The sequence below is a fragment of the Phocoena phocoena genome, chromosome 4 (assembly GCF_963924675.1).
Source record: "Phocoena phocoena chromosome 4, mPhoPho1.1, whole genome shotgun sequence".
Taxonomy (NCBI): Eukaryota; Metazoa; Chordata; class Mammalia; order Artiodactyla; family Phocoenidae; genus Phocoena; species Phocoena phocoena.
In genome coordinates, this window is record NC_089222.1 from 128,844,675 (window position 1) to 128,988,853 (window position 144,179).

The window sequence follows — 144,179 nt, forward strand, 5'->3', positions numbered from 1 at the left end:
ACAAGAAAGAAAATTAAAGGTAAGTTGTTCTTTATCTTTTATTAAATTGAATTCACAATTTAAACTTCCACTAAGAAAACTCAAAGTCCAAAGGACTTTGAATTCTTCCAAAATTTTAAGGAAGCAATATCATTATTATTACAAAAACCTTTGGAAATAGAAATAGAGGGAATATTTCCCAAAACTTTTTAATAGCAAACATAGTTTGATACCAAAACAAGGCATGGACATTTCAACTAAGGAAATTTGTAAGCAAATTTATTTAAAGAACATAGACACAAAAATCTGAAATGAAATATCAGCAAAATTAATGCAGTAATGCATAAAGTAGTGTTTGTTCTAGTAAGGTGAGTGGTGTAATGTCTGTAAATCAATCAATATAACGTACTGCATTAATAAGATAAAGGAGGAAAACATGGGGTCATCTGATTAGATGTAGAAAAATATTGATTAAATCATTGTCTACTTCTTTTTAAAAAATCTATTGGCAAACTGGGGAAATAATGGGAAATTTCATTAAACTGATAAGGGGAGTTGTATCAGTTGGTTATTGCAGACTAAAAATCATCTCAAAACTCCATGACAAAAATTCATATATATTTTTTGCTCTTGATTCTGTTGGTTGGCCAATTTAGGATGGGTTTGAAATTAACAAATAGAAAATGAAATACTCAAATAATATCTTTTAAAATAGCATCAAACATAGCAAATACATAGGAATAAATTATAAGAAAGGTGTGGAAAACCTCTACACTGAAATTACAAAGCGAACGTTGCTGAAATAAAGGAAAAAGAACAAGTAAAGGCAATAAGGTACTATGTTTATAGATTGGAAGACTCATTGTTTAAAGACATTGACTATCAACTATATGCCCCTCAAATGGTACATACAACATAATACCAATCAAAATCTCTGCAGGGGTGTGTGTGTGTGTTTATTAAAAATGAATGTAGAAATTCAAATAGTAAAGAGTAGCAAAGACAAGCCTGAAGAAGAACACGAGGACTTAAACTACCAGATATTATGCTTTATTACAAAACTACAGTAAAACTGTGTGGCATTGACACAATCAGATAAATAGTCCAGAGAGACCCCAAAAAGAATCCAGAATGATACATGCATGTAAAAAAAATCACACCATTTATAACAAAAGTGCCACTGAAATGCAATGAAGAAAGGTTCATATTTTCAGTATATGATACTGGATAAACTGGGTATCTCTATGGAAAAAAAAAAATGAACCTTCACATTTTCAGTAGGTGATGCTGGGTTAGATGAATATCCAAATAGAAGAAAAATTGAATTAAACTTTTTCTCACATCTCACACCATATATAAAAATTAATTCCAGATGGATTGAAGATTCCAGATGGATTGAAGATCTAAATGAGAAAGGTAAATTATTAAAACCTCCCTCCAAAATTGGAGAGTATTTTCATGGCTACAACATAGGTGAGTTGCTTTATAAATTTGATTGTGAGAAGGAAGCATGTATACCGGACTTTCTGATCCCATTTATATAGAGTTCCATAAAAATAAAATCAATCAATGATGCTGGAAGTCACAGTTGTGGTTACCTTGGTGGTTTAATTACTGCGAATTTGTACCAGGAGTCTTCTGGAGTGCTGGTTATGTTTATAATACCATTTACAATAGTATCAAAAAAAATCAGGTACCTATGAATAAATCAAAGATGTGAAAAACTTTGATACAGATACTTAAAATACAAAAAATTATTGAGAGAAATGAAAAAATGCATAACAAGACATTTTCATGAGCTGGAAGACCCATTGTAAATATGCCCACTATATTCTCAAAATAATAAAGGCAAAGCCATCACAATCAAGGGCTATTTTGTTACATTTCAATATCAAAGTATGTACGATATGTTTCAATAAAAAAATTAGCACAATAAAGGAAATAGGACATAAAATGAATTGTAATTACCTACAAGAAAGGAAAAAGAAGAAGGAAAAAGAAATATGTTGTAGCTGCCGTGTACTCTTGAGGATGTATGACTATCTAGATATGGTGTTAATACATTCCATTCTTCATGTCAAATTTCTCACCTTCTCAAATTGCATAAGTGTAGACATTTTGGACCTTTATACCTGTGATATTCTGGGAAATGGCCTTACTATTCCTCAGTAATATTTTACAAGTGAACTTGATGTGGAAAGGATCACTGTCCTGAAATACATTTGTTCCATAGTAGAACTTTTGGCAGTCTTCTCAGTGACTATGGAGCACAGTGAGATGCATGTGTATAAATATTCTGAGGCCCATTATAATGCACTTCACTATCACATGAGATGCAACATAAAGGAAAGTCAGACTGAAAGTGCTGTGTTATTCAACTGTTTCATTTACAATCAAAATCTGTGGCTCAGCATAGCCTACAGCAGGTCCATATGTAAAGAATTCATGAATGTGATATTACCTAAACAAAATAAAAGACAGCCTATTTATACAACAATTTAATAATTTTATTGTAATTCTGCACAATATTTTATGGAACTACTGAACAGAAGATTTGTGAATCTTTAGAAATAAATTAATTCACCTTCTATTGGACAAAATTGCCTATGGTTTTCTAAGTGTTCTTTTAACACCTCTAGAGATGTGAAGTTCGTTATCTTATGGGGCAGTTTATTAAATTTTTATAGACTTATATTAAGTTATTAGAAGACATACTAATCTGAAACCTGTTTTCCTGTAACTTGTATTTATCATTTTTAAATCTTCCTTGGGGTGCCACATAGAATACAAGTTTAATTTCATGCAAAGCCGCATATATTTTTAGATTGTTTACAATGTTTTTTTTCTTCTAGATAAATTCAGATTGCAAAACAATCGAGTATATTATGAACTAGGCAACATATTGTATTCAATGAACATTTCTGAAACATATATTTTGATTTTTCATAGATTACTAATTAATTTATACTTTAGATATTCTTTAAGCTTGTCTTCTCCATCTAAAAGTATGACATCATCATCAAGTCATTTACTAAAGTGAGAAATTCTTGAATCCTCTCTTCCTCTAACCCTGTACATCTAAGCCATCTGCAAATACTATAGGCTGTACTTAAATGGTCTGCCTGAGTCTACTTTTAATCCCTATAGTCCATTCTTCACACAGAACTAGAAATCTTTCTAAATTATAAAATCATGATATTTTGTAGTGGGCAGCCTTCTAAGATAGCCCACAATGATCTCTATCTCCTGATATTCATGCCATTGTACCATTCCTTCCCCTGAGGGTTGGTTGGACATATTGGCATCTAATGAATAGAATATGGCAAAAGTAATGGGATGTCACTTCTGAGCTTAGGTTACAGAAGACTGTGACTTCTATCTTGTTTGCTTTCTCTCTCTCTCTCTCTCTGGCTCTTCTCAGTTACACCTTCTAATGAAGCAATCTGCCCTGCTGTGAATTGCCTTATGGAGAGGCCCATGGGGAAGGGAAGCAAGGGTGGCCTCCAGCCAACAGCCAGTAAGGAACTGAAGCTCTCAGTTCAATAGTCTACATGAAACCGAATTCTGCCAACAATCACATAAGTGAACTTGGAAATTGATCTTTCCTGGTCTATCCTTGAGATGCCTGTATTCCCAGCCAACATTTTGATTGTAGCCTCATGAGAGACCTTGAGCCAGAGGTCTCAGGTAAACTGTGCCTGGACTCCTGAAACTATAGAAATTGTGAGATGATAAATGTTGTTTGAGCCTCTAAATGTTGGGCTATTTGTTAGACAGAAATAGATAACTAACACATACTCCTTTGTTAAAAACCTTCAATCATTTTCAATACAAAAATCCCTCTGGCTAACAATGCAATCAACAGCCTACTGCTTACTTCTTTACTCTCCCCTTGTGCTTCTCTGCTGTTGACAGAGCTCCAGCTTCTGGAGCAAGTGAAGCTCTTGTCGACTTGAAGCTTTTGTTCATGCTGATCTCTCTGCTGCCATGTTCTCATGTCCTCTATTCTCATGGCTGGCCTCTTGTCATCCTTTTGACTTTCTTGAACCTGTATCTAATAAAGCTCTTCCCTAACTCCTAATTAGATAACTTAACCCTAGATTATGTTCAGAGCACTTTTCTTTTCTTTTTTTTTTTCGGTATGTGGACCTCTCACTGTTGTGGCCTCTCCCATTGAGGAGTACAGGCTCCGAACGCGCAGGCTCGGTAGCCATGGCTCACGGGCCCAGCCACTCCGCAGCATGTGGGATCCTCCTGGGCCGGAGCACAAACCCATGTCCCCTGCATCGGCAGGCGGGCTGCCAACCACTGTGCCACCAAGGAAGTCCCAGAGCACTTTTCTTAACTCATATAATTTCAATTATTGAGCTGCTACTTAAAAAAATCTGCCTCTCTTACTGGTCTGATTATGCCAGGATTCCAACCTGGACTCCAGGGATTCCCCCTGTATCACACTGCCAACCACATTGAACTGTCCTGGTTTGTAACATTCTATAAGTTAATGCATTTGTTATCAAAATTTCTTTGTAGTTTTAGAGGATGCAATCTAAATTTTTAAAAAGTTCAAATAGTATTTATAAGAAAGAGTAATAAGGAATTACAAAAAAGAGCAAGACAAAATCGATGTCAGGAGCTAACCATTTAATTTTCATTATAGAACCTTAGTTCTGCTTATATTCTATTCTTAGTGTAGTTTTATTTTTATTCCTTCAATTTTACTCTGTGAAGAAACAATTTAGGATTTAATCTTTTTGTAACATGAAATGCGCATTACAATTAAAATTTAAATGTGCCTCAAAAGATTGAATTGGATTCTTGGCTGATAAAGGAACACAGCATATTTTTCTCTTTTCACCAGCCATTATGTCCAGCCTGAAGGACACTTGAAATTATTTCAAACATTGGTATGAATGGTTTTATTTCAAAATCTTCATAGTCATGTATTAAAAAGAGAGATGTCTGGGATGCATGACTATTGAGAAAAAAAGATCAGGCAGTAGTCATATTTCAGGATTATATTACTGCCTTTTCTTTAACAGTTGTGAAGACTCCACAGACTGAGTAAATGTCATCCCCAAAACAGTAAAAACTGAGAATCTGGAAGGCTTTAATATAGCATTCACAGAAATCCTTACAAGTAGAGCCACGCATTAGTCCTCATTTCAATGAAACTATTTCATAGCATTCAAGATGAGAGTCTATTACTTAGTTTTTACCATATTGGGTACCCAACAGCCCGGTATCACTCTCAGTGTGACTTATTAACATGGATCAGGCTAGAAAATGAATTCATTCTCAGTTGGTCAACTTTGTTTGCTCGATTTATTGAATGGTTCCCCAATCTACAAAGAAGAACAGTCAGCCCTTTCTTCCCTTTGAAAATATCCAGGCTTCCCTTTCTTTTCCTTCTCCTGCTTGCCTCAGGGACATTTCATGCTTAACAGCCTTGGATTGATTTCTGTGCCCATTGGTGCTTCCATTTGCCATCTGTTAGTTGAAGTATTTATATATTTAGAAACACAGGAAAGAGAGAACGTGAGAAACTGAAGACATTTGAATAGGTAGGACAGGGCAGCTATCAAACTCTTTGTATGAACCGTTACTGATCCATAATATGTGGATAGTTGGAATAAGATATGAGATTTCAAAAGTATTGAATTGCTAGATATTAAAGCACTGAAGCAAAGGAAGAAAATAGGGTGTTTTTTTTTTGTTTTTTTTTTTTGACATCTTTATTGGGGTATAATTGCTTTACAATGGTGTTGTTAGTTTCTGCTTTATAACAAAGTGAATCAGTTATACATATACATATGTTCCCATATCTCTTCCCTCTTGCATCTCCCTCCCTCCCACCCTCCCTATCCCACCCCTCCAGGCGGTCACAAAGCACGGAGCTGATATCCCTGTGCTATGCGGCTGCTTCCCACTAACTATCTACCTTACATTTGGTAGTGTATATATGTCCATGCCTCTCTCTCGCTTTCTCACAGCTCACCCTTCCCCCTCCCCATATCCTCAAGTCCATTCTCGAGTAGGTCTGTGTCTTTATTCCTGTCTTACCCCTAGGTTCTTCATGACATTTTTTTTCTTAAATTCCACATATATGTGTTAGCATACGATATTTGTCTTTCTCTTTCTGACTTATTTCACTCTGTATGACAGACTCTAGGTCTATCCACCTCATTACAAATAGCTCAATTTCGTTTCTTTTTATGGCTGAGTAATATTCCATTGTATATATGTGCCACATTTTCTTTATCCATTCATCCGATGATGGACACTTAGGTTGTTTCCATCTCCTGGCTATTGTAAATAGAGCTGCAATGAACATTTTGGTACATGACTCTTTTTGAATTATGTTTCTCAGGGTATCTCACACCAGTCAGAATGGCCATCATAAAAAAGTCTAGAAACAATAGATGCTGGAGAGGGTGTGGAGAAAAGGGAACACTCCTGCACTGCTGGTGGGAATGTGAATTGGTACAGCCACTATGGAGAACAGTATGGAGGTTCCTTAAAAAACTACAAACAGAACTACCATATGACACAGCAATCTCACTACTGGGCATATACCCTGAGAAAAATAGGGTTTTGATAGCATTGGTTATAAGAATGTGTAAAGAGTGTTAATATATACTGGTATTTTTAAAAGTAGAGAATTAGAAAAAACAACTTTACTCATAATCTTCAAAGACATTTTAACTTGTTATTATTGGAGGAGGGAAAATGTAGACATTAAACTTGAGTGAAAAAAATTGTAGCCCTTTTTAGCATCTTGATCAGTTTATTGCTGCCTTGAGATCAAAGGGAACTCTTTAATGGGGTACAAAAAGTCTCATATACTAAGGAAAGGCAATGAGGTTAACTTGGCAAAAGTGTTGTGATTTAATTGTGTAAATGTTTTTGTAATTTGTGTTAATTAACCCTTTTTAAAAGAGGATTGAAGAACAAGCATCTTAAAATAGTATGAAAATTCTTGTCTCAAAGAGAATAACTTATAGAATATTTTGTTCCATAAATTGCTCTCTGAGCTTTTAACACACACACACACACACATATACACACACGCACATTTGAACAACCAATGAAAAGCATTATTCATTTGTTTATGTGTCTGGACTTCTTGGCATTCTCTCTCCCTTTTCCTCCTCTCACTGCTTCATATGTTTTGCCTTATTTTCTTCACTTCCCCTTTGGTTCTCCTGTGACTCTGTGTACCGCCTTATGGTGGAGCCTGGCCAATGTCAACCATCGTTCCCATGATGTTTACTACCTCAATTAAATCAGGCTGCAAATGGAATGTGCTTCCAAGATTTCTCTTCCCACAGCAGTTTCTGCTCCCACAAAGGATACATTTGCCTAACATGTCAACATCTGGAAAATCTGTAGCAGTTGCAGCTTATGGTCCACAGTCAAAACCCTGACATCAGCAATGCATGAGGCAACAAAGAGGAAGGAACTCAGGACATCAGAAACAATACCCAACTCACCCCTGTGTCCTCTATAGGAATTTAGGAAAGATTTTCCTTTTCTTAATGATTGATCTTCATAAGAGAAGGATCATAACAGAATTATGGGAATTTAGAGCCATAGGGACCTTTGAGATCAAATGATTTGTGTGCCCAATACCTTACTTTAGAGATGAGAACCTAGATAACCAGGACAAAAAAGACCCCTAAACTTGATGACTTTTAATTACCTGGAATTTTTATATAGATACAGTTTGAAATTTGAATTAGAGTTTTTTTTAACTAAACCATTATACTTACAACCTGGGAATATTACCTGTGGGGTGTGTGTGTGTGTATGTGTGTGTGTGTGTACATTCATGAATATTTTTGATAATATCAATTTTAAAAACCCTTTTTTATCTACTATACAACAGGATCAGATTGCTCTATGATTTTTGTAGGCCTGACTCTATATAATAATAAACAGGTAATTCATTTAATAAAATTCACATATAACTATACAAAATTGTAAAAGCCATGCTGTAGCGGTTAGTTGACATAAATAAATGTTGTATAGTTATTTAATGGTATGTTTATGGATTTTGGTTTTGCACTTTTCTTAAATATTTTTAAGTCAATGAATATCTCCGACTCCAGTCTCAAACATTCTTACATGTCTTTGGAAAACTAGAGAGTCTCAGACAGTGTGACTATATTGCCTAGTAAATAAAATAGTCTTGAGTTGGTGTGTAGGTAAGAGATTTGGACCAAGAAAAAGAATTGTGTTCATGTTTTGCCACTGACTAGATATACAGCCTTTGGCAAGTCCCTTTTCCTATCTGGCATCATTTGAAAAATTATGTGATTAGCCCAGTTATGTTTACGTTAGTTCCAGCTCTAGGAACTATTATGAATTCAAAATTTAAATCAAGGAAAGGAGGTGAAACATCAGTCAAGCAATAAATGTTGTTGAGTTGGAGTGGAGTTAAAGTGGTCATCAAAATTTACAGGGAATATTCACTCCCTGAAATCAAAGTATTTCTTACTTCTCTCAAAAATAATCTCTATGGGGGTCAAATGTGGAAAGAAATATACTTTATTCGAGTCTCATTTTTTCATGAATATGCATATTTGGTCAATTTGCATGAGATAAAATATTGAATCTGAATAGAAATTAGGATCCTACAATTTCAACTCTCCATCTTTTTTTGGTTTGTGAGTTTTAAGGCCCTGATAAAAACCATAGAAACTCTCTAAAGAACAGATAGCTTTCATTTTTTTTATTTTTTGAGATTTTTCTAAGATGATTGATAAATATATTTACTGGTTAAAATAATTGAAAAGATATACCTTTTTTTGAGCACTTAGGTGGTCTTATCATTATTGGGAATAGAGGTTAAGGAGGAGTGAAGAGTGTGTATTGTATGAGTTTTAGGTTGATTTTAGGGGAGGGAGGCAAAAAGTGATGCTCAGGAGAAGGTTAAGGAATGCCTTTGTGACTGGAGTGGGGCAGTGGGAGCTGTGGGAACCAAGGATGCTGACATGGGCTGGAGAGAAAGTCATGCATCATATCAAAGGAGTTATGGGTTGTGAGACCCTGCTGAAGTAGGCACCTCTGCTTTTCTGAGATAGGCCTTTGAATGAACCATCTTCTGTTAGAAATGGGCAAAGGAAACTGGAATGAATACCATGTTTCCTCTTTTATTTTGTCTTAATGATCCATGGTTCTCTTCCAAATCCACTCCAGGCAAGGCAATAAACAGTGTAGAGAAAATGTCTTTTGATATATATTAATTTAATAACATGTGCTTCCTGATACAAAGGGAAATATCCTTTAGCATTTTTGTGGTTGCAATAAATACATGGGGAAAATATTGAGGAGGTTCTAAATTGCCCACATTTTTTCACTTTTGTTTTTGCTTCATAATTTAAACAGATGAAAACAATCAAGAGCTTACATAGTGGGATGTAAATATGAAGATTAGTCAATTTATTTGATGCAAAATATTTTCAGAGTTTTTCCAATAAGTAAATGGTAAAGAACTCTTTTGCATTTTAAACTAGAGAATCTTGCTATTGATATCATTGCTTTTTCTTGGGTAGGGGCAGGGGGGATAAGAGGGTCTTTTCTTCTCTTTTCTTTTTTTTTCCAAGAAGAAAGATTGAAATTAGTCCTAAAATCTGTAGTAAAACAGTTTACAAGTTTGCTTAGCTTTATAAAGTTTGCAAATACCTAGCCCTTGGAACCCAATGCCTTAAGCCATCTTGTTTTATTCTGAAAGGCACCTCCTCTGTTAGAAAGCTTGTCCTTTCAACAAAAAAAAAAATCACTGGCTGGTAATCTAATCTTTGAAAAAGAACTTGGATTTTCTGGCAACAAAAAAGAGAAAAGCAGTATTGGAAAATAAACTACACTGGAAACTAAAAGCTTGAGAGGAAGGGGAAAAGAACTCCTTAAAAATAGTTACTTCATAGGCTGTTTCATCTGTTAAAATCCTTGGTACTCGGTGAAAGAGCTTGGGCATTGTGGTGTCCTGTCACCGGCTCCAACTAGGGACCAGTCCAAAGTTCCCTAGTGGGAGGAGGCAACTCACAAAAGATAATTTTTTCTTTTAAGGATATTCTTGCTCTTTTACTGGCAAAAGAATGAGCTTCTTCCCCCTCTTCCCTCAGACTGCTATGCTTTTAGAAGAAATAATGACAGCACAACAACCACATTTTTGATTACTCTGGAATAAAGCACACTGCATTCTTCTGTTGAATGTAATCATGATGCTAAGATCTGATTAGACTGTTGTTTTTGCTATTGTCACTGAGTGTCATATTGGTAAACTCTAAAAGACAGATGTATCAGGAAGTGACACGGAAAGGACTGGTACTGCTGACCTTTTAGATATTTCCAAATTCTTTTCAGCATAAAGTTTAGATTTTTCAATCTAATATTTCTTAAATTATATTTTTTCTGTAGTTTCCTTTGAAGTATTGTATAAGTCTTCTTGGGCTGTTATAATAAAATTCCCACAGAGTAGGTGACAAACAATGGAAATTTATTTTCTCACAGTTCTAGAGGGTAGCAGTGAAAGATTAAGGTTCAGCTGATTCAGTTTCTGGTGAGAGCTCTCTTCCTGACTTGCAGATGGCTGTCATCTTGTTCTGTCCTCATGTAGCCTTTTCATTGTGAGTGAGTGTGAAGAAAGAGAGACAGAGAGAAATAGAGAGGGAGAGGCTGTTCCTCTTCTCATGAGGCCACCAGTCCTATTGAATTTTGTCCTTCCTACACATGTGACTTTATTTAACCTTAATTACTTCATAAAGACCCAATCTCCAAATACGATCACATTAGGGGTTCCCTCATATATATGGAATATATATATAACAAATTCTTGTCAGTGATGGAAACATGAAAGATGATCTCTTATTTTTAATATTTGATGAGTTTATTGCGTGTATAACAACAGTTTGCAAACTAGGAATTTTCAAATACAAAACTGATATGGAGCTCAGAGACGTGACCTTAAAAGTGAAAATAAGGAAATACCTTAACCTTTACAATGGTTGGTTGCTACAATCTGGGAGTTTCCAGATGGTAGGGGATTGGTTACAAATAATTATTTTATACCATTTTTAGGAAGATGATTTAAGTATCTATTATTATTATCAAAGACATTTATAAGAAATAACCTATTTTTCACTTATGTTCATGAAGTAAGCTAGATTTAGTTTTGCTTACATCACTCAGGGAATTGTCAAGTTTGATCTCCATTTTGTATCGTACTTTAACAGAACAAAAGGAGTAGTATGTTCTTTTAGAAGTATTTATCTTAAACTTAGTAAACAGATAAATTGTCCTTCTTGACTCAAAAAAATTTTTTTACTGAAATATTTAGGACCAGCCATCTTAAGTCAGTATATTCTTTCCTCTGAGAACTACTGACGAAACACTAGCAAATCATTTATGTCTAGATCTTTTCCTCACTATTTGTACAGATCAAAGTCTATCTTTACCAAATCTCATCCTTAGTATTAATTCATGTTACAATTAATTAAAAAAATACTCACCTTAATTATTTTCATTTTAGATCTAGATTGTGATTTCCCTAGGGAATTTGTAAACATTTTGATTTCTCAAAAACATTTACAGTTAAATTTGTTTAGAGGAAGATTGCTTTGGGGGAGTATTTCCACAAGTGGCTAATCCCAGACATTTTATATTGACTCTTTTAACTTTAGATTTCTAGATATAATTTTTCCTGCTTACTGTTGAATTTTATGGGTACATTTTTTGGGGTCTTTTGGCCTCCTGTAAACCATCTTTACCTACAATTATAGTGGGGTTTTTTGAATTTTATTTTATTTTATTTTATTTTTTATACTGCAGGTTCTTATTAGTTATCCATTTTATACATATTAGTGAATATATGTCAATCCCAATCTCCCAATTCATCAGATCTCTTTCTTGATAGCAATGTATTATTATAAAAATATGAAAGTAACTCAAAAGTGAACACTTGAACTTGCATTTTATAGCCATTGCTAAGTTTAAAATATGCAACAGCTTCCATTTGGGTTACACTTAATATTTTTTCAATAAATTCCAGGTCACATATTTTGTGTGATACTTACAATGCATTTTTGATAGAAAACCTGTCATTAAGCCTTGGCTGAGGAGACTGGGTCATAGCATAGTGGAAAGACCAGTAAACACACTGTGAAATTAGAAGATCAGGAGAGAAGTTCCAGTGCTTCTCCTGTGGGAGGCTGAATTAGTGGTTTAGGATAAGGGACTTTCTCTCTAAAATGAGAGCATTGTTTTGGATGAAACCTTAAAGTTCCTCCTGGCATTCAAGGTCTGTGTTTCTATGAAACACAAGGAAAATGAAGAGATTTGCTGTCAGCCACACAGAAAATTAATAAAAATTGTGGGTTTAAGACCCTGTTTTCCTGACTTGCATTTAATGGAAATTTCCAGAAATATTAAAAGTCTAGTGTCAAGTGCCTTACCCTAATTCTCTTGACAGCATTAGAGGCTTATGTTTTACTTACTTCAGTGGTTGAAAACATAGAAAGAACATCTCCCTTTCAGGTTTAATAGGAAAAAATACCTGCTTTATGTCCTATAGAGAGAGTTGCTTTTTTCCTTAGAAAACAGAGAAAAAAATGATGACTGCAGATGTTTAAGAGGATGGCTATAAATTCAGTGAGCTATAAACAAGAATTGTGATGGGAATAAAACCCAATGCCCTTATAGGGAAACCCAGACATGTAAAGATTTGTACATGCGCCTTGCATTAGGGTTTGGTTTTTTAAAGAAGCTTGTGGTGGTACTAAGGGTTTGCCTGTAAAATGAGACATGAATGATGGCTGGCAGATCTGAAGCACAAAGAAGGATCTGAGAGCTCTTGTGTTTACACTTGCACAATGAAGGTTGTAAGCAGATCTTTCTAAACAAGACAGGGCAATTTAGAAGGATTAAGAGATCTGACCTTATCAGAGTATGTACCACAATTTTCCTCCTTTCTAAAACTTCATGAAATTAAGTTCCTGGTGCTGATAAACCTAGAACAAAGGGATTTTGAAAGTTCCTTTTATGGAATTTGCTCTCTATGGCATCTCATTGCTTGTCATTTGAGTTTATAATGTGGCCTCTTTTGTTCCATGAGGCTAATCCGTTTTGGTTATTTTCTGTGTAGTAGCAAACCATTTCAATGAAGTAACTCCCTAAGGGTAGGTAAGAAGGCACACAGATTTTCAGTTTCATTCTGAAGAGAATTGTTTACATATATTCAGAATATAATGGAAAATGCTCTTCAGTTCTTAAGTCGTCCTTGTTTTGTCTCCATTCCAAGATAAATTTAGTTTGGGAGAAATTGCAATACAATGCCCAGTCACTTTTGATTTATGCTGGAATAAAAAAAAAAAACTCAAACACTGGAGTCTTTCTCTTCTGCTGTCCCAGGAGTTCATGTCTGAGGGCTGCATTTCAGGTGAAATCACATCATGATTAGTCCTTTGGCTACTGCATTAAATTAGCACTCTCAAATTCTCACATTCACCCCGTTTTGGGGAGAAATTTCAGCTGTATGGGAAGAGCATATATGTTTTGATACATTAAATTAGCAGTAACCCAGAGAATAGTCATAAGTTCATGAGTAACTTATATAACCAGATGGTTACATTACTGAGTACCTCACATTTATTAAGAATGCTGTTCAAAACATTACTCTGTACAAAGATGTAGGACTGATTAGCAGATTTTTGCTGATAGGAAATTTTACTGATAGGAATTTTGCTGATAGGAAATTATATACATAAATATGCGTTATATATTAACATCATTATATTTATAAAATATATCTGACATGTGGATATAATATTAATTCTATAAAATATTAACCATAAAATTATATTAAACATATGACTTTTATATGCATCTTATTCAATGAAGTGTTTTTTGAGCAATTTTATGGATTCAGTACTCTTGTTGGTACTGCTAAAGATACAAAAGAAGAATAAAATAGCTTCCTAAGTGTTCAGAGACCTTTCAGAAGGTTCTTTATTACTGTGCTTCCTAAAATGAATGCTCAGCTAGGGGATCCAGATAGTAAATTTACCTTCTTCTATCAAATCTTTCTGGACCAGATTTCCAGTCTTTTGTGGAAAACGAATTTTCCTTGTTTCAATGAAAACATCAGCCACATTCCCTGTGAATATAGAGACTGTTAGGAGATTTATGACTTGATTTGGTTTGAGGAGAAAGGAAAACCTAATCTTTTTTTTTTTTTTTTTTTGGTACGCGGGCCTCTCACTGTTGTGGCCTCTCCAGTTGCGGAGCACAGGCTCAGCGGCCACAGCTCACGGGCCCAGCCGCTCCGCGGCATGTGGGATCTTCCCAGACCGGGGCACGAACCCGCGTCCCCTGCATCGGCAGGCGGACTCTCAACCACTGCGCCACCAGGGAAGCCCGAAAACCTAATCTTAATAAAATAAATTTTATGGACTATGAAGTATCATCCGTGTATTGTATCAATTCTAAGGTAAAGAAAAAGCAATTTGAGATGATGCTCTGATGACTGATGGTCAGCCACGTCATTGACTCTACCTTTTTTGGGCTGTGAAACAACTGGAAGTTATTGCTGCCAGGCAGGCTCTACGAAGTGACCTGGTGGACTTCTCATCCCACTCCCTGCTGGGAAGGTAGTGACCCCACAAATACTATTCCCAATAGTTTGAGGTTGTTCACACACTCCAATTTTCTTCCATATTTAAGGTAAGACACATGATTTTGTCCAAGAAGTATATTCTTACTATGTGCCTCACAATCATCATTTCTATCTTCTTTCTCAAGAAAACAGTTCAATGAAAAAGTGTGTTGGGTGGAGTGTTGTTTAGAAAGAGCAGGAACAGAAACAATAGAATTTTTTCTATAAAGCACAGTTTGACACTTTTAAAAAAGAGATCTCCAGTTGGTATATCAGGATCGATCAGTAAATCTTGGAGCTGCATTTGTTAGTTCTTTAGGACAGATACTGCCCTGTTTTTCCACTTTGCCATGTTCCTCTTGCCAGTCCCAATTCCCCCACCTCCCTCAGGCCCATCATCCTGCAGTTTGTCAGGATTTCTAGAAAACGAGGAATGCAGAGTTGTGTCATTAGTGACTTTAGATCAGCACATTCCATACCACCATGTGTTCCCAATTATCTCCAGGATTTGATTAAATGATTCCAATAGACCATAGAGTCAATTTTAAGTTAAATCCTAAGATACGATATTATTAGAGTAATGTATTTAATGAACCTGTGGAATTCTCACCTATGAATGAATAATATTGTTTTACCAAGTCTACTATGAGATTGTTAGTTTTACTTAATATGTTTGAATTAATTTTTACATTAATGAAATAGCCATTATAACTCTCATTGGGTAAGTTGTACTATTTTTCTTTTTTTGACTTATAGTGGTTTAACTCTAAACTGATGAGATTTTGCTCATTTGTATAGATTACTTTATACATTCACAATCACATAGGAAAATAATTTCCCTTCATTCAGCAAGCATTTATATCTGTTTTCTAAAGGTTATGCTTTATCAAATTAATACATATGCATGTCAGTCAATAACATGGAGGAGTATGAATCAGAGCATCAGCCTCCTTTCTTTCTGCACCAATTAAAAATTTATTTTCCAATGTGATCTTGATCTCTATACATCTTTTGCTTGGTTTCTCCACTTTATCCAAACCAAATCTACCAGTGTCCCAGTATGAATGATGATACTCATCTTGCATCTCTTCCTCCAGATATTGATAGCTATATTATTATTTTATGTTTGCCAGATGGTTAGCTTTGTAACTACTATAAGCTTCCAGTTCTTTTTTCTGTTAGCTTTCTACATCTCATTTTAAGGTAAGAATATCATTTCCTCTATTCTTTCCTGCATACTGTCTCTCTTCTTCCTCATACCATTATTCTATTACTAAACCTTTATTTTCACATCCTCAAGATTTTTAACATTAATAAACTGTCTAGTAACCAAAATCAATGAATCCCCCCAAATTCTTGTGTGAAAAGATCAAGATTTTTTTACTTGAAGGATAGATTTTATAAGGAGAGTTTGTTGAAAAAGCTGTGGGAGAGCTGTGAGTCCCTCCTGATTCACAAAACTGAAAGTCTGAGCCTCTACTGCCTAAATGAAGTGTAGTGAGAAAGGTTAGAATAGTATTGCTCAGAGGTCCTGACGGGTATAAAGCTGGATGACATGGAGCATCTCAGTGCCTGGTGTTTTCCTGAGAAAGTCAAGGATACTGTAATAGACAGTGGGAAATTGCACTGTCTTCTGGGAGCAAGGCTAAGGGTAAGTGTGTGTTTTCCATTAATTAAATGTGGTCCAAGTGGGAGAACAAGCCAACCCAAAGCAGCTGTCTCTCCTTCTAAAGAGGATCTCCTCCAATAGAGAGTTCTGTGTAGAGTAGACTGCTGTAAAACTAGAGCTGAGGTGCAATCAGCACTGCTTATGCCAGAGAACTTATAACTGGATGGGCTCAGCAAAGGAGTTCCAAAGCAGTCTCAAAAGTGTCCATGAGATAAAGAGTAAGTTTTAAACTTCTGCCAAGCCTAGAGAGCATGAAGATAACTTCCAACCATACCAGCCAAACAAAGAATTTTCTGACTCCCCCTTTATCCTTGGACCTTCTGATGCTCCAGACCCAAGGATTTCAGGAACAAGACACAGGGAATGAGAAAGAGGTGGGTGAGAAAGAAGACTGAATCCTATCTGTCCACCTTCCTGGATGCAGGTTCACATCTAAAGGTAGCTCCAACTGCTAGGTGGCATTGTTGGGGAGTAAGTCTTATTCTGGAAAGAAAATTAACATGGTGATTATTGACACTATGAGCATTCTAATGTCTGGATTAAGATTATACATTGTGACTTAACAATTTAGAGGGAACTTCTGACTTTTATACCTTGGGAGTATCCAAAGAAGTAATGATATTGTTACTTACTTACCAATTACAAAAAAACATTTTCCCTCAATTTTTCAAAAGAACAGCAAAAGGAAAAAAAGTTAAATTGCATTTTGAATATATCCCTGAGTTCCCATTTTTAATGTACAAGTTGTAATAAATGCTGTTTAATTCTAGTCCAAATATTTTCTATAATTATGTATGGTTCTTTATGGGTATACTATCACAAATCCAGAGTCACTTAAAAAAAGAATTTTTTTCAGGTCCAAATCAAATGTCTTCTCTTTTCTTATAGTTAATTAATTGCTCTAAATGATTCAGTATTTTAAGTTGCTTCACTTTTGAGATTCTACATTTGTGTGCAAATTTTTAAACACATTTTTCAAGGAATTTCTGATTATTTTTCTTTTTATTATATTATTTGCTTACATCGTACTTTTCTCATACATTCTGTTACAAAGAATCCTGTTTCCCAGATAATGTCATCTTAGAATTTTCTTTGTTCTCCCTGCTCCAATCTGCACTGGTTGCTCTTTAGTACAGCTATGAGCTATTAGCTATCCTGCTAATGTTTTAGGATATCGTTTCATTGCTCTTCTGGTTCAGAGTCATTGGTTTTTCATTCCATGTCTTACTCTTTTTTGGTTTACTACCTTATTTGTTGGGATACATTTTCAAGTAACTTATTTGTTAGGAGTAAGATTTCTGATGATTTGCATGTCCAAAAACGTTTTATTCTACATCACTTTTCATCAGTAGTTTGGGAAGAACTTATCTACTTGATCAGCCATGATAAATTAGATTATGCTGCTTTAACAAATGGCCCACAAACCTCAGTGATTTAACATCACAAATATAGTTTTTGCTCAAGCTATGTGTCTAGTGCAGATCGAGGCTCCTTGTCAGAGTCTGATCCAGTGGAGGCTCCATCTCAACAAATGCTTCCGCAGTTATGAAGGCAGGGATAAGGGAATAGTGTGCATTGGCTCTGAAAAAGGCCATCTGGAAGAAACATGCTGACTTCCATTTGTATTTTACTGGCCCGCAAAGTCACATGACCATGCTTAAGGCAGGTAAAAGGGATCATGACACATCATGCACCTTCCATCTAGAAGTTATATAGTATATGACTTTCACTCATATTTAATTTGTCAAAGTAAATGCCAACAGCACATTGTTGTTAAAGAGGGAAGTGAAATCTGACAACATGTCTGGAAGGAGGGGAGAACTGGATTATTTGTGAATAGTCACAGTACTATACATTGCTGAACAATAAATTTCTCTTTGATTTTCAGGGCATTATTCCATGTCTTTTAGCATCCAGTGAACTTTTGACTGCCATTTCTTTGCATGTGACTTGTGTACCCTGACAGGGTAAGACATTAGAATTTTCTGTTTATCTCTGGTATTATAAAACTCTATGATGGTGAGATTCAGTGTGGATACCTAAAAATTTATTTTACTTGGCATTGAGTAGGACATTTTAAGACTGAAGGTTAGAATCCTTCAATTCTGAATGAATTCTCAGATTATTTCTTCAATAATTTTTTCCCTTCATTTCTTTATTCTCTCATTCTGGAATTTTTACTAATTTACAGAGAAATAGAGCTTTGAAAACCTTATATGAGGACCAGAAAAATGAAATATAGTAGAAATTCCTATGAGCTTAGGTGAACAGTGAGAAAGAAAACCTCATAGGTAAGAAAGTACCATAAAGAAGTAAATGAGTCAGTAAGCACTACCCCTCTTGCTTCTTCAGCAGGTTCTATGATCCCACTGGACATCACCCAAAATCTTTCTCACCAAAATATTTTAACTCTAATTTTTTTATAATCAGTATGAAGACTAAATTATTGAAAAACAATAAAAAGATACATTACTCACTATAGTGGAAATTATTGCTTAAGTATATCTATGCTATGAAATAAGAATAATCCATGTCAAATTTTAAACACAAAATATTTATAAGTGTAATATCCAAGAATTATGTTACATTTATTTATTACCTATACCCTGTGTCACTTAAGGATATTTTCAAATTCAAGTAAAGTAAAACCAAGTAAAAATAGCAACAGATGAAAGTAAAAGGATAATTATTATCTGCTTAATAAAAAGTGCAGCAGCAGAGGGTCTAGGATTGTTTTGAAAGTTCAGCCATATCATCTAGGGGCACAGCTCCTTATAGCCTTCCATTTCACCATTTTAGAAGGTTTATTTTTCCAGTGGATGTGGATCACTTATTATAATAGTATTACTTACATAGGTGGTAGCAATTAGGTAACTTAAGAAAAAACGGCTAATGCATTTTCCAGAAGTCAAAATTATAAACTTATGCTAAGGATTTTCATCTTAAACAGAAAAATGGGCTCATTTTCCTGGGCCATGTTTTGTTCAAGACCAACTGAATCTCAACTAAGTACAATGCTCTAAAAGTGTCAGGTCTGAGGTGTATGAGGGAAACAGCAATCTTCTTCCCCTCCACCCTCCTAGTCCGGTGACCGTTGTTAGGTCCTCTTTAGGAGTAGTATCATTTGTCCCCTTGGGACCCAGCATTTTGAATAAATGCTAACCCAAAGGTGTCAGATTCTATTCTCAATGTCAGATGACTTGAGAAAGGTTAGTTTCACTCTGTTCCAGGACTCAATGCCAGTAACAGGAGCCAAGTACAGTTGGATTGACATGAAGGAAATTATATTCTTGGGGCAACTTAGCAGAAACCAAGGTCCATGGAGCCTGGGATTGAATAAAATTCTAGAGATATGGTGGCAAAAGTTACAGAATGAACTTGCCAAGAAAAAAATAGACTGTTTCTTGTAAAGAATTATTTCCCCCCTTTTGCTTCTATTTATTTGAAAACCAAATGAACGCAATGGTTCTTTTGCCCTTAAATTTAGAACTAACAGGGATAGACAAAACCAGATCAATAAGGACCACAGCAAGAAGGGATTATTACCAGGTTGAACAAGTGTGTTCTTTACATTTAAGGTGCTGCTTTGTTCTGTTATTGCATTTATATCCACCCTATCCCAGAAGACATTGTATTTTCACCAGGTACATGCATGGACTTTTTGAGTGGTATTGCCAGAGATTCGTTTATAAATAAATGAGTTGCTGGAAGTGTTTTTGTTTTTGTTTTTTTTTTTACATACCTGAGAGCTACTTCGGGAAAAAGAGTAGCCAAAGGAGCACTAAGATTAAGAATACTGTGTCTTCTTCCTGCCTCTGTCATAAACCGACTATATAAATTTTGGCAAGAACACAAGCTCTCTAGACCTCAGTTGTAATGCGATGGCTTTGAACCAGACAACTCTAAAGTCTTTCCAGCTTCAATAGCCTGTGATGTCAAGACGATGGATGCTCTCAGACTTCCCTTTGGTACACATCCCATGAGGTAATACGGAAGTACAGGACACTGAACTCTCCTCCTCAGCCTGGCATAAAGCATAGCTTTGGGGGAAGAGAAGAGGTAGCTAGCTTTTACTCTGCCCTGCCCCTCTTACTTCACATGTTATCATTTCTAGGCTAATTTCATGCTTTAATAACTTCTGCATGAAAGTTCTTAGAATTCCCCACAGGCTTTTGGCTTGACTGTCAAGTGTGGGAATATAAAATCCAGCTTCCTTTGCTCCTTTCACTTTTCTTCTTCTTTCCCATAATGGTTTAGATTATCCTATGCTGTCATATTCTGTTTTCTAATTCCTCTTCAGTGTGACAATCCTACTGCATACATTAAACTGCACACAAGAGGTATGTAAATACAGATTCTTCAACTACAGACTTATTCCATCATGCCCCAAATGACCTTTTTCCTCAAAGCATGAACAAACAGGACTGTGCTTGGAAGAGCTCAACCAAACTGTTTTCCAACATCTCAGCTCAGAGGCTAAGAAATGAGAAGTCCCAACATCTAAGTTTATGCATTGAGATAAATCTCAGAAGACATATAATTAAAATTCTCCAGACCGGGGGCGACTCAGGTCACATGGAAACTCCTGTCATAACATCTTGATATCTGCAGCTCGGTATCACTTAATGGGCTCTTTTTCTTATTTCTCTCTCATTTTGTAGGCTGATCCTAAAGCTCCTGCTGACACACTGTGACAGTAGCTCAAGGTAATCAGTGATTTGTATTCTAAATACATTTATTTAGTTTTCAATTTGTAAATATTAATTAATTTATTTTTATTGGAGTACAGTTGATTTACAATGCTGTGTTAATTTCAGGAGAACAGCAAAGTGATTTGGTTTTATATATTTATATATGTGTATATATACACACACCTATGTATTTTTCTGTTTCAGATTCCTTTCCATTATAGCTTAGTACAAGATGTTGAATATAGCTCCCTGTGCTATACAGTAGGTCCTTGCTGTTTATTTTGTATATAGTAGTGTGTATCTGTTAATCCCAAACTTTTTTCTTGTGGTACGCAGGCCTCTCACCGCTGTGGCCTCTCCCATTGCAGAGCACAGGCTCCGGAAGCGCAGGCTCAGCGACCATGGCTCACGGGCCCAGCCGCTCCACGGCATGCGAGATCTTCCCGGACCGGGGCACGAACCTGTGTCCCCTGCATCGGCAGGCGGACTCTCAACCACTGCGCCACCAGGGAAGCCCCTTAATCCCAAACTTTTAATTTATCCCTCCCTCACCTTTTTCATTTGGTAACCATAAGTTTGTTTTCTATGTCTGTGAGTCCATTTGCTTTGCAAATAAGTTCATTTGTATCATTTTTTAGATTCCATATATTAGTGATATCATATGATATTTGTCTTTCTCTGTCTGACTTCACTTAGTATGATAATCTCTAGGTCCATCCATGTTGCTGCAAATGGCATTATTTCATTCTTTCTTTTATTGGAGTATAATTGCTTTACAATGTTGTGTTAGTTTCTGCTGTACAAGGAAGTGAATCAGCTATATGTATACATATATCTCCTCTCTCTTGGACCTCCCTCCCCACCCACGCATCCCAGCTATCTAGGTCACCACAGAACACTAAACTGAGCTCTTGGTGCTATACCACAGGTTCCCACTAGCTATCTATTTTACACATGGTAGTGTATTTATGTCAAACCTATGGTGGCTGAGTAATATTCCATTTTATATATATATATATATATATATATATATATATATATATATATATATACACCACATCTTCTTTATCCATTCATCTGTCAATGGACATTTACGTTGTTTCAATGTCTTAGCTATTGTAAATAATGCTGCTATGAACATTGGGGTACATGTACCTTTTCGAATTAGAATTTTCATCTTTTCTGGATATATGCCCAGGAGTGGGATTGCTGGATCATATGGTAACTCTAGTTTTAGTTTTTTAAGTAACCTTCATACTGTTCTCTGTAGTGGCTGCACCAAATTACATTTCCACCAACAATTCTACATACATTTATGTTTGACCTGTGAAGAACAAATAAAAGTGGAACTTACTCCAAGTTTTCTATGTATTTTGTTGGAATTTCTTATCACACAAGATAGAACAATTTCTTGGTAGGTCAGCATCAATAAATCACTTTTACTGATTGCCTATTTTGTGCAAGGCACCACAGGGAAAGCAGAGAGTAATAAGATGTGCTGGTGAAGAGCTCATGATCTAGTAGGGAAATAATCAGCTCATCATAAAAAAAATACAAGGTACTTGTGGTTGGCAGAATAATGCCTCCTCCTTCGGAAAGTCCATGTCAAAATCCCTAGAACCAGTGAGTATGTTGTATCACCTGCCAAGAAGAAATAATTGATGTTAATCAGGTGACCTTAAAATAAGGGGATTATCCTGGATTTTCCTGGCAGATCCAATACAATCATGAGTCCTTAAAAATGAAAGGAGGCAGAAGGGGAGTCAAACTGATGTACAGTGAGAGGGATTTGGCTTGCTATTACTGACTTTGAAGATGGAGGGAGAGGGCCATGAGCCAAGGAGTGTGGCTTACTTTAGATGCTAGATAAGATAAGGAAACATTCTCTACAAGGGCCTCCAGGATGAATGCAGTCCTGCCAATAACTTGATTTTAACCCAAGGAGATGTGTCAGATTTCTGACCTACAGAACTGGAAGATAATAAATGCGTGTTGTTTCAAGCCACTAAATTTGTGATCATTTGTTACAGCAGCAATGGCAAACTAATACAGCACCGTATTATTAATGCCCAATGAAAGGGTCAAACAATCAAAAGAGGGAGAGACAATATGCATGAAAGTATTTTTTTGAACTCAAAATCCTTATTTAAATGTGGTTTCCATTCTTAGCTATTGTAAAAAAATAAATTTTAGAGTATTTCAGTTCTCTTCAGTATATGGCTAGGAGTGTAAATCTTGACCTCTTTATGTGAGATAAAACTCTGGTTCAATCACTTTAGAGCTGTGGGATCTTATTAATTTTAAGCTCACAAATTCCCTAAACATCATTCTTTCTTCTCTTGAACATGAAACAAGTCTATAAGTCATATATATGCATGTATAGTGATATATAAATTCATATACATGCACAGTTGACCCTTGAACAACAAGGGTTTAAACTGGGCAGGTTTATTTACATGTAGATTTTTTTCAATAAGTGTATTTTAAAAAGTTTTGGAGGCTGGTGACAATTTGAAAACACTCACAGATGAACCATATAGCCTAGAGATATTGAAAAAAATAAGAAAAAGTTATGTCATAATTGAATGAAATATATGTAGATACTAGTCTATTTTAAGTTACTACAATAAAATATACATGAATCGATTATGCAAAGTTAAAATTTATCAAAACTTACACACATAAACTCTGACAGACCATACATGATGTCATCAATTACACTAGGCAAACATAAAGCAATTATATTGCTGCTTCTTCACTATCAGTGCATGAATCATTATACCTGTAAACAAATACGAATATCTTTTTCACATTATTTCTTCATTTTTGATGTCTAGTGTTAGTAATCTGCATAACATCTACAGCATTTTGTATCATATAAGACAATATTGATGTAGATACTGATAGATGATTCATCTTGTAAACAGACGATGTAAACTGATGGTATGCAGTTGACTGTTTATGTTATCGATAAGGCTTCTGGTCAACAGTAGGCTATTAGTAGTTAAGTTTTGGGAGAGTCAAAAGATATACAGGGATTTTTGACTGTGCAGGGGTTGGTGCCCCTAACCCTGGTGTTGTTTAAGAGTCAACTGTAAATACATATGTGTATATATGTATGTGTGTGTGTATACATATATACACATATATATATATATGTCTATAACACATATTTACATGTAATATATACTTGCATAATATTTATATGTATTGTATATATAGAAGTATATGTCAGTGTCCAGTTAGGAAAGCAGAAACATTCTATATAAATAATATAATACTGCCTTTACACTAGTACTAGAAGGGCTTAGAAGCCAAACAGGAGCTGGTGAGGTGCCCTGGAGATTAGCCACAGCAGGAAGCCACCAACTGCCCCAGGGATAGAATGGCAACAGGAGGAGGTGGCATTCCCAAACTCCAGATCCTGGGCCCATGGTGGGGCATTCTATGGAGGGTGCTGCTGGGTGGCACAAATGCGGTACCCAGCAAGAGCTGCAGTTTGAAAGGAGATTACTGCTGCCTGAGGCAAATGGAGGGAGAATTGCCTTGGTTTCACTTTCCTTCCACCCTCCAATCTCACACCAGTGCCTCCCACAGGCTGAACCCAGCCAGAAACCACCAAAAACGGTGCCTGGGAAATGCAGCCCTCCTGATCGGGCAGAGCAGGATGTAGGGGAGAGATGGATCTGTAAGCCAATGGCAATAGAGCTGCGCATGGACACAAAAATATTCTCTATGTTATTGGCTTGTTTGTGAGGATTAAACAATCTGAACTGTGTGAGGCATTTTATGGCATTACTTGGCTGGCACACGGTATGTGTTCAATTGATGTTTGTTATTGTTATTATTGCTTTAAGTTTGATTGCATAATTAAAGTAATGAAGGTGATGCTGAAGCGTCTCACGTAATCTAAGCTTGTAAACTATTCTAAACACTTTCAAATCTATTAATGTTTCCTCTGGGGGTAGATTATCAATATGCTGACTTTGTAAGCTGACAAAATGTTGTTGAAGTGTGCTCCAGAGAAAATTGGATTGGGGGGACTGTGATGAGAAATATATATCTGCTCTTCGTCTTTGATTCCTGACATGGAGCTTCTAAAACCCTTGAAATTTCCTGATTGATGGAGTGAGAAGAGTGTCTTTTGTTATTCATAATAAGCTCCTATCAAACATACCTGAATTTATACTATTGAGGCAACTCTTGGTAGACCCCAAAATAGCTTCTGGATGGGGGCTGGTTGCTAGAGGAACCAACCACGTAATTAAAGGCAGGAAGAGGAGTTGGATATTGCATTCAATCACCAATGACCAATGACTTAATCAGTTGTGCTCAGGAAATGAAACCCCCATAAAAACCCCTGAACGTTGGGGTTTGGGAAGTTTCTGAGCTGGTGAGCATATCGAGGTGCTTGGGAGGGTGGTGGGCCTGGAGAGGGCATGGAAGCACCAAGCCCCTTCCCCCATACCATACTCTATGCATATTTTCCATCTGGCTGCCCCTGTGTTGTATCCTTTATAATAAACCAGTAATAGTAAATAAAGTGCTTTCCTGTGTTCTGTGAGTTGTTCTAGCAAATTATCAAACATGAGGAGAGCATCATGGGAACTCCTGGTGTATGGGAGCCCTGGGCCTTGCAGTTGGCAGTTGAAGGTGGGAAGCCTTGTAGAACTGAACCCTTAAATCTGTGGAATCTGATGTTAACTATAGGTAGTTAGTGTCAGAGACTTGGAGAAGTGGTGTTGGAAAAGACATAATGTATTTGGTGTTTGAAGAAAAGAACCCTCTTATGGGGTGTTGAATTGTCAAGTGTAAAACAGCACAGAGGGACACAAAGCTAACATGAGGTGACTGGTGCAAACAAATCTTCCCCTTGCTCAGCTATACAATTTTTGCTTTGAACACATGTTGGTGAACTATAAAAATAGCTTTTAAATCATCTTTTGAAGAATATTTAATAATAGGACTATGTCTGTCTCTTTGGTTTATTTAACAAACTTATCTACTATATCGTTAACATGGAAAATTTAATGTCTTGCCAAGTAAAATATACATGCAAGTCATTGTGAAAGTGTTTCATTTCTATCTTTTTGCACATTGCATCTAGTGTTTGCATTAAAAAAAACTCTTAGTGTCCTTTAATTTCAATCCATTTTTCATCTTTTTGAAAACATTGCATTGTGTCTGAGATCCTAGTTTATTTTAGGCCACTGAAAATTCGTGTATGTGTATATTGGTTACTGACATGTCTATCTTTCTGTATTTCTGCTGAACTCCAGACCCACTTTTAGTTAGTTAATGGGCATTTCTACTGGGTTTTCCAACAGGAAATCATCCCCCAAAGGCAACACATCATTGGTAACCTCAAATCATTTTCTCTGCTCTTGCAATTCATATCTTGGTGTATAAAACCATCTTCCTCCCTCCCAAAGGCAGACATGAAGCAGCAAAATAATGTCTCTCATTCCCTCTTGCTTCCCTCCTCTGACTTATCCAAACAGTCACTAAATTATGAGTCGACCTTGTTCAAATGTCTCCAACCTGCTTCACCTTCCACTCTTGCAACCATCACCGTAATTCGGTCTCATGCCATCTCTTGCCTGCCTGCCTGACTGTTCAAGATTCTTATCTGATCTCCTTCCTTCCAATCTGTTCCTTTTCCCATCAGGCTTTTTATTGTACAATTTGAATATTTTCACAAACATTCATGTGATCATAACTTTTCCATGTTTAAAAGTATTTATTCCCTATGGTTTCAAGTTAAATTTCAAACTATTAAGCTAGACTGCAATGATGATGAAATCTGTCATTGATTAACTCTTCCACATTATGTCCTGCAGGTATCCTTTGCTAAAATTTAACAATATAAACTTACTTTTAGTACTCCAAGTAAGTATCCCTTCCTCAAGAATGCCTTTCCTGCAATTGCAATCTTATTTAGATGCTTTTCTTTTTTCTGGACAAATCCCTATCACTGCAATTATTATACAGTGCTCTCCTTTTTTTTTTTTTCTTGTGTATCTGACTTCTTTGACCATAAGCTATTTGGGACAGTATCGTGACTTATTAGATTGTGAATTACAAGTGTCTAGAACTATGCTGTCCAATATAATAGCCACTAGTCACGTGTTTATTGAGAACTGAAATGTAGCTGGTCCAAGTCGAAAGACACTGTTCATGTAAAATACACATTAGATTTTGAAGACTTAATCAAAAAAAAAAAGCAAAATATCTCATTAATCATTTTTATATTGATTACATGTTAAAATAAAATCTGGAATATATTGGATTAGGTTATTTTTATTGCTAAAATTAATTTCACATGTTCTTTTTATTTTCTTTAATGTGGCTTCTAAAAATTTTAAATTACATATGTGGCTCATGTTTGTGGCTCATGTTAAGTTTCTACTAGACAGCACTGGCATAGACGATAACAGGTACTCAAGGAACATTTTCAAGTGGAAACATGTCTCTGAAAGAACACTCTGAAAAAAGACTAGCTATATGAATGCGATCAGGGGTACAAAGTGAAGGAGAAGAGAGAAAGAAAAATGATCACACACTCAGCTATGTTCTGGGGATTGAGTAGCCCAAGAAGGAGGAACGGGAGCTCCCAATAAGTTGTTTTAACCTAATCATGCTGGGGGATGAATCTGAATTTGAATTCTGAACCATGAGAGTTGGAGAAGGATTTTTGAGACAAATGTATATGTTAGTTAAACATGAACTAACTAAATGAATGCATAAATAGAATGAATGAATAAATTGGCCTGGAGTACCCTACAAACCCTTAAAAAATGTCAATCAAATAATCTTTTGAAAAACAATGATCAGACAAAGACAAATAGAAAGGGGTATCAGGTAAGAGCAATGTGATTTTGGAAAAGGGAATGAAAGAGACGAGTAATTAATGAGCAATATAGTAGAAGAAAATCTCAGAAATATGATTAGCATTCCAAGAGAGGTCAAGAAATGTATACTATGAAGCATTTCAGAAAATATAAAGGAGCCCTTGGAAGTTAAAAATATGTTGGTAGCAATAAAAAACTCAGATGAGTCGGAAGATAATATTGAGGAAATCTAGAAATTAGAGCAAAAAGACAGATATAAAGTGGAATTAAAAAAGGTTAAGAAAATTATATGATCAGTTTAGGACTTCCAACATCCCAATAATAGAGGTTTCAGAATGAGAAAATGGAGAAAATTATCAAAGAAATATATTTTAAAAATAATTTCAGCACCAAAGAACAGAGGTTTCCTAATTACAAGGGCTCACCAAGTGTCCCACACCATGAAAAAAATAGACGCAGACCAAGAAAAAAAAACTGTGAAATTTAAGAGCAATTGAGGCAAAGAAAACCCTCTAGAAGCTTCCAGAAAGAATGTTTTATGCAACAGATAAAGTATTAGAAGGTCATCAAAGTTCTTAATAAAAGGTTGGAAATCAGAAGACATTGGAGAAATTCTTTCAAAACTCTTTGCAAAAATGATATACAAAAGAACGTTTATACCAGCTAAACCAAATATCCAGTGTGAGTTTAGGGATAAGATAATTTAAGATATGCAAGAACTCAAAAAAATTGTCTTCCATAACCATGAAACTTTTTCAAGACATTGTGTTCTGCTAAAGTCAGGGAGAAAACCTAGAAACAGGAAGCCACTGGGTCCAGCACAAGAGGGAGGCAGTGGGAATTCCCAGGAAGGTGGGAAAGAAGTCCCAAGACTACAGCTTTGCACAGTCCTACATCAACCACTTTCTATTTGCAGCACATCAGAATGAGCTGAGAAAGACGTTTTTAAGATTAAAGTTTTAGGATGCTTAATGTGTTTAACTGTACCATACTGAGAGTAGATTCATATGTTTTGGAGAGCATCTGAAAGTAAATCAAAGATAAGAAGGGAGTAAATGAAACAACAACAAATCAAGGCAAATATGAACTTCAGGGAAAGAAAAATGTTTTTCAGAAAGAAAAAATAATTACTGTTTACATTACTCAGCTTATGATAGATAATACAATATTGATCTAAACAAAATTACAATGCAATTCTCATGGATTGTTGGGGGCAGAGTGAAGTTTGTGTGTGTGGTGGGCTTATGGGGTGAATAAATATGAACAAAGTAAACCTTTATTTTTCACAGAAAGACAATTAGTTGAAAACATCTAAAGCTTAACATTTAAACATACTATTTAGAGACATAGATGCAATATTAGGTTTCCCTAGAGAAGCAGAACCATTAGAAATATATATATGTATATATTCATATATACATATATATATATATATATGATTTATTATAAGGAATTGGTTTACATAATTATGGAGGCTGAGAAGTCTCACGATCTGACATCCCCAAGTTTGAGACTAAAGAATGCTGGTGGTGTTCCAGTCCCAGTCTGTGGGCCTGAGAACGAGGAGTGCTGATGGTGTAGGTCCCAGTTTGAGGGCAGGAGAAGACAGCTCATCGTCAGGCAGAGAATGAATTCTCCCTTCCTCCATCTTTTTGTTCTATTCAGCCTACACCCACATTAGGAGGGAAAGCTACCCTACTTTACTCGGCCTTCCAATTTAAATGCTAATCTCATCCAGAAACAGCCTTACAGATGCACCCAGAAATAATGTTTAACCAAACATCTGAGCAACCCCATGACCTAGTCAAGCTGACACATAAAATTAATCATCACAGATGTAAATATAAAATCTATCCATTAAAGGATATTTTCCATATCCTCTGGAAAATATTAAGAGGATATGGAAAATATCCTCTTAATCCTCTTTCTCATAACTAGTCTTGTAGAACTGTTAGAGCTTTAAAAAATGACTTAAACAATGTGCATGAATAAATATAATTAATTAACAAAGTGTTTGAATTTGCATGCAGAGAACCACTGCACAGTTAGAGCATACAGACACAGTTAAATAGGGACAAAATCTATAGACAAAGCTCAGTTCATAGCCACTGCCAGTGCCTGCCAGAACAAGCAGTCCCAACCTGGCGATACAAAGCCCCAGCCTCAGATTTTAGGGAGAGCCATGGTTCAACTCTCAAACTTCCACTTATGGGGTCCAAGACATCTTGCTCAATTTTTAAAATACACTTTAATAACCGAATGTACCTATATGAGCTTTTACAGAGTTTCTAATTTGTACAAATTTGATACAGTGTTTATGTGAAGTATGACTATAAAGTAACAGGGTAGACCTGAGAGTAAGCCTGCTGCAAGGCACCTATTATCCAATAATAATAGGGAGCATTACTGAATATTTCGTAAGTGTGAGACACTGTCATAAACCGCTAATATATATTTCCTCACTCAGTACTCACTTGAGAAAAAAATGAGAGGTGTATGCAATTATTTCCACTTTATTGATGAAGAAATTAAGCCTCAAGATATAAAATAATTTGCCCAAAGTTCTACATGTGCTTTTAATCCTTGAACTATAGTAAGTGGTGATTTATTTCAGAGTACTAATTTTGAGAGGTGTTACATTTACTTCATTGATACTTCTGCCATTTGCTAAAAGAATTAAAAAGTATATGAATTCCCACTTCAGATTTGCCTTTTGTATCACTCTTGAATATTCTCAACGAGCAGATATTTTGTTCTTTAAGAATGGATTTGGGGCTTCCCTGGTGGCACAGTGGTTGAGAGTCCACCTGCTGATACAGGGAACATGGGTTTGTGCCCTGGTCTGGGAAGATTCCACATGCCGCGGAGCGGTTGGACCCCTGAACCATGGCCTCTGAGCCTGCAGTGCCCAGAGCCTGTGCTCTGCAATGGGAGAGGCCACAACAGTGAAAGGCCTGCATATCGCAAAAAAAAAAAAAAAAAAATGGATTTGATTTTCCTTTATATACAAAGTCAATTGGAGCCAGGCTTGATAAAGTAAATTGATAGTTCATTTGGATAATGCTATTTTTTTGGTCAAAAACTACATTTGTGAATAGAAAGCATGTTTTGTGACTAATAAATCTGCTTGCGAGGAAGTTCTCAAAGAAAAGTTCCAAATGTGTGGTGAGCAGACACTATCATAAAAATATATACAACCTCAAGTGAAAATGTTTTGAATGACAATATACATTTGAATGCATATCTATCTATCATCTATCTATCAGCTATCTATCTATCTATCTACCTATCTATCTATCTATCATCTATCTATCTGTCTATCCATCCATAGTTGTTCAAAACTCCTAAAGGGGAAACTATGGAGCAGGTACACTGTCACACTTTTCAAAGTCTTGACTTATAATCTGTTTCTGGAGGAGCCATCTTTTCTGCCCAGTTTCCTGGAGAGCAGGACATGGTCATGCTCACTTTGCCTTGCATTCCCTAGTACTTAGCTTTTATGTAGTACTAAGTGCTTGATCAATAAATACTTGCTATGACAGGCATAAAAAATATTCTATGCTTTTACACAAAAAATATTGTAAAACATTTGGAAATGCATTGCTGTTGCTCTTCAGTAGTTAACATGCCTAAAAAGGAGTGAAGTTATAGTCCAGAGGGAATTTCCCAGCATCTGGCCCTCTTTGCTTACAGTTTCTAAGTTCTCCTTAAAGAGAAATACTATGACTGCTGCATTGCCACATTCTAAAGTAGAATCTTATTTTTGAAATTTCTTAGTCATCTTGTTTTCAGAGTTTAGTCTACTGACCTGTAGAGTTCCTACAGATCATGTCTTTTGATTTGTGCTTGTCAATAAATATTAATGAACTTGTTTCCTGGGATGATTATTTTAAAGAGCAAAACTGAATGAACCCATTAAACCCTAAAATCATTATTCTCTGAACACAATAATTATTTCACATGGTTGATTGAATGAGATACAACTAAAACTTTAAGTACAACTATTGAGGGAAAAAGTGAGGTACCACCATGAAGTTAGACTTACTTCCTAGACGTTGTTTGCCTGCTGATTTTGCTGTTTCATCTGCAGTTTGGTGACAGGTTACTGGGTCTATTGCTTTACCACCATGACTGGAAGGTGGCACGTGCATTTTGTTCACTGTGATAGGCATCTTATACTGGTTAATGAAACAAATAACCTCACTGATGAAATGCTAACATTTAACTAATTATTTCAGTCCTGATACAGAACCTGTCTACTCATCTCTTGGTGGCCCATCCCATACTGGTTTTCTTTGTCAGATGTATTATTGGCTCTTTCAGTTTTCTGTAAATGAGAAAGAATCTTAGGTTAGTATCATTCCAGTTATCAACTCTCGGCACAAATTTCCAAATTATGGCTAAAAGTTGGTAAGGACGGCTAAGTGCTTGCTGTATGTTTTATTATTCTCTTCTAGACCTATATGCTTGTTTCATTTTGCTATCTCTAGTCTTAATCAGATACTGAGTGGCTGAGAAGCAACCCTAACTATAGAGCTCATTAATAGTAAGAAAGAAGGTCTTGCTAGAAAGACTAATTATTTAATAAAGGTAGTTGTCTCTGGTTCTTTATTAGCTTTAGTAGTCTGAATTTTTGTTTACACCTCATTGATTAAACCTCACACAATCCCTCCTCCAAATCAACAAAGATGTGAATGATGTTGGAGAGAACATCGAATGGCTAGTAAAATGAACCCTTGCACCCTCATATATCAGGGATAAGACAGTACAAAGAAAGAGACAAGAATGTCTTGGGTAGAGATGAATTATCTTATGTAAGAGAAGTCAAAACATTCTACTGCAACTCGCATTTCCAAATCATATAAAAGCCTGGGCAGAGACAGAAATATTTGACTTGGCTGAAAGACAGACTAACTTGGGGGATACGATTAAACTGTGCTTTGCACGATGTGGTTTAAAGCCATTATTAAAAGCTGGTACAAATAAATCTCATAATATGTAAGAGATTGGAAAATACAAGCAAGTCTAGCCTTGGGCAAAATGCTCAGGCAGAGACTTTTTTGATCCTGTAGTTCTCCTCTTCCACTGGTCTTGCCTGGTCCCTGCCACCTATCACCAAGGAATCATGATCTGTAATTGACACACTAAAATTTGGATGGCCCCAAAGACAATATAGTATTCCTCCTGGACAATTTCTGGAGATCAAGAATAGGGTTCTTCAACATCTTAAGCTAAAAGATGTCTCCGTGGATGTATCAACAAAAACAAGGAGATTCTTGGTCAGGATTCTATTTTATTTTTTTACGTATTGTAAGTCAAAACCACATAGACATTTATTACATGTCTTCTAATTGCCTTCAGAGAAAAAAATTCCCTCTGCTTCTCCTTGTTTTCTGAAGTTCCTTCCACAAAGGGGTTAACATGCTTGAAATAGCTTGCACTTTATTGTTACTTGTTTAGGAATAAAGAAAACACAAAAAAGAATAAAACTCATGGTCTCTTTACTTTTAGAAAGTTATTTGTGAAAGTTTATTTGCTTCTATTTTTCTCTTCAGGAGAGTTTATAGTCACTGGAGAGTTGCTGTCTGGTTTCATGGACAGTGACTTGGTTTAATAATCAGGGTGATGAGGGACTGAATTGCAGCTCAGTTGCTAACTGGCTTTGTGCTGGCTCTCAGCTTGAAAGTTCTCATCTGTGATGAGGGGGCCATAGAGCCCTCCTAACAGGGTCCTTCTGAGCATCTGCCAGTAGACAGCCTTCAGACTTGAACTGCAGCATGGGTTCTTCCCTGGGTCTCAAGCCTGCCAGCTTACTATGCAGATTTTGGACTTGCCAGCCTCTGTAACTGCATGAGCCAATTCCTTGAAACAAATCATCAAATCATTCTCTCTCTCTTCATGTATATATAAATACGTATGTTCATATATATATCTCTTCTTGGTTCTGTTTCTTTGGAGAATCTTGACTAATACAGATTTTGGAACTAAGAAGCCTGACATTTGGTGAGTCTTCTTTAAACCCTCATCCTGTCACCTTATTTCTATGTGAGAAAAGGATGATAGTTACCCTTTTTCCATTGCTCATTTTCATCTTCTTGGTTTAAGTCAGAGAGGCAGGAGAACTAGATAAACACTAAAATTTTAAATGTCTTAGCAGACAATAGCAAAGTATATGAAAGATTTATTGGGTACCAACCAAATGTTTGATTTCTGCTTGTTGACTCAAAATTTTGGTTGATTTGTTTATCAATTATCCCTCTCATATACTCAACAAACATATAATGAATCAGCATTACGTGCCAGACAGTGTGAAACTTGCAGAGAATATGCACATAATCCTCTAATGGAAAGATACATATGCAAACCTTTATGATATTCATAATAATTAATATTTAATGAGTGCTAATCCTTTTACATGAATTATGCCTCAGAATGACTTTATGAGGTAAGTGGTATTATTATATTAATTCTACAGATGAGGAATAAAATGCAGAGATTAACTAACTTGCTTAAGGTCAAATAGCTGTTAAGGTCAAACAGCCAAGATTCTGAAGGCTCTTAGCCACGTCAATCTCAGCTGGGGGATATGGGACATATGAGCAGTTCTAAGCCTATGAAGATGAATCAAGTGTCACAGATGAGATCATCTTTGAGCTGAGAGGCTTAGAGGAAATAAGGAAGGACATGTTAATAAAGCCCTGGCCAGAAATGGCTTTCTGTGCTGCTGTACCACCTTGTGAGATGAGAAGACATCTAAACCTTAAAAAAGGTTTTTAATGATAGAAATGAACTTATTTACAAAACAGAAATAGACTCACAGACTTAAAGAATGAATTTAGGGTTACCAGGGGGAAGGGTAGAGGGGAAAGGGGTAGATTGGGAGTCTGGGATTGACATGTACACACTGCTGTATTTAAAATAAAATGTCTTTCCAAGAAAAAAAAAAAAAGAATAAGTTTCAGAACTTTTACAGAAACTATTGGAGGGAAAAAAGCTCTTTTCTTCTGCCAGACTCCATGTTGAAGTGATGGGTGGAAACACTGGGACCCACCAAGCAGAAAAATTCCCAATGACATTATTGAACTTCTAGATCCAGCCTTGCCTGAAGTCCTTGAATTTTTCGTTTTATGAGCCAAGAAGTTTCCTTTTCTTTTTCCTTTATTTTTTTAAAGTCATTTTAAATTTGGGTTCTATTACTTGCAAATGCGAATCCTGACAATACTTCAACAGTATATATTGGTCTTGTTTATTTGCTTGTTTTTAACCTTGGTCTGTAATCTAGTTGTGCTTTAGGGAGTAAACATTTATATAGCAAAAAAATAAATAAAAAATAAAAAGATTTTAAATTAAATTCTCTGATCTGATTTGGGTTTTAGGAAAGTAACTCTGGCAGCAGTAGAGAAGGAGAATCAGACAGGATTTAGACCAGAGACAGGGAGACAGGTGAGGGAACTCCCAATTGTCTGTGTAAAGTTGATGAAAGGCTGAACTCAGGCTTCAGGACTGGGAGGAGGAATGAGATGTCAAAGGGGTGATGAGTGGCTGGGATAATTTACTGGTTTGGGGGCTTGCAGGTGAGAGAGGAATCCTGGATGACTGCTACTCCTCCAGACCATCTTTCTACTTGGGGTGACTAGAGGAATGATGATGCCTTTCTCTGTAATAGTGACTGGGGACAATGAGTAATCTTTTATTGGGCAGATGGTTAGGAGGATTTGATAAGGAACTCATGGACACCGAGGTGGAGATTCCATTGGTCTGTTGACTATGTAGATCCAGACCTCAGATGAAAAATTAGGGCAGGGATATTAATGTGAGAATCATCAGCATTTAGGAGGTTGAAGTATATGGAAATAAATGGGGCCAGGGAGAGTATGGACAGAGGGGAAAGAAAATACTCAAGGTCAGAGCCCTGGCAATCCTAATATTTTAAGCGTGAGCAGAAGGAGGAGGCAACAAAGGAGACAATGAAACGGAAAATAAAACAGGAAGGTCACTGTCCTAGAACTTGAGGAGCGAGGATGTTTCAATAGTAAAAATTATTAGTAATCTATTAATTACATTAATAATATTAATAAAACCATCAGTAATTATTGCAGTTTTGTGCCATGGACTGTGATGGTGGTTTTACTCACGCTGCCTCATTGAATCTTCATAACCATCCTAGTTACTTGTAATTATCACCTCTAAAGTGAGGCTCCAAGAAATTAAATCATTTGTCTAATATCACACAGAAAGCAAGTATCAGAGCCAGGATTTGAAATGTAGGGAACTACTGTTAAAACTTTTGCAATTGGCCACAGATCAGAAATTCTAATACAAAAAAGTTAAGAACTAAAAATAATTTGATACATAAGAAATGATGGAGACAAAAATCAGATTTCAATTGGTTAAGGAGAAAATGGGAATTTTAAACAAGTGATAATCCAAGTACTCTTTGTAGAAATTTGATTGTGAAAGTGTGAATGGAAGGGAAGAGAGTTTTTTTTTTATCTACTTTTCTAGAATAGTAGAGCTACTGAACTAAAATGCAGTTAATAAACTAAAGAAATGGGAAGTTGGTTCAGAGAGAGACATTAACAATTTCTGGAAAATGGAAGTTGATAAAATTCATAGAAATAGTGAATGGTATAAAACACCGACCATGAAAATAATATTGAATTTTTCCTTCTGTATGTAAACTCTATTTGAATATTTAAAAGGATAGTAAGTGGCTTTTGATCACTTTATGTTTTTGCTTTTTTTCTGTTTCATGATTCTTGATCCTGTGAATGGTGATATTTATGCATTTTCATTATTTATAAAAAGTTATCCAAAAACCTTCTTACAGTGCTTGATCAGCTGTCTCCCAAATTTCATTTCTGTATATACAACTTTGCAGTTTACCACAGTGGAGAGATTTATGAGTGGACATCTTTCCATCCAGTGCTTAGAGACGCTTCTCACATTTTACCAGTTTCAATTGACAAAAGAATTTCTTTTCCTCTTAGATTTTCCCTAACTGCTCAAGAATTTGGAATGGCTATATGGATGAAACAAATGACTCTTCTGACGTTGGATGTTGAATGGCTTTACTTTCTCACACATTCTTGGACCTTAGAGTGTTTTTCTCGTGCAGGGCCTGTGACCTACAGATGGCTGTGGTATATTCAATACACTGAAAAAAATACAAAGATGTTCATTATTATATTATTCTACATTTTTCCATCTTTTCTCGTGGGATTGTTTCACAATGGCTAAGTTTAATGGTCATCATTTACTGTAAAAAACTGGTGGCACAGGGACTCAGGGTCCAGAAATTTATCTCAGCAGAATGGACTTATAAAATGCCAATCCATATAAACAAGGGAATCATAAATTTTAGTAGAAAGTTGATACATATATATCTCAGAAGGAAAAATGTTTCATTAGACAGTGTAAAAAATTTTGAAGGAAAAGTTATTAAGAAATGTTCTAGATTTGAGAGTGAAAATACACAGTAAAATAATATTTTACATCAGATAAATAGGAAATTATATCAGAAATTGTGATTACTCTAGTAACAAAAAAATGAAATCAAATACATTTCACTTTTAAAATTATTTTTATATTTCTGGGTGAGCCGATTATGACATATACTTGGAAACCAAATATTAATGTTGATCAATCGTGGAATAGAAGTAAATAAAGTTTTGTGTTGAAGAATGCTGATATCTTCAAAAAAGCCAGTTTTGAGATTACTTAGTTTTCTATTTTGAGAAGTGATAAAATATTAGAGCATCAATATGAGACTTGCCTGATACAATATTTTCTTCCTGTTGAATAATCACTTACTAATACCAAGCCAAAATTTTTCTAATTTTGGTTTGGTTTTGAAACACATCTTCACAGCTAATGGGTGTTATAGAAGGACTCATAATAAAACATACTCCATAATCAGAAGAAAGGTTAAGGGGAGGTAAGATAGTGGTTAAGTTCAAGGGTTTGAAGTTACATAAACATGGCTTCAAATCCTAAGTTTTACTGTGTGACTTTAGGCAGACTTTAGTTTTTCTATTAAACTTTGCAAAGACTTGGCTTCTTCACCTGCAAAATGCTGATGTAATACTGCTTCAAGAACTGAAGTCTACCACCTTAGAAAGAACTCAGTAAGTGGTGCAGTTGCTTTTGGTCAAAACAAAATGGTCCAAGTTGCGGAATTGTGTTCATCAAGTTGATTGTGGTCAATTATTTTGGAGTCCTCGGGGCTAGGGCTGAGGTAAGGATGTAGGGAGGCACACAGCCTTTTGTGGGAGGTGGGTGGATACAGAGTGGGGATAAGAACCTTCCCAAGGAAGCCTGATGCTTTGGTATTTGGTGGAGACTTGGCAGTGGAGTGCTGGTTGAAGGAGAACTAGTCATTAAACTGAATGCTCTTGCCCTGTTCCAATGACCACATAAATGAAGAAATGGGAGGAAAAGTAAAGAGATTAGTACATGGGAAGATGGCAAACAGGATGGATATGGGCAAGGAGCTTAGAATTAAGGTGGTGGTGAAAGCAACTACCTAATACGTACATGGGGAAAGCATGTGGGGAGTCGACAAATGTGAACTAGGCCTCTATAAGTTATAAAGTTTACAAATGTGTGTTATTGGCATTATGATGTTGAGGAATGGGGTGGAATAATGTAGCATCAGAGCCAATTTTGTGAACTTATGACCTATGCAGGCACATAAGACCTTGTGCTTACAAAGAAAGACCCAATGCTTAGTTTAACGTTTTGCTGCAGCCATCTTAGAATTCTTAATATTTTTGAAAAAGGGGCCCACATGTTTATTTTACATTGGGCCCCAGAAATTATGCAGGCATTCCTGTGTAGCATGCCTATTTTAGATAAATGTTTTTTTTAAAGTTTCATTGTTTTTTTTTAATTGAAATATAGTTGATTTACAATACCGTGTGAGTTTCAGGTATACAGCACAGTGATCCAGTTTTATATATATATATATATATATATATATATATATATATATATGTAATGAATATATATATGTATTAGGTTATTACAAAATATTGAGTAGAGTTCCCTGTGCTATACAGTAGGACCTTGGTTATTTGTTTTATATACAGTAGTGTGTATATGTTAATCCCAACCTCATAATTAGAATAACAGTTTTTAACCAGAGTTATTTTCCCTCTCACCCTGCCCAGGGACACTTGGCAATATCTGGGGTCATTGTTGATCGTCATAACTGGGGGAACAAGACTGGCATCTATTGAATAGCACCCAGGGATGCTGCTAAATGTCTTTTAATGAGCAGTGGAGTACCTCACAATAAAGAATTATCTGGACTGTAAGTGTCAGTAGTGCTGAGGTCGAGTCACCCTCATTCAGTCTGATGGCAGTTTTATTAAGGGCAGATCTATCTATGGATCTCTGGACAATGTTATTGTTACCTAATTGGGAAGGTGCAAAGTTAACTGGTAAACTTCAGGTGAACTAAACTCCATACAGTACTGAGTTGCACCTTTGGTATAACATTCCTGCTAATGGAAGGATGTATTTTTATAACTGAGTCAAGACATCATAAAACTGAACTGACTTGATGCCAAAGAAGACTCATTTGACTTGGCACCTATAATTAGCCCACCAGCAGCACCTGTGTAACTCTTATGATCCTTATTTTTTAAACTGGCAAAGAAAAGATGGATTCTGGCTGACTGGTGAGAAAGTTTCTTTTCTAAGTGCCAAATCAAGATTCTTGCTATAGTTCACTTCTGGGTCAGTTTCCTCTTAGCTCAGAGAAAACATCTCACTCCCTTATGTTCATTGGTTAAAACAATACTCTGCAGAAAGTAGGATTTTCTTAAAGATTTTTGGAATAAATATTGCAGCATGTAAAGAGGGCTTTGTCAGCTACTTCTCTGATGTTTTTGTTCATTTGTTCTCGTGGATTACAGAGATTGAGCCAAATAGCCTTGCACATTTGCGATTATTTTACATGAACCATAACTGTGGGTTTCCTCCCTACGTAGGCAGGATTGCTTCAGCCACAGGGAAATTATTTTATGGTCACAGATCTGACACCTACATCTGAGGGTCAGGCCAGAAATGTGGATATGTATGGCCAGGGACATAAAATGGAAAGAGATGATGGGAAGTGGATTGATTTATTAACAAGACTGGAAAAGAAAAGTAAGATGCGTGCCGTGATTACTCTGAGGCAATCATGGTGGATTTATGTAAGAGAGTCAGCAAGGTTGATTTTAAATTTTAATTTTAGATCATGGAGTTTTTCTTAACATTTCTTTCTCAGATGTTTCTTCTCACTTGGCATGAGAGTTCTTTATCACTCTTCTGGAAAGACTTAAGGATTAATTGCAATTAAATTACATTATATCTGCAGGAAATTTAAATGTATTCATGGATTCTAAGTCTGATTTCTCTGCTTTCCAATCATTTACACATTGGTTGTATGGACTTTGTAATCCCATTTGAATTTAAAAAAGTGATTTTCATGTTATTATTATAATGACTGTATTTAATAGCTATCCTAGAACTCAAGACCACAGAGAAAGTTCACACAATCTGGAGTCTCTCAGGCCCTTCAATACCTGAAATGTTTAACATGAAGGGATATTTTATATGCTAGAAGTACTTATCATCCCTGATAAAGTCTTAAGATGTCTACTCTTTACAAATAGTACAAACTAAAAGGAATAAAACCAGTCCTCTTAAACTGAGTAATGTTAGTGTATTATTTATTGTCTTTTTCCTATGTGGACAAGTCAAACTTTGTTCTTTGACACGTTTACACTGTTTTAATAGTGTATTTTATCCCTAAAGGTATAGAGGAAATAACTTACATTATTGTTGATTATTATTTTCTAAGTTAATTATAGTTTAATTATTCTTATCTAGGGAGATTATTCCTCTCTAAGAAATTTTTTTCTCTCTGATTAAAAAAAATAACTTCAGAAGTGTATTAGTCAGAGCTCTCTGGAGAAACAGAACCAATAGGATTATAGAGAGATATATAAGAGAGGAGATTTATTGTAGGAATTGGCTCACACGATTATGGAAGCTGGTAAGTCCCATGATCTGCCATCTGCAAGCTGGAGAACCGGGAGACCCAGTGGTGTAATTCAGTCTGAGTCCTAAGGCCTGAGAACCAGGGTAGGGGGAGAAGGCGGTAATGGTATAAGTTGTAGGCCCAGTCAGATTCTGAAGGTCCAAGGACCTGGAGCATCGTATCTGAAGGACAGGAGAAGATGGATGTCTCAGCTCAAGCAGACAGACCTCTTTCAGAGATACCCTCATAGATACACACAGAAATTAAATTTTACCAGCTATCCGAGCATGCCTTAGCCCAGTCAAGTGAGCACATGAAATTAACCATCACAAGATGTTAAGCTTGGAGGGATAATTCTTATAAACCATTCCGTGTAGGAAAAGGAATAAGAAAAAAATAAAACGTATTTTCTAAGACATGTGGTCCCCCCAAATTATGTTGAATTCCTAACCCCCAGTACCTCAGAAAGTGACTGTATTTGGAGATAGGGTCTTTAAAAAGATAACTGAGTTAAAATGAGGTCTGAAGAGTGGACTTTAAGCCAATATGACTGATGTTCTTACAAGAAGAGATTAGGACATGTACACAGAGGGAAGACTATGTGAAGACACATGGAGAAGATGGACAGCTGCAAGCCAAAGAGAAAGGCCTGGAAAAGATCCTTCCTCCATGGACCTCAGAAGAAACTAACCCTATGGACATCTTGATCTTGAATGTCTAGCTTCCAGAAATATAAGAAAATAAATTTCTGTTGATTAAGCAACCCAGTCTGTGGCATTTTTATGGCAGCCCCAGAAAACTAACACAGCATATAACTAGTGTTCAGCATGAACCATGGATTTTGTTTTTATCTGGTATTTTTAACATCCATTGCAGTACTTTGCAAATAACAGAACTTCAGTAAGTGTTTTTGTTGTTGTATGACTCTTTGGGATGAGATAGGAAGAGGTATTTGTCACATAAATGACCAGATATTTATCAAAACTTCATGTCATCACCCACAGTTGCCTAATCAGGGTCTACATGCCTCAGTCCCCTTGCATCTAAGTGGGACATTTTATTATTTCTCCTTGTCAGAGTATGCTAGGGTGCATTTTCCTGATCAAAGAAGGGAAAAGCACATGTGCCTTCTCCATTGTTTTTTCCTTTCTGCCTTTTGGACGTCAAAGCCCAAGGCAACATCTTACTGAAGATTATGGATCTTTTATCCATCTGAATCCCTAAGTGAGTGAATGGAGCAGAAGCACTTTCCTCACTCAATTAGCCCTCATGATAAAGCATCTTCAGGGGACTGTTACTTAATTGAGAAATAGCCTCTCCTGTGTCAAACCACTGAGATTATGCAGTTCATTTGTAAAGCAGCTAGCATTACTCTTAAGCTGTATAAAAATTGTTGTATTCGGTGGGTGCTGCTGTAATAAAAACCTAAAATATATGGTACTGATTTAGCAAATCAGGCAGCAATCAAAGAGAAAACTTATGCTGCAGAAAGAACCATGTACTGTAATGGCAAAACATTAAAAATGTTGCGTAAAATTTTGCCTGTAATACATTGGAATGCCAACTAGTTGTTTACTAAGCTTGTAGGGGAAAAGGTTGGAAAGTCAGCTATTAATAGCTTATGTTGGTTGTCATTTGCTGAGTTTAGTAAATTTTCACAAAGAAAGAGATGAGTTCAAGCAACAATTGGTTTGATTGGGAGCATACTTAGAAGAGATTAAAATTGTGCAGGAATTTGGGGCCTCTCATACCGGAAAGGCCTCCATTGCCCAAATGGGAAGAGAGAGACCTAAAAACCTTTTAGTTTCAAGGACCCATTAAGACTCAGCACTACATCAAAGATCATATGAATTGTGGATCTTCCTTGCCATCCTATTTGTATAGTGGCAATGTAGCCCGCACGAACTTGAAAGGGAGAACTCTTAGGCCTAAGAAACCAATGCATGAATCAGGTTGAGGACAGTATCTAGAAAGAACTTTGGGTTTTATTATTGAAACATGAACACAAAGAATTCAGGGTAGGGTTGCCAGATTTAACAAATGAAAATTCAAAACACCTAGTTAAATTAAAATTTCAGATAAATAATAAATACTATTTTAGTATAAGTGTGTCCCAAATATCATATATTATATTTATTATAGAAACTATTACAGGGAGCATGCTTATATTAAAACATCATTTGTTGTTTATCTGAAACTCAAATTTCACTGGGCATCCTGTATTTTATCTGGCAACTTTAATTCAGAGGCCTTCAGTCTTTTGAAGGGAACTATATTATGAAGAAGCCATGAGCCCAAACAAAAGAAATCTTTGAGTACTGGAGCCTTTAAACCAAGACTTGGGCTCCAAAAATTGTATGAGCATGAAGGGAGCTGGGAAATCTGAGAAGCCCACTAGGAAGGAATTACTTCCTAATGCTTACTTTAGATGTGACCACAGAGAATAATGCTTAGGAAGAAATCTTCCAGAAGTCAGAGTCAAGGGCTGCAGGGAACAATGGACAAGGGCATTCCTTGGGGTCTACTGAATGAAATGCTTCCAGTGCTAAGGGATTAACACCTACAGGAGGTTTTCCATTATTTCTCTGTGTGTTGCTATTGAGTCTCCTATTTTCCCTTGTCATGGATGATAATGATCATGTGCTAACCTTGCTTCATCATTTTATTCTGATTGTGAAGAAATGAGTGGATGTGGGATGATAACTTGCACTTTATGATTTTCTAGAGCAGGAGGAGCCCTATCTGGACTGGAAAGTAGAAATCCTAGACCTTGAGCTGGATGCCATAACTGGGTAGCACTTAAGGTGGTTCCCCTAGAGAGAGTGTAAAGCTTCTCTGTGTGGGAAAGGTCTACACATAGGAATTTGGAGGCCAGAAGGGCTGAAAAACCTAAGTCAGGGATTATTTTTTCACATAGTGTATGCCAGACTCAGCAGATTTTTCTGTCCTGATCCAAATGGTAAATATTTGATACTTTACAGGTCTACAGGCAAAATAGAGGACATACTGTAGGTACTTATATAACAACCATTTAAAAGTATAAAACATATTGTTAGCTTGTGGGTCCCACAAAAATAGGCAGTAGGCTGGATTTGGCTTAAGATAATTTTCTGAACCTCTATATAGAGCTGATGTTAGAGAACAACTTCCTGCCCAAGGATTTTATTCCTTAGGTTCCCTTACCTTATGGTAGGGTCATGTGACTACTTATGACCAACAGAATGTGAGCAGAAATAAGTGTGGGTCATTTCTGGTGCAACAGTCCACAATTTTCTTTCTTACTCCATCACCTGATTGTCACACACAGGATAACCTGAGAAGTCAACAATTAAAAATGCAGAACAAAAATCAGCTGGCCACTAATAAAAAGACAGAGCAGCTGTCTACAACCCAGGAACAAATGCCTTGGTATATTATGTGGAAAAAGTAATACTTTTCTATTATTTAAGCCATTGAAATGATGTGTGTTTTATTTATTGCTGCATCTGGTGTTGTGCTACTTAAAAGACTGCTCATTTCATAGATATGTTCCAAGATTGAGTCTTTATTTAAATACTGTATCCCTCCAGAAGCCTAGAATTGCTATCCATTAAAAACAATTTTCTTCCCCATATTAATTTTGACAGATCCTAAATTGTGTTCACTTTTTTTCACTAGTACATTGGATCCATTCTTAGATTAGTTCATGTCACATTTTAACTGGCTTTTGACTTATTTAATTAGAGATTTTTTTTTCCAAATCAATACACAAATTATAAAGTTATATCTTAAAAAATATGTTTAAATGACATACTAATTAGCTGTTAAGAGAGGAGTTGATGAGCAGTGGAAACTTTGAAGCTGTATCTGGTATCTTGTTTTGTATATGCATCCCTTATCACTATATCGGTGAGAAATAGGTCATCGTATAATATCCCCCATGATCTTTATAGAAAATACAAACTGAAATGAACAGGAAGATAATTTTTCTGTACCTTTCTAATTTATACACTTGTATGCTCATTAACTCGAAAGAGGGGAAGAAGACCCTTAGTGAGGCATCTGCTCCTTCTAGCATCTCCACTGCTCTACCAACTCGACAAATATGAAGTAAAATTTGATGTCATTTGTATAAAACTGAAATGATCAAATATTCATTAAAAGGATCAGAAATCATTGAACCTTAGAAGGGGTGCAGACCCAATACAGAAGAAAGTAGAATGATGAAGTTAAGGAAACTGAGATGCTCCTAAAGTAACTAAACATATTTGTCGTATCACCAAACAAAACAGATCAGAGAATTAAGGATGTCTTAAGACTCATTCAATGCATATGGGAAAATAAGATCCACAGTTAAATAAAGGGCCTGTATTTTGAGCATCTAGCTCTAAGCAAGAAGTAGTTTCCTGGTACTCTTTTGCAGCTAAATATCACTTTCCCTTTGCAATATCAGACAATTTGATACACATGATATTTTATTTTATGTTTTTTTTATTGAAGTATAGTTAATTTACAATGTTATATTAAATTTGGGTGTACAACACAGTGATTCAATATTTTTGTAGATTATACTCCATTTAAAGTTATGACAAAATAATGGCTGTATTTCCCTCTGCTGTACAATATATCCTTATTGTGTACTTATTTTATACACAGTAGTTTGTACTTCTTAATCCTCTACCCCTGTCTTGCCCCTACCTCCTACCCTTTCCCCACTGGTAACCACTAGTTTGTTCCCTATATCTGTGGGTCTGTTTCTTTCTTTTTTATGGCTGAGAAATATTCTATTTCATACACACACACACACACACACACACACACACACACACACACCCCCCAACTTCTTTACCCATTCATCTGTTGATGGACACTAACTTAGGTTGCTTCTATGACCTGGTTATTGTAAATCCTGCTACAAGCATTGGGGTACATGTACCTTTTCCAATTACTGTTTTCTTTTTCTTCTGATATATACACAGGAGTGGAATTGCTGGATCACATGGTAGTCCTATTTTTAGTTTTCTGAGGAACCTTCACACTGTTTTCCACAGTAGCTGAACCAATTTACATTCCCACCAACAGTGTACTAGGATTCCCTTTTCTTCACCTCTTTGCTAATATTTGTTATTTGTATACTTTTTGATGATAGCCATTCTGACTGGTATGAAGTTATATCTTTCTGGATCTGTGTCCCATGGCAACAGAAACAAAAACAAAAATAAACAAATGGGACCTACTTAAACTTAAAAGCTTTTGCACAACAAAGGAAACCATCAGCAAAACCAAAAGACAACCTACTGAATGGGAGAAAATATTTGCAAATGATACGACCAATAAGGAGTTAATATCCAAAATATATTACAGACAACTCAATATCAAAAAAACAAACAACCAGATTAAAAATGGGCAGAAGACTTGAGGAGACATTTTTCCAAAGAACATATACAGATGGCCAACAGGCACATAAAAAATGCTCAACATCGCTAGTCATCAGAGAAATGCAAACCAAAGATACACAGGCTATTTTAAAATATAATTTAAAGTTATGTTTTTTTAAAATGTATAATATATTTGAATGATCACACTGTGTAGTCCCAGAGTTTCAAGGGGTGTTATTTTTCTGATGAAATATTTACTTCATCATCTGTAAAAGTTATAAAGGGATAGACCTAGAAATAATCATCAGAAATATGGGTAGATATGTCATGCATAATCATGTGAATATTTGTTGATGTAATTAGCGAAGCTCAGACCAATATAAATCATATATTTCAAAAAGAAATGATAAATACTATGTTCCTAAAATGGTAGGAAATTTCAGACAAAATTCCAGCTGGTAGCTACTCTCCTGAGCTTTCTCACCTGTCTGGTGCCTTCAGCTTCTGAGGCTTTCTGGAGCCGGGCCTCTTAAGGGATTTCACATCACCACCTTGGTGTCTACTTTCTGTGGCCTGCTAATTCAGTTACCATTTGTCCATGAGTTTTCCAACTTCTCGAATTTTATTGCTATTTTATCCTTCTCATTACTTTTATTTTTGTGGGTGCGTGACCTTTTTGGGAACCCCCCCCACAACTTTTGTTGACATATTTGTAAGGTCTCAGGAGAATGTGGAATCAAATATCTATCAAATCCACCATGCCCATTTATAACTTCAGAGTATTCTGTAATAGAGGATAAACACAGTTTGATGATGCTGGAAACTGAGTTTTGAATAGGCAGAGTAGTTTTTCCAGAGGGAAATGTCTACATTTTATCAAAATAACAACAATCCTCTTAGGAATGATCAGGATCTAACCACCAAGGATTTGTCCCTAAATTACTCATGTCATTAAAACAGAACAGAGCACGGTTAATAGAATCCATCCAGGCTTGTTATAAACAGCCAGGATCTTACATGGGGAATTTAGTCTCATTCTCCTGGAATCCAAATCTTGTACCAATTTACTCTAGGCTAGGAATGTCCTTTTGTTTTTCTCTGAAGAGGAAAAACTATGAAAATGTAATTAGACAGTTTGTTCTTGGATATTTTAGATTTGGTGGAGACAGCAAACTTTTTCTCTAGAGAGCCAGATAATAAATATATTTGACTTTGTAGGCCATAATGGTCTCTGTTTGTCATTCAAAAGCAGCCATAGTCAAGAGACAAAAAACTGGCACTTCTGGGGTGCATTGTTATAGGCTGATGGCTACACAAAACCATGGATACATTTTCAATGAAGCATTTCAGAAGCCACATAACAATGTAAGAAGACAAATTATTATCTTGATTATCACTGCCATCTAACAAACATTAGTTCCTGAAAAATAATTTTCAGCTAATTGGGAATTTCCTGTTACCCAAGAGATTCCCCCACAGCTGCTAAAACACAGGTACTTTTGTAAACCATCTGTCATAAGAGGGAGCTTAAAGGCATGTTTAGCTAAAGTTAAAAATAGTGCTTCCCTGGTGGCACAGTGATTGAGAATCCGCCTGCCGATGCAGGGAACACGGGTTCGTGCAGAGGTTCGGGAAGATCCCACGTGCCGCGGAGCGGCTTGGCCTGTGGGCCATGGGCCTGCGCGTCCGTAGCCTGTGCTCCGCAACGGGAGTAGGCCCCGTCAGTGAGAGGCCCACGTACCACAAAAAAAAAAAAAATAATAAATAAATAAAATAAAAATAATAGAAGATGCTTCATATTGGTATTTCCTTTGTTTTCATTATTTCATCTTTCTGAGTAGCTCTATGAGATAGCATAAGGTAGTGGTCATCAAATGTTAGCATGTATAAGAATCACAGGGAGGGTTTGTTAATACACAAATCGAATCACACAGGGAAATCCTCACTCAGCACCTACTCAAGTAAATACTCTAGGATTGGGATCTGGGCCTATGAATTCTTAAAATTTCACCTTATGAGATTTCAGTATTCAATTGGATGTGAAATGAGTGGCTAGAATATACAAATGTGTTTTTTCCTTGGTGCTTTTGTAGAATAATTCTATTTTTGAAATCTTGCTTGTATCTGGCTATCAGTAAATCTGGTTATTAATCATTAGAAATGGACCTCAGAAAGGAAACTATCTCCATCTGAGAAGGTCACAAACATGGGCAACTGCTTTTGATCTCAGAAGACTTTCAACCTCCACCATTCTTCTGTCTCTCATGGGTAAGGAAAGTTGATGAAGAAGTCAGTTTTCCAAGTTCCTTATTGAATGATGATGATAATAATAATGATGATAATTTAACAAACAAATAAATTGATGTAAAATAGTAATTTCTATTTACTAACACTCTCTCAGCCTGGATAACTAACTTTATCTACTGAAGCATTGAGTTCATTTTATAACATGTCCCATATTGGATTTAATACTGATGCTTTATATTAGATTTTTAGTTATGACATATTTTTTCTTCTGCTGCTAATGTAACTGGGAAGACCAACTGTGATTTCAAAACAGAGTCACATTAAAAAAACATGTGCCTTGTAATACCTGTGGATTTATGGGAAATGGTAAAACAAGATAAAAAATTGCCGAAGACTAGACTGTGCAATTGCATACTTTTCCTTAGCTAACAGCTGTAATTCTTATTTTTTGATTACAAATATCATGTGATTTTGGGGGGAGGAATTCAGAAGCTGTAAATTATTTTCAGTGTTACTTTATAAATTACATTTTTTAAAAATTTATTGTCTTTTATGAGCATATTCCCTTGTTCTCTTTTTTTCTTCTTAATCATTCTCTTGAATAAGTTAGGCTTTTAAATCTGTTTTCTTTGGAGTTCAGAGTTTATTCTTCAAATGTTTAAGGCTTTCCTCTTTATCTTGTTTTGTCTGCTTACCTCTACTAGGATTCAAAGTTGAGTGGAAAAATACTGGACTTCCTTTGTAGGAGGTTTCTGTTTACAGGGTCCATTGCCCCCTTATCTATTTGACTTTGCTCTGACATTCCATTTGGAAGCAGAGTTATAAAAAAAGCATGAGAACCTTCTGGAATTTCTTTCTAGAGGTTATGATGCTTTTTGATAATTCTGACTCATATTTTGACTGATAGTAGAAAAGGACCATAAGAAAATACTGCAAGCAAGTTACTTATTTATTATTTTCAATGATCACAATGATCTGGTATCCTTTAAACATCATCTGAGGGAAAACAGGGAGCCTGTTCTTGCCCAGTTTGCTACTTTTCTTACTGAAATCATGGAATCATGTAGGTAAAAGTTTGGGGAAGTCCTTCAGCATTGCAATAAGTTGAGCATTAGACACTGATTACTTTTGGATAAATATAATTTTCGAAAGCATATTTTTAATTTTAATTCTTTGTCCTGACCTCCCCCAAATCATTTGGTCTGCAGACAATAGAACTGTTAATAAACAAAAATATGAAAGCCATATAAAAGAAGGGAAAATATAATGCTTTTGCAGAAAATGCAAGGCAATTTAGTACTTTGTTATAGAAAAACAATTGATAATGAGTATGATACAGCATTATCGTTGTGTATTATACCACCAATTGTTATCCCAAGGGACAGAATCCAATTGGGAGAGAAAACCCAGCATGATTAACATCTTATGTCTCACTTTTTCTGTCTTGATCAAATGCCCCTTGTTTAATGACTGCTCAGTTGCTATGAGTTTTACTGACCTTTCCCATGTGCTTTGGAAACCCATACAAATTCCCTTTGTCACTTGCAGTTTCTTTACATAGCATTTATTTCACTCTACCCAAATATTTGCTATTTTCTTTTCCTGTTCTCACTTCTTTTTTTCACTGTCTTTTCATATAGATGAGATTACTTACTTCTTCACTACTCAGGCCATATATTTTCTACTCTGCTCCCATTTTTGGCTGGTGTGTGCTCCCAAAGATAGATCCTAGGTCACCAGGTTTACAAAAGGATTCCATTCTGGGTATCTGGTCCTTTTGATGACTGACTTCATAGATCTACTGACTAGTAGGGTTGAGAGTCCTTCATTGGACAGATGACAAACCTGGAAAAACTATTGTTTAAAGAGGAGAGAATTGGTCTCAGAACCAGATAATCTGGCAGAACCCCAACTGATCACTGAAAGGTTGTTTCACCAGTTCCTTTCCTTTAAATGATTATAAAATCTTGTATGTTTGTTGTGAGGACTAGATGAAATAATGCTTGTAAAGTGCTTAGCACAGGTTTTGAATCACTATAGGGGATAAATATCTATTGACTCTCAAAAGAGAGAAGATTGTACTTTACTAAAGGCCACAGGCTGAAGACAATCTAGGATCTAAGGAGATTTCATCTAAGGCCTGTTTACCCAAGAGGAATAGGTTTTTTTCAATCACTCCTTTATAGAATTGCATAGAACATAGGAGTTAAGGAAAATAAAGTGTAATAGAGAAAGCGAAATGATATAAGACTTCACTTTGGGTTTCCAGCCAACTAAAAGAAATGAATGATGGAACTTCCCTGGCAGTCTAGCTGTTAAGACTCTGCACTTCCAATGCAGCGGGTAAGGGTTCGATCCCTGGTTGGGGAACTAAGATCCCACATGCCATGGGCCATGGCCAAAAATAAATAAACAAACAAACAAATAAATAAATAAATGATGCCTTCCTGATACAGATAATAACCTGGTGCAGAAATGAATTAGAATTCTGAAAAAGGAGGCTCAACTAAGCTTATTTGCACAAAACCTTTTTCAACTAAATACAGAGGGATTGAAAACTTCTTGAGTTTTTCCAATCCTATTTGAGAGAAAACAGAAGAAAGAGTTAGAATGATTACATCAATTTATATGATTCTCATCAATAGGAAGTAACTGATTGGTTCCTGGTTAGAAAAGTATGATAGAAACTTAGGGAGACGAAGCCATGCCATTTCACTTTATTGTTTATAGTAGCAAAGGGCTGGAAGGAAGAGTCCAGTGTGAGCTGCCATCTTTAGGAAGACAGGCTTTAAAATGTTCAGAATAAAGAAATTCCTAGCTTGAAATTCTGAAAGATAGAATGTTTTGAGAGAAGAGATAAACTTAAAAATGCTATAATTTTAACTATAATCACAGATGTTTTCAATCCTAAAATAAAGGGAGATGAATATCTTAAAAATGGTGTCTCTATAATGAAGTTATAGAAATAAAACAACATAGAAGTTAGGAGTTTAGGTTTTGGAGCCAGATTGCCTAAGTTTAAATGTCAACTGTTGCATTCACACATGGAGTGATACTGTCAAGTTACTCAACCTCTCAGAGCCTCAGTTTCCCTGCTAAGAAGTAGAAGATATACTTTTACCTACATTTTAGGATTTTGTGAGAATAAAATGAGTAAAGAACTTACCAAACTTACCAGAGTTTCATGTGTAGAAAAAAAAAAATTATAGGTATCATTATTAGTTTTTTTTCCCTCAACTCCATGTCCCCCTATTCATAATACAGACTAGGCAAAGGACCTGGGCTGAGGTGTACATAGAATAGATTTATTCTGCCTCCTCATTCTGTACAGTTATTATAAGCAAACAGCCTGTGTAAGCACTAAGAAGCCTCAAGGTATTATTTAAAAGGAAAAGTTATAGAATACAGATAGCAAAGAATGTTATAAAATTACTGTGTACACACTAAGATAGTCAAAAGGGAGGCATAATCCAATTGAGCAGAGTCATACAAACAATATGCTTTTCCCATTACAGCAATATGATGAACGAGAAAAAGATAAACTTAACTATGTTCAGTAATGTAACACTGAGGGATAAAAAGAAAAGTAAATGGACTCTCATTTTTCTTGAGAATTATCTGATAAGAATAATCTGCAGAAGGAAAGGGATAGGAATGAACATAAATAGAACCAAAGATAAATGAACATTGGATGAGCAAACATCTAGGATGCTTTAAACAACTAAAAGTCTTGTCTTTAGAATAAATTGTATATGATTGGATAAAGATTTTTATTAAAATGTAGAGATTGAAAAGGTTCTGGAAAAGTGGAGAAAAACAAATGTCTTCCAGCATTCCAAAAGCGAAAAGAATGAATTCCACACTTAGCAGTATTATTAGTGGTAATAATAGTAATTGTGGTAGTAGTAGCAGCAACAGCAGCAGTAATAATAGTAGCTAATATTAATTGCATACTTACTATGGACTACCATAGTACATGAAATACTTAAATTGATTTTAACTTCAAAAAATTATATAAAATATGTATTATTATTCATATTCTACATATAAGAAAAATAAGGCTCAAAGAAGTTGAGTAACTTGACCAAAGTCATGAAAGTATGCAAATGTGGAGCAGAAATGGAACCCAAGCAGCTTGACTCAGGCGTCTTTGTTTTAACCCTGTTCAGTAATGAATATATTACATTTTTGAAGTGTATTTAACTTTAGTTTGCTGGGGCATTATGTTATAGATATCTAAAGTAAATAATATGTAGGCTTTATTTGAAAAACAATTTTGAGAGAAATAGAATGCATCATAACTTTTCAATCTGTCTGTTCTATTTCTTGCTAAGAAATAATAATAATATGACATTTGGTCAAGGTGACTTGACTTGCTGACCAAACATTTGCATGGTGTCTTTATTGAATTTTGTGTTGTTTTATTTTCCAGCTAGTTGCTTCATGACTCCTTGACATCTCTAACAAAAACTAATAGCATGAAAAACAGTGATAAATTGGGATTGTCCAGCACAGTACCAAAGTTGATGCTTCAGCATATTTGTTGATGGTGTAAAGACTACAGTTATAATAAAAGAGCTCCACCCATTTCTTATGTAAATTATTTGATGACACAAAGACTAGGGAGCTACTACTATATTGTTTGGAAGTTAGTGGCCTATTTTTTAAAACAATTTTTTCTCTGCTTTCCTTCTCTACTTACCTTGAAGTCAAAAGATCACTTCAAGGTGTTAGAAAGCCTGATTTCTATGAGTATGGAAGATTGGATATAGAATTCTAAATTGACAGTCTTTTACTTTCTGGATGTTAAAAATGCAGTTCATTAGTATCTGTTGAGAAGTATGCAATTATTTTCATGCTTATTCATTTGGAGGTAATGTGTCTTTTATCTCTGGATTCTTTAAAGATTTACTCTTTATAATAGTTTTTAGTAATTTGATAACAAGGCTCAATGGTTTTCCCTTCCTTTCTTCCTCTCTATCTCTTCCTTCCTTCTTTCTTTTTATTTATTTAATTTTTCACCTTATCTTTATTATTGACTAAGGTATAGGGTTGTAGTATGGAACATATTTTCAAACTCATTTCATATATACTTTCATATTTGTTCTATTAATAGAGCCAAATTTGTCAATTTCACATAGTAGGTCTCCAAGGGATTGAACTGAATCAGCCTGAGATATATTTTTCCCTACTCAGAGATACTCCTATGAAACAATTTAAAATTCCAAAGAAATATATAGGAGATTATACTATAAAAGCAAATAATAGAAGTTAAAAAGCATGTAATTACATATTTTACCTATGCCAATTTTCTGCTGGATTTTTGAGAAAATTCAGTACCTTATCTCTTGCAGAAACTCTGAATTTGACCTCTGCCATTCATTTGATTGTTCCTTCAGTAAGTTGCAAATGTCACTTTTTATCTTATGAAATTTGTACTAATGTACTAACACTTTCTTTTCCACATTTCTTTTGTTCAAAGTATAGCAATACTTTACATTAAAATCAATTTGATTAACAGAAAGAAAAAATTCTACTGAGATTTAGCCTGTATCGCTATCATTACCAGTAACATCACCAAAGGCTCACTGAACTAGAATATAATATTAAAGTGCAACTTAGCATTATATGGAAAAATAATTATTATACTCAAATAAGGAATGTTTTAGATAGAGAAAATAGCTTTATTCAATAAGGAAAATTCAGTGAAAAAAGTAGAATGTACTTTAGACTTTGAAGTAAGTCAATGAAGTAATTTCTTACATTATAATTCAACTCATAGACATAGGTAGATAATATCTCTTTCAGAAATTCAAAAATTTAGGAGTTTAATTAAAAACATTTTCATTTGGGGTCATGCAGAATCTGATTATTATTATTTTTATTCATCACATAAAGAAGGATCAAAATTTATTATCTTACTGAGTGAAAAATTATTTTGTAAAATAATTATAAATTATATCTTACTTTATAATTTGTACAATCTGCTCACACATTAAAAATATGACACTTATGAAACAATATTCTCAAGAGCAAAATGTGATATCTATTATAATTGAACTATTTTCTTGACTAAATAATTGATTTTGTGGTTTCTTTCTTTCTTTAGTCATTCTTTTTCTAAAAATGTGGTTCCAGCTACAAAATTTCATATGCCAAATTCTGGAAAGGTATCTAACACATAAGCTCATACACAGCCTTATTAAAACATCTGTTTCATACAATACGATCTGTGAAAGATATCACATTTAAAATTCTGCATTCCTGAAATCGATAAAGGAAAGGTTTGTAGAATAGAATTTCTAGCAAGAAATGATAGCATGGAAGGAGGCCCAAATTGGCTGAAATTGCTAATATAATCTAAAAATATGTACAGAGTAAGATGAACTAAAGCAAGATTAAAAGAGCAATGTTTTTATTCATTTTTTTTCTTCATACTTTTTAGAATTTTCTCATTTGTTTGAAGCAAAAGAAACTATTTGGACCATGTCCTTTAAGGCCTGTTTCTCTTGCTGGTTCCTTAGGCTATAAACGAAGGGATTCAATAAAAGGGTAACCAAGGTATCGAGCACAGCTACTCCTTTGCTTAAAGTCACTCTATCATTTGCTGATGGTTTTATGTACATGAAGATGCAGCTGCCATAAGAAATGGGAACTACAATCATGTGGGAAGAACATGTAGAAAAGTCTTCGGTCCTTAGCTGAGCAGGAGGGAATTTGAGAACTGTCTTGATGATATAACCATAGGAGAGAATCACTAACATCAGTGTGACCATCAGTGCCTTTCTTTTTTCTTTCTTCCTTCCTTCCTTCCCTCCTTCCTTCTTCCTTCCTTCCTTCCTTCCTTCCTCCCTCCCTCCCTCCCTCCCCCCTCTCTCTCTTTCTCTTTTCTTTCTTTCTCTTTCTTTCTTTCTTTCTTTCCTTTCTTTCTTTCTCTCTTTCTTTCTTTCTTTCTTTCTTTCTTTCTTTCTTTCTTTCTTTCTTTCTTTCTTTCTTTCTTTCTCTGTGCAAGATACGTATGTACATGCACACAGACAAAAAGTCTTCAGGCTTGCATAGCCATATCGTCTTTCTTTTTTCTCTGTGCATGTAGGTTTATCCTGCTTGGAGTTTGTTGAGATTCTTGGAAATGTAGGTTGATAGTTTTCATCAAATTTAGAACACAATTGGCCATTATTTCATTAAATATTTTTCTGGCTCCCTCTTCTTTCAGGCACTTCCATTACACAGATGTTAAACCACTTAATATTGTTCTAGAAGTCACTAAGTCATTTATTTTTATTAGACTTTTCTCTCTGTATTTCATTTTGGGTGGATTCTATTACTATTTCCACTTTTAAATCTCTGTTTTTCTCCTCTTCTCTCCCCTTTTCTTCTCATTATGCTTATGCTTTTCTTCAAATAATGGAGTACTTGAATATAATTATAAAGGCTGTTTTGACATGTTTGACTGCTAATTACATCATCTCTGACATTGTTTTAAAATGTAAGTTCTTTTATTATTCAGTTATGACAAGGCCAACGGATCAAGAGACAATTGCCATTGAAAAGATAACTTACTATATTCACAGTCTCAAGAGGATGAGGCATACCACTCCGTGAGGGGTCACACAGAGTCAGTCAGGAGGCAGTGAGAGTGAGGGGAAAACGTGGACACCTTTGTTGTGGTTTTTGTCGGAAATATAGGAGAGTTGGTATAAGAAGGTTTGGAGCTGGCTATTTTGAATAATTTGAGTAATGCATAAGGCTTGTCTCTAGTTGTCTGGTACCTGGCCCTGGGTTGATTAGGGCAGTGGAATAGTGGCCCTGAGTGAGAGAGCCTGAGAAAGAAGTTGGTTGGGGTGTGCACTCAGGATTTGTTAGTTTGCATGTGAAAGGTGTGTTTCCAGATAAGTCCTTTACTGTCTCTAGGAATTGTCTGACCCTGGAAGGGCCAGTCCCTCCAGGGTCAGCAAGGCCCCAAGACATCAAAGCATCAAATACAGAAACTAGAAAATGTTGTTGTTACAGATATCTCTGTATCCACATTTATACGGATTGATTTTTCTCCTAGTTATGGTAGTATCTCCCTGCTTCTTGGACTGTTTAGTACTTTTGATTAGATGTTGAATATTGTGAAATCAGACTCGGGTCTGGAAACTTTTGTGTTTCTTTAAGAGTGTGACTTTTGTTTTGGTAGGCAGTTAAATTACTTGCAGATTAGTTTTATCCCTTTGATTTGTGTTTTAAGTTTTACTAGAATGGGTCTAAATAGATGTCACTCCAATAAGGTGCTTTCAGCCCTAATACCAAGGCAGAAATTTACTTTTCTTTATGGGATCATTTTTTTCCTTATTAATGAAAATCATGAATGCTTACAATACACTAATAACTGTACTAGAACTGTGCAACAAAACATGGAAAAGGTGAGACACTATTTTCTCATAAAACTGTTAAGTAGAGTTAGGCATGTGAACTAAATATTTGACTGACAATGGCACATGAAAAGTGTGATACTGTACAGATATTTGGCCAATAATAAAGTACACAAATATGATAATACTTAAATTACAATGGATTCAGAGTAGTAAAGCCTGGAATAGTCTGGTAGGGCTTTACAAAAGGTACATGCTTTAGAATTTGAGTGTCTCTTATGTGTTGCTAGCCTAGTATTATTCTAGGTTGTAGAAATAGCATGACAGAATACATCCCTGGCTAGAAGGAGCCTATCATCTTTTGAGGGAGAAAAACAAGTAAATAGTACTACTAGAAGGATAATTTTTTGTGCTATGACAACAGTAGATATGTAAACTAGTTATTAGGCATCAGGGAAACCTTCCAAGAGAAAGTTGTATTAACTGAGACCAAATGATTACTAAAATTCAGTCAGATAAAGGAGCAAGAGAATAAGGAGAAGAGTTAGAAGTGATTCATAGCAGAGGAGATGGCATGAGTAAAAACTTAGTGGCACAAGAATAGTGAACATTTGTGGAATGAAAAGTGTAGTAGTTTGGTACTGCTGGAACATGGTAGTTAGAAAGAATGAAATGTGGTCTATAGCAAGACTAGATAGGTAGACAGAGGCCATATAATGGAGTGTTTGCAATATAATATGAAAGGGATTGTATCTTGACCTGAGAGCAATGGGATCACTCAAATGGTTTTCAGTAGTGAGTGTTATACATATGGAAAGATGCATAGTTAATAAATCTATAAACATGAAGCTTAGGAGAAAGAGCTGAGATAATATTCAATGCTGAACCTTGAAGGATAAAGAGAAGATGCATCATGTGTATTACGTTGCTAGAGCTGCCATAGCAAAGTACCACAAATTGGGTGGCTTAAACAATAAGAACAGTTATGAAGGCTAGTGGTTTGAGAACAAGGAATTGGTGGGGTTGGTTCCTTTTGAGGGCTCTGAAAAGAAATCTGTTCCATTCCTCTCTCCTTGGCTTGTAGATGACTCTCTTCTCTCTGTGTCTTTACATTGTCTTCTCTCTCTACATTTGTATGTCCAACTTTCCCCTTCTTATAAGCACATCAAACATATCGGATGAAGGCCCAACTTAATGAACTCATTTTATATTGATTACTTCTATAAAGACCTTATACCCAAATAAAGTCACATTCTGGGGTGAGAAAAGCTAGGGCTTCAACGTATGAATATTTAAAGGACACTATTCAACCCATAAGACCATGCATATAAGAGTTGGAAAGGGAGAATGACTAAGCTGTCCAAACACACATAATGGTTAGAGATAATTAACTCACATTCCTGTAGTTGCAACACCTATGAAGGAAAATAAAACAGATAAACATAGGAAGTAAATAATGCTGACAGTCATTATAACATAATAGATTAGCTCTGAGAAAGTTATGAAGTAGAAAAATTTTGCATTGAGACATCTTTCTCTGCTGTGTTGAGAAATGATGATTTTTAGAATTCCACTGCCCATTTTGGTTTATAAATTCTCCATTTAAAAATGAATTACAGTTTCATCCCTCTAGGGGTTGGTTACTAGGCTATAGGACCACTGATATTATTTTTGCCTTGTTACCAAATAAAGATAATGGTCATTTTTATCCACTTCTTTTAGCCTTTAAGTCAGGGTGTGATTAAATAAAATTCCATGAATAACTTGATCACTATGAAATGAAATCTGCCTCACTACGTTTGCATTCAGTTGGTTACATCAGCTGCTGTTTCAAAGTTCTTCTCTCAGCAACAATAAAATACTCAGCCTTGATATTCCCATAGAGAATAGAATGAATTCTTTTGACCTGGAGCTATAACTAATGGCAAAGTTGTAGAAAAGTCACACCCATGTTAAAATAGATGCATTGCTCTTACCTCTAAAAAGACAAGCATTATTAAAAATGAAGTCATGTTTTAATATTTTTTCAGCTCAAGAATTAAGTGCTAATTTATTTCTTCCCTGAATTTGTTGAAAACTATTTTATTGCTTGAGGCAGTACTCAGGAAATCAGGATTCTGGATTTTGACTTGAGTCCACCATTTTGTATTATGTTTTGCAGGTTTTGGCTTCATTGTGTTTTCCCACAGCTTCCTAGCTTTCTGCATAAAATAGGCCAGTTAACAGGAGCCTTAACTATCTAAACTTTAATTACATAAGGAGAGACAGACTCGATTTGCTACCGTTCCTAAAAATTCTAACTTAGGACTGATGCCCATTCCCCATCAATTAACTGTGTCCAGGTGTGGAATCTTGGAGAAAGATACTGCCCATCTTGGGTCAGATAATGATTGCTAGAGAAAGCTATCATGAACAAGAGCTATGGAACTAATTGCACATGTGAGCACTCGTAGGAAACATATGTATGGATTCAAAGAGAGGTGAAATATGAAGGAGCAAAGCAATTTTCAGAAAACTGAATGTGCTGAGTAGATATCTCCTTAAATAGGTATCCCACAATTTTGTTTCTTTAAACCTTGATTAAATTATATATTCATTCTTAATTCATTTTCAGTGAAACCTTTTTGAGTATCTCTGTGGCTGGCACTGCTCTAGGGTTTGATATAAAACAATAAATAAAACAAAATCCATGACATCATGTTGCTTACTTTCTGGTGTGGGGTTAGCAGATGGGCAGTAAACAAATAAAGACATGAATTAAATACCTGCCCAATGGTGTAAGAACCGTAGAGAAAAGTTTAAAAAGTAAATAGGGAGAGGAAAAACTAAATTGACAGTTCAGGTGCTGTGTTATATTTGTGATTAGCAAGATCTCTCTTTCTGATAAGATGATATTTAAATAAAGACCAGAAAGAAGTGAAAGAGTGACCCATGGGGCTCTCTGAAGAAGGAACATTCTTGTTTCAGGAAATGGCATATTAAAATCACCTAAAATGAACAAAATTTTATTTTGTTCTTCATTTTTACTCCCTTTCCCTGTTTTATTATTATTTTGATGTCTTATTTTATATCATTTTTACTTTGTGTACCCCTTAACTACTTGTTATAGTTATAGATGATTTTACTACTTTTGTCCTTCATAAGTGGTTTTCAAAGTGGTTATATCATTACCTCTACTATATGTTTGCCTTTAGCAGTGAGGTTTTTTCTTTTACATATTTTCTTATTTTTAGCTATTGCCTTTTTTTTTTTTTCAGCTTAAAGAAATCCTTTTAAAATTCATTGTAAGGCTGGTTGGGTGTTGATAAACTCCTTAAACTTTTGCTTTATGGGAAACTCTTTATCTCTCCTTCAATTCTGAATGATAATCTTGCCAAGCAGAGTATTCTTGATTGGAAGTTTTCTCCTTTCAACACTTTAAATATATCATGCCACTCTCTTCTGCAAAGTTGCAGCTGAAGAATCAGTTGCTGGTCTTATGGGGGTTCCTTTGTACACAACTAGTTTTTTTCTCTTGCTTTTTTTTAAGATTCTTATATTTAAAATTTGACATTTTAGTGACAATACGTTTTGATGTGGACCTCTTTGGGTTTATCTTGTTTGGGACATATTGTGCTTTCTGGACCTAGATGTATGTTTCCTTCCCCAGGTTAAAAGACTTCAGCCATTATTTCTTCAAACATGTCTTCTTCCCCTTTGTCTCTCTCTTCTCTTTCTGGAACCTGTAAAATGAGAATGTTAGTATGCTCGATGTTGTCCCACAGGTCTCTTAAATTTCCCTCATTTTTAAAAATTCTTTTTTCTATTAGCTATTCTATTTGGGTGATTTCCACTACCTCGTCTTCCAGGTCACTGATCCATTTTTCTGTATCATCTAGTCTGCTGTAGATTCCCTCTACAGTATCATTCAGTTCAGTTACTGTATTCTTTGGCTGTGTGAGTTCTGTTTGGAACTTGCCTATATTTTCTATGTCTCACTGTCTTCATCTTTTATTCTTCTGGGATCTGTGTGCATTTTTTCATTTATTTTTAAAATCTTTATTGGAGTATAATTGCTTTACAATAGTTTGTTAGTTTCTGCTTTAGAGCAAAGTGAATCAGCTATACATATACATATATCCCCATATCTCCTCCCTCTTGCATCTCCCTCCTACCCTTCCTATCTCAGTGCTCTAGGTGGCCACAAAGCACCGAGCTGATCTCCCTGTGCTATGTGGCTGCTTCCTACTAGCTATCTATATTATATTTGGTAGTGTATATATGTCCATGCCACTCTCTCACTTCATCCCAGCTTACCTTTCTCCCTCCCTGTGTTCTCAAGTCTATTCTCTACGTCTGCGTCTTTATTACTGTCCTGCCCCTAGGTTCTTCAGAACTATTATTTTTGGTCACATACAGTATTTGTTTTTCTCTTTTTAACTTACTTCACTCTGTATGACAGACTCTAGGTCCATCCACATCACTACAAATAAATCAATTTTGTTTCATTTTATGGCTGAGTAATACTCCATTGTATATATGAGCCAGATCTTCTTTATCCATTCATCTGTTGATGGACACTTAGGTTGCTTCCATGTCCTGGCTATTGTAAATAGAGCTGCAATGAACATTGTGGTACATGACTCTTTTTGAATTATGGCTTTCTCAGGGTATATGCCCAGTAGTGGAATTGCTGTGTCGTAAGGTAGTTCTATTTTTAGTTTTTTAAAGAACCTCCATACTGTTCTCCATAGTGGCTGTATTAATTTACAACCAACCAACAGTACAAGAGGGTTCCCTTTTCTCCACACCCTCTCCAGCATTTATTGTTTGTAGATTTTTTGACGATGGCAGTTCTGACTGGTGTGAGGTGATACCTCACTGTGGTTTTAATTTGCGTTTCTCTAATGATTAGTGATGTTGAGCATTCTTTCATGTGTTTGTTGGCAATCGGTATATCTTCTTTGGAGAAATGTCTATTTAGGTCTTCTGCCCATTTTTGGATTGGGTTGTTTGTTTTTTTGATATTGAGCTGCATGAGATTGTATATTTTGGAGATTAATCCTTTGTCATTTGCTCCATTTGAAAATATTTTCACCCATTATGAGGGTTCTCTTTTTGTCTTGTTTATGGTTTCCTTTTCTGTGCAAAAGCTTTGAAGTTTCATTAGGTCCCATTTATTTATTTTTGTTTTTATTTCCATTTCTTTAGGAGGTGGGTCAAAAAGGATCTTGCTGTGATATATGTCACAGAGTGTTTTTCCTATGTTTTCCTCTAAGAGTTTTATAGTGTCCAGTCTTACATTTAGGTCTTTAATCCATTTTGAGTTTATTTTTGTGTATGGTGTTAGGGAGTGTTCTAATTACATTCTTTTACATGTAGCTGTCCACTTTTCCCAGCACCACATATTGAAGAGTCTGTCTTTCTCCATTGTATAGTCTTGCCTCCTTTAACAAAAATAAGGAGACCATAAGTGAGTGGATTTATCTCTGGGCTTTCTATCCTGTTCCATTGATCTATATTTCTGTTTTTGTGCCAGTACCATACTGTCTTGATTACTTTAGCTTTGTAGTATAGTGTGAACTCAGGGAGCCTGATTCCTCTAGCTCCCTTTTTCTTTCTCAAGATTTATTTGGCTATTCAGAGTCTTTTGTGTTCCCTTACAAACTGTGCAATATTTTGTTCTAGTTCTGTGAAAAATGTCATTGGTAGTTTGATAGGGATTGCATTGAATCTATAGATTGCTTTCTGTAGTATAGTCATTTTCACAATGTTGATTCTTCCAATCCAAGAACATGGTATACCTCTCCACCTGTTTGTATCATCTTTAATTTCTTTCATCAGTGTGTTATAGATCTCTGCATACAGGTCTTTTTTCTCCTTAGGTAGGTTTATTCCTAGGTATTTTATTCTTTTTGTTGCAATGGTAAATCGGAGTGTTTCCTTAAATTCTCTTTCAGATTTCTCATCATTAGTTTATAGGAATGCAAGAGATGTCTGTGCATTAATATTGTATCCTGCTACTTTACCAAATTCATTGATTAGCTCTAGTAGTTTTCTGGTAGCATCTTTAGGATTCTCTACTTATAGTATCATGCCATCTGCAAGCAGTGACAGCTTTACTTCTTTTCTGATTTGGATTCCTTTTATCTTTCTCTTCTCTGATTGCTGTGGCTAAAACTTCCAAAACTATGTTGAATAATAGTGGTGAGTGTGAACAACCTTGTCTTGTTCCCGATTTAGAGGAAATGGTTTCGGGTTTTCTACCATTGAGAACAATGTTGGCTATGGGTTTGTCATATATGGCCTTTATTATGTTGAGGTAAGCTCCCTCTATGCCGACTTTCTCGAGGGTTTTTATCATAAATGGGTGTCAAATTTAGTTATAAGCTTTTTCTGCATCTATTGAGATGATTATATGGTTTTTCTCCTTCAATTTGTTAATATAGTTTATCACATTGATTGATTTGTGTATATTGAAGAATCCTTGCATTTCTGTGATAAACTCCACTTGATCATGGTGAATGACACTTTTAATGTGCTGTTGGGTTCTGTTTGCTAGTATTTTGTTGAGCATTTTTGCATCTAGGTTTATTAGTGATATTGGCCTGTAGCTTTCTTTCTTTGTGACATCTTTGTCTGGTTTTGGTATCAGGGTGACAATGACCTTGTAGAATGAGTTTGGGAGTGTTCCTCCCTCTGCTATATTTTGGAAGGGTTTGAGAAGGATAAGTGTTAGTGCTTCTCTAAATGTTTGATAGAATTTGCCTGTGAAGGCTTCTGGTCCTGGGCTTTTGTTTGTTGGAGAATTTTTAATCACAGTCTCAATTTCAGTGCTTGTGATTGATCTGTTTATATTTTCTATTCCTTCCTGGTTTAGCCTTGGAAGGTTGTGCTTTTCTAAGAATTTGTCCATTTCTTCCAGGTTGTTCAATTTATTGGCATATAGTTGGTTGTAGGAATCTCTCATGATCCTTTTTTTTTTCTTCAGTGTCAGTTTTTACTTCTCCTTTTTCATTTCTAATTCTATTGATTTGAGTCTTGTTATTTTCTTGATGAGTCTGATGGTTTATCAATTTTGTTTATCTTCTCAAAAAACCAGCTTTTGGTTTTATTGATATTAGCTATTGTTTCCTTCATTTATTTTTCACTTATTTCTGATCTGTTTTTTATGATTTCTTTCCTTCTGCTAACTTTGTTTTTTTTTCTTTTTTTTTTTTTTTTTGTTCTTCTCTTTCTATTTGCTTTAGGTGTAAGGTTAGGTTGTTTATTTGAGATGTTTCTTTTTTCTTGGGGTAGGATTGTATTGCTATAAACTTCCCTTAGAACTGCTTTTGCTAGGTTTCGGGTTGTTTTCATTGTGATTTTTTTCTAGGTATATTTTGATTTCCTCTTTGATTTCTTCAGTGATCTCTTTGTTATTTATTTGTGCATTGTTTAGCCTCCATGTGTTTGTATTTTTTACAAGTTTTTTCCTGTAATTGATATCTAGTCTCATAGTATTGTGGTTGGAAAAGATACTTGATACAATTTTAATTTTCTTAAATTTACCAAAGCTTGATTTGCATCCCACGAATGATCTATCCAGGAGAATGTTCCATGAGCATTTGAGAAGAAAGTGTATTTTATTGTTTTTGGGTGGAATGTTCTATATATATCAATTAAGTCCATCTTGTTTAATGTATCATTTAAAGCTTGTGTTTCCTTATTTATTTTTATGGTGGATGATTTGTCCATTGGTGAAAGTGGGGTGTTAATGTCCGCTACTATGATTGTGTTACTGTCAATTTCCCCTTTTACAGCTGTTAGCATTTGGCTTATATACTGAAGTGCATCTATGTTGGGTGCATAAATATTTACAATTGTTATATCTTCTTGGATTGATCCCTTGATCATTATGTAGTGTCCTTCTTTGTGTCTTGTAATTGTCTTTATTTTAAAGTCTATTTTTTCTGTTATGAGAATTACTACTCCAGCTTCCTTTGATTTCCATTTGTATGGAATATTTTTCCATCCCCTCATTTTCAGTCTGTCTGTGTCCCTAGGTCTGAAGTGGGTTTCTTGTAGGCAGCATATATACAGCTCTTGTTTTTGTGTCCATTCAGCCAGTCTATGTCATTTGGTTAGAGTATTTAGTCCATTTACATTTAATGTAGTTATTGATATGTATGTTCCTATTACCATTTTCTTAATTGTTTTGGGCTTGTTATTGTAGGTCTTCTCCTTCTCTTGTGTTTCCTGCATAGAGAAGTTCCTTTAACATTTGTTGTAAAGCTGGTTTGTTGGTGCTGAATTCTCTTAGCTTTTGCTTGTCTGTAAAGATTTTGATTTCTCCGTCAAATCTGAATGAGATCCTTGCTTGGTAGAGTAATCTTAGTTGTAGATTTTTTTTATTTCCCTTTCATCACTTTAAATATGTCGTGCCACTGCCTTCTGGCTGGAAGAGTTTCTGCTGAAAGTTCAGCTGTTAACCTTATGGGGATTCCCTTGTATGTTATTTGTTGTTTTTCCCTTGCTGCTTTTAATATGTTTTCTTTGTATTTAATTTTTGATAGTTTGATTAATATGTGTCTTGGCATGTTTCTCCTTGGATTTATCCTGTATGTGACTCTGCACTTCCTGGACTTGATTGACTATTTCCTTTCCCATATTAGGGAAGGTTTCAACTATAATCTCTTCAAATATTTTCTCAGTCCCTTTCTTTTTCTCTTCTTCTGGGACCCCCATAATTCAAATGTTGGTGAGTTTAATGTTGTCCCAGAGGTCTCTGAAAGTGTCCTCAGTTGTTTTCATTCTTTTTTCTTTATTCTGCTTTGTGGTAGTTATTTCCACTAGTTTATATTGCATGTCACTTATCTGTTCTTCTGCCTCAGTTATTCTGCTATTGATTCCTTCTAGAGAATTTTTAATTTCATTTATTGTGTTGTTCTTCATGTTTTGTTTGCTCTTTAGTTCTTCTAGGTCCTTGTTAAACATTTCTTTTATTTTCTCCTTTTTATTTCCAAGATTTTAGATCATGTTTACTCTCATTACTCTGAATTATTTTTCAGGTAGACTGCCTATTTCCTCTTCATGTGTTTGGTTTTGTTGGCTTTTATCTTGATCTTTCATCTGCTGTGTGTTTCTCTGTCTTCTCATTTTGCCTAATTAACTGTGTTTGGGGTCTGCTCTTTGCAGACTGCAGGCTCATAGTTCCCGTTTTTTTTTTTGGTGTCTGCCCACAGTGGCTAAGGTTGGTTCAGTGGGTTGTGTAGGCTTCCTGGTGGAGGGCACTGGTTCCTGTGTTCTCGTGGATGAGTCTGGACATTGTCTTTCTTTGGCTTCTGTGTTTTGGGGTGTCTGTGAACTTATTATGATTTTAGGCAGCCTCTCTGCTAATGAGTGGGGTTGTGTTCCTGTCTTGCTAGTTTTTTGGCATAGAGTTTCTAGCACTGTAGCTTGCTGGTCATTGAGTGGAGTTTGGTCTTAATGTTGAGTTGGAGATCTTTGGGAGAACCTTTGCCATTTGATATTATGTGGAGCCAGGAGGTCTCTGGTGGACCAATGTCTTGAACTCAGCTCTGCCACCTCAGAGGCACAGGCCTGACACCAGCCAGAGCACCAAGTCCCTGTCAGTCACATGAATCAGAAGAAAAGAGAGAAAAAATGAAAGAAAGAAAAAAAATAAAATAAAGTTACTAAAATAAAAATATTAATACAAATAAAATAGTTTAAAAGTAATTAGAAAGAGAAAGAAAGAAAGAAGAGATCAACCAATCCAAAAAACAAATGCACTAATGATAACAAGTGCTAAAACAATAGTTAAAAAAAAGAAAGACAGACAGAACCCTAAGACAAATGGTAAAAGCCAAGCTCTACAGACAAAGTCACACAAAGAAGCATACACATACACACTCACAAAAAGAAAAAGGAAAAAATTATATATATCTATATATTAAAAAAATGGAAGAGAGCAAACAACTCAATAAACAAATCTACCAATGATAATAAACTCTAAACACTAAACTAAGATAATCATAAAACCAGAAACACATTAGATGAAGAAAGCAAACCCCAAGTCTACAGTTGCTCCCAAAATACACCTCTTTAATTTTGGGATGACTCGTTGTTTATTCAGGTATTCCACAGATGTAAGGTACATCATGTTGATTGTGGAGATTTAATCTGCTGCTCCTAAGGCTGCTGGGAGAAATTTCCCTTTCCCTTCTTTGTTCACATAGCTTCTGGGGTTCAGCTTTGGATTTGGCCCTGCCTCTGTGTGTAGGTCACCTGAGGGTGTCTGTTCTTTGCTCAGACAGGACAGGGTTAAGTCGCAGCTGATTAGGAGGCTCTGGCTCACTCAGGTCATTGCAAGGGAGGGTACGGAATCCTGGGTGATCCTGCAGCGTCAGAGGCCAGCATGACGTTACAACAGTCTGCAGCGCACCATATGTTCTCCTGGGGAAGTTGTCCCTGGATCACAGGACCCTGGCAGTGGCGGCCTGCACAGGCTCTGGGGAGGGGAGGTGTGGATAGTGACCTGTGCTTGTACACAGGCTTCTTGGTGGCTGCAGCAGCAGTCTTAGCATTTCTTGCCCATCTCTGGTGCCCGTGCTGATAGTTGCAGCTCACGCCCATCTCTGGAGCTCGTTTAGGCAGTGCTCTGAATCCCCTCTCCTCATGTACCCCAAAACAATGGTCTCTTGTCTCTTAGCAAGTTCCAGACATTTTCCTGGACTCCCTCCCAGCTAGCTGTGGTGCACTAGCTCCCTTCAGCCTGTGTTTAGGCAGCCAACCCCAGTCCTCTCCCTGGGATCTGACCTCCGAAACCCAAGCCTCAGTTCCCAGACCCCACTCGCCCCAGCAGGTAAGCAGGGAGGCCTCTCAGGCTGGTGAGTTCTGGTTGGCACCTATCCTCTGTGTGGGAATCTGTCTGCTTTGCCCTCTGCACTCCTGTTGCTGAATTCTCCTCCGTGACTCTGAAGCTTACCCCCTGCCACACCCCTGTCTCCACCAGTGAAGGGTCTTAGTGTGTGGAAACTTTTCCTCCTTCACAGCTCCCTGCCAGAGGTGCAGGTCCCGTCCCTATTCTTTTGTCTCTGTTGTTTCTTTTTTCTTTTACCCTACCCAGGTTCGTGAGGAGTTTCTTGCCTTTTATGAAGTCTGAGGTCTTCTGCCAGCATTCAGTAGGTGTTCTGTAGGAGTTGTTCCACATGCAGATGTGTTTCTGATGTATTTGTGGTGAGGATGGTGATCTCCATGTCTTACTCCTCCACCATCTGCCATCTTGATGGTTTCTTCCCCGTGAGCATTGTTATGACCGTTATCTTGAATTCTTTATCAGGTAAATTACTTATCTCCATTTCATTAAGGGTTTTTTTTTTCCCCCCTGGGGTTTATCTTGTTTCTTCATTTGGAACAGTTTCTTCTGTTTCTCCATTTTGCTTGACTCTCTGTGTTTGTTTTTGTGCATTACAAAAAACAGCCATCTCTCCCTGTATTGGAATGGTAGCCCTGTGTAGGAGATGAACCTTATTGTTTAACATTGATGTAGTTTTTTGTTGTCTCTCAAATTATCTCTCTCCACTTATTTCAGCCTCATGGGGTACATAACTGTGCTCCGGCTAAGCCTGGTGATCAATGGGGTGTCCCCTGTTTGGGCTGTGTGTGCCTGTTGGCTCTGACAGGTTGTGTGCACAACATTGGTGGAGGCAAGGCTCCTTGCCCATTGGTTATGGTGGCGTCACACAAGTGGCATGATGGGGGTGGGCTGTTTGCCTTTTGCAGCCATCACAGTCAGGTGCAAGTGGTGCAGGTGGGGGGAAGGGGCTGCTCATCTATCACTTTTATCTGGTTAGAGTGAGATGGCAAAAATGTTGCCCACCAGCACCAATGCCAGCAACACTGAGGAAGCCCGTACTAATGGCAGCAGTCAGTTTTCTGTTCCTGGAGAGCGAACCAGGGGATTTCTGCCCCTCTGGCAGATGCTTTATTAGTAACTGAATCTCTCCTTCACATAAGGTCTAAGCTGTTTTCAAGTTGCTGCTTTTTGTGCTGGGTCCTGGGTCAAATGGGTCTCTGTGTGAACCCTTTAAAAGCAGAATATTTTTTCTCTATAATCTTATGTTTCTCCTGAACATAAGACACATTGTTTTTCAAAGCCAGACATTTTGGGGCTCATCTTTCAGGTACAGGGCCCAAGTATTCAGTTGACTGGTGTGGGGGAGAAGTTCCATTTTATATATGTGTGTATTTATTTATGTTTGACATCTCTCCAGATTGTGAGTTGCTACAGCTGGGTTGGGTTTTGATAAGTGTGTGTCTCTGCCTCTCCTACATATCTCCCTGTGGCCCTTTTATCCTTAGTTTTGGAGCAAGTGTTCACTTAGTTCTCAGGTTTTTTTCAGAGGGATTTGTTTCATACATAACTGTATATTTGTTGTGTCTGTGAGAGGAGGTGAATTCAGGATCTTCCTATACAGTCATCTTGAATTGCCTCATGATCTTCGTTTTGATGATTGGCAAATGAAAAAAAAATCACTTAGTGAAGAAATTGGAGACTGCAGGTATGGAGAGTTGTAGTCATTACTTGGGTATTGTGACTCTTGGCTGAATGGCTTACCAGGTAGCATAGAAATGACATTTGAATTTCCCTCAAGTTTCCCCCCAGACTACCATGAACACAGAGTCTCAGAGTCATGCTAAATAAATATGGTTTAAAAAAGACTGACAATACAAAGGACCAATAATTAAAGAGAGTGTGATTTAAATATCTTAGGAAATAAAAAATTTACCAGCCATTGGCAGTAATGCCTTTATTATTTATTACTATTTTCTCATCTCTTCTTAAGAATGAGATGTCAAGGTAAATACGTGACAGGCTCCTCTAGTAACTAACTGCCCAGGAAACTATGTAGACTGGGAGAGACAGAATGTCAAAGACCTCCCCTCCTTTCATTCCATTCATTCCTCCCTCTTGCCTCCCTTGCTGGAATTCTACTAACATGCCCTTTTGATGTTGTTAACTTGAAATGTCTGTCATCCATCTCTGTTAGTTCTAGAGAGCTTCGATTTTAGATTCAGGGCACAATATAATATTTACTAAGGCTAAATTAGTAGTTGGTTATAATTATATATATATATTTTTTTGTTTGTTTGTTTGTTTGTTTTACCAAATAAATATTTGTTTTACCATATGCAGTGCTAGTGTATCACTTGTTCTATGGGCAAATATAATTTGAAAAAAATATTTTAAATAACTTTTCATTTAAAATGCTACCTTCAATGTACATTTTAATTATTTATCACTGTTAGTAAAATTGCTTAAGGTCAAATAATTAGAATGTATAAAGAAAATAATGCAACTTGAAATTTATACAGTGTTCTACTAAATTATAATATATTCTTTAAATTCCCATTTGTTCCAACATCAGATATAATCTTATATGTTATAAGTCAACATCTAGGTTGATTAATTTTCTAATAGTAATTTTCTATTTACAATTAAGTTTTATTTGTTGCATACACAGTGGTTTTGCACCATACCTGAAGAACTCCAAGTTTGGGACACCCACATCTTTTATAATGGACTGCAAGCAAACCTGTCTGACCCTTGCTCCAATGGAAGACATTAGCTTTATTTTACTGGCAAGCAAACAAACCTGTCTTATGATCCATAGGGAGAGACTATGTCCCCCAAAAGCTGTTTGCAAAACTTAACTCTTAGAGAGAATGATCTAGAACAAAAGCAGTCAGTGCCCACAAGACATGCAGAAATGTAAGAGATTCATGGAGGTTTGTCTCCCCACATGCTACTTTCTTGCTCAGTCTTTCAAAATATACCTCACATTCTACTCCTTCATGAATTCTTTCTTGATTCCACCAATTAAGCCCATTTTTCTCCTTTTAACTCTGCTGCATTTTGTGTTTCTCTTTTAAGACACGTATTGATTTGCACTTCTTCATTGCCTCTGTATTTCTTTATCACCCTATACTCTATGGATTGAACTCTTGATAGCAGGGAGTATATTTTATTCATCTTTACATCTCTTATAGGAAATGAGACATGTTTTACCTATTTCTTATCCCTGTTTTTGGAAACTGTTAACAGGATATGACAAAGAATCCTTCCTTATGAAACAGAAAAGCAATAAGCTTATAGTGAGATATGGTCAATAGATCATGATACAAAAAATACCTAAAATGCCTTTTAAATATATAATTTACTTCAGTTAAATGATATCCCTGAAATATTCAAAATAAGAGATATCTTTATATACTGTAACTTTGAAGAAAATCTAATTATTCTGTAATTACATTATATATTATAATTAATGATATAAAATGTTTTTGTCTTACTACCACTGCTGCTGCTACCACCAGTAATACTACCTCAGTCACTTTTTACTGGTCTCACCATTAGTGTACAAGTATTCTGTCATGTGCTAGAACCTATGTTCAGCACTTTATAACTTTGGCTATTTTATTATTTTTTCAGATTTTTAGGACTTAGGGATTTTTATCAACCCAATTTTCAGTTGAAGAAATCTAGGCTTCTAGAATAATCTTCCCAAATTCACATAGCAAATAAGTGGTACAGTTGAGATTCAAATCTCCTTTATTTAATGCTGAGGTCTGAGTTCTGAATAATTTTACTATCATAATGGGCTGGGATCAACTTATAGAGACTCACAGTAAGTTTACAATCAACCAGGAAATGGATATTCTCTCATACTGATTATGTTTCTTAAAAAGTATTCCATTTAGTTCAACAAATTGTAGTACCCTATATTATTCTCAGTTACTGAGGAGGGAACTCTCATGATATGTGACTCTAAGTTACCTTCACTCTTGCTGTTTCCAGTTGTGTACGTAGAGTATTAATTTATAAGCTGACTATCAAAACAAAGAGAAATTTAAAAAAAAATGACTGATTCCTGGAAGAAGTCCCAACCCTGAGATATGAAATTACATGTATTTTGAGTAGGTTTTTCCAAATGCCAAGCAATGTAGTGCTAATTTTAGGATTCTGATAGTTGAAGTCAGAGTTTTGGATTCAAAAAAACTACAAAATGATTTCTGAATTATCACCTGTTGCTCACGGGAAAGGGATGAAGAAAGTACTTGGAGACGGCTTTCTGGTGAGTGCTATCAGAGACCTTAACTAGTGTTCTGATTTATACAACCATCTTTACAGCATCCTAAACCATATCTTCTAGTTACGTTACCATTCACTGAACCATTTTAAATGGAGATAACATTTTTTAATGGAGGAAGTTGTGGCTCCTCTCACTGCAAGACATTCTATTTAAATCTGGGTGACTTTAAAATATGAGAGTTTTTCATTGGATTTAGCTTTGCTTGCTTTTTTTTTTTTGTTAATCAGACTCTTCCACAATGCCAAGTTTTGAAGTTTGCATGCTCAGGTTATTGAGAGTGTTGTTTTTCTGAGTGCAAATAGAGTTCAGGTTTCTTAAAATAGAGAAAATTATTGCTCCCTTCCCCCTCCAGCTGTAAAAGGAAAATGCTATGGTTCAATATTATTTGATTTAGGTCAAAACTAAAAATAAAATTCTTCCAAGTTGTGACTAAACAAGGAAAACTTCTCCTCAAAGTACTTTAAAAAAAAAGTCATAATTGAGCATAAAGGAGGTAGATGAAGAATGGCTTCTACTTTTACAATTTAACCCTGACCAAGTATTTCCTTCTGGAAAATAACTTCAGGCCCAAACTGCTAAGGATTTCTAGATCTGTGAGCCTCAGCGAAAACCTGATTTTGTTGTTGATTTGCAAACCGCAGTCAGCACATTAGATTTTTAGTTTTCCAGTCTTCAAAAGAGGGTGTTGCTTGCTTTGCACAATTCTTAAGAAAGTAAATTACCAGAACTCTTAGAATAAGACTATATTTTGAGAATGCTTTCTCATAAATATTGTCAGATTTTTTTTTGTGTGTGGGGGTGGGGCTGTGCCGTGCAGCTTGAGGATCTTAATTCACAAACCATGGATTGAACCCATGCCCCCTGTAGTGGAAGTCCTAACAACTGGTCTGCTGGGGAGTTAACAATATTGTCAGATTTTAATAAAACTGTACCCATGAAAGTATTGTGAGGGGGATCAAGCATTTTTAGTTTCCTCTCAATTTCCCTTTCTGCAGCTTCTTCTTTCCTGAGGTCCTAGCATCTGCCTGTTCCCCGTTTCTGCATCAAGACCTCCTTATGGAGGGTTCTCAACTAGATTATGCATAGCCTCAGGAAGTCTCCTTCCCTCCAGCTTTTCTTTCCATGATTTCCAGTCCCCTGTCTCCTTTCACTAACTCAAATATATTTTTGAGTTAGTGAAAGGAGATAGAACCAAAGAACCACTCAAATATATTTTTCTATATTTCATTCAACACTTGTCACTATATGTTCATTGTCTACTGTGGGCCAGACACTATCATAGACATTAAGGATATGGAGATATATACAAGACAGTAAGTCCCTGTCTTAAAGGAGTTTATATTCTAAAAAGGATAAATAAATGGCCCAAATAAATAACTAAATAAAAATGACAGAGGACTGCTGATTACAATGTCTGCCAAGAAGGAGGTAGCCATGGAACTAATGGAAAGTGATTAGGGTTGGTCCATATGGTGGGATATTAGTTAGATATTAATATTAGCATATTAGATAGGAAAGTCAGGGAAGGCCTCTCTCAGATATTTTTCTGCTTAGGTTTGAAGGTCCAATAAAAGTCAACTAGGTGAAGAGTCATGGGAGAACACAGCTCCACCTGTTCTCAGACAGTGTTTCCAGAGAATGACCCACAAGTGGTAGAATGATGTGAAATGGGATGGAAAAGTAGGAGAAGCATACTTTTAAAGGTGTCCTGAAACCTTCATAAGATGTTTGGATTTTGTTCTAAGAGCAAGTGATGTTATTGTGAAATCTGCAGTTTGCTCAGTTCTGAAGTAATGTTTTGCCCTGACACAGTATGAAGTCAAGAGCATGTGTTTGTTTGACAAAGTAATACCTTGACCAAGTTAGTGGTTCCACAAGAAAATAAATTTCAGGCAACATGCAAAGCTCTGTCTCACACTGAGGTGAAAGGGAGACTTTGGAACATGTTCCTCTAAACCTCATTAAGTAGCCAAGTAACTACTCTGCCTAAATCTGAGGTACTCTCTTGACATTGTTTTTTTTTTTTTTTTCCCAGAAGTCATATTTTGGGGAAAATTTAGGAAATATGGAAGATGCATTAAATCCATCAATGATATTTACAGTACCCATGTGATGTGAAAAAGTTTGTACAAGCTTCCAAAATTTCTAATTTTTTCATTTGGAAGATTTGGTTATCAAATGCCTTTCTCAGTATAATACATTCTAGGTTGCTATCAATCACATCACAGAAAGAATTAAGAATAAGAGAGTTCTGAGATAGCCTCATCCACCAGAAGGCAGACAGCAGAAGCAAGAAGAACAATTCACAGCCTGTGGAATGAAAACCACATTCACAGAAAGATAGACAAAATGAAAAGGAAGAGGACTATGTACCAGATGAAGGAACAAGATAAAACCCCAGAAAATCAACTAAATGAAGTGGAGATAGGCAACCTTACAGAAAAAGAATTCAGAATAATGATAATGAAGATGATCCAGGACCTCAAAGAAAGAATGGAGGCAAAGGTCGAGAAGACACAATAAATGTTTAACAAAGACCTAGAAGAATTAAAGAACAAATACCTGAAAGAATTAAAGAACAAAGAGGGATGAACAATACAATAACTAAAATGAAAAATACACTAGAGGGAATCAATAGCAGACTAATGCAGAAGAACGGATAAGTGACCTGGAAGACAGAACAGTGGAGTTCACTGCTGTGGAACAGAATAAAGAAAAAAGAACGAAAGGAAATGAAGACAGCCTAAGAGACCTTTGAGACAACATTAAACACATCAACGTTTGCATTATAGGGGTCCCAGAAGGAGAAGAGAGAGAGAAACGACCTGAGAAAATATTTGAAGAGATTATAGTTGAAAACTTCCCTAACATGGGAAAGAAAATAGCCACCCAAGTCCAGGAAGCACAGAGAGTCTGAGGCAGTATAAACCCAAGGAGAAACATGCTAAGACACATAGTAATCAAATTAACAAAAATTAAAGACAAAGAAAACTTATTGAAAGCAACAAGGGAAAAATGACAAATAACATACAACAGAACTCCCATAAGGTTAACAGCTGATTTCTCAGCAGAAACTCTACAAGCCAGAAGGGAGTGGCACAATATATTTAAAGTGATGAAAGGGAAGAACCTATAACCAAGATTATTCTACCCAGCAAGGATCTCATTCAGATTTGATGGAGAAATCAAAAGCTTTACAGGCAAGCAGAAGCTAAGAGAATTTAGCACCACCAAACCAGCTTGACAACAAATGCTAAAGGAACTTCTCTAAGTGGAAAACACAAGAGAAGAAAAGGACCTACAAAAAACAAAACAAAACAAAACAAAACAAAAAAAACAATTAAGAAAATTGTAACAGGAACATACATATCAAAATTTACCTTAAATGTAAATGGATTAAATGTGCCAACCAAAAGACACAGGATACAAAATGGATGGATACAAAAACAAGACCCATATATCTGCTGTCTACAAGAGACACACTTCAGACTTAGGGACACAAACAGACTGAAAGTGAGGGGATGGAAATAGATATTCCATGCAAATGGAAATCAAAAGAAAGTTGGAGTAGCAATACACATATCAGATAAAATAGACTTTAAAATAAAGAATGTTACAAGAGACAAGGAAGGACACTACATAATGATCAAGGGATAAATCCAAGAAAAATATATAACTATTATAAATATATATGTACTCAGCATAGGAACACCTCAGTACATAAGGCAAATGCTAACAGCTATAAAAGAGGAAATCATCCAGACAGAAAATTAATAAGGAAACACAAGCTTTAAATGACACAATAGACCAGATAGAGTTAATTGATATTTTTAAGACATGCCATTTGAAAACAGAAGATTACACTTCCTTTTCAAGTGCACACAGAACATTCGCCAGGGTAGATCACATCTTGAGTCACAAATCAAGCCTTGGTAAATGTAAGATAACTGAAATCATATCAAGTATCTTTTCTGACCACAATGTTATGAGATTAGAAATCATTTACAGGGAAAAATGTAAAAATCACAAACACATGGAGACTAAACAGTATGGTACTAAATAACCAAGAGATCAATGAAGAAATCAGAGAGGAAATCAGAAAATACCTAGAGACAAATGACAATGCAAACTTGATGATCCAAAACCTATGGGATGCAGCAAAAGCCGTTCTAAGAGGGAAGTTTACAGCAATACAATCCTACCTCAAAAAAACAAGTAAAAACTCAAATAAACAATCTAACCTTACACCTAAAGGAACTAGAAAAAGGAAAACAAACAAAATTCAAAATTAGTAGAAGGAAAGAAATCATAAAAACCAGAGCAGAGATAAATGGAAATAGAAACAAAAAACAATAGCAAAGATCAACAAAACCAAAATCTGGTTCTTTGAGAAGATAAACAAAATTGTTAAATCTTTAGCCAGATTCATCAAGAAAATGAGGGAGAGGACTCAAATCACTAAAATTAGAAATGAAAAAGGAAAAGCTACAATGGACACTGCAGAAATACAAAGCATCATAAGAGACCACTACAAGCAACTTTATGCCAGTTATATGGAAAACCTGGAAGAAATGGACAAATTATTAGAAAGGTTTAACCTTACAAGACTGAACCAGGAAGAAATAGAAAATATGAACAGATTAATCACAAGTAATGAAATTGAAACTGTGATTAAATATCTTTCAACAAACAAAAGACCAGGACCAGATAGCTTCACATGTGAATTCTGTCAAACATTCAGAGAAGAGTTAACACCTATCCTTCTCAAATTCTTCCAAAAAATTGCAGAGAAAGGAACACTCCCAAACTCAGTCTATGAGGCCACAATCACTCTGATACCAAAACCAGAGAAAGATACTACAAAAAAAGAAAATTACAGACCAATATCACCAATGAGTATAGATGCAAAAATCCTCCACGAAATACTAGCAAACAGAATCCAGCAAAACATTAAAAAGATCATACCCTATGACAAAGTGGGATTTATCCCAGGATGCAAGGATTCATCAATATATGCAAATCAATCAATGTGAAACACCACATTAAAAAACTGAAGAATAAAAACCATATGATCACCTCAATAGATGCAGAAAAAGCCTTTGGCAAAATTCAACACAAATTTATGATAAAAACTCTCCAGAAAGTGGTCATAGAGGGAACCTACCTCATCATAACACTGTCCATATTTGACAAAATTCCTGCAAACATCATTCTCAATGGTGAAAAACTGAAAACATTTCCTCTAAAATCAGGAAAAAGACAAGGATGTCCACTCTTGCCACTATTATTCAACATAGTTTTGGAAGTCCTAACCACGGCAATCAGAGAAGAAAAAGAAATAAAAGGAATACAAATTGGAAAAGAAGAAGTAAATCTGTCACTGTTTGCAGGTGACATGATACTATACAGAGAGAATCCTAAAGATACTACCAGAAAACTACTAGAGCTAATCAATAAATTTTGTAAAGTAGCAGGATACAAAGTGAATGCTCAGAAATCTTTTGCATTCCTATACACTAACAACAAAGGATCAGAAAGAGAAATTAAGGAAACAATCCCATTCACCAGTGCAAGAAAAAGAATTAAATGCCTAGTAATAAACCTACATAAGGAGACAAAAGACTTGTATTCAGAAAACTATAAGACACTGATGAAAGAAATCAAAGATGTTACAAACAGATGGAGAGATATACCATGTTGTTGGATCAGAAGAATCGACACTGTGAAAATGACTATACTACCCAAAGCAATCTACAGATTCAATGCAGTCCCTATCAAACTACCAGTGGCACTTTTTACAGAACTAGAACAAAAAATCTGAAAATTTGTAAAGAGACAAAAAAGACCCTGAGTAGCCAAAGCAATCTTGAGGGAAAAAAATGGAGCTGGAGGAATAAGACTCCCTGACCTTAGACTATACTATAAAGCTACAGTATTCAAGACAATATGGTACTGGCACCAAAACAGAAATATAAATCAATGGAACAGGATAGAAAGCCCAGAGATAAACCCACACACCTATGGTCAACTAATCTATGACAAAGGAGGCAAGGATATACAATGCAGAAAAGACAGTCTCTTCAATAACTGGTGCTGGGAAAACTGGACAGCTACATGCAAAAGAATGAAATTAGACACTCCCTAACACCATACACAAAAAATAAACCCAAAATGGATTAAAGACCTAAATGTAAGACCAGACACTATAAAACTCTTAGAGGAAAAAACTCTTTGACATAAATTACAGCAAGATCTTTTTTGACCCACCTCCTAGAGTAATGGAAATAAAACCAAAAATAAACAAATGTGTCCTAATGAAACTTAAAAACTTTTGCACAGCAAAGGAAACTCTAAATAATATGAAAAGACAACCCTCAGAATGGGGAAAATATTTGCAAATGAAGCAACAGACAAAGGATTAATCTCCAAAATACGTAAACAGCTCATGAAGCTCAATATTAAAAAAAAAACAACAAACAACCCAAACCAATAATGGGCAGAAAATTTAAATACACTTTTCTCCAAAGAAGCCATACAGATGGCCAAGAAGCACATGAAAAGCTGCTCAACATCACTAATTATTAGAGAAATGCAAATCAAAACTACAATGAGCTATCACCTCACACCTGTTAAAATGGACATCATCAGAAAATCTACAAACAACAAATGCTAGAGAGGGTGTGGAGAAAAGGGAACCCTCTTGCACTTCTGATAGGAATGTAAATGGATACAGCCACTATGAAGAACAGTATGGAGCTTCCTTAAAAAAATAAACCTTGAACTACTATATGACCCAGCAATCCCACTACTGTGCATATACCCAGAGAAAACCATAATTCAAAATGACACATGCACCCCAATGGTCATTGCAGCACTATTTACAATAGTCTGGTCATGGAAGCAACCTAAATGTCCATCAACAGACAAAAGGGTAAAGAAGATGTGGTACATATATACAATGGAATATTACTCAGCCATAAAAAGGACCGAAAGTGGGTCATTTGCAGAGACGTGGATGGACCTAAAGACTGTCATACAGAGTGAAGTAAGTCAGAAAGAGAAAAATATTGCATATTAATGCATATATGTGAAATGTAGAAAAATGGTACAGATGAACTGGCTTGCAAAGCAGAAATAGAGACACAGATGTAGAGAACAAACATATGGACACCAAGGGGGGAAAGTGGTGGTGGTGGTGATGGTGGTGATGGGATGAATTGGGAGATTGGGATTGACATATGTACACCAATATGTATAAAATAGATAACTAATAAAACCTGCTATATAAAAAACAAATAAATTAAATTAAATTAGAGAAAAAGAGAGACATAAATTTTAATATGTTAAAAATTCAAAAATTACAAGAAAAAAATATAACAGAGTTCCTGTTTTTATGAAATTTTCAACTTAAGGTCATCTACATATAAATATAACTAAGAGCAAAGTCTTATTGGAAGTGAATGTTAAGGTTAATTACAATACCTGTCTAGTATTCTATTCTATTTTTGGAATCTTTTTCAAGCTTCATCCAAGTGCATCATATATCCTATAGTATAAAATTGATCTGTTTTAGTTGTTTTTCCTACAAGCATTCCCTAGATTTTGCCTCTTCATTTTTAGGTAATATAAGCAAATAGTATCCAAGGAGTTAAAAGAGAGATCATTGGATCCAAGACCGACTCCATAGGTGCACTATCTGTACTGTCACACATGACCCCAGCCTCAGCAAAGCTCTACTCTTTGGTCACCATCTTGAAATTTTTAATGTTTTTTCTTGAGCTTGTGTTTTATAATTGAACTTTTGGCAATGGAGCATACATGTTTTTTCTTCTTTATTAAATTTTCTACTGACCTTTAAAAATTATATAACCCATCCTGATTGGACCAACTGCACGCATGCCTATGGTCATTGATCTTTAGGAGCCATAATTTCCTCCATTTCTTTATCATCATCAGACCAGGCAACCAGTTTAAATAACAGTTGGCCATCAACAGCTTCAAAAGTTTTGAGGTATGAGATAAGCTTCCAAGGTGGGTGTCAGGATAGTAAGCTACAAGGAAAATATTTTCCTTTTGGTAAATTGTGGTAAACCTGTCTTAAAACTGTAAAACTTTTTCTAAAATTGTGTTGCTAAATACTTATGTTTTTAAAACCAAAGTTGCCAACTAAGGGTCAGTGGGTAACATAATTCAGCCTACAATTATGTTTGACCAGCAAACATAATTTGTTTGACCAGCATAGAGATTTACTAAATGTGAATGTGAGTGCTTTTATTATAACTGGGGCCCTAATTCCAGGCAGCCAATGGCTTAACCATTTAATTGTCTTTGCAAGCCAGTTACACAGATTGATTTACTCTTTCTGGTCTTTGAGAGCATTAAACTGTGGTTCTCAAACTTTAGCATACATCTAAATCACCTATAGGGCTTGTTAAAGCAGATTGCTAACCCCATCCCCAGAGTTTCTGAAACAGTAGGTCCTGGTAGGACCTACTGGGGTAGGACCTGGTAATTTCCAACACATTCCCAGGCGATGCTGGGACCTCTAATCCCGAAAGCACAGTTTGAGAACCACTGGTGTAAAATAGTAACTGCCGTTCCTGCTACTTGCTCTTAACTATAATAAACTTCACTTACTCAGTTATGACTGAGATTATGTAAATAAAGCATATATACTTTAATTATTCAAGCTAATTGAATAAAAATCATAGCTGTGACAGCATACATTAGCTGAAGCAATTAGGGAGTTTGCCAAGTTTTTCTCTCCTAAAGGGAAAACTATCTTGCTGTTCACTAGTCATATCACAATCCCATTTCAGCGTTTTCCATATTTTTACCAACATGCTTTGCTTTTTCCCCAAATAGTTAAACAGCTTTAAAATAATCCAATTTAAAATGTTGTAGAATTTTGTCACCCTCTGTAAATATCAAAAGCAATGAAGTAATGGAATAAGATGGTTGGGACTGCTGATGATCGATTCACAGTGGACAGGCTCTTATTCAACTGTCTAGGAGCTGTAAGTGCCCTGAGACAACAATGCTAAGATTCTCCTAGCTCTTCAAGAAACTAGCTATATCCTGCAGATAGATGCAGCTCTAAGCTGGAAGCCCTGTGACTCTAAACATTCTAATGGAATACAGAGTTCATACTGTAGTCATTTTCCTCCTCAGTATCCTCTTTGAGACTTAGAGGGTCACTCAAACAAGGTTGCTCCGTGATCATAATCAGCCATCAGCTTCAAATCCACACCTTTTAGAGGGTATATTATATGACAGTATGGTGACTAAACTGGTTTTTCTAAAGCTAGTACGTTCCAAAATCCCTCTTTATGTCTGCTTTCTATTTGTTTAATAACTTTGCTTGGGTAATGGAATGGGAGATGACTGAAAAAATATTAGCATCCAAGTTTTACCTTTTTGTTTCCATTTCTTTTCTTTGTGGGTGTGTGGAGTAAAGGGGAATTATTAGCATGCTTTTATTTGAAGCACCAGTGGAATTTTCTCTAAGACTTGTTTTTAATGGGTTAATTAATTTGACTTATTCTTTTAACCATCATCAGGCATAACTACAGTTCATTTAGTTTTATATTCAGATCATCCATCTTCCATAATAAAGGGGGATTTTGAGAATGTGAATAAATTACATCCACAGTCCTGTAATTATGTGCATGTCCCTTTAACCCTCTAGACTACAAATCACTTGAGCTGGGGACTGTGTCTCATTCATCTTTGTCCCATGCAGCAATAAACAAAAAGTTGCTATGTATTATGGGTAAATATTCAATACAAGTTGATTAAATAGAAATGACTTTCCCAATCCCCCACTCCACCCCCCCCACACACATGACTTTTTGCTTTAGTTTCTCATTTATGAAGAAGGGATAATAGTTTCTATCTCACAGGTTTCTCAAAAGGACTGAATAAAATACTGTATGTAAGCACTTAGCTCCATGCAGTATAATAAATGAGCATTTGATTCATGTTTGTTTAAAATTATTAATAGCTACTTTTACAGCCTTCTTGATTATTATCAGTATTAATGGTTTCAAGCTCTCCTATGGTAAATGCTTTAAAGAAAGGGTCATTTTACCGATCAAATTGGACTGAATTATCTTCCATCTTTCTTCTGCTCAATGTTTTGTTAATTCTTCATATTCCTGTAACTTAGATTGACTTTAAATTCTGACATCAACAAAACAGTCTAATCTACAGTACAGCCTCAAGGCTGGGGGATATAAAATTACAATAGAGCAAAAGGATAGTTGAGAAATAGAACACTCCCTCTTCTTGAAAGAAAATTTCCTCTCTGAGGTGAAGGGAGATGCATGTCCCTGGCAGTGTCTGGACTAAGCCTGTACTGTAGTCTGAAAGAGGGTCATTTGTTGTCCGAAGTCATATTTCCTTCACTTAGTAATTTGTGCTCTTCCTTACTGCACATCATATTAATATGTGATACTTAATTAAATTTCCTTTTTCTCCGAGGGTTTAGTCAAAACATAATGCTGGAACAGGAATCAGAAGACCTAGACTATTTTCTGCTCTCTCCCTTTTTAATGAACAAATCATTTAGCTTTTTCTGGATATACATCACCTCACCTGAAAAGTAATCTCTATCACAGACATAATGTTGGCCACAGAGACTGGTACACGTTCTTCCTAAGAGTGCCCAAAAGGCTGCCCAGGTTGTGCACTGTACAAGTCAGGGGTGCAATTCATGGAGATCTACAACATGGCTATTTCTTCCACCCCTTTACATCCAGGAAGAACTGAGTTAAGCAAACAGATGTGGGAGCCTTTGGTAGTCATGCTGTCCTTACCCTGACATGAAGAAGGATGGCCTATTGCATCAATTATTTGTGCACAGTACCAAAAACAACGAAGAGAACAAGGAGGACATTAGCCATATTTAATTGATTTACTTCTGTTCTCACCACTTAATCTTTAAATGGGCTAGTGTTGGGGGATTCCTTAGAATCAAGGACTTACATACAGCCATAAAGACTGTTTAGGACAAGATTCTAAAACTAAAAATATTATCAAAAAGCTCATTCATTTAAACACAGTACCTTTTCTTTGTCTTTTTTTTTTTCTTTTTTTGTAGGAGTGCAATCAGTCACCTTTACATGCAAATACATCAGGCAGATCCAAAAAAGCCATCTCTATGTTTTAGCTACTTCACATATAGAGAATGTGGGGCTGTCCAAACCCACACAGCTGTTAGCAATAAGGAGCTGTCTATGGAATTCAGGACTGAGGCCAGATTTGCCTTTGTAGCACATCTATTTTTTAAGCACACAATTCCATATTTCAATTCTCGACTTGATTTCATGGAACTCAGACATTGCTACAGAAAAAAAAGCATCATAAACTCTTGTTTCATTGGAATGGTGCCAATGTGAAATTAATGAACTTTTTTTGTAATTATGGAATTGTCTCAATTGATTAATTATTGGGTGCTCTGGGATTTCATACAAAAAGGCCTATATGGCTATAGAATCCTAAAATTGGTAAAAGCCTTAGACATCATTTCATGTGTATTTGACCCAGTGTAAGCCTACTCCCAGCTTCTCTTGCCCTGCTTCTAGCCCCTGCCATGGCCAAGGCATCTGTTATCACCATCCATCTTCTAATTCTGTGCCTGACTCTGCCTCCCCAGGAGTGAGGCTTGTCTTCAATATGGTCCACGCTGTTCCTGATGATGTGGGAGCTGCACTGATGCTGGGACCCCAGTCTGACCCCACTGTACCACTTTGGCTGTGCTTCTTCTATTCATTTCTAGGCTCAGAAGAGTCCATGGACTGTGAGATCAGACTTCTCTAGTGGCAGCTCTGAGGGACTGGGGTTGAGAAACTAAAAGTATGAGTGATATTAGCACCCTTTGGTATAAATTTTCACTAGTGAGAGACAAAAAACTGGAAGGATTCAGCCAATGTGTTCTCCTCCCTTTTTTTTTTTTTTTTTTTTTACCAAATAGAGTATTCTGAAAACTAAAGTTATGATCTCTCATGTCTAAGCCACAGACTGTGCTTCTCTTTTAAAGGTGTGGCCAGCTAAACAAATTATCACCTTTTATATATTTCCTTCCTTTTCTGCCTTGTCTTTCTTCATCCCTTACTCTTGTGGCTCTGACATGGCACCTCCCACCCCTCATCCCCAACCCCAAAGCATTAGTGTATAATCTTCACATTAGGCTCTGTTTTTGGAAGCTGGGTTAAGCCATGTTTTAAACTCCTTGTCCGTGGGAGACGAAATGGAAACTCAGAGCAATTAAATTACTATTCCATGGTCAAAGAGTGTAAAGCACATTTTTTAAAAGTTCATTTCCTTCACTCTCCTTATCAAATATCGATGATGGTAAAACTAACCTGCTATCTACATCCAATTTAAGCAATCCTCCAGCCCCACTGCCTTTCTACCCCTTACGACTCATGCTGATCATTCTCTCTGTTACATAAAACACATACTTTTAGATTTTGCTGCTATTTGCATATTTTCATCCCATAATTTCAAATGAATATGCTTTATCTCTTTGTGAACTAGTCAGTTCCCTAAGAGCAAAAGGCTCATTTGAATTTTATTATTCTCTAGAGTTCTGCATACAGCAAAGACTTTCTGTGAGGTTTTATGAAAAGCTCTATTACAGCTAAAGAAAAATGCTTCTTCTTCCTCTCAGGGACTTTTACAATCACAGCCAGACTCCTGAGAAACCCTCCACCACAACCTGTTAAAAACACCACTGGCAAATTCTTCTTGTAGTCCTGTATGCCCTGCTTGCCCTCCTTAGCGACTACATTAACTCCCTAACCTATTATTCCCCCTACTCCATGCTTGTCACAACCAGAACAATAACTACTACTACAATTTAATTAGTATCCCAAATCAAAACTTCTGTGTCAGATGTGGTATCCTTATTAAAGCAGATTAACACAGCTTCTGGTGTGGCTATTGATACAGTAAGTGCATTCTTTTTCAAAGTCATTGGAAAGTGGGATTAGAAACAATTCACAAGTAATAATTAATGGAGTTTATCCATTGTCTTGCTCCAGTGCTATGTTAAGTCTCTTACTCTTGGTCACAATATAGAGTCCAAAGGGGCTTGGTCCATCTGGATATCCTGCAGAACCCTCATTAGTCCACAGTATTGATGATGTCATGTTGATTGGAACTGAGAGCAAGTAATACCAATTCTGGAGGCACTGGTAAGAAATACGCACTCCAGAGGATGGAAAATGAACTCTAAAACATTCAGGAACCTACTACACCGGTGTTATTTTAAAGACTCCAGTTGTCTGGGGCAACATGTGATACCCCTTCCAAAGCCAAGGACAAGTTATTGAACTTTGTACTGCCTTCAACTAAAACTGAAGCACTTGCCAAGAGAGTTTGTGACCAGAAGTACCCAAAAGGAGCTAGATACTTTGAGTTGTCAAGTCATGAGTTTGGGTGACATAGAGAGCTGATGATTATTGGTGATTATTTGTTGGTAATTTTTAAAAAGAAAAAAAAACACAGAGAACTAGAAATGAGAATTTTTTCATCTTTTCCTCTTCATATCTTGGAAAAAAACAAGACTTCTTATACATATTTGATATTTGAAACTCTAGTGAGAGATATGAAGCAACTAGATCTTTTATTTTTTAAAGTATAGTGTTCTAAAATAACTGGACATCCCTCCTATGTTGTTGGTTGGAATGTACATTGGTGTAGTCACTATGGAGAACAGTATGGAAGTTCCTTAAAAACCTAAAAATAGAGTTACCATATGATCCAGAAATCACACTCCCAAGTATATATTTGGAAAAGATGAAAACTCTAATTCAAAAAGATACATGCATCCCAATGTTCATAGCAGCATTATTTACAATAGCCAAGACATGAAAACAATCTAAATATCCACTGACAGATGAGTGGATAAAGAAGATGTGGTTTATATACAAAATGGAATATTACTCAGCCATAAAAATGAAATAATGCCATTTGCAACAACATAGATGGACCTAGAAATTATCATATTAAGTAAAGTAAGCCAGACAGACAAAGAAAAATATCATATGATATCACTTATTATGGAATCTAAAAAATGATACTTATTTACAAAACAGAAATAGACTCAGAGACATAGAAACCAAATTTATAGTTACAAAGGGAAAGCTGGGGGAGGGGAGGATTAGGAGTTTGGGATTAACAAATGCACACTACTACTATACATAAAATAGAATAGAATAGAATAGAATAAAGTAAAATGACATTATTGGAAACCACCTATTATCCACACTATTATACTCTATTCTTATTCTGTAAAACTTGTCTCCAAGGCAAAAAGGATAACTTCAAACTGGTCTTCAACTTATTTTCAGTTATTTCACCCAAGGAAATCTAGACTAAGTGATGTAAGCATTTATCAATCCAAGGAAGATGACAAATAATATGAACCCCCTCTGAAAACAGTTTGGATCCAGATAGGATATTTAAAATGAGTTTGTTCTCCATTCCCAATAGGGAAGATCCAGTAAGTAAGAATAACGGTTCATATGGAAAAAAATGATTCATTATGATAGTTTTCCCCAAGGCATAATATCAAAAACTATCTTTGGCCCCTAAATATGGGTTTTGAAGGTATTGGAGGACGCTGGAGTTCTCTAGGAGGAGCGTTGACTTGCATGAACAAGTGACACACAACACATCTGTCTGATATTCTGCAAAACTAATGTTTTCATGATCTATGAGCTGTATGCCTGTACATTCTTAACAAGTAGTCAATTTCTTTCATTTAATACTTCGGGAGTGAATACTGGAGGTTTTTGCATATATAACCTTACTTCAGTTTTTTTGAGAGGCACCTCAGGGCTCCTAAGGAGGACAAACAATTGAACGAATGTGCCATGAAAACTGAGGACTATTGAGTAACAAATGTGAAACTGCAAGCTGTGTTGGTAATTAAATTGTATTGTGTGACGATCACAAATGTATTTCTTGTTAATATTCAGTCCACTGAGCTTTGTTTAATTTATTCTGTTTAAAATGGAGAAAAGCAAATGAAAGTAGTAAATAGATCATCAAAAACTAAAAATGCCTCTAATTGTTACCTATTTAATTTGCTAATCAGATCACATAGTTAATTTAAATATTTAAAAAAGAAACAATTGAAATTGTGCACTGTTCTTCAATAAAATAGCCCATTTATTTATTTACTTACTTTTAAAGAAACTGCTTTGGATTTAATTGACTCTACCACTGAGATAGAAAACAACCAAAACAACCATAACACTAATCAGTCAGAATACTTTCTGGAACAGGATAATTCTCATTCCTTCACAGCTAATTATACATGATTCAATATATCTATTTTAAATGATGTTTCCTGATAAAAATATTTATTATATCATGTGTAAATTATGTATTTCACAATATAGTCAAATTATTTTATAGTCTCTATCAGAAATTGCCAAACTATGTCTCATGAACTTGTCAATTCTCTTTTGTAAATAAAGTTTTATTGTAACATTGCCACTTTCATTTGTTTACATACTGCTGATGGCTACTTTCCTTTCATGCTACAACAGCATAGTTGATTAATTGCAACCAATACCTTATGACCCACAAAACCTAAAATATTTACCATCTGTCCCTTTACAGAAAAAGCTTGCAGACCCCTATTCTAGTACATAAAATAAAGTAATATACGGTATATTTTATTACTTACATTGTATACATAACTGCATCGTATTTTAAATTAGCAAGTAGCAGCGGCTTTAGAAATCTCACTCTATCCTCATAATAGATACAGAAACATTTCCTGTTTTCACTTAAAGTATCTGTAGAAAGTAGGAAAGAGTATGTTTTCTTTCTTTCTTTCTTTCTTTCTTTCTTTCTTTCTTTCTTTCTTTCTTTCTTTCTTTCTTTCTTTCTTTCCTCTTTCTCTCTTTCTCTCTCTCTGTCTTTCTTTGGTCAGTACCTCTTTAGCAACTCTGGAGAAGATTCTAATAATAGTCAAGATCACCCAGTTCCTGCTGTTGAGTTGAGATCTGCTCCACCAGTTCCTGAGCAGTGTCCAGAAGGATTTCAAAGGAGGCTCTATCTGGTGATGCAGAATCTTCATGCTGTGACCTTGAAACTACTCTCAGGATAAACTTCAAAGGAGATTAACACAAATAGTTTCCATACTTTAAAATGAAGTGAAAACTTGACCCATTAAAATAAGTTACCTAAATTATTTGAAATAAATATATTTGTATTTATTAATGCTATAATATAAATATATAAGTTAAATTATACAATATATAATTTATGTAATTATGAATTATAAAAATAGTTATTTTTATTTTAATAAACAAAGAAGGCATTTCTCCTAGAAAATGATTGTTTAGCACTTTTAGGCTATGACAACATGTTAGAAACACAACCTGAAGAAACTGTGTCTATGAGTGTGCATGTGTGTTTTTCTTTTTTTTCTTTCCTTTTCTTTGGCTCTAAGCATAAACTAGAGCCTTTGCATGGGGATAAAACTTTTAAAAAGTCTATTGGCTAGTGTAATTTGTGGTGGTTGGAAAACTTGATCTTGACATAGAGGGTTGCTTGGGAAGGAAGAGGATCACATGGGGGGGCATTTTAAGAGGTGGTAAATGGTTTCAGAGTCAATTCCAGGAACAGTCAGAACTGGGTAGGTCCACCAGTTTTGCAGGTGGGTCATTATACACAGGAATTCAGTCAGTATGCATGAGGTCAGGATTCTGGGAGGTCTGTCCATGCAGGAAAAAGAAGCTAGCAAGTAAGTTTAAATAGGCAGGATCTCGGTCCCTGGGTGGTAGATGGAAAGAAGAGCAAAATTATATACTTAGGCATTGGTTTTCCCATCACATGGATCGGACCTCAGTACAGTAATCCAGTCTACAGAGGAAACGGGGTACTACTGAGTGAAGTGACAACCTTTTGGATTCCAGAAGGAACATCAAGACGTTTGCTCTAAACCATCAGGAAGTATGATGGTAAATTGAGGACTGACCCCAGGAAAAGATACGTCGAGCCCGAAGGACATATATTTGAGGGAAACTGTGCCTGTTTCTAGGTCCTAGAACTATTTGAACTTCCCTGCCTCTTGGTGGATATGATGAGATGCTTCTCCCAGGATAGGGCTTACAGTTGTGGCTGGTCTAAGCTTTGGAGTTGGCCAGAAGACAGAAAACAAGGCAGGGTCTGATATATTCACTGGAGCTTCCTTTGGAGCCATCAAACCCATCCGAATTATACAACCTAAGCCATTCAACCTGGGAATGGAAGAGGAGTGGGGAGAGTTTGCTGACAAATTTTAAAATATACTTATTGAACCAAGATGTAGTAGCCAAAAGGTCCTATCATGAGATTTTCTTTTGGGGAGCTGGGGGAGAGGATCATTCTCAGATCAGAGTCAGGTATCATGCAACTCACATAATGACTTTGATTTGGCTATCTGATTCATATCTCTTGTGTTTTAGCTGTCAGTTCCTGATTACTGCATCTATTTCATACAAGATGCTGATTTCAGTTTTTCACACTAGCGTAGTGACTCTTGCTTTTGCCCAGGAATTGACAGTTCTTGACCTGTGGTGTACTCTGCCTCCAATGAATCTGCTTTAGTGACTCATCAGGAAAGGCTCATATCCCTTCCACATGCCAAATTGATGATCTTGCTGTTTTCCACACTAGTTCATTCTAGTGAGTGAACTTTTCCAATATCTATCTAGCTGCATTGTTGCCTGATAGCACAGCTGGATTGTTGCCTGATAGCCTGTCAATGCCACTTTACACAGGGGACTCTCTCAGAGTAAGTTTTTCAAGAATATTTGTCTACTGAATTATGACAATCAAAGGCTTTTAGTAATTATTAGATTAACTTGTATCATTATGGGAAATCACCAGAGAATTTCATGAACCCTAGCTTTCAAATCTCAAGTTTAAATGAGTGTGTGTATATTTATATACACAAGCTTCTGAGAATTTACATGTCTACCACTGGTTCTCTAACATTTAAAATAGGTATCTAGAAGATGGAAACTCAATTATGAATACTTAAAATGAGAAATCAGCAGGGGTGATATTAGTATTGAACTCATGCTTCAAATTCAAAGGAAAGCTGTTTAACATCTTAGATTTATATCACTTTTCATAGTCTTAACTGAGAGAGACATACATTTTTTTTTAATGCTAGGGAAACATAAGGTTGTTTTATTTTAGGTTTATGTCTAGTTTGTCAAAACATAAGCTAAATAATTCTACTTATTTCAGTTATGCACAAAATCATATTGTTTTTGAGGATAAAGATTGACATGTGAAGAACCACAGAGAAATTAGAGATAATGTGGAATATAATTTAGTAGCAAATCAATTGGCTATTACTAGAGAAAATTTTTAAAGTTGATAGGTTGCAAAGATACATAAGAAAGGAAGTCAGGGATTTCCCTGGTGGTCCAGCAGTTAATACTCTGTGCTCTCAATGCAGCAGGCCTGGTGTTAGATCCCTGGTCAGGGAACTAGATCCTGCATGCCACAAATAAGAGCCTGTGTGCCGCAACAAAAATAAAAAAGATCCCGCACGATGCAACGAAGATCCTGCTTGCAACAACTAAGACCCCGTGCAGCCAAATTAATTAATTAATTAATTAATTAATATTTTTTAAAAAAGAAGGAAAGTCAGATTACGTGGTTATTCCCAGCATTACAGACATTTAAAGATATTTTTCAAAGCCCAAATAAAAAAACAAGTCATTGAAATTGAGAAAAGAGAGATAAAAATAAAGTGAAGGGAATAAACTTTGGGCTTGACCATAGCAAGAGTCTGCATCTAAACCTTGCAGTAGCATAAACTAAATTTGACCGAAAACCCCAGATTTTTTAGGTTTTCAGTAATTCTAATTTACCAATTATTGTGTAAGGACACATTCAATACACAATGGATTAATGACTAATTTATAGACCTTAGCTGTGTTTTGCAATGTATGCTTTGCAGCCAACTGGTAGTTCCTGGGATGATTTCAGATGGTAAATTAATGAACATTAAAAATAATTTATATTTAGATATTAAATATGAATTTGGAAATGTAACAGGCACATAATAACCACGATTTAGGTAGTTGCCCAGAGTTTTTGTTGTTGTTTATTCTGATAAATTATATCAGTTAAAAATGTAAGAATTTTAAAATGAAATATTAAATATATAATAAAATGTGACATACAGATTTGGCAAAATGTGTGAATGTAATGTGAAATTAACTGATGTTTTGGAAACCCTGAAATAGAATCCCAATGGGACTAGACCTTTCCAGGAACTGAAGTGCTCCCATTCACCACTGGGCTACTTTGCTCCTAGTTAAGGTTTTTATGAAGTCAAATTGGAGTTCAGAAAGTTGATTGGTAAGCACAGACTCAACAGCAAAGGTATTTGTCTAGTTTTAATAACTGTATTGGCAAAGTCAAGAAAAATCTGCAATCCACTTTAGAACAATGTAGTCTTGTCATGCCTATGATATTAGAGATACTGTAGTTATTGTTTTTTACAATGTGCAAGAGTTCTCTCTATTACCAAAGGATAGTCTTTATGAATCATTTTGTAGGGGAGCCCAGAGAGGCTCTTAAAATATCAAAATTAACACCCCTGAAGAAAAGAGTGTGTGTCAACTTATAAGGTGGACAAAAGCCCTGGGAAGGCAGGCCTTCCTCTTGAAGGAGGCGGCAGTTGAAAAATGTCATCCCAGCAGGAAATACCAGACTCTAGTCAATGGCTAGGTGCTTTTGTTGAGTTTGAAATAAAGTTCCACTCAATTTATACCCTTATTTCTTAACCCTCTGTTTCTAGTCTGTAAAATAACTTACAGAATTGTTGAGAAGAGTAAGCAAAATGATGTCACATGGCGAGCACACAATAATAATATTATGTTTTTTTTGCCCTGAGAAGCTGGTTATGTTTTTTTTCTTTCTTCTTTTTTCTTTCTTTCTTTCTTTCTTTCTTTCTTTCTTTCTTTCTTTCTTTCTTTCTTTCTTTCTTTCTTTCTTTCTTTCTTTCTTTTTCTTTCTTTCTATCTTCCTTGATTTTTTTGTAAGAATGGTGATTGTGAAATTGAACAAACCATATTATTTGGAGGGACATGAGGGGAGTATGAGCAGTCTTAAGTATAGACCTGAAATCACTCAGAGGATAAACTTTCTTTCCACCCTGAAGCTCTGTCAGTACTGGCTACTGGGGTAGCAGCAGCAGCTGTGGTAATAAAACAAGCCATGGAAGCAACAAGGTTGACCTGGCAGCATCAGTGGGGAGTTGACAGCAGCGTGAGTGAAAGAACACTTTGAACTTCCAGGGAGTATCTGGGGAAAGAAACAATAAGCAATGTTAAGTTCCAACATAAGGAGGGTCTTGGGAACAGAGTGACATGGTGGTAAAATGATGGATTCTCAACTTAAATAAGTTCAGTACCAGTTATGTGCTTTTGGAAAAATTATTGAGCCTCCTAAGGTCTATTCTTTCATCTGTAGTAAGGATGATTAGTGAGCTAGGCATTGATACCTAGCTCAGAACACTGCTGGGAGAATTTAATGAGAAATCTAGGTAAAGTGCCCAGCACAGCAAAAGCACTCAGTAAATACTGGCTCCCAAGGAAAAACAAAACAACAACAGAAAAAACAAAACAAAGGACTAATATCTCCCATGCGGTAGCGTTGAGAAACAAAATAATGGATTTTTATAACTGAATACACTTATCCTGAGCCTTGACACCATGCACACAGTGAATCTATGATCACATATGATATGTGTGTGTGTGTTTCTTTTTTTATACTGCAGCGATACGTTTCATACTAAACCTTTTGATTTGGGCACTTACTAAGAAAGCTAAAACAGCAGGTACTACTTGTCCACATTTAAGATAATTAAATTTTCATTTTCAGAGTATCCTTTGTCAGAATTCCAGTGAATCCCATCTCTGGACATACTTTTGGAATAAAAATGAGCAGTTTTTCTTCTCAACATTTAAAATAAGGTGACCTTTATTTCCTGGGAATTAGTGACAAGCTACTATCTTTGAAAATACCCGCCCTGGCCTATTGCAGAAAACGCGTCATAGAAATGGGAAAGCACCAAAGTAAGGAGAGTAAGTACCAGTAGCTTTAAAAAGTCGTAGTTATGTGCCCCTAGGGAGAACCCCCTGGAAAAGTGCTGAGCAGACCAAAGTCTTCACTTGGAGCAGGATACCAAGGCTCCCTAAGGGTTTGATTGCAAAGATTAATGGAATGTACCTCCCTTCACAGGAAGGGAGGATATGCCTGTCTTCCTACCCTGGGGTCCTCAGAAGACAAAGAAATAACATTGAAATGTTGACACATCAGGCTTGGATGTGTCTTTTTCTGTTTCTGTTTCTAGATCTTGAGTATTTAGTGATGGGTATCCCCAATGCAAAAATTAATCCTTAGGCTATGAATGAGAAATTTGCCTTCAACAGTGCAAAGCCATACAGAAAAACGAGTATTAAGTTTACTACAAGAGGGCTGTTACCTAAATGTATCATTGCTTTTGTCCATGCAACACAGGGGATAGTTATGAAGATTGAAGAACCATACATGGGCCCTTTTTGTTTGCATTTGTCAGATCTGCTGCCTCTGTGAACTCACTAGGCAGAAATACCCCTTTAAACGTTGAGGGGATGAAGAGGGAGTGTTTTCTAGTTCTAATTATTATCTCATTGATTTCATGAGGGATTAAATGAAAGGTAATGCCAAGCCTAAATACCCCAATTATAACTCATCAATCTATCCAAAAAAGACATTTATAACTGAGAGAGAGAGAGAGGGAGAGAGGGTGGGAGAGAGAAGGAGAGAGAGAAAGAAAGAAAGAAAAAAATCTATTTGAATCCTGAAAAGGGAGAGATTAATACTATCTGAAAAGGTGTGAATTGACTTCCTGAAGTTGGCCTGGATGAGAGTAGAGTCTGACTTCAGATGGCCTCTGTTCAAATCAGACTCTACTAGTGCAGCCTTTGTCAAATTATCATTTGGTACATCAACTTTTTCACTGCTCAAAAACCAGTAATAATAGAACCTACTTCATGCCTTGGAGATATTAAATAAATTACTAAATGGAAAGCACTTAAAATACTACATGGCATTCAGTCAACTCTACATGAACGCTAGTTCTCATTATTGTGGAAAACTATGCATGTAAATTAGGCATTTGTACTCCTGTTTCCCTTGTATGTTCTACCATGAACTTGTTTCCTGACACTATAATTCTAAGATTACAACATGATTACTATCATGTCCTTCCCATCTTGTACACATTTGTAAAGATGCTTATTAGTCTTGGCTCCCAGCCTTAGCATCTGACTCTCATGGTTCAGGAAACTGAGATGTCATTTTGAGGAGATGGATTTTTTTTGTTAAGTCTTCATGAATGAGGCATATAAGAACTAGTGACTTCTGAATCAAATTATGAAAGTTAATGTTTGGAATAAAAATAGCTAAAGATGTTTAAATATGGACATTTCTGAGGTAATCCTTTTAACTGTGTCCTTTACCTAAAGTAGCAGAATGAAATGTTGAGACTCATTTAATTTTGATAGCCTGAATTTCTGTACTGTTTTAAATATAGTTTAATCATAGCTTGGTAGGGACATCTGCAGTGTAATGGAAAGTTGATTGGATATGGAATTAGAATAATGCTTTCCAAACTCTTGTTTGTAGGAAACAGGTCCTGTCAGATGTTTACAAGTGTTCTGTGAAGAGAGATTTCTTTGGCCAAATAAGTGGGAAAATGCTGAATTAGCAGATCTCAGTTCAGAATCCAGCTCTTCTATTTATATAAGATACATGCTTTAGAAGTCACAAGTTTTCTGAACTCCACTTGTAAGAAACCAACAGTGCTATTTCACAAGTTTTGTTTTCTTGATGGAACAAATAAAATAATTTTACATGAAAAGATCCAAGAAATACATTCTTGATGTATGCTGATGAACTCGGCTTTAGAGTTTACAAGTGGGCCTGAAATTGGGCTTTTTTTTTTTGATGTGTTTGACATTCAAATTAAGAGACAAAGTAACTCCCATTGGAAAAGGAAAAAATTATTTACTTATTAGAAAACATACTGTCTGCAATTTCAGACTTAGATATGAATAAATAAATTGATACTACTGATGATTTTTAAAATATTGTTTGCTGCCTACCTATGTTTTCTCTTTGATGCTTTTTTCTATATAATATTTCTTTAATATGTTTCATCATTGGGGAAAACAAAGAAGTGGAGAAAAAATCAACAGCAGAATGAGAGTTGAAGAGTTAAAACTTTACCATGCTAAACCCATCAGTTAAAATGGATGCAATTATAAAAATAGATTAGTGCATATATGTTTAGAAAACCTACGAAAAATAATAATTGGTAAACTTATGGTTCAAAAAGAAAAACACAGACACTAACATGTATTAGAAAGAAAGTGGAACAATCGGAAATGTTACACACTGCTGGTGGGAATGTAAAATGTACAGTCAGGACATGGAAAATGATTTGGGAGTATCTACTAAAGTTGGACATAGATGTACCCAATGACCTATAATTGCAGAAATACATGTTTGGCAAAATACATGCACTAGAATCTTAAGAGCAGCACTGTTTGAAATAGCCCCAAAGCAGAAACTGTCCAAATGACCATCAACAGTAGAATGGACAAGTAAGCAGTGGGCATTCACACAATTGAATCTATGGAGCAAGAGAATGAATTGCCTAGAACTTACAGAGCAAGAGAATGAACCACCTAGAACTTAAGCAATAATACAAAAATGTGTTTCACAAATTTGGGTGACAGAATCCAGACATGAAAAGTACATACTGAATGATTTTACTTTTGTCAAACAGGCAAAAATTACCTATGTTAGAAGTTAGGATAGTGATTACCTTGGAGAGGCAGTGATTGGAACAGGATTCAACAGGCCTGTCCAGGACTTGGACTGGTTCAATTTTTTGATATGGTACATGGATGTGGTTAGTTTGTAAAAATGCATTAAGCTTTATACTCAGGATGTGCATACTTTTCTGTGGTATATTTTACTTCAGTAAAAAGATAAACAAGAACATGTACATTTTTAAAAAATTTTGATTAAAAAAAATATATAGCCCCCAAAGAGACCCAATCCAACTTCAATACTGAGAGTTACCTCTAGGTGTTATATGAAATGCCCATTGACAGGTTTCTGCTTTATATAAGATGCTCATCTATTTTTTTTTTTATACACAATGTTAGTGTTGACCTACTAGAGAATAATGTTCTTTATTTGTTATTGGCTAATAAACCCTTCTGTCTTTAAGTTGTTTCAAGGACACTTCAAATACCAACTAATAAGAGCCTTAAGACCAGGTTGTATAAAACACCATTTTTAAGTCAAGTAGCTGTCCTTGCTCTGTGACTTAGCCCAGCCTATCCTATCACTGGTCACTACAAAGCACAAAGAATGAACAAATACAACAATTACCCTATCAAATATAGTTAAGTCAAATCCAGAGAATTTCACTATACAAATAACCGTGAATCTTTGCAGTTGGTGCTAACAAGAGACTTTAGCAAGTAGAAAAGTCATTCTAAAAATTCATATTATAGCTATTTTGCAGTGAAATCTCAAGAAGAACTTAGCAATCAATAAAATTATTCTACAAAATGAAAATAATCAGTACCCAGGCATCAGTTATGTATTTGAATAAAATTATGAAGTTTATGAGCATTTTTCTAACATATATATGCTTCTGGCCTCCTTTTCTAAAATGTTGGGGCTTTTCCACTATTAGTTCTCTTTATTGTCTATTTTAATTTCTCATGGCTCACTTAGATAATATAGACTTACAACATTAAGTTAGGTAGGATATGATAGTAGCACTGAGATCATTAACATGTATATCCCCAGAAATTTATAAGTAAGGATTTGAATAAATGAGCAAATAGCTGACCAGGATTCCAAAGATTCATTTTCCAATTGTACTGTCCTTCAGGAAAATGAGAGTGATTGCTTTTTCTTCAGTAGTGGCACACGTTGGCTGTTAAATTAAATTTAAATACATTAAAATGTTGTTAATTCTGAAAGTGTCTAAGGAAACTTTAAAATATTAAGAAATGAATAGATTACCACATGAATAAAAATAAATTTATAACAGCATCCTTGTAACATGCAAGATTAAACTGTTTATGTCTGATACTTTAGACTCTCCAATCAGTGATTTCTAAAGTTTAAGATCATGAAAAGACTTTTTTGAAATACAAAGTGCCATAAATTTTCCTTCAGTTCATGATGGTGCCATGGCAAGTCTTTATATTTAGAGTTATTTTTGAAATAAAAATGGAGTCAATGAAAATATGTAAAAGAGAAGACAGTGAAAATCTTTTTAAAAAATATGATAACATGTAACTTGGCTCACAGCATGATTTAGATAAGAGAGCATCTCTTAAGCCATCAGTGGATAAATATTCCATGTTCAAATATATTCTCAGTAACAGGTTATTGTTATTAAATTATACTTTGAGTAGTTAGTTATGCCAGTTTTACTTCATTGCATCTCTTCATTAAAGTGATGCTTTTTCTGGTGAGGCTGCTGCTAAATAACAAAATAGCAAAACAAAAAACTTAATTTATGTTAAAACCAGTATAATATAAACCAACAAATCATTTTCATTGTTCATTGATGAATTCTACCTACTGATCTCAAAATATTACAAGGCTCCACATTCTCTTCCTATAATGACTTATGGTAAATATAAATAAATGACTTGTGTGTGTGTGTGTTTAAATTTTTATTGGAGTATAGTTGATTTACAATGCTGTGTTAGTTTCTGCTGTACAGCAAAATGAATCAGTTACACGTATATCCACTTTTTTTTTAGATTCTTTTCCCATACAGGTTACTATAGAGCATTGAGTAGAGTTCCCTGGACTATACAGTAGGTCCTTATTAATTATCTATTTTATATATAGTACAGTGTGTATATCATACTGAGTGGTGTGGGTTGGATGAGAAAGACAAATATATGATTTTGCTTATATGTGGAATCTAAAAAGGTGGTACAGGTGAACTTGTTTGCAAAATAAATGAGTTTTAACAGTGAATTTCTCAGTGACTCACAGTCAAGGTGATGTATAGTAAGTATACATTAACACTTTTCTCAATGGTTAAGTCATAGAAATATGGATTTGACAATTAACCAACAAACTGAGAAATAATATGCTAGAATAACAAGTGTTGATCCTCTGTACCATTTAGGCATATAACACCCTTCTTATTTCATTTATTTTAGAGAACTTGCCTATTACTGAATCTAAAATATTTCCTTAAATCAAAGTCATTTCTTTTTAGATTATTTAATATTTAGAATAGATATATTACACTTTTATTAAGTTCTCTTTTGACCATTCATGAATGGATAACTTTGGAAGCTTATTTAGAAACTCCATACCCTTTTAAATAGTTTACATAGTAAGTTGGAATAGTAAGTTGCTTACCAAGTTTTTCTGATGTCTTTTAGTTGATACACTAAATTTTAAGACCTGATTCAGAGGATTCATGCTTTTTATTTAAAAAAACAAAAAACAAATAAAAACTCTTGCTTATCAGGCTTTATCCATTTGAGACTTTGAAAAAATGTAAACATGAAAGAATTTGATAGGATTTAGATAGATTTTATTCTCCATATTATGTTTCTCAAATCCAGAGTTCATAAATAATTGTAGATAGTTTCTAAAAAGTGTCATCATGAAAGTATATTATGATTATTACAATAGTAAGCTTATGGTGAAATTGTTATCCAGCATCATAGAGGACTGACTATTGTATGTGAATAAGACTTTGCTATAGCAAAGTTTTCATTTGGCTTTATTCACATTGAACGCCAATTTTGCTATGATGCATTCCATATGCGCTGCTAAAGAGAGGCTTAAAAACTCTCAGGTTGTCATGATGACTCCAGTTATGCATAAGGTCTGGAGCCAAAGATTTTCAGACATGGACTAAATTCTTGAGGTCACCTAATCTAGTTAGCCATTTGATGCAGGTTTCTTATCAGCTGTTTCCTCCCAAATATAAATGAATAGCCCGACCAAGTATCCTGTGTGATAGGATTGAATTTCAGATCTGACTCTTTAATTTCCTCTGTTATTTTGGGTAAAGCACATGGCCTCCCTGCACTTCACATTCCTATGTATAAAATGAAAACAACAGCATTCACTAGAATTGGTATAACAATTCAATACAATATGATATGATGAAGCATAGTAAACAAAGCTTCTATTATGTGGAACCTTACAAGAAATGGAGGGGAGAAATGTTTTTGCTTGGCTCCCAATATCTGAATAATAGATAGATACAAATATATTTAATATAAAACAAAAACTATATGCCAATTGTGACGAGGTTTTTAAAATTGCTGCATGTGAATTTGCTTTTAAAAATCACACAGTCTTTTTATATTACTCAAAGCCAATCACTTTTTATTTAGATGAAATTCCCTCTCTGCTATTCTTGGAATTTAGTTTACTGAAATGTATCAGAAATACTGCAGGCCTATACTTCAAGTGACATTTTCAAAAGCCGCTTTTATTCTGACAAACAACAGGGGGGAGATGATAAAGTGGCCTCTTTGTGCAGTTAGGGTGACTGTGAGAGACTACTGGCCTGCCTCTGCTCTTACCTTACTTTGAAGTCTTGAAAAGCTACTATATTTCTCCCGGTCTCAGACTCTCCATCTGTGAAATGGGCCAATAATCTGAAAGAATCGTATCTGAGCTTATATACATACATGATCTTTACTCAAGTTCAAATAAAAATTTCCAACATCATTTTCTGTGGAGTTTCTTCAGGAATATGGAAATCTGATATCCAATATTAGAGCTTTCACACTTACAGCACCTGAAGCTATTCATAGAGTAAAAGATGACAATAAAGCTAAATATTAGGCTTTTGAGAAATGAAATTTATAGATTTTCAATACATTATGATGGCAGACACTGTTAGCTATCAACTCTATAGCATTTTACCACCCTCTTTCTTTCCTTCTTAAAATAAACCCTTAGTTTTATCGGGAATCTGATCTGGTACATATATTTCAGGGAAGTCTGGCTCCTCCATCCTTTGTTAACAATCTTAATTAGTTTATTTAAATAGTGGTAACTCTATACCCTCTGACTGGGATTGATTTAGAAAGGTCATTGTGACATAATTTTTGCCAATGACGCATAGACAATATAAGCTTGGTGATTTCTGGAAAAGACTTCTTCTTTCTTCAAAAGAACTGAGAAAGGAAATTCTCTTTTGGTCATAGGGAATTGTGTAAAGCTTTGGAAGTGGGCTTGAGGCAGCCATCTTGTCACCATGAGGGTAGTATCAAGTAGGGTCCAGTAAAGAATCAGAAAGTACAAAAATTATTTTAACATAGAGGATTTAGTGTAAATAATTGTTAATCACATATTGGAGAACTGAAAAGGCAAAAAAGAACATAAAAAAAAACACTGAGGTATCATGGTTGTGTTAACTATAAGGAAGTATCTGCCACTCTTACAGTTGAGGAAACAGAGGAAAAAGTTTAGAATTATTAAATTTTGGAGTTGGAGGAAGAGGTCCAACAGCTATGATTCTGACTTCTGAGAAGGGATCACTAACTGGCTGGCTCTGAATCTCAGGGGATGAAATGAAGCTTGTCGAGGGACTATTGGAGCACACGCAAACTGCAATCATCTGGTGGAACTGGACGTAACCACTGGTGCCTGTGGGAAAAATTATTGTGTCGTTCACCTGACAAGACAGGAAGCTGAGAGGAGTCGGTCTTTTCTCTGTCCCTCTGTCCAGTCTCCCTCTCGTGCCCCCTACTGGCAGAGCCTAACAGGGAGCCACCTGGCACTGTGAAATGTGCTTTGCAGGACACCAGCCCCAGTGTCACAAGCAGAGTACAAAAGTGTGGCTCTGAAGCTGATAAACAATTGCCTGGTGGCCAGCAAAGGATACAAGTCTGAGGACAAAATCATCATTATGAGGGTAGAAGTGTGTGAAAAGAAAACACTGAGCTCCTAAATTAGTCACCTCTGAAAAACCTCAATGTCATGCTTCATGCGTATATCATAAACTCATTATTGTTTAAGCCCATTGAGTTAGAGCTTCTTTTCCTTGTACCTGAAGTATCCAAATTGGCAAATATGCAGTAAATGGTTGATCATAGCAGTAAAATTCAACATAACAAATGAAGACAAGTTTAAGGTTAAACAATTTTTTAAAATGTCCTTTTCACAGAAGAATTGTTTGCAAGAATGTATGCGCAATTATATTCTTCTCAGTGTCATTTTAACAACATAACATGAAAAGTTTTAAAAATTGTTTTCAAAGACTATTTCCATAATAACGAGACTCACAGTGTTGAAATTGAGTAGTGTCCCAATTCTCTAAATAACCTAAATATTCTCTTTCTCTTTCAGCTCTCTCTTTCTTTCTTTCTCTCTCTTTCACACACACACACACACACACACACACACACACACACACATTAAACTCAGCCATATCTAAAGAAAAACTAGGATGAATCTATATCAACTTTTAAATAAAGATTAACTATGAATGACAGAATTGCAGATGGTTATTTTAATTTTCTCTGGGATTTCCTGAGTTGTCTTTTTTTTTCCCTTCAATGACTTTGCATTTTTTGTGTAATTACAAAACTATTTAAAAAATACTTGTTCCTTTAAGTCATTTTTAAATGGTATCTTCTCATATAGATTTTCCTTAGTATGTTATCTAAGATTGCAATCTAGAGACTTTAAATTTCCCTTTCTCTACTTTATTTTTCATTTTAACACTTAACACTATCTACCATATTATACATTATATTTATTTAACACATTTATTGTTTGTCTCCATTGTTAATATATATGCTTCATGAGAACCAGGATTATTTCCTGTTTTGTTCATTGATATGTCCTCAGCACCTACAATGGTCCTGCACGTACTGTAGCATAAGCCCAATAAATATTTGTTGAAAAAGGAATTAATTTGCTAAATATACATCTGTGATACATAAATAATATTAAGGCTACTTATGCTAAGCAAGCAAACAGTAAAGGAAATAAAATATTCTCATGCATAAGAGATTAAAAGTCAAAACTTTCTAATGAGATTAGCAAAATCAAATAAAATACTATACACAGAGGCTTCTCTCTAGTCAATCTGACAGACATCTAGAAATACCAGTGTCTTTGTTAACGACTCTCTTAGTTTTTCGCTAAAGCTGAGAACCTAAATGTTCCTGTGTTTGAGGGCAGCCACCTTTTGGAGGGAGGCTTAATACTCAGGGTAGGGGGAGGCAAATGATCTTTACAAAGAATACAAATTTTTTTTTTTTTGATGCTGTGGAAAACCAATCCTAAGAAAGTCAGCTTTTAAGTGTTTGGACAGTTCTTGCACTTCTGGTTATGCTTGTATAGAGACTAAAAGGGTGGTGGCCTTGTAGCAGTTCCTACAAAAAACTGGCTGGTGACCCAGGTGCTGTTGAGATCCATTGAAACCTGGCAGGAGAACTAACTTCAGTTCTTTCATCCCCTTTCTTCTGCTGCTTGTTTGCTTTGGACTTTTGGACTGCTCTCGTTAATGAGTGTTAACAAGGCCTTTTAAAAGGATCAAGTAGTAAGGGGAAAAATAACAAGAGAATGAAGGAGAGAAGTCAAACCAAAAGCAGGAATAGAGTAGAAAGCAAAACAGAAAGGAGCAATTCAAAAAATTTTCAAGTGATTATATTCAAATATGGAAGCATACCACGATCTGGTTCCTTAGCAAACCATGGAAATAGCATCTTCCAAAAATCCATCATTTCCTTTAAACTGAATTTCCCCAGTGTACAATTTACTGAAAGTGAAGTCACATCAATGTAAACATCATACTAAACCAGATTCAATTACTGAATAGTAGTTTTATCCCAGCTTTTAGGATCATTGAGGTATCTGGACCACCAACATCCGTGTCAATTTTATTTCCTTAAAAATAAACAGTTTTGGTGTCTGAAGCACTTGATATTAGGGACGAAAAAAATTAAAAGAAACCAAACACTTGGTTTGTTTTATGTGGATTTCATTTGAATAAACTCATTAAAAAACACTAAAACTCTTTTAGTTTCTTGGAATGCTACTTAGTATCCTGAATACTAACTTACTCAGTGATATTTGAGTGACTTGAAAGAGGTCAAACAACTGTCTAAGTACCTAACTTAAACCTAGAGAAAAATGGGTGCACCAAACACAATTATGATAGTACTAAAAGGTTAATTAGAAAGTCATTTAATTCTAACTTATTGATTCATTCAGGTAAAATGAATGTGATTCACTCTAATAATTTTTATCGAGCACCTCCTATGTGTCAAGCACAGTTCTACGTACTTGGGATATGCATCAGTCAGCTTTTTGCTAGGGATGTGTTACATAACATGCAACCCGTAGTCCCAGTGGGTTACAAGAACATTTAGGTCTTGCTTCTGGATCGGTAGACTGACTGTCTGTAGTTCTGCTGGGCTATGCTGGGCTAGGTTGAGTTTGGATTTAGGCATATGTAGGATTCAGGTCCTCAATGTCTATCATTCTAGAAACATACCCCAAAAAGCAGTAGCTACCACAGATATGTTTTTGTCATGGAGGAAAGCCTCTGTCTAAAAGTGGCATGCTGTCATTTCTGCCCACATTCCATTCACCAAAACAAGTGACAGAGTCAAGTTCAACATAACTGGGGAAATAAAGTATACTCTTCCTGAAGAGGAGGAGTATTACATATTTACTTAAAAATTTAAAAATAAAAAAAATCTGTCAGAAGTATAGAAAGAGCAAAAGTGAAAAAGATACCTGCACTCATGGTACTTACATTCTTGTGGGAGATAGATAACAATATAATGGTATAATACAAATACATTAATGTAATTTAGAATATAACATTAAATAAAGCAGCGTAGCACTCATTGAAAAGGTGAGCTTTGAATAAGGAGTAATGAATTAAGCTGTGAGGATATTTAGAAGACAATTATTGCAGGCTGAGGCACTAGCCTTTGCTAAAGTCCTAAATGGAGAGGGTGCTGGATGTGTCAGAGAAAGAACAAGGAACCAAGTGTCTGAAGTCAGATGGAATAAGGGGAGAGAAGTAATGGGTGAAATCAGAGATATGATGGGGCGAGGCTCCCTGAGGGACAGATTAGGTAGGTCACTCAAGGCCATAATAAGGCTATCACTCTAATTGTATTATGGATCCATTGAGGCAGCAAGTGTAGGTCTGGGGATACCCAGTTCACAGTCACCAGTGTCTAGACTGTATTTAAAGTCAAGGGACAAGAGGAGATCACCAAGAAACTAGCACACATCATGAAAGTAAAGAAGGATAGACCCTTAACATACCCCAAATCATGAAATGTCAATTTCCTGTAGAATATTTCTTTACTCATGCATGCTCAACAATAGTCAATACAGCCTCAAACTTAGTTTTCTGGTCTAGTCACTCTTCTGATTCAGAAAATGTCTGTCTACCTGTGCAATCCATCTACCTATTGTGGTGGAAGAGCTGTTGTCCTTTCTGATTAGTAGAATTATGCCTATGGGTTGCTAACATTTTAAACCTGACTTTGATCTGATGAATTCCTGAAGACATTTATCTGTTTTCTCGTTTAGGTTCCCAACAACGGAGCAGGCTTACTTCCATATCAGGTAGCCTCTGACTTTGACTTGGTTGGGCCATCTCTAGTCGTCAGGAAATTCTGCCTTAGAGTTATCTGATGTTGCTTTCCCTATAATTTCTAGTCTTTTGTTCCAGTCCTGGCCTTAGGAAAGTCACAAGGTAAGTCTCATTATTCTTCCATTTGCCAGTGGTTCAAATATTTGACAGAAGCTCTCTTCTTAACTCCTCCAGGCAAAACTTTTGAATATCCTTCACTGTATTGTGTAATATGGTAGGTTAAGCCTGTACACTATCCTGATCACTCTCTTTGGGGTATTTTCTAGTTTGTGGGTTAAAACCAAAATGATTTAAAAGAAGGACTTCCCATTATAGAAAACAGTGGATACATAGTCTGCCTTTTATAGTTATCAATATTTGATGAACACTTTAGTTTTATAGCAGTGCTTATAAAATTAAAATTTTAGGAATGCTTTACTTGTATAATCTCCTTATAGACTGTGACTGATTTGTATTAGGCAAGTTGTAGAATATACTCTAAATAACATTAGTCACTGCCCATGAAAATAATATACAGATTCAAATCTTTAATTTTTCCCATTTTTGAAAAGTTTAAACATCTTTATTGAGATAGCCTTTTAAAATCACTCTTGTTTTAAATGACCTTAAATGCTCCCAAACTCCCTATTTAGTCACCTTAAGACCTTTCTTTTCTACTTCTTTATGAAAATATGTAACTATGTTAAGTGAAGATTCATTTCTGAGATGTTCCCTTACATTCTGAGTGATCTTAGTCTTAATCTGGCCATGGGATCTCCCCCAAATTGTTTAATTCTCCAAAGCCTGCCAGAAAATTCAAACTCTTCTGAGCTATTTGTATGGTCAGGGTTTTCTTATCTCAAAGTTCTTGTTATTTCCACTTCACCAAGCAGATAACTCAATTTTGATAGGAACAAAGTAAAAAACAAACTTCTAATAACAAAATAATAGTAATAACATTTATTAAATGCTTCCTATATGCTAGAACCATTCTAAATGCTTTACATTTGTGCTCTACTCCTTTAATCATGACAAAAATATTTTCATTTTAAGAATGAAGTAGCAATAGCAAAAAGAGATTAGAAACTTGCCCAACATAATTAAGCGGATTGGACAAACCCCTAGTAAGTGGCCATACTGGGATTCTATGTCTGGCAATCTGCCTTAGAGTGGACACTACTGACCACTAAGTAGCTCATGTGTGGGTTGAGTTTTCATATCAATTTTATTTAAAATTCCGTAGATCAACTGCTGAAGCCCACATGCCTAGAGGCTGTGCTCTGCAACAAGAGAAGCCACTGCGATGAGAAGCCCGTGCACTGCAACGAAGAGTAGCCCCCGCTCTCCACAACTAGAGAAAGCCCACGTGCAGCAATGAAGACCCAACACAGCCAAAAATAAACAAGTTTATTTTTAAAAAATTCAGTGGATATTAATGTTGCACCTTTTATGTTTGTGGTACCATTCTATTTACTTTATACTCTATACCAGTGGCCCCCAAGCCCCGGGCTCTGGACTGGTACTGGTCTGAGGCCTGTTGGGAACTGCGCCACACATCAGGAGGTGAATGGAGGGTGAGTGAGCGAAGCTTCACCTGCTTTTCCGCATCGCTCCCCATCGCTCGCATTACTGCCTGAACCATCCCCACCCCCACACCCGTCTGTTTCTTCCATGAAACAGGTCCCTGGTGCCAAAAGGTTTGGGGACCACTGCTCTCTACAGCATTATGGAAGAATAGAAAAAGGAGATGTTACTGAGTCTGCAGGTCTGAGAATGTGTAACAATGAAAGTGACATCGCAATGGTCCATAAAGGTGAGTGTAATTCCACCACTGTGGAGAAGGGTATATGAAGAGGGGACTGTCTGTTAGAAAGATATCTGATACAAAGGGAAGGAAGAAGAAGGTACATGAAAGAAAATAAAGTGTAATGGAAATAGTGCAATTAGGGCATATGATGCTTTTGAGGGTGAAGGAGAAGTAGCAGGAGATACGGTGCCAAAGACAGTTTGGCTGTAAGTCTGTGTGATCGGGAATTTGGATTTGTCCTGTAAGCAACACAGTTCTCTTTAAATGTTTCAAAGCAAAGCGGAAATCCGAACATCTATAGATTTAGAAGGATACCTCTGGCAGTGTTATGAAAATTTATAAAGATTTGAGGGACAAATTATAAAATAAAATATATATCTTTTTAAAAATGTTACTTTCAGGTTGGAGGAGGAGGCTCCCTCCTACTTTTAAAGTTAAAAAAGAAACGTGTCTTAATCTGTACCACATCCTCAAATCTATCAAGCTGTGTGATGGAACTCAGTGCATATGGACCATGGATTTTTTTGTGGTTACTAATTTACTCTGGTATTTGCAAAGCTCATTAAATCTGAACTCAACTCCTCAATGCCTTTGTGAATCACGATAGCTCCCCAATTATAAATACAAGAATATGAGGACAGGTAGATATTTGGTTAGTAGCTACCCAACCATGTAAATTCTGTATAGAGGTAGATCAAATGAAGTTCAGCTTCACTTGAACTTCTTTTGAAGTCCTGACTTCTCCAGTTATAGGATATAACTATCCTCTAGACCTACACTTCAATAGTGGTTCACTTTTCAAGAAATTTGAAAACTACTGTTTTCATCTTACTGTATTATGAAACAGTGACTAAACATAGTCCTGAAACTGTTACCAAGATGAATCTCTAAGAATAAATCGGTACTTGAGATTAGATTGTGTCTCTGCAAGTATTGTCACTGTTGAGTTCATATTCTTGATCTCCATCATGGTAGAAGAGATATAATAAATTACCCAAACTTCTTCTAATATAAAAATATCTTTATTGTTTATAGTCCTTGATAGTTTATTAAATTATATTTTATATATTATTTTGTATAAGACAACATATGTTAACAGTATTAAAGAATATCACATGAGCAATATGATTGCTCAAACAGCAGTTTCTTTTAAAAAGCATTTTAAAGTGAAATTGATCTTGACGTTCATCTAATCCATAGTTCTTCTTTTTGGATGAGAAATTGAAGTCCAGTGAAGCAAAAAACTCACCTAAATTAATAAATGTACCCAGATTTTCCATATTCAAGTTCACCGCTCTTTCCACTCACCACACAGGCACAGAACAATTTTGTGACAGTCAGGTTCCAGAATTAAGATTCTGTATTTTGCAGACAAATTTGAGGCTCCCATAAGAATCTACTGGCTTTTCTAAGATCAGGTGACCAATGAGTGGCTTTACCATGGGCATATTTTGAACTCTGAAGGTAAGTAGTATTATCTGAAAATAACTGCATATTTTATTAATTAATCAAGCTCTTTTCAAACAGGATATTACAGTTCACAAGTGGATCTTAGTAAGCAAATTTATTTTCAACAAAAACAATTTTCAATCAATATTTGATAATCCTTAAACTGGTGATACATGTTATGGCCAGATTACTTGGAGAATGCCTTGACTTGCTTCTTCTTGCCCTTTTCCATTGCACCTTCACTAATTCTGACTCAGAAAATGCACAAAGAAATAATGAAATCCAGATTAAACTGGATATTACAAAAACTAAGTAATTTTTTTCAACTAAGCTTTTTTAATGCAGTGAAAATTGTATAAAATATTTTAATTAGTTATTTTATCTTAGTAAGTATAGGCTAAAAAGTATAATTGAAGCTTTCTTTGGTGATCAGAGGAATTTATTGTCTAAAGCTAATTTTTTAAAATTATTTTCTTTCTATAACACTTTTAAGTATCACAATTAGAGAGATGCAATCCACTGGAATAGCAACTCCTAATGTTGACAATAGAATTGATTTTTGTTTAAAAATTTGCAGTGCCATGTTGTATTCAGAAAGGCACATTCATATATATATATATATACACACATGAATGTACGTGTGTATAAATGTATATATATATATTTTTTATATATATGGCAGGGATGAAGTTGTTTTATTTTTATTTAATACTATCTTCTTGAGGTAAAGAAAAAAATTAGAAAACGTGCACTATTTTCTGGTTAAGTGGGTACCAATTAGCTAAGATATCACAGTATTGCCAATAAAAATCCTATGTTTCTTGGTGGCATTAAGCATATCATAGACTATTTAAAGCAGTGGGAACACAGTTTCAGTGGTAGAACTTCATAACTTTTGAATAATAGATTAACAAATACCCACCAAGAAGCAAAAAGAAAAATGAAGAAATGTAATTCCATACTATTTTACTCAATAATAATGTTTTAACAATATCACTTGAGCTATAGTTGCTTGTAAAATATTTTCTTATGCTTTCATTTCCATTTCCACTTGTTCTGCAGTTTGTTTGTTTTTTATTGTATAATAAGTTCTAGGTGCTGTCATAGGCAACAAGGACAAGAGAAAATAGAACATGACCCTCTTCTCATTAATAAAAATAAGTCTATTATAGGAGACAGGTCAAAGTAGTACCGTAGAATTTGCGTAGAAGTTTAATGATGGAGATAGACAAGTTTTGGAGCAGTAATATTCAATAGAATATAGATCCACATATGTAATTTAAAATTCTATTAGCCATGTAAAAAGGTGAGAATGAATAGGTGAAATTTATTTTAATGATATATATCATGTAACCTAATACTGCAAAATATTTTCATTTCTATATGTAATCAATATAAAGAAGGATTAATGAGATATTTTGCCTTCTTTTTCTGTGTTAAATCTTTAAAATCTGGCATGTATTTTATACTTATACAGTATACCTCAATTTGGACCAGCCAAAGTTCAAGTTCTGTTTAACTGTGTGTTGCTGGTGGATAGAGCAGGTCTAGATCAATAAAAGGAGTGATTATTCATATTGGAGAAAACCAGGGTTGCCTCATTGAAGCAGGAACTCAAGAATCAGGACAGAAAATGTGCAACTTGAGACGTAGAAAAGTGTGAAGAGGTTCAAGTCATACCTTAGGGCTAGAATGAAGGACTTAGAAGAGAAGTGGATGGAGAGACCAACAGGGACCAGACTTTGGAGGGTCCTCATAGTTAGCTTCCCTCCAATAACTTCTCTGCCCTAGAATGAGCCTGTGGCATTAAATCTCAATGACCTGACCATATTAGAAAAAAAAGTTTAGTTAAATATCTTCTTTATGTCAGAAAATAATTCATCAGTGAGTAAATGTCAGTCTTAAGAAAAAAGATCATATGTCTTCATTTTGAGGCTGTTACTGAAACCACCAGCCCAGTCTTTCACCTTCCTGGCTCTTTCTTACTTTGAAGTCAATTTTGCAAATGAACGGGAAACCTACAGGATTAGCTCATGTTTTTCTTGGCCTCTTGAGATTTTGCTCTTCAGATGTCCACAGTGCATGTTTGAATCCTATGCTGGCAGAAGCTGGTAAAATATTTGGATTCAATGAGAGGAATGGGAGAAAAAGTGTTAAGAAATGTTTGGTGCCTTTAGTTTCCTTTTACATGACATTCTTTCACACATTCATTTGTTAGGGCCAACGATTCCTAACACTACAGTTGCAACCACAGACTTCTGACCTTTACTTAACAGAGAATATTTATTTAAATATAGACGCTTGGGCAGGAACAGAGTGCCCTAGAGAGAAGTCATTCATTTTTCCTTGGGATAACATACCCTTGCACTTTTCCAATTGAGGGAATACAGAGCAATAATCTATGATCCCTAGAAACTGTGTCCAACAAGCTGCATCCAGGAATATTTTTTAAGTTTGTTTTGTGGGTATTTAGCTTGGTTTTGTTTCCATTTAATTTTTAAAAGAAAAAAGGAGTGTCAAATCATGTAACTTCTCCTTTAAGAAAAAACAATTTTTTGTCCATCAAATGAATGTGAGAAAATGTCACATGAAACGTAACTATAGCTTTTATGTTCATTTCATTTCTTTCTATCTTTTCTTCCCATATTGGATCTAAATTTGAAATAAGTGTGTGTTTATATATACCTATATATTTCTAACTTGTGAAACAGTTAATTACATATTCACTTTCCTTCCTCTCTTTCTCTTTAAAACATGATTTTCTCCAATGCTCTTATCTTACAACAATTTCTCTCTCGGTATTTACCCTGTCCCACAAGCCACACTTCTGAATTCAGCTCTTTCATATGGTGTTTATGTTTCCTGCTGCTGCTGTAAGAAATTGTCACAAATTTAGTGGCTCAAAACAATATAAATGTATTATGTCATAGCTCTGGAAGTCAGGGGTCCTAATATCGAAGTGCTGGCCAGGCTGTATGCCCTTACCTCTTCCACATTCTCGAGACTTCAAGGCCAGCAGAGTAGCATCTCCAAATCTCTTTCTTTCTATTCCTGTCTCCTTCTTCACAGCTCCTTCTCTGACTCTCCTGAGTTCTTAGTTCTAAGGTTTCCCTGTAAGGACTCTTGTGATTACATTCTGCCACCTGGATAATCTAGAATAATCTCCCCATCTTGAGATTCGCAAATTAATCACATCTGCAAAGTCTCTTTTGCCATATAAAATAATATGTTCACAGGTTCTAGAGATTTGGGGAGGAGGAGGTATTATTCTGTCAGCATCAGTGATGACTCCTACCCTTTTCTAGCCCCTCATCTCCCTTATTTTTCCAACTGTATGTACGTACACAGGCATATCAAACACAACAGGCTCAAAGACAAATGTTTTTTCTTCTCCCACTAAACTGAGTGCTTCAGTTCCATTGAAACACCATTGGTGCATCACGTAAGCAAAGTCACCAAGCTGGAGAACTAGGGGTTGTCTTGGCCTGAGTGTTTTCACCCCACTTGCGCCGAAGTCAAGGCTTTGACTATTTTTTTAGCTCCTACACATCTCTAAATGCATATCCTCTGTTTTATTTCTACTACCTCTTTCCCGGTTCATGTATTGTTTATTCTCATTTGAACTTCCACAATAGCCTGTGTTCTCTGCCTTCATCCTGCTCCCCCAAATGTATTCCCCAGGGTTCATTCTAAAATGCAAAATATGGTTCCTACAGTTAAGCCTTTTAATGTCTCCCCACTGCCTATGGTCACACATTCTTTCGCATTGCATGTGATCTTGTCTCTGATTATTTCTTCAGCGGTATATTTTACAACTTCCCATTACACATCACAGGACTTGGTTCCTGGCTTGTGGTTCATTTGCTCTCATTCACATTCCTTCAGCTTTGTTGATTCTCCTAACATAACCCTGGCTAGCTCTGGCTTTGAATCAACATCTATTGCACTGTGTAGTTGTCATCTGTGTATGTGTTTTTCTAAACTGTAAGTTTCTTGAAGACATTTCCTATTTGATTTTATGTCTCCAGCACTTAACTAAGTCCTTAGCACAAAGTACATTTTGAATAATAAAGCCTGTTATTTTGGTTTAGTAAATTCATGAGCAAGAGGCTTTTTAAACTCTTTCAAATTATAAAACAGGATTAGTTTTAGTGTTCCGGGAGATTTGGTAATTCATGAGAACTTTGGCCTAATGCATTGCTTGGGGGATGTAGGAAAATTAAAGAGAAGTATTAGGTTTTATAATAAAGCAGGAAATTATACTGACTACCTGGAAAGCATGTGAACTTTTGGTGAAAGAAATATATAAACATATTTTCTGTAAAATATGCTTGTCCAGAATTTCCATGTGTTTGAAATGGAGGCTGTGTTCTTTTCTCTTTTTCCTTCTTTCCCTTTTTTCTTTCTCCCTTTCTTCTCCCTCCCTTTCTTCTCCCTGCCTCCTTCTCTCTCTCTCTCTCTTTTAATATCACTCTTTCTTTCCTTTTCTTTTAAAATAATATGCTTGAAGTTTACCATAAGTCACTGTTCTCATCAACAGCTTGTTTTGGGTGGTTTCAGGCATAGGAAACTATTTTTAAAAGATCGTCTTACAGTCTTTCTCTCCCTTCCTTCAGCCTCACCCCTGTTTTAACCTAACCATGACCTGAGAAGCTCTCAACATCAGCTGTACTTCCATCTCTCACATATATCTTTTTTGTTGTTGTTAAGTGTTAGTTTGGCATATAAGACTCAAATGATGCTAGTTCATTTTGAAAGGTCTGAGATATCCTACCGGCTTTACCCAGTTACATACAATTCCTGAAGCAATTATTCCTGGCATTGACTTTTCTTCTACATTAGTTCATGTAGAGAGGAAAGAACAAGAGATTGGTCACTAGCTGAAATTTTGTATAAGAATCTTTATCTCCAGCTGTCTTGGCTGTTTGTGTTTACATGTTTGTACATAGGTATGTGCATGTTCTTGTTTTACCCATAGCTCATGTGGAAAGGTCTGACAATATGGGTAGGATAAGAGGAAGTTGGAATTCCTTTCATAAGAATCCAGTATTTAATACCACTGCATACACTAAAATGAGATGTACCACATGGCAAGTTCTTCACTGGAAATGTCTATCTTGAGGACATTGGTCTTTCCTTAGCTACACACTATATCAAGCTTTCTATCCCGGGAAGGAGGTATGCACTGTCTTGGTCCCTAGCTGCCAAAGTGTGGCCATTTGACCTTGTGTTTGTCAAGTCAATGCCCCCACTGAGAAAATGGCACAAAGATACAAAAGCAGACATATCCAATGAGAAGCTGGCAATTGAGAACCCAAGGTGCTATAGTTAGTTTCTAGTGATTGGGGCTTTCTAAGTAGACAGTTTTTAAGGAAGAACCATGACTGTGTTCTCACCACTCCTGTCTCTTTGCTTCTATCATTTTCTAAGCCTAGTTCTCTAGACTTTCATTCATTTTTGGAGGCATCTGACAACCTTGTTGCAAATAGCCTCTACCTGTTGATGAAATAAAATTTATATTTTAAGGCAGGACAGGAACAAAATTAAACATAAAATTCTCTCTGTGTGTTTGTTTGGGCCTCCTCCTTTCCTCCCTAATATGCGGTGTGCATCTGCATTACACATTAACCAGAGCTCCTCAAAGATGGGAGTGTCTGCTCAACCATAAAGAGCAATTCTTTTTTTCTTAATTCTGACGCTAGCAATGTAACTTCTTGAAAGGATAGTGTTCTTTCCCAACTCAGCAGGAGGTCATGGTGACTCTGCTCACTTTGTACATGCTTACCTGGACTATGGATCCTTGGTGACCTTTATGTAAAGTATCAGTTTGTCATTTTGATGTACGATCATTTGTCTCAAACATGTATATGACTATGCCTTTGACTTCTAACAGGCGAAATAGTTCTCAGAGCTTTCTGAGAATTTGCTTCCTGGGTTACAGTCCTCAGTTTGGTTCAAATAAAATTCCCTTTTACTTCTGAACTTGATAGTTAATTGAATTTCATCAACACTGTCAAGTTCACTAGAAGTGGTTTGTGTTGTTTGCAAACAAGAATGCTGACTAATTTGGTTAGGATTTGGTGAGAAAAGAACACTGAGGAAAGGTGTTGAAGTTCCATTTGTCATTGACCGAGGGCACTTCCTGGGGATGATAATTCTCCAACATTCCATACCATCCAGCTCACAGACTGAGAAGAGACTCTTGGTCTTAGAGCCACAAATGTTTACAATGGGACATTTACTGCCCATATGGCAAGAGTGAGTACCGTTCTATGGGCTTACACAGAGGGCACTAACATTGTGATGGCTTTTGTGATGTGTCAACTTGACTAGGCTCCAGTTCTCAGTTACTCAATCAAACATGGATCCAGGTGTTGCTGTGAAGGTACTTTGTAGATGTAATTAAAGGTCCTAATAATGTGTCATTAAGGAAACAATTATCCTGGATAATCTGAGTGGGACTGAGTCAATCAGTTGTAAAACCTTTAATAGAGGGCTGACCTTTCATCAAGACAAACAGAAGAAATTCCTCTTCTAGGCAACATCTTAGACCTCTCCCCATGGAGTTCCATCCTGCTTGCTATCTTCCCTTCTCATGGATGACAGTTTCAGCCTGAACCATGGTTTCAAAGCTTCCTCTTTCTAAACACCTACTCCATGGATTTCAGACTTTGTTGGTCAGTTCCCACAACCATGTCATCTATCTGTCTATCTATCTATCTATCTATCCATCCATCTCCTATCTTGTTTGTGCACAGACACACATGTTCTACGGGTTCCACATCTCTGATTGTATTCTGACTTGTATAGACAATTTTGGTACTTGGCAGTGGGTACTGACATAACAAATACATAAAAATGTGAGGAGGCTTTGGAATCAAGTGGTTGGAGTCTGGAAGGCATTTGAGGGAAATTTTGAAAGCATGGTAGAGAATGCCTAAATTGTCTAGCAGGAAAATGGGAATGTCAATCCTACACCTGCATGGAACTAGGTTCTGTGTCAACAACCTAGATAAGCTCATAAGACATTCTTACCCAGAGCCTCTAAATAAATGACCAAGTTCTCCAACACCTTAATTTTGGCAGCCTTCCTGGACTTCTGACATACAGAATTGTGAGAGAGGTTTTTAAAGCTTCTAAGTGAATGATGATTTGTTATGTAGGAATAGAAAACTAATACAAACACTATATACTAGTGGCCAGTCACAATTAAAGTCTTGCAAAAGAAAGATTAAGTAAAATAAACTACACTCCCCACCCCAACCTCATACGTTTTCTCTTCTTACTATCCATTCTAGATTTTGTTATCCTCTGACAGCACTTTTGTTTGTCCAGTTTGCTTGCACATAGCACTGAGCAGGGAATCCAGGTAAGATCAGGCAGGTACAGAGGGCCTGACTCCCATGCTACCTACCTATGTTGCACTTTCTTTCCTTTTCTTTTATATCTTTTCTTTGAGTTGCAGGGAGGCACTTTACAATGACCCAACAGAGAAGGAAAAGACTTTGGCCTGCTTCATGAGCCAGCCAAGTGTGTTGATGAGGGCGACAAATGGATGGCTGTCACACTGTTATGGATTGAATGTTTATGTCATCCCTACCACCCTCAGTTCATATATTGAAGCTCTAACCCCCAAGCTGGTGGTATTAGGATGTGTGGCCTTTGGGAGGTAATTAGGTTTAGATGAAGTCATGAGGGTGGAGCTCCCATGATGGTATTCATGCCCTTATAAAGAGAAGTAGCACCAGAACGTACTCTCTCTGCCACGTAAGGACACAGTGAAAAGGTGGCCATCTACAAGCCAGGAAGAGAGCTCTCACCAAGAACCAACTCTGCTGGCACCATGATCTTGGACTTCCCAATCTCCATAACTATGAGAAATGAATGTCTGTTGTTTAAGCCACCCAGTCTATGGTATTTTGTTATAGAGGCCTGAACTGACTAAGACACACACTTTAGGCCCATTGAACATGGACCTCCTAAACAGTAGTGTGGTGAAATCTTTCCACGGGCAGATCTTCACCTTTGAGTGAATTCCTGTTTACTGATTTCTTATGTAACTGTGTTTTCTACCTTGCCCACTTGTGGTTGTCAATGGGTTAAGATATATCTAAACATGCCCCAGTGCATCCCCTGATGCCTATGCCTCTATATTTTTTTTAACAGCAATCTAAGTGTCTCACAATAATCAGGGTTGATTATACCTGCCAGTACAGTAACTTGTCCCCCTCCACAGGTCTACTGGCATGAAGAGAACAAAATGATCATGTAGAATTAGTAATTTTAAAGTTCAATCCTTATTATTTTAAGTTAAATCCTTACTATTTCTCTTAGTCAAAGAGTCCTCCCTACCCGTCCCATCCTCCACCTGGCATCTGTATTTCTATCAGCAGTTCAGCAGGGCCTAAAGTCGTTGGAAAGAGAAGTATAAAGTATAAATTTTTTTCAGTGGATCCCTGAGAATGATGGCGTGAGGGGTCACACTTCTTTCTGCCTCTTGATTCCCAAGCCTATGTGCTCTATCTGGGTTATTGTACCATGCCATGGCTGTTGACTTTAAGTATACACATTGTCTTGAATGAAAATGCCCCAACCCTATAGACTGTCCCATGTAATCAACAATTTAGCTGTGCTTTTCAAAAGCTGTTTCAATGCTCTATCAGGCAAGCAACTTCATGGTGATGAAGTACATGCTACAAATTATCAGTCCTGTGGCCATGTGCCCAGGGTCACAGATATTTCCTATCAATTTGGTCGCTTGGTTCAAGGCAATATTTGCTGTTATGCGGAATTTTTAGTGAGTTTGCATTTTGGTGCTGGCCAAGACACTGTGAACATGACAGGCAAGCCTATATTCAGAAAACATACCAATCCCTGTAAGGGAAAATTGCTGCTTCCCCAACCCCACTGTTGATGTATGCAAATCTTTTGTGTCTCATGTTAATGCCCATAAGAGAGGGATGGTTGGTCTCAAAGGTTTGTTTTAGTCTGCTCTTGATAGGTTAAACATTTAGCAGCATTGAAGCTTCATCAGTGTTGGTGAAGAGGATTAAAGGATTCTATTCTTGAGCCCATGTGTACCTCTTCTATCAGAGTTACTTATGGATAGGTCCACTGTGCAAACAGTGGGGTGGCAGATGACAAAGTTTTTCTTACTTCCACTGGGTGGGTCATCCTGTGTATAGGTTTGTTTAGTGCCTTATGAATTTTGCTGTTTCCAGACACTTGACTATGCAGCCAAGCCTTTAGGCACTGCTCAGGATTCCATTAACTTAGGCCACTTCTCTTTCACACAAAGTTTATGACCACAAAATCTTCTCAAAGCTCTGCCCACTGACATATTTCTCTCTTATCAGTGACTTTTATAGTCATTCCTAAATGGAGTTGTATTAGTATGAAAACACTCCATTTTGACTCACAGCAACATATTAAATCGATCCATCCATAAACTAGGACCAGATTTTCTACCCTCTCTATCATCTGGTTGTAGGGAGTCCTCCACAAGGTCATAGATTTGAGCTAAAGATAGGAGTCAGGGAAAGAGACATAGGTGACTTGAGACCTTAGTCATCTATTTTGCATAATTTATTCATGACCTTTAGAATGGGTTGGGCCCAAATTCGCTATTTGTATCATTTGATAGATGTTACTGTGCTCAATCTAACTTATGATTTGATGGATCAGACAATATCCAGCTCTTGATGGGTGTCTTTTACCACACTGCCACTTGATATCATGTTTTCTGTTGCTCAGTCTCTAGGAGGGCCCTGTAGCACATAAGAAGCTGTTTTACAAATGGTGAGTTGTTCTTTGCTAAAGATGGTATGGGCTTGCTCTAATATCTAGAGCAAGGTCATTTTCTCTGTGGCTTGCCAGAGATGAAATATAATGCCCTATCTACCAAAAACCCTCCTGCACTGTGGAATTGGCTAAATCATTTGAGTCAAGTGGAAGGGTTACTTGTACTACAGCCTGAAACTACTGCAGAATCATCTCTCTCTGGGGCACATTCAAGACTGCCAGCCTTCTGAGCCCTTCAATACATGGGTAAAATGGTATTCTCAAGTGTGGTATGCATTGTTTCCAAAATCCAAATAGGCTAGTTGAACTTTTCAGCACCTTACTTTTCACCACCTGTGATGGATTGAAGTACAAGTGAAGAGATAATGATTGGTTTTATAATAGTTCTTCACAGGAAGTACATGGAAAAAATAATAATTATCAAGATTATTAGATTGGTTAACTGTTGTTTGTGACCATATAGGCTCTGAAGGAAGAAAATAGAGGTTATCAAATAAAGTCACAGAGTGAAAGCCAGAAGCTATTCTTTGCAGCATTTAAACAGGCTCACATCTCCTTTAGCTGAAGAGCAGAATGCATGGAAAACCAGGCTTAAGATTTGATAGTAAGAGAGTTACAGTTGAAAGGAGGCTAAATGTGTATTTCCTGGTAAATCCTTCTATATTGAATTCTGGGTCCTGATAAGGGAATACTAGAATACTGAGCCTAGATGTAGACATTTGGGAGAATGCTCTTGGACCCTATGAGACAGCAAGGATATATCCCTTCCCTCCATCATGATAGCCCCAAATTGACTAAAACTATGCAAAGGATTCACCCAAGATAGATGCCTCTCAAGATGACGTGGTTCTCACTATCGACTCCTACTTCTCTTCATTTTTTCTAAACCAATCATACAGATTAAGTCTTAACCTGGTGTGACCACGAAAATCATGTTCCTGCTAAGGGAAGAAAGGGACTATTCAACATATAACTGCAGGTCTGGCCGCTATGTACCAACAAGAAATGGGTGCACCTGCCTGGGGATGAAGGTGCTGGATTAGGGAGAACGGAACACATGCATGGAGAAAGGTGACTCCATTCATATGGCCACAATCAGGAAAAAAATACCATTCATTCATTGTAGCTACAGAAATTTACTGCGTATGTATGCATGGGTATCTATTTTTTCTCCAAATTTGCCTTCCTAAAATATTATAAGTTCTTTGAGGCCCAGGACACAATCATGGTTGACTTGCCCCTTACTTTCTACAATTTCAATAAATACGCATTGAATAAATGATGTAGGAATGATACGGGAAGAAAGCAGTAAACCACTGGCCTGTCATTGATTCTGATTTGCATCAATTATGCCTGAAAGTAGATGTTGTGCAATATGAGGTTGTTCTAAGAAAGCAGCACTCATGAGATTCTTCAAGAGAAAATTGCGCTTTATTTGATTTATCATTTTGATTGGCGACTACAAAGTTTTCATAAAAGTTGTAAGTTTCTACTCTTGTAGGAATGTCAGATGATAAAAAAGAGGGGGTGCAAACTGAACTATATGCAAGCAAAGTGTCACTGTTAAAAAGAAAAAAAAGGAAAATACTCCTAGGTTCTAGAAATAATTGACAGCTTGGAAAAATCCACCTGGCCAGTTAGCTTTCCTCATTCTGCAAACACTGAATAGCATATTTTCATTATAAACTCACGGCCAAAGTGTAAGACTAAACTCTGAAATGCCTGTGATTATTCGTATGGGCAGGAACTGTTATGATTGGCTGGGTTTCAGGTTTGAGTGTCTGTAGACAGAGCAGGGCCAAAAGGTATTAGATCAGAGTCAATCTCCTCCAAACATCTTAAAGGGGGACTGAACTAGGGGCTGCAGGAGTATTCATTTGGTTTTACCATTGAACTTGCTTCTTTCTCTATGTGCCTGGACTTTGAAGACCTCCCCGCCCATGAAACTAGGAACCAATGCTTCCCAAGAGTCTCCCAGAAAAAAGAAACAGAATTGTAACCCATGGAATAAAGCGTATTTAGTGGTCATTGGGAACAGCAACTGTTTTTCAGAAAAGTTTATTTCCTTTATTCTCAGAATTTCTATTTTTTCTTTGGCTAAACAGTCTCTTTAGAAACCCGTCAATTTAATTCTAGTGTACATCTGGCATTATACATATATTTTTCATTTTTCCTAGGAATACATCTTCTGCAAACCTAAATTAACAAATGGAAGGAAGCAAAGTATACTGCTTTTATAGCTTGGGTAATTTCTCAGTTTATTTATACACTTGAATCTTAACTGCAACAGCACACCATTAGCTGGGAAAACAGAATCATCCTTTAGGCAGTGAGAGGAAAATTAGAAAGCATACTTGGTTTGAGAGGAAAATTAGAAAACATACTTGGTTGTAACAGGATTTATTTATTTATTGCAACATGATCACAGACTGAAGTATAAAAATAGCACTGATTCTGTGATTTATAATAAGAAATATTTATTTGCTCTTTGACCCTATTTCTGTCACAGAGCTCCAAAAACTCTTGGAATTTCCTAACTGCTGAGAGCCTTAAAGGTATCTTTTTTTTATGTTAATGAAATGATGGGGAGGGTGTTTGCCATGACAACCAAGGCAGCGATTAGAGGGGTTGAAACTTTCAGTCTCACCCCACTTCTTTACCCAGCCCACCTTTGGGGGAGGAAAAAGGGGGAAATCTCCAGCTGCCAATGATTTAATCAATTGTATCTAAGTAATAAACCTCCATAAAAGCCCTAAAGGACAGAGTTTGGAGAGCTTCTGGGTTGGTGAACATATAAAGGTGCTGAAAGAGTGATTCTCAGAGAGGCATAGAAACTCCTGGCTCTTTCCCCATGCCTTGCCCTGTGCATTTCTTAGATCAGGCTGTTCCTGAGTTCTATCCTTTTATAAGAAACTGGTGATCTAGTAAATAAAATGTTCCTCTGCATTCTGTGAGCTGCTATAGCAAAAGAATCAAACCGGTGGAGAAGGTTGTGGGAACCTCTGGTTTATACCTAGTTGTTCAGAAGTACAAGCAATAACCTCGGCTTGCAACTGGCGACTGGTGCATGCAGTGTGGGGAGAAGACAGCAGTCTTGTGGGTCTGAGCCCTCAACCTGCAGAATCTGATGCTAGCTTTGGCTAAATAGTGTCAGAATTGAGTTGAACAGTAGGACACCTAGCGGAGTCGGGAGAATTACCTGGGAGTATGGGGAAGCCCGCCCCTATCCACCACATACTACGCACATTGAAGTTTGGGTGCAGAACACAAATAACCACAAACTGATTACCTTCAATTTTTCTTTTTTAAAAAGTTAGAGAGCTTATGTTGTCTGAATTCTTTCTCCATCACATGCCTCCTGGTCCCTCCCCATTCCACGCTCCCCCAGCCTGGCCCTTTCTCCTAGGCCTTGAAGCAACTTCTTTTTTTTTTTTTTAAACATCTTTATTGGGGTATAATTGCTTTACAATGGTGTGTTGGTTTCTGCTTTATAACAAAGTGAATCAGCTATACATATACATATGTTCCCATATGTCTTCCCTCTTGCGTCTCCCTCCCTCCCACTCTCCCCATCCCACCCTTCCAGGCTGTCACAAAGCACCGAGCTAATATCCCTGTGCCTTGCGGCTGCTTCCCCCCAGCTATCTACCTTACTATGTTTGTTAGTGTGTATATGTCCATGACTCTCTCTCGCCCTGTCAAAACTCACCCTTCCCCCTCCCCATACCCTCAAGTCCGTTCTCCAGTAGGTCTGCGTCTTTATTCCTATCTTACCCCTAGGTTCTTCATGACATTTTTTTCCCTTAAATTCCATATATATGTGTTAGCATACGGTATTTGTCTTTTTCTTTCTGACTTACTTCACTCTGTATGACAGACTCTAGGTCTATCCATCTCATTACAAATAGCTCAATTTCATTTCTTTTTAAGGCTGAGTAATATTCCATTGTGTATATGTGCCACATCTTCTTTATCCATTCATCCGATGATGGGCGCTTAGGTTGTTTCCATGTCCTGGCTATTGTAAATAGAGCTGCAATGAACATTTTGGTACATGACTCTTTTTGAATTTTGGTTTTCTCAGGGTATATGCCAAGTAGTGGGATTGCTGGGTCATATGGTAATTCTATTTGTAGTTTTTTAAGGAACCTCCATACTGTTCTACACAGTGGCTGAACCAATTCACATTCCCACCAGCAGTGCAAGAGTGTCCCCTTTTCTCCACACCCTCTCCAGCATTTATTGTTTCTAGATTTTTTGATGATGGCCATTCTGACTGGTGTGAGATGATATCTCATTGTAGTTTTGATTTGCATTTCTCTAATGATTAATGATGTTGAGCATTCTTTCATGTGTTTGTTGGCATTCTGTATATCTTCTTTGGAGAAATGTCTATTTAGGTCTTCTGCCCATTTTTGGATGGGGTTGTTTGTTTTTTTGTTATTGAGCTGCATGAGCTGCTTGTAAATTTTGGAGATTAATCCTTTGTCAGTTGCTTCATTTGCAAATGTTTTCTCCCATTCTGAGGGTTGTCTTTTGGTCTTGGTTATGGTTTCCTTTGTTATGCAAAAGCTTTGAAGTTTCATTAGGTCCCATTTGTTTATTTTTGTTTTTATTTCCATTACTCTAGGAGGTGGGTCAGAAAGGATCTTGCTGTGATTTATGTCATAGAGTGTTCTTCCTATGTTTTCTTCTAAGAGTTTGATAGTTTCTGGCCTTACATTTAGGTCTTTAATCCATTTTGAGCTTATTTTTGTGTATGGTGTTAGGGAGTGATCTAATCTCATACTTTTACATGTACCTGTCCAGTTTTCCCAGCACCATTTATTGAAGAGGCTGTCCTTTCTCCACTGTACATTCCTGCCTCCTTTATCAAAGATAAGGTGTCCATATGTGCGTGGGTTTATCTCTGGGCTTTCTATCCTGTTCCACTGATCTATCTTTCTGTTTTTGTGCCAGTACCATACTGTCTTGATTACTGTTGCTTTGTAATATAGTCTGAAGTCAGGGAGCCTTATTCCTCCAGCTCCTTTTTTCGTTCTCAAGATTGCTTTGGCTATTCGGGGTCTTTTGTGTTTCCATACAAATTGCGAAATTTTTTGTTCTAGTTCTGTGAAAAATGCCAGTAGTAGTTTGATAGGGATTGCATTGAATCTGTAGATTGCTTTGGGTAGTAGAGTCATTTTCACAATGTTGATTCTTCCCATCCAAGAACATGGTATATCTCTCCATCTATTTGTATCATCTTTAATTTCTTTCATCAGTGTCTTATAATTTTCTGCATACAGGTCTTTCGTATCCTTAGGTAGGTTTATTCCTAGATATTTTATTCTTTTTGTTGCAATGGTAAATGGGAGTGTTTTCTTGATTTCACTTTCAGATTTTTCATCATTAGTATATAGGAATGCCAGAGATTTCTGTGCATTAATTTTGTATCCTGCTACTTTACGAAATTCATTGATTAGCTCTAGTAGTTTTCTGGTAGCATCTTTAGGATTCTCGATGTATAGTATCATGTCATCTGCAAACAGTGACAGCTTTACTTCTTCTTTTCCGATTTGGATTCCTTTTATTTCCTTTTCTTCTCTGATTGCTGTGGCTAAAACTTCCAAAACTATGTTGAATAAGAGTGGTGAGAGTGGGCAACCTTGTCTTGTTCCTGATCTTAGTGGAAATGCTTTCAGTTTTTCACCATTGAGGATGATGTTTGCTGTGGGCTTGTCATATATGGCTTTTATTATGTTTAGGAAAGTTCCCTCTATGCCTACTTTCTGGAGGGTTTTTATCATAAATGGGTGTTGAATTTTGTCGAAAGCTTTCTCTGCATCTATTGAGATGATCATATGGTTTTTCTCCTTCAATTGGTTAATATGGTTTATCACATTGATAGATTTGCGTATATTGAAGAATCCTTGCATTCCTGGAATAAACCCCACTTGATCATGGTGTATGATCCTTTTAATGTGCTGTTGGATTCTGTTTGCTAGTATTTTGTTGAGGATTTTTGCATCTATGTTCATCAGTGATATTGGCCTGTAGTTTTCTTTCTTTGTGACATCCTTGTCTGGTTTTGGTATCAAGGTGATGGTGGCTTCGTAGAAGGAATTTGGGAGTGTTCCTCCCTCTGCTATATTTTGGAAGAGTTTGAGAAGGATAGGTGTTAGCTCTTCTCTAAACGTTTGATAGAATTCACCTGTGAAGCCATCTGGTCCTGGGCTTTTGTTTGTTGGAAGGTTTTTAATCACAGTTTCAATTTCACTGCTTGTGATTGGTCTGTTCATATTTTCTATTTCTTCCTGATTCAGTCTTGGCAGGTTGTGCATTTCTAAGAATTTGTCCATTTCTTCCAGATTGTCCATTTTATTGGCATAGAGTTGCTTGTAGTAATCTCTCATGATTTTTTTTATTTCTGCAGTGTCAGTTGTTACTTCTCCTTTTTCATTTCTAATTCTATTGATTTGAGTCTTCTCCCTTTTTTTCTTGATGAGTCTGGCTAATGGTTTATCTATTTTGTTTATCTTCTCAAAGAACCAGCTTTTAGTTTTATTGATCTTTGCTATTGTTTCCTTCATTTCTTTTTCATTTATTTCTGATCTGATTTTTATGATTTCTTTCCTTCTGCTAGCTTTGGGGTTTTTTTGTTCTTCTTTCTCTAATTGCTTGAGGTGCAAGGTTAGGTTGTTTATTCGAGATGTTTCCTGCTTCTTAAGGTGGGCTTGTATTGCTGTAAACTTCCCCCTTAGAACTGCTTTTGCTGCATCCCATAGGTTTTGGGTCGTTGTGTCTCCATTGTCATTTGTTTCTAGGTATTTTTTTATTTCCTCTTTGATTTCTTCAGTGATCACTTCATTATTAAGTAGTGTATTGTTTAGCCTCCATGTGTTTGTATTTTTTAAAGATCTTTTCCGGTAATTGATATCTAGTCTCATGGCATTGTGGTCGGAAAAGATACTTGATACAATTTCAGTTTTCTTAAATTTACCAAGGCTTGATTTGTGACCCAAGATATGATCTATCCTGGAGAATGTTCCATGAGCACTTGAGAAAAATGTGTATTCTGTTGTTTTTGGATGGAGTGTCCTATAAATATCAATTAAGTCCATCTTGCTTAATGTATCATTTAAAGCTTGTGTTTCCTTATTTATTTTCATTTTGGATGATCTGTCCATTGGTGAAAGTGGGGTGTTAAAGTCCCCTACTATGAATGTGTTACTGTTGATCTCCCCTTTTATGGTTGTTAGTATTTGCCTTATGTATTGAGGTGCTCCTATGTTGGGTGCATAAATATTTACAATTGTTATATCTTCTTCTTGGATCGATCCCTTGATCATTATGTAGTGTCCTTCTTTGTCCCTTTTAATAGTCCTTATTTTAAAGTCTATTTTGTCTGATATGAGAATTGCTACTCCAGCTTTCTTTTGGTTTCCATTTGCATGGAATATCTTTTTCCATCCCCTTACTTTCAGTCTGTATGTGTCTCTAGGTCTGAAGTGGGTCTCTTGTAGACAGCATATATAAGGGTCTTGTTTTTGTATCCATTCAGCCAATCTGTGTCTTTTGGTGGGAGCATTTAGTCCATTTACATTTAAGGTAATTATCGATATGTATGTTCCTATTTCCATTTTATATATTGTTTTGGGTTCGCTACTATAGGTCATTTCCTTCTCTTGTGTTTCGTGTCTAGAGAAGTTCCTTTAGCATTTGTTGTAAAGCTGGTTTGGTGGTGCTGAACTCTCTCAGCTTTTGCTTGTCTGTAAAGGTTTTAATTTCTCCATCAAATGTGAATGAGATCCTTGCTGGGTAGAGTAGTCTTGGTTGCAGGCTATTCTCCTTCATCACTTTCAGTATGTCCTGCCACTCCCTTCTGGCTTGTAGGGTTTCTGCTGAGAGATCAGCTGTTAACCTTATGGGGATTCCCTTGTGTGTTATTTGTTGTTTTTCCCTTGCTGCTTTTAATATGCTTTCTTTGTATTTAATTTTTGACAGTTTGATTAATATGTGTCTTGGCATGTTTCTCCTTGTATTTATCCTGTATGGGACCCTCTGTGCTTCCTGGACTTGATTAACTATTTCCTTTCCCATATTAGGGAAGTTTTCAACTATAATCTCTTCAAATATTTTCTCAGTCCCTTTCTTTCTTTCTTCTTCTTCTGGAATCCCTATAATTCGAATGTTGGTGCGTTTCATGTTGTCCCAGAGGTCTCTGAGACTGTCCTCAGTTCTTTTCATTCTTTTTTCTTTATTCTGCTCTGCAGTAGTTATTTCCACTACTTTATCTTCCAGGTCACTTATCCGTTCTTCTGCCTCAGTTATTCTGCTATTGATCCTATCTAGAGTGATTTTAATTTCATTTATTGCATTGTTCATCGTTGCTTGTTTCATCTTTAGTTCTTGTAGGTCCTTGTTAACTGTTTCTTGCATTTTGTCCATTCTACTTCCAAGATTTCGGATCATCCTTACTATCATTATTCTGAATTCTTTTTCAGGTAGATTGCCTATTTCCTCTTCATTTGTTAGGTCTGGTGGGTTTTTATCTTGCTCCTTCATCTGCTGTGTGTTTTTCTGTCTTCTCATTTTGCTTATCTTACTGTGTTTGGGGTCTCCTTTTTGCAGGCTGCACATTCGTAGTTCCCGTTGTTTTTGATGTCTGTCTCCAGTGGCTAAGCTTGTTTCAGTGGGTTGTGTAGGCTTCCTGGTGGAGGGGACTAGTGCCTGTGTTGTGCTGGATGAGGCTGGATCTTGTCTCTCTAGTGGGCAGGTTCACGTCTGGTGGTGTGTTTTGGGGTGTCTGTGGCCTTATTATGATTTTAGGCAGCCTCTCTGCTAATGGGTGGGGTTGTGTTCCTGTTTTGCTAGTTGTTTGGCATAGGTTGTCCAGCACTGTGGCTTGCTGGTCGTTGAGTGAAGCTGGGTGCTGGTGTTAAGATGGAGGTCTCTGGGATATTTCCACCGTTTAATATTATGTGGAGCTGGGAGGTCTCTTGTTGACCAGTGTCCTGAAGTTGGCTCTCCTACCTCAGAGGCAGAGCCCTGACTCCTGGCTGGAGCACCAAGAGCCTTTCATCCACACAGCTCAGAATAAAAGGGAGAAAAAGTAGGGAGAATTAGTAGAAGTATGAGTAAAGAAAGAAGGAAAGGAGGAAAGGAAGGAAGGAAGAAAGAAGCAAAGAAGGAAAGAAAGGAGGGAGGGAGGGAGGGAGGAAGGAAGGAAGGAGGGAAAGAAGGAAAAAAGACAGAAAGAAAGATGATACAGTAAAAATAAAATAAAGTATAATATAGTTATTGAATTAAAAAATATTTAGAAAAAAAAAAAAGGGACGGATAGAACCTTAGGACAAATGTTGGAAGCAAAGCTATACAGAGAAAATCTTACACAGAAGCATACACATACACCTTCACAAAAAGAGGTAAAGGGGGAAAAATCATAAATCCTGAGACCACCTCCTCAATTTGGGGTGATTCGTTGTCTAAAGGAGGGAAGGAAGGAAGGAAAGAAAGAAAGAACGAAGGTAAAGTATAATAAAGTTATTACAATTAAACTTAATTATTAAGAAAAAGAATTTTTAAAAAAAAGTCATGGACGGATAGAGCCCTAGGACAAATGGTGGAAGCAAGAGTATACAGACAAGATCTCACACAGAAGCATACACGTACACATTCACAAAAAGAGGAAAAGGGAAAAAAATCATAGATCTCGCTCCTAAATTCCACCTCTTCAATTTGGGATCATTCCTTGTCTATTCAGGTATTCCACAGATGCAGGGTATATCAAGTTGATTGTGGAGCTTTAATCCGCTGCTTCTGTGGCTGCTGGGAGAGATTTCCCTTTCTCTTCTTTGTTCTCACAGCTCACAGGAGCTCAGCTTTGGATTTGGCCCTGCCTCTGCGTGTAGGTCGCTGGAGGGCGTCTGTTTTTTCACTCAGACAGGACGGGGTTAAAGGAGCCGCTGATTCGGGGCCTCCGGCTCACTCAGGCCGGGGGGTTGGGGGATGGGGGAAGGAGGGGCACTGCGTGCGGGGCCGGCCTGCGGCGGCAGAGGCAGCGTGACGTTGCGGCAGAGGCCGGCGTGATGTTGCACCAGCCTGAGGCCCGCCGTGCGTTGTCCCGGGGAAGTTGTCCCTGGATCCCGGGAACCTGGCAGTGGCGGGCTGCACAGGCTCCGCGGAAGAGGGGTGTGGAGAGTGACCTGTGCTCGCACACAGGCCCCTTGGTGGCGGCAGCAGCAGCCTTAGCGTCTCCCGCCCGTCTCTGGGGTCCGCGGTTTTAGACGCGGCTCGCGCCCGTCTCTGGGGTTCGCGCTTTTAGCCGCGGCTCGCGCCCGTCTCTGGAGTTCCTTTAAGCAGCGCTCTTAAACCCCTCTCCTCGCGCACCAGGAAACAAAGAGGGAAGAAAACGTCTCTTGCCTCTTCGGCCGGTGCAGGCTTTTCCCCGAACTCCCTCCCGGCTAGTCGTGGTGCACTAACCCCTTCAGGCTATGTTCAAGCCGCCAACCCCAGTCCTCTCCCTGAGCTCCGTCCAAAACCAAAACCCGAGCCTCAGCTCGCAGCCCCGCCTGCCCCGGCGGGTGAGCAGACAAGCCACTCGGGCTGGTGAGTGCCGGTCAGCACCGATCGTCTGTGCAGGAATCTCCCCGCTTTGCCCTCCGCACCCGTCGCTGTGCACTACTCCGCGGTCCCGAAACTCCCCCCTCTGCCTCCCGCAGTCTCCGCCCGCGGAGGGGCTTCCTAGTGTGTGGAAACTTTTCCTCCTTCACAGCTCCCTCCCACTGGTGCAGGTGCCGTCCTTATTCTTTTGTCTCTGTTTTTTCTTTTGCCCTACCCAGTTACGTGGGGAGTTTCTTGCCTTTTGGGAGGTCTGAGGTCTTCTGCCAGCCTTCAGTAGGAGTTCTGTAGGAGTTGTTCCACGTGTGGATATATTTCTGGTGTATCCGTGGGGAGGAAGGCGATCTCCGCGTCTTACTCTTCCGCCATCTTCAAGGTCCCCCCGAAGCAACTTCTTAAGGTAAGTCTACAAAAGAAAAAAGCTATTTGTGATTAAACTAAGTTTGAAGTATTGATTAAAACTAATTCCTGATCGTTGGCTTCTAGCTCTCTTGAACATTTTATGGCCAGTTTATGTCATTTAACATAACTTTGCTTCTTTTCATAAAAAAAGAAAAATAAAACAACAGTATGAAATTAAAAGCTCTCACTTCTGCTGTAAAGCTTGTGATGTCATCAAAATCCACTCCACTGGATTGTATATTGTGTATATTTATCATTACAAAAATATTGTATATATTTAAATTGTACAACGAGAAGATTTTATGTACATAAACACTGTAAAATGATTTGCATAATCAAGTTAATTAAGACATCCATCATCTCATATACTTAACTCAATTTTCTTTTTGGGGGGATGAGAACACACGATTTACTCTCAGCAAATTTCAAGTACACAATACCATATTATTCACTACAGTCACTATGCTGTACATTAGATCTTTAGAACTTACTCATCTTATAACTAACTTTGTACCTTTTGATTGACCTGCATCTCCCCATCTCCCCCACCCTTACCCCTGGCGATCACCATTTTATCATTTCACATTTTTCTCCATGATATCATTATTTTTGGTGTTGTTTTTCAAGATTCCACATAAAAGTGATACCATGCAGTATTGGTCTTTCTCTGTCTGGCTTATTTCAATTAGCATAATGCCTTCCAGTTTCATCTACATTGCCCTGAATGGAAGAATGTCCTTCTTTTTCATGACTGAATAATATTTCATAATATATAGCACATTTTCATTATCCATTCATCCCTTGTCAGACACTTAGGTTGTTTTAATGTCTTGGCTATTGTAAATAATGCTGCAATAAACATGGGAATACAGATGTCATTTCCTTTGGATATATACCCAGAAGTGAGATTGTTGGATCATATGAAAATTTTGTTTTTAATTTTTGAGGAATCTCCACACTGTTTTAAAAAATGGCTGAACCAATTTATATTTACACCAACAGAGTACAAGGGTTCCCTTTCTCCACCTTCATCAACATTTCTTACCTCTTTTTTATAACAGCTATTCTAACAGGTGTAAGGTGATATTTTATTGTGGTTTTGAGTTTGTATTTCCATGATGATTAGTAATGTTAGCACCTTTTCATGTACCTGTTGGCCTTTTCTATATCTTCTTTGGAAGAATATGCCTGTTCAGGTCCTTTACCTGTTTTTTTTGTTTTTTTTTTTTTAATTGAGGTACACGGGCCTCACTGTTGTGGCCTCTCCCGTTGTGGAGCACAGGCTCCAGATGTGCAGGCTCAGCGGCCATGACTCATGGGCCCAGCTGCTCTGTGGCATGTGGGATCTTCCCAGACCAGGGCACGAACCCGTGTCCCCTGCATCAGCAGGTGGAATCTCAACCACTGTGCCACTAGGGAAGCCCCCTTTACCTATTTTTAAATTGGATTGTTTATGGTTTTGGTTTTGAATTGTATGAGTTCCTTATATACTTTGGATATTAATTCCTTGTCAACTATGTGACTTGCAAATATCTCTACCCATTAAGTAGGTTGCATTTTTATGTTATTCATTGTATCCTTGCTATACAGAAGCTTTTTAGTTTGTTGTAGTCCCACTTGATTTTTTTTAGCTTTTGTTGCCTGTGTTTTGGCAACATATCCCCAAAAACTTATTGCCAAGACCAAGAACATGAGATACATTTCCATTTATTTGTATCATCTTTAATTACTTTTATCCATGTCTTACAGTTTTCATTGTACAGGTCTTTCACCTCCTTGGTTAAATTTATTCCTAAGTATTTTCTTTTTTTCAGTGCTTTGTAAATGATATTCTTTTTGACATTTCTTTTTCAGATAGTTTTTGTTAGTGTAAAAAATGCAACTGATTTTTGCATGTTGATTTTTTACCCAGCAACTTTACTGAATTTGTTTTGTTGGAGTCTTTAGGGTTTTCTACATATAAGATCATGTCACCTACAAACAGAGACAATTTTACCTCCTCATTTCTGATTTGGATGCCTGTTCTTTCATTTTTTGTCCAATTGCCTGGCTAGGACTTCCAGTACTCTGTTAAATAGAAGTGGCTACAGTAGGCATCCTTGTCTTGTTCCTCATTTTAGAGGAAAATCTTTTAGCTTTTCCACATTGAGTAGGATGTTACCTGTTGGCTTGTCTTATATAACTTTTGTTATGTTGAGATACATTCTTTCTATGCCTAGTTTATTGAGAGTTTTTATCATGAAAAGGTATTGAATTCTGTCAAAAATTTTTTTGTATCGATTGAGATGATCACATGATTTAAAATCCTTCTGTTAATGTGGTATATCACATTTATTGATTTGTTTATGTTGAGCCATCCTTGCATCCCAGGGATAAATCCCACCAGATCATGGTGTATGATCCTTTCATTGTGCTTTTGAATTTATTTTGCTAGTATTTTGTTGAGGATATTTGCATCTATTTTCATCACAGATGGCCTGTACTTTTCTTTTCTTTGATATCCTTGTATAGCCTTGGGTAATGCTAGCCTTGTAAAATGTGTTTGTTTGGAAATATTCCTTCTTTGATTTTTTTGGGAAGAGTTTGAGAATAGTTGGTATTAATTCTCCTTTAAAATGTTAGTAGAATTCACCAGGGAAGCCATCTGGTCTTAAACTTTTATTTCATGGGACATTTTGAATTACTGATTTAATCTCCTTGCTTTTTATTTGTTCAGATTTTCTCTTTCTTCATGATTCATTATTAGTAAGGTATATGCTTCTAGGAATTTATCCATTTCTTCTAGCTTATCTTATTTGTTGGCATATAATTGCTCATATTAGTGTCTTATGAGCCTTTGTATTTCTGTGGTATCAATGTAATGTCTCTTCTTTTTTTTTATTTATTTAAATTATTTATTTATTTTTTTGTGGTACACGGACCTCTCACTGTTGTGGCCTCTCCCGTTGCGGAGCACAGCCTCTGGACGTGTCAGTGACCATGGCTCACGGGTCCAGCCACTCCACGGCATGTGGGATCTTCCCAGACCAGGAAACGAACCCGTATCCCCTGCATCGGCAGGTGGACTCTCAACCACTGTGCCACCAGGGAAGCCCTAATGTCTCCTCTTTAACTTATAATTTTACTTATAATTTTACTTATTTGAGTCATCTCTTCTTTTTTTTTAGTCTAGCTAAGATTTACCAATTTTGTTTATCTTTCCAAAAAACCAACTCAGTTTTGTTAATCTCATCTATAATATTTCTAGCCTCTATTTCAATTTTTTTCTGATTGCATCTTTATTATTTTCTCCCTTCTGTTAATTTTGGGCTTAGGCTGTTTTTCTTAGTTAGTTCCTTGAGGTGTAATATTAAGTTGTTTATTTGAGACTTTCTTTTCATGTGTAGTTTATCACTATAAACTTCCTTTTTAGAACTGATTTTGTTGCATCTCATAGATTTTAATATGTTGTGTTTCCACTTTCATTTGTCTCAAGATATTTTCTGATTTTTCTTTTAATTTCTTCTTTGATCCATTGTTTGTTCATATATGTGTTAATTTCCATGTACTTGTGGATTTTTCAGTTTTTTTCCTATTACTGAGCTCTAATTTCATGCTACTGTGGTCAGAAAATATTTGATATGACTTCAGTCTTCTTAGATATGTTAAGACTTTGTTTGTGGTCTAACATGATTTATCCTAGGGAATGTTCCATGAGCTCTTGAGAAGAATGTGCATTCTCCTGTTGTTGGATGAAATGTTCTGTATATGTCCATTAGGTTCATTTGTTCTAAAGTGTAGTTCAGGTCTATTATTTCCTTATCGATTTTCTGTCTGGATGATCTATCCATTGTTGAAAGTGGGATATTGAAATCCCCTACTACTATTTCATTGTTGACTATTTCTACCTTCACATGTTAATAATTGCTTAATACATTTAGGTGCTCTGATGTCGGGTACATATGTATTTACAATTATTGTATCCTCTTGATAAATTGACCCATTTATCATTATATAATGACCTTCTTTGTCTCTTGTTACAGATTTTGAGTTAAAGTCTATTTTGTCTGATATAAGTATAGCCACCCATACTTTCTTTTGGTTACCATGTGCATGGAATATCTTTTTCCATTTCTTCACCTTCAGCCTAGATGTGTCCTTAAGCTAAAGTGAGTCTTTTGTAGGCAGCATATAGCCATTCTATGCCTTTTGGTTTAAGAATTTAATCCATTTACATTTAAAGTAATTATTGATATATAAGAAATTACTAATGCCATTTTGCTGATTGTTTCCTGACTGCTTTGTAGTTCTTTTGTTCCTTTTATCTTTACTTGCTGTCTTCCTTTGTGAATTGATGATTTTCCATAGTGGTATAATTTGATTCTTTTACCTTTATCTTCTGTGTATCTACTCTAGGTTTTGATTGCTGGTTACCATAAAACAACTTATAACAGTCTATTTTAAGCTAATAACGCCTTAACTTCAGTTGTATACAAAAGCTCTACACTTTTACTTGCTGCTTCCCCACATTTTATGTTGCTGATTTCACAATTTAATCTTTTCTATTGTGTATGCATTAAAAAAATGCTGTAGCTACTACTTTTAATTTTTGTCTTTTACTTTTTTTTTTTTTTTTTTTTTTGCGGTACTCAGGCCTCTCACTGTTGTGGCCTCTCCCGTTGTGGAGCACAGGCTCCGGACACGCAGGCTCAGCGGCCATGGCTCACAGGCCCAGCTGCTCCATGGCATGTGGGATCCTCCCAGACCAGAGCATGAACCTGTGTCCTCTGCATCGGCAGGTGGGCTCCCAACCACTGTGCCACCAGGGAAGCCCTGTCTTTTAACTTTTATACTACAATTTAAAGCAATTTAACACCACCATTACACTATTAGAGTTTTGTGAATTTGACTATACATTTACCTTTACCAGTGAATTTTAGGCTTTCATATGTTTACTTGTTACTAAACATCCTTTCATTTCAGCCTGAAGAACTCCCTTTACTTTAGAAGGCAAGTCTAGTACTGATGACTTCCCTCAGCTTTTGTTTGTCTGGGAAGTCTTTACCTGTCCTTCATTTCTGAAGGACCACTTTACCATGTAAAGCGTTATTGGTTAGCATTATTTTTCTATAAGCACTTTGAATATATCATCCCACTGTCCTAGCCTGCAAAGTTTATACTGAGATATTCACTAATAACTTTATCAGGTCAAAGCCCAGATTTAGGACCCAGAGGGTGGTTAAGGCTTTAACTTAGGACAAACTGGGGGCGGGGGGGGGGGCAGGTTGAACATAGTGGCAGCTCCAGTCTTGTAGATGGTAAAGTTTTATGGTGTCCCAGTACTGGATGTCCATGTGTGGCAGTCACTACAACCTCTGGGGGCAGGTCTCACCACAGTGATAGCTCCACCCTGGGGAGAGGACACATAGAAAAACTGCTGGCAGCACTACAGTTGAGTAGAGCAGTGGTGGAAACTGTGCAGGTTCTCTACAAAGGCTGCAGATGTCCACCGATGTCCAGGATTGCTGGGCCCCACCTGTTCTCCTTTTGCGTCTATTTGAAATCTCTCCAATATCATCTGTCTTGGTGTTGAGTTGCTCTGGACTGGAGTATGGGATGACACAGGTAAAATGCTCCCTGTGCTTTTCTATGTGGCCACCCTTTTTCTGTGCTTCACAGGTTTTTGTAGAACGAGCTTTCCCAGAGCTATTTTTGTTGCTTTGTCATCATGTATTGTTTGTGTATGTGTGCATGTGTGAGAGAGAGAAGTGTTGGACCTCCTACTCCTCCAGCTTGCTGACATCACCTGTCATGGTACAAAATTAGAAATAACTTCTCATAATAGAAAAAAGATAATTGATTAATTTATTTTTTATTAAAAAGTATATTATAGAAAATTATGTGCCCTCATAGTATGATATAATATTGTTGAAGCTTTTATTTAATTAATAATTTCATGTTTAAGATTGAAACTTTTTTTTTTTTTGAAACTTTTTTGTTAGTAGGATTTATTTGAAACTTTTTTTTTGCTTTCAGGGAAAATTGCACCATGCCATATCTGAATAATACCTGTGCTATTTTCTAAAGATTTACATGTTTGTCATAAAGATCAGTAGAAGAGTTCATTTATTCCTAAATGAGAAATAGATAAAGAACAAATTTGACTTCTGGAAGTTTGCCAGTTCAGGTAAATTTGGGACTAGTCACTTTAACAAAGAGTCTGTCTCATTCTTTTCCTGCATAGTCCAAAGGTATAAGTGGAAAATATGTATTCAGTAGCATAGTCTAAGATATTCAGTAGTATGAGAACTTTGAAAGTATAAAATAATGGAATTGGCAAAGAGAATCAAATAGTTTCTCTTTTATGACCAACTACTGTAGGAGCCAGGACATTAATGCCAGTAGCCCCAGTAGAATGCCCAAACATGTGAACCACATACTTGATTGGGTACTTTACCCCTTGAATCATATACATTAAGGTCAAGTTGCTAGTGTAATAGGATCTTGTGACATTTTATAAGGTAGATAACAATAGTAATCATTTATAGGTTGACATTCTGAGAGTAGAGGTTTTTTTTTTAAAATAATGTTTTCTAGCCATTCTTTTGGTTTATAGAAATTTAAATTGATGCTAAAGTAGCTAAATTGTGGTAGATTTTAGGAAACAGTCTTACTATCTTTCAAAGGTAACTCTGGAGACAATACAGAAATAGGATTTCATGTTAATTATCAACTCACTGAAATCTCACTATTCAAACAAATCACTTCTACAATTTGCACTGAAAATGTCTTTCTAACTTTCATTTGGGATGATTTAATTTTTAACTCAAAATTCTCATTGATTTCCAAAACACAATATTTCAAAGAGAAAAGTTAATTTTTTAAATGAAATAAATTTGAAAGAGTTGGTACTTATTTATCAGCTGATTAAATTTAACCTTTCAACATATATATGTTCACTGAAGAGTCTCTAAACTGAGATATTAGATCTTTCTGGAAACTAGCTTTTCCTAGTGTTTTTCTTTTTTTTTTTTCTTCTCTTTGACATGCTCTTTTTTTTTTGTCAATACCTTCATGGAATACAGCTTAGGTGACTGTAGAGTGGATGGATAACATCATCCACATTTCCTACACTTCCCTGAAGTCATCTCCAGGCCTCCTCAACCTTCCACATGCACATCTCCCTCTTGACCTAAGTAGCTTTCCACAGGACAAGGAGTCAGTATGGCTACAGACTTTTATTATGAATATATTGAAGAGATCTATGTAATATCTTTTCTTCTTTTATTATACCAATCAAGCCAGCATCTGTTTGCTATTGTTGTAGTTTGGTTGTTGGTTGTTCAGAGTGCTTTTCTATAGATGGTGAAGGAAATTAACTTTCAAATTGTACTGAAATCAGTACTTGCAGGTTCACCACACAGTCTCAATGACTTAATTACTACTACTTAGTAGACCGTGCTCAGTGGGTTAAGGTCTGGTACCTCTAACCAGATTTCAGTTTCTAGACTAATTCTAGTCTAGCTTCTATTTTTCAGCTTTCTTTCCCAGACCATTTCCAGAGTCACTGATTATTTTTTTGCACATTGTATATTGTTAGTTATGCTAGATGCATATTTGTCATGGGGCAGGCTCCTTTTTAGAAAAGCTAATGTATTTATTCAGAGAAAAAGAAAAAAAACAAAACAATGACAAAAAAGCTCTTGACAAGTGATTGAGAGAAGGCGAGATCTTCAGGGACATTGAAGTTGATGAAAATGTTTTAAGTGAGATTTAAAAAAAATAATAAGGTACCTGTTGATCTAAGAGAAAGAGAGACAAACAAGGGAGTAGAGCTGTGGTAGAAAGCTGTATGGAATTTAAAGTCCCTCCACCCATTATTTCCCAGATGTTGACTGAAGTTGCCAAACTCAGAAATGCTTGTTGTTTGTAGGTGTGAGTGTGTATATGTGCTGTGAGACTGTGGGTGTGTACATAAACCAGTGATGGGTCTGGTATTGTACTGACACAGGACAAGCCCACACAGACCAGCACATACTTAGAGGAAACCCTGAAGATCTTAGTCTCGGCAGCTTCCAGAAATCGTGAGGAGGGTTCTGGACATTCACACACTGTGAAATAGTGTTTCAGGCCAAGTTTAACTAATCTCCAAGGATCAGAAGGATTCAAGATAGCATATGTTTCATTTGAGACTGATAAATAAATGAGGAATGATTCCTTGGAAATAGAACAGAACTGGGAGTCAACCCTTGGTTCTGGCTTTTCTCCTGATTAGGGAGAAATAAACATCATTTAAATTGTAAAATGAGAACAGTTTTTGGACTAGATTAAGCCAAAAAATTCTCCCCCCCCACTCTGAGCCCACAGAGATCTTCTCTTATATTTTCTCCTATTAGCTATATAATTTTATTTTTCACATGTAGATATTTATTCCATCTAAAGTTTATTTTGGGATGTCGTGTGAAAGGACCTAAATCTATTTTTTGTTCTTATAATGAGCTGATCTTCTCAATATCATTTAAAAATAATGCATCTTTTTCCCAGTGGTTTGTGATGCCCCCCCACCAAATGCTTTTCATCTAATCATAAATTAGTTTAAATCCATTATCTGATAGCCTTTCTCATGATTTCATTGTAGATTTATAGCTTTTTTTTTCTTTTTCCTTTAAAAAAATTAGTAGTAAGTAAATTTCAGGGAATTTAAAAGGAACTGAACATGATTCATGTAGCATCTTTGACGTTTTATGAAATAGAAATACCAAAAATATTAAAATTAAACTCAAAACCACAATGTCTTAATAAAAAGTCTCATAGAAAAGTATCAGTTAGGTTCATGTATTAAACCTTCACTACAGAAACATTTATTGAATGCCTATGTGTGGGGCCTTTAGGGACTTTCCACCCCCTCACTTGTTCCTGTAAACCAACCTCTTGCGCCACTCCTTCTCCCTATCGAAACCAATTCTTCTCCCTATTGTGCGCCACTCCTTCTCCCTATCGAAACCAATTCTTCTCCCTATCGAAACCAATTCTTGGAGTTTTTCAGTTGACGGGGACTTTCCAGCCAGCGGGTAATTTTCCAGTTGCCCGTAACAGGTATACGCCCTAACCGCCACAATGAACAAACAACTGTAACGGCCAGAAGGTGGGGCAAAAGTTCCTAAGCCAATGAATTCAAAAGTCACCACATTTACCCAATCATTGTGAGAATATACCCGCCCTATGAGTAAATAAACCTATAAAAAGTATGTGATTCCGCTTTTAGGGGTTCCCCATCGGCCTCCTGCGTGAGGTTCAGGGAACCCCGGTGCATCGGCTCCTAATAAACCTCTTGCGTGTTGCAACGGCTCTCGACTCTTGGCAGTTCTTGGGCGAGTTGGAATCCCTTGCAGACCGTTTGGGTCTAACATCGTCAACTGGGAAAACAAAACAACAACAAAAAAAGTGAGAAACCTAAAATTTGAAAACATTTTATTCGGTGGGAATTTTTAGGACTTCAAGCCCGGAGGCAGCATCTCAAGTAACCCTGAGAGAACTGCTCTGAGAAGGTGAGGGAGGTGCCAGGATATATAGGAGTTTTGCAATGAAGGGCAGGTAGTAGAAACAAAAGATTACTGTTAATAAAAGAAAACTAGATATCTCAAGTTAAGGAATTTAGTGCTTTCCTATGCATGGGAAGATGCCAGAGTCTGGGCTCACTGAAATCATTTCTTTGATAGGCACCTCAGCTATCTGGGGCCAGTATTCTGTGTTTTCACATCCTAATTTCCTCAGGGCTCACTGCAAGGAGTGGCTGCAGTCTGATGGCTGCTACATGGCAGGTATCCTTTTCCTTCCTGAGTTCCCTCAGGGCTCACCAGCTCACTGTCTGTTGGTGGCTGCAATAGTTGACAACTGTGACATCCTTTGTTTACTAATATGGCAGGAAATATTCTATTTATCACCTACCATTTGCCAGACACTGACTGAGGCTCTAGGAGTATAGAAATAAATGAAGACTGAGGGCTGTCATTTGTGTTACTATATTTACCTTTATTGGTCCATTGTCTTCTGTCAAAGAGCTTTCACATATACAGCTCTGTGCTAAGTGATCATTGTCATTAGATGTTAGCTGGATCTTAGAGTTTAGAGAAAACAGAAGAAATAAAATTTACTTGTTCAGCCCACTACAGATCAGAAGCAGAAATTAGAAGCGTAAAGTTGTAAAACAGTGGTAACCACTAAAGAAAGACAACTGACATTAGAATTATAGCATGAAAGATGACCTGGGAGTCAGAAATTCAGAACACAAAAGAGCACAGCAAAGTAAAATTCTGCATTTAGCATGATGGCAAATGGTCTTATGTCCCTTCTTCATTTGGCATAAAGGTGTGTACCCTTAGCCTTGAAGAAAAGGTAAATTTACACTAAGTATCTTTGGTTAAAAGACAGATACACTTGATTTTTGTTAGAATTTTTTTTTTTTTCTGAAAATGAGTTAAGTTTTAGAAAGAAAAGAGATATACATATAACAGATTCAACTCTACTGCCAGACACTGTGATGGATTTTTCACAAATGTTATTTCATTTACTTTGATACTGCTGACAAAAAATAAATGCACAACATGAGCCTTGAGAGTTAAGTTTTATTTGGGGCAAAAATGAGAACTACAGCCTGGGAGACAGCATCTCAGAAAGCTCTGAGAAACTGCTTCAAAGAGATAGGGGGGAAGATCAGTATATATGTGATTTTGGTGAAAGGGGAGTACATACAATCAAGCACATATTTTTTTGCAGAAGGTTTCTGCTAGTCTCGTGAAGGCTACTGCTAGTCACAAGGAGCAGACATCACCAAGAAGGATGTTAGTGTTTTTCTAGATATGAGGAGATACAAGAATTGGGCTCGTAAAATGGTCTCCTGAAAATAGCTCACTATCTGAAGACGTGTTCTGCCAGTTTTTCCCAGAGCACAGAGTGCCTCATTCCTGATCTCCACTCTGAACTCCTTTCAGGGGGTGTTGAAAGTCAGCAGCTGCAGCGGCTCATAATTTAATCCTTGTAGAGATAGATGGCAAGTGCCAATGGCAAGAGCCAATTTGTAGTTGACAACATATACATGGTAATAAAGTATGCAGTATTGTTCATACTTTTACAAACTAAAAAACTTACCCTGAACTGTTTCAGTAACTCACTCCAAATCACACCACTAATTAGTGACTGCCCTGGAATTGGAGTAGGTCTGCTATTCTGACTTCATGTGATGCAGTACAAAATGATGGCTATGACCACTATCAAGTCAGAGATCCCTAAGTTGGAATTTCAGATTTGATGTTAGCCATTTAGCCATCAGAAATGATTTAGTCTTTCTGAGACAGAACTTCCTCATATGTAAAATGGAAATAGTAAAGCCCAGGTCAAATAGAATAGTCATGAGGATTTGATGAGATAAAGAACATAAAACACTGTACACTGTGCTAAGCACGTTGTAATCACTCAATATATAGAGCTATTCTATGCCTCTTAATTGGAGAGGCTTCTGTTATCTGAGAATGCAGATTTAAAGATAACTTAGAATTCAGGAAGTCAAAATAAATTACTATATTTACGTTAGATTTAATATATCACAAATAGTAAGTGCTCATTTTGGTATAATAGTTGGCCAATGAATGTACTTAAGGTGTTTTTGTCTGAGAGTCATCTGTTTTCCTACTCTTTAACTTTGTAATCCCTGTATTTCCAAACCCTAGAAGTCATATTTCAAGGTCTTCCTATTTGACATCAAAGGAGGTAGTTGAGTGTGTGTTGAGAAATTAGTATAAAGCTAATGCAAATATTCTGAGGAGAAAAATCAAATCATACATTGTAAGTGACATTATATAAATATGCTGACTAGAAATAATTAGTTTTAAAATAATGGGATTCATATAAATTTTTATATCTTATCTCTTGTTCAAAATAGACACCAGCAAGACAACCTGATTTTCCAACAACTGATAAATTCCCAACATGTTTTCCTTATTGTTCCACACTCTTTTCTATTCTCCACATAGAATCTAGAGTGATCGTTCAAGGTAGTTCATGTGACTTTCTATTAAAATCCTCCAAAGGCTTCACATTGCATGTACAATAAAGCCAATCTTCTTATGACCTACAAGGTACTGTATGATCTGGTTCTTGACTTTCTCTGAACTCTTCTTCCTTCTGTCCTTTTCTATGCTTACTCTGCAGAAGACCTAATGTTTTTTTCTAATGATTCTTGAATGTGTCCAGCTCATTTCATACTGAGGATCTTTTCACTGAGGGCATCTTTCCATTTATTGCTGGCTTATTTTCATTCGGCACAATATTTTAGTTTCCACTGAAGTCCCTTCATCTTCCATGACTCCTGCCTGATTATGTTCTGTCCCATCATTTTCTGTGCATAACACTTACCAATACCTACAAGTATATTTGAACCAGAGTATCGAGTGTGATATACTTGGTGCAGTACTATCAGGAGAAGTTTTTGTTTTCTCCCATTTCTGCCTAAAAATGTTCTCTGTAGTACTTCTCTTCACCGTCTTTTGTTAGCATCTTGGGCATGGTCCTTAGTTTTTTGGTCACTCCCAAATGTTATTACCATAATTATGATTATCAGCTTCATTTTTCTCTATTCCCTCTTTTGACATTCCTAATAAGCTAAGATCAATTTTTGATATCTACTATCCATAGCATTTCCAGACCACCAATTCTTGCTTCATCTATAACCATCATTTTATTCAGCCCATATATTAATTAAGTTTTTCTCCCAACAGCTATATTTACCTCCAATATCTTTAAAGGATTATTTTTATGGCAAATTACCTTCTGTTTTTGTTTCACAGATGCAACTTTTACCTTTATTAATTACACTTGTTTTCAAGTCTTTTTCTGATTGCTTTAGTACTACTATTTCTTGTGTCTGAGTATTTTGGTTTGCTATCTGATTTTATGGTCTCCATGCTTTTCAGATAACTTGGAGTCTTTTTGACTGCTTCAAATTCACAAATCCTTAACAATTGCCTGCTGCCTCTTCTTGCAGCAGAGTGAGAGGTAGGAACTTCCAGAGTTCATGTTCCTTACTTTGTCCATAAGATGAGAAAATGATGAGACAGTGGCTTTACATCTGATATTCCTTACCTTTTCTCCATTTTGATTGGTTTGGACCTTTCACTAGGTGGTCCCTGTCAGTTGCCTCTCCCTCACCCTGAGCATCTACTATCTTTAGGCATACAAATCCTTGTGACAGTTCCCACTTTATTTGGTATTCTCTTCCACAGAGTCTCACAAGTGTCCTAAGATGTCATTTTCCTCTTAGTTTGAATCTCATCTGCTTTACGTTTTGCAGATATTCTTGAAAGAAACTTCTCTTTTGTGTTTCTGAGAGAATCCATGCATTCACTCTATTTTAAAATATATTTTCCAATATTTTTATGATCTGATCAAAGGAAAGGGATTGTAGAATTTGCTCACAATATGACTTAAAAGCAGAATTAAAGGCATAAGTTACTTTGGAATAGAAATTTTGATTAAATATAAAATTGCAGCTTTTCTTTAAAGAATCTAGTGATATACCTGAAAGCCCCTGAATATATATGTTTTCTAATAGAATTCCAGAACTATTCTTGAAAAACTCATTCTTAGCCTAATATCTCTTTTTGCCAAGGTACATGCTCTGCATTTGCACGATGTTTTATAGTTTGCCAAGATATCATTATTGGCTAGTCATGGTACTGATTGTTTTTATATCTATAATGTCATGTAGTACTCATATTTTATTGATATTCATAATATACTGCTAAGAACCCATGTGATTTTAAGAATCCATATTTATTTTGGAATGGATAAGAAAAATAAAAAATTGAGAGATTAGAAAATTTAGCCAGAGTTATAAACATGTCTGAACCAGAAATAATAAGTTGCTGACCATTTTAAGACTAAGAAAATACATTGCTGGGCTTCCCTGGTGGCGCAGTGGTTGAGAATTTGCCTGCTAATGGAGGGGACACGGGTTCGGGCCCTGGTCTGGGAAGATCCCACATGCCGTGGAGCGGCTAGGCCCGTGAGCCACAACTACTGAGCCTGCCCGTCTGGAGCCTATGCTCTGCAACGGGAGAGGCCACGACAGTGAGAGGCCCGCCTACAGCGATGAAGAGTGACCCCCGCTTGCCACAACTAGAGAAAGCCCTCGCACAGAAACGAAGACCCAACACAGCCAAAAATAAAATAAAAATAAATAAATGAAAAGAAGGCTCAACATTTAAAAAAAAAAAAAGAAAGAAAAAATACATTGCTTTTTCCCTTGAAAATGTTTGATACAGCAACATGGATGCATGTCGGACTTATTCCCCATTTCCTAAAGTATATATAAGTCAATCAGTGTCTATTGGAAGACTACTCTGGTCAAAATACTGTCATACTAGAAAAAGAAATCTCTTATCTGAATTTACCTTATAGATAGAGCCTAAGAACAATGATTATTTAAAGAACTATTTCAAGCATATTCCATAAGAAAAAAAAGTTGTCAGTGTTTTTTCATCTACAAAGGTTCACTTCAATCCCATCTTTATATGGCTTGAGGGGGGAGATGATGTCAAGATTAAAAGAAGATATTCCTTAGGTTCTACTAGGAATAGGGCAAAAAATGTTGGAAAGGATTTAAGTAAACTCAGGGGTGGTGGTGGTGGGATGAATTGGGAGATTGGGATTGACATATATACACTAATATGTATAAAATAGATAACTAATAAGAACCTGCTGTAAAAAAAATAAATTAAATAAAATTCAAAAATTCAAACAAAAAAGATTTAAGTAAACAGGAAGCTACTTGACTGTTAGCAAGATTATACTTTCAAGAGAACTTAGTTTTAAAGATCACTGAGTAGGAAAATGTAGACCTATAATTTAAAAATTCTCTGTCATTCCTATCAGGAAAGAAAGCTTACTTTGGTCTCTAAATTTCAGTACTTAAGCAGAGTTAATAAAATAAAGACTTTCCCCACCTTTAACTTGTGTTTATGAACCCAACCAGTGTAGAAGTTTCCACTGAAATCGTTAGGTTTTTTTTTTTTTTTTTTTTCAGTTCTTTGGATATGATTTTTGGCCTGTTTTTGATGTTACTCATTTGTTTCTGGATCAGCTTTTACCATGTGGCTGGGATTTTCTGTGTTGTAATACCAAGTTGCTTGCACCATTGTTATTCTAAAAAGTGGAACTGAATTGAAATTAAACCTCAAAGAAACACCATGCTAGAGCAATGTTAAACGTCTCACTTGAACTGACAAGGGCAGGGCAGGGCAGAACATTTCTTGTTGTATCTGATTCTCTGTGTTAGAAGCACTGAGTTAGGAAGCAGTGGGTTTTCCCATACGTATTATGCTCAGCACTAAGATATATGACAGAAATCCTGAGTTGATCTGGTTTTTAAATAAACATCAGCTGTAAAATGAAATCTTATTATATAAATGCAGTTTATTTTATTTTAA

General features: G+C 36.3%; 1 non-coding gene across 1 annotated transcript; it reads right to left on the reverse strand.

Moving 5' to 3' along the window:
- Positions 1-51,716: 51,716 nt before the first annotated feature.
- On the reverse strand, positions 51,717-51,847 carry LOC136122977 (small nucleolar RNA SNORA51). The gene has a single exon (XR_010655866.1). It is a non-coding gene; the product is annotated as a small nucleolar RNA SNORA51 (small nucleolar RNA).
- Positions 51,848-144,179: the final 92,332 nt, after the last annotated feature.